Source organism: Populus alba, chromosome 2 (assembly GCF_005239225.2).
Source record: "Populus alba chromosome 2, ASM523922v2, whole genome shotgun sequence".
Classification (NCBI taxonomy): Eukaryota; Viridiplantae; Streptophyta; class Magnoliopsida; order Malpighiales; family Salicaceae; genus Populus; species Populus alba.
The window spans coordinates 1,830,293-1,956,368 of NC_133285.1; the positions used below are offsets into that span (position 1 = coordinate 1,830,293).

The 126,076-nt window shown below is 33.2% G+C and overlaps 10 protein-coding genes, 2 long non-coding RNA genes, 3 other non-coding genes and 1 pseudogene across 16 annotated transcripts in view; 7 read left to right on the forward strand and 9 right to left on the reverse strand.

Moving 5' to 3' along the window:
* The window catches only part of LOC118052731 (zinc finger CCCH domain-containing protein 6), a 4,886-nt gene extending 400 nt beyond the window's left edge, over positions 1–4,486 (reverse strand). The window contains exons 1-4 of the mRNA XM_035063764.2: positions 4,145–4,486; positions 1,032–1,235; positions 821–945; positions 1–744 (exon numbers count right to left, since the gene is read on the reverse strand). The exon at positions 1–744 is cut by the window's left edge and continues 400 nt beyond it. Coding sequence (XP_034919655.1) covers positions 1–744; positions 821–945; positions 1,032–1,235; positions 4,145–4,204 — 1,133 coding nt within the window. The 5' untranslated portion in view covers positions 4,205–4,486. The remainder of the gene's footprint in view (positions 745–820; positions 946–1,031; positions 1,236–4,144) is intronic.
* Positions 4,487–6,954: 2,468 nt separating this feature from the next.
* LOC118052732 (protein IQ-DOMAIN 32) lies at positions 6,955–12,216 on the reverse strand. The gene is made up of 6 exons (XM_035063766.2): positions 11,865–12,216; positions 10,682–11,053; positions 10,367–10,588; positions 9,715–9,795; positions 7,898–9,557; positions 6,955–7,385 (listed from the first exon to the last, which is right to left on the reverse strand). The coding sequence occupies exons 1-6, from the start codon at positions 11,943–11,945 to the stop codon at positions 7,366–7,368; spliced, it is 2,436 nt and encodes an 811-aa protein (XP_034919657.1). The 5' UTR covers positions 11,946–12,216; the 3' UTR covers positions 6,955–7,365.
* A 9,767-nt stretch (positions 12,217–21,983) lies between these two features.
* LOC118052733 (cytochrome P450 83B1-like) lies at positions 21,984–23,936 on the reverse strand. Its single transcript, XM_035063767.2, has 2 exons — positions 23,049–23,936; positions 21,984–22,914 (listed from the first exon to the last, which is right to left on the reverse strand). Exons 1-2 carry the CDS (start codon positions 23,931–23,933, stop codon positions 22,285–22,287), a joined length of 1,515 nt encoding a protein of 504 aa, XP_034919658.1. The 5' UTR covers positions 23,934–23,936; the 3' UTR covers positions 21,984–22,284.
* Positions 23,937–29,860: 5,924 nt separating this feature from the next.
* On the reverse strand, positions 29,861–31,825 carry LOC118052734 (cytochrome P450 83B1-like). The gene is made up of 2 exons (XM_035063768.2): positions 30,914–31,825; positions 29,861–30,779 (listed from the first exon to the last, which is right to left on the reverse strand). Exons 1-2 carry the CDS (start codon positions 31,796–31,798, stop codon positions 30,150–30,152), a joined length of 1,515 nt encoding a protein of 504 aa, XP_034919659.1. The 5' UTR covers positions 31,799–31,825; the 3' UTR covers positions 29,861–30,149.
* A 19,726-nt stretch (positions 31,826–51,551) lies between these two features.
* On the forward strand, positions 51,552–54,051 carry LOC118052737 (cytochrome P450 83B1-like; annotated as a pseudogene).
* Positions 54,052–54,353: 302 nt separating this feature from the next.
* LOC140955240 (uncharacterized) lies at positions 54,354–55,734 on the reverse strand. The gene is made up of 2 exons (XR_012169058.1): positions 55,230–55,734; positions 54,354–54,972 (listed from the first exon to the last, which is right to left on the reverse strand). It is a non-coding gene; the product is annotated as an uncharacterized lncRNA (long non-coding RNA).
* Positions 55,735–62,671: 6,937 nt separating this feature from the next.
* Positions 62,672–65,121, forward strand: LOC118052736 (cytochrome P450 83B1). The gene is made up of 2 exons (XM_035063770.2): positions 62,672–63,592; positions 64,297–65,121. Exons 1-2 carry the CDS (start codon positions 62,699–62,701, stop codon positions 64,942–64,944), a joined length of 1,542 nt encoding a protein of 513 aa, XP_034919661.1. The 5' UTR covers positions 62,672–62,698; the 3' UTR covers positions 64,945–65,121.
* A 5,010-nt stretch (positions 65,122–70,131) lies between these two features.
* On the reverse strand, positions 70,132–71,045 carry LOC140955232 (uncharacterized). The gene is made up of 2 exons (XR_012169035.1): positions 70,732–71,045; positions 70,132–70,557 (listed from the first exon to the last, which is right to left on the reverse strand). It is a non-coding gene; the product is annotated as an uncharacterized lncRNA (long non-coding RNA).
* Positions 71,046–83,639: 12,594 nt separating this feature from the next.
* LOC118052738 (cytochrome P450 83B1) lies at positions 83,640–85,986 on the forward strand. The gene is made up of 2 exons (XM_035063771.2): positions 83,640–84,611; positions 85,162–85,986. Exons 1-2 carry the CDS (start codon positions 83,718–83,720, stop codon positions 85,807–85,809), a joined length of 1,542 nt encoding a protein of 513 aa, XP_034919662.1. The 5' UTR covers positions 83,640–83,717; the 3' UTR covers positions 85,810–85,986.
* A 319-nt stretch (positions 85,987–86,305) lies between these two features.
* On the reverse strand, positions 86,306–93,121 carry LOC118052735 (uncharacterized). Its single transcript, XM_035063769.2, has 16 exons — positions 92,649–93,121; positions 92,490–92,551; positions 92,329–92,396; positions 91,072–91,193; positions 90,646–90,751; positions 90,468–90,519; positions 89,786–89,903; positions 89,647–89,677; positions 89,523–89,546; positions 89,245–89,369; positions 88,657–88,738; positions 88,125–88,247; positions 87,988–88,041; positions 87,805–87,874; positions 87,255–87,288; positions 86,306–86,934 (listed from the first exon to the last, which is right to left on the reverse strand). The coding sequence occupies exons 1-16, from the start codon at positions 92,845–92,847 to the stop codon at positions 86,582–86,584; spliced, it is 1,623 nt and encodes a 540-aa protein (XP_034919660.1). The 5' UTR covers positions 92,848–93,121; the 3' UTR covers positions 86,306–86,581.
* Positions 93,122–96,122: 3,001 nt separating this feature from the next.
* On the forward strand, positions 96,123–96,199 carry LOC118052834 (small nucleolar RNA snoR64a). The gene has a single exon (XR_004688271.1). It is a non-coding gene; the product is annotated as a small nucleolar RNA snoR64a (small nucleolar RNA).
* Positions 96,200–96,270: 71 nt separating this feature from the next.
* LOC118052829 (small nucleolar RNA snoR20a) lies at positions 96,271–96,358 on the forward strand. The gene has a single exon (XR_004688266.1). It is a non-coding gene; the product is annotated as a small nucleolar RNA snoR20a (small nucleolar RNA).
* An 88-nt stretch (positions 96,359–96,446) lies between these two features.
* On the forward strand, positions 96,447–96,531 carry LOC118052827 (small nucleolar RNA R38). Its single transcript, XR_004688265.1, has one exon. It is a non-coding gene; the product is annotated as a small nucleolar RNA R38 (small nucleolar RNA).
* Positions 96,532–98,193: 1,662 nt separating this feature from the next.
* On the reverse strand, positions 98,194–101,350 carry LOC118052739 (protein BASIC PENTACYSTEINE6). Of its 2 annotated transcripts, none has more exons than XM_035063772.2 (4): positions 101,193–101,350; positions 99,859–99,908; positions 99,517–99,691; positions 98,194–99,392 (listed from the first exon to the last, which is right to left on the reverse strand). In XM_035063772.2, the coding sequence occupies exons 3-4, from the start codon at positions 99,583–99,585 to the stop codon at positions 98,451–98,453; spliced, it is 1,011 nt and encodes a 336-aa protein (XP_034919663.1). In that variant the 5' UTR covers positions 99,586–99,691; positions 99,859–99,908; positions 101,193–101,350; the 3' UTR covers positions 98,194–98,450. The 2 variants fall into 2 exon arrangements, with proteins under 2 accessions (XP_034919663.1, XP_034919664.1); XM_035063773.2 differs by having other exon boundaries at positions 99,859–99,903; positions 101,193–101,340.
* Positions 101,351–104,072: 2,722 nt separating this feature from the next.
* Positions 104,073–105,388, forward strand: LOC118052741 (histone H3.3). Its single transcript, XM_035063774.2, has 4 exons — positions 104,073–104,444; positions 104,609–104,685; positions 104,765–104,855; positions 104,949–105,388. The coding sequence occupies exons 1-4, from the start codon at positions 104,373–104,375 to the stop codon at positions 105,117–105,119; spliced, it is 411 nt and encodes a 136-aa protein (XP_034919665.1). The 5' UTR covers positions 104,073–104,372; the 3' UTR covers positions 105,120–105,388.
* Positions 105,389–108,733: 3,345 nt separating this feature from the next.
* Positions 108,734–110,910, reverse strand: LOC118052742 (aldehyde oxidase GLOX). Its single transcript, XM_035063775.2, has one exon. It carries the CDS (start codon positions 110,662–110,664, stop codon positions 108,991–108,993), a length of 1,674 nt encoding a protein of 557 aa, XP_034919666.1. The 5' UTR covers positions 110,665–110,910; the 3' UTR covers positions 108,734–108,990.
* Between the last annotated feature and the right edge of the window lie 15,166 nt (positions 110,911–126,076).

Consider the following 126,076-nt stretch of genomic DNA (forward strand, 5'->3'; position numbering starts at 1 on the left):
GATTCCCTTGACTTGGAATTAACTAAATCTTGGCTTGTTCCTACTTGGTGATTGTAACGGCTACCAAACTGCTGAGGTGTTTCTTGTTTATCGCCTCCATGCTGCTGAATCAAGTTCTTATAATAATTAATGTCCTTTGCTTGTGTCGCTCCGGTAGGTGTGGATGGAACTCCTGGTGGAGGAATCCGTGCACTAGAAGGAACCCCCATTGGCACCCCGTTTGGCTGCGTGTAGAATGATCCACTTGAAGTCGCAGTTAAAGATGCTTGTGCACTGGATTCTGTTCTATTCATTTGAATATGTGCTGGATTGGGCAAAGTTACATGAGAAGTTAGAGGATCTGACAAAGGGGTATTGGGAATATTCTGTGCATTGGCTACAGCTCCATGATCAGTAACCAACTTCTCAATCAATTTTGGGTTGCTGAGAATTTTGAGGAGCAGGTCAGGGTCTATCAAACTTCCCTGCTCACTGCTTTTATTGACAGCAGCCATTGCATCAGGTTCGACACCAGGGAGAACTCCTGCAGTTGGTTTCCCATTTGGAAAGCTAGGAATGCCATTTTGAAAGGATGGAAATCCAGAAGCTAATAGTTGGGCTTGTGAATTCATTGGAACCATTGATGGTCCCATCACATCAGATGGTGCCTCTGTTGCATCTTCATCTTCAATGGGGGTAATAGGAATCAGGGGAATTTGATGATCATCATGCTGAGAGCTTTCCAAGTCCACAGAAAATGTGGAGCTGCATACAGACAACTTCTCAGTTCAAGAGGTAGACTTGAAAAAGAGAGAGAGAGGCAAATAGAGAAGTAGCAAACTTTGGAGGAATGGCAGATGGTCGAGGATAAACAGCTTCAAGCACTCTAATCTCCCTCTGATTTTGAACCTCCATCTCTTCACTTTCTTCCCCAGCAACCAATTGCCAGGTCAATTTCAACACAAGCTGCGATAGCCCAAAACTTCAGAGCAATGATTGATATTAAAAACCAAAGGGATGGGCAATTAAAAAACTATAAAACTTTGACTTACCCTGGGCGGACATCTCCATTTTATCACAGGGACTTCTGACAACTTGATCTGCAACTGGCTTGAAGGATGGCTTCCTTCAAAGCCAGGTGGCAGAAAGTCATCAGTTCCAGCTGAATGAGTTGGCCATGATGACTTTGCTTGGAGGTGATCTTGAGCACCTGACCCGATTTGTGAAGGAGATTCCTCTGACAGGAACAACCTTACCTGGTAAGGGGAGAAGCAGGAGTTCAATTTCTGGGCCCTTACAGCTACTGTTTAAATCCTTTATTAAACATCAGAAACTCCATGGAGCAATTGAAAAAAAAGGGAACTAAAACACAAACATCACAACGGAAGTTTTATTATAGCAGAACTTGTATCTTCTTAAGTGAAAACAATTTCTAAAACCTTGTTTGCTTCTGAAACTCCAAGGAGCAATCGAAACAAAGGGAACTCATACACAGCAATAACAATGCAAGTGTTAGTTTATACAGAAAATTCAGATCTTCTAAGGTGAAAAAAATTTACTGCCTTGAACAACATGCATTCGTGCAATTCCTTTATGCACATCCTGAACTGGCCATCCAATAAACGGTGAACTGATAACGAGATGGATATTTTAAACCATCATTAAAGATGAATGCATGATGCTAGACCACAGTCAACAACCAACAAATGGTCAGTTTGTATGGAGACTATAAAACATGGGTGAATCATATATGCAGCCAATGACTCAGAAGCAAGAGACAAGAATGATAGACACCGCAACAATTACATAGTTGGATTTAAATGAGAGCTGAAACCACAGTGGCTATGTTTAAGAGGTTACATATACTTCAAACTTGCTCTGTAAGTGAAGGTTTATGAAATCAGCTTAAGTCTCTACCTTTGTCAGGTAGAGCTTCGAATAATAAATTCAAATTTAAACACTCAAAAAAATATTGTTTAAGCATTTGCTAAATCCCTTGGCAGTTTTGGAGAACAATCAATGCTCCTGAACCCATTTTGATTCCTTCAGAACATGGTACACAGAGTATCCAAATGCTCCTGAAGCAATGTTCTGCCATCAGTTTTTATTTTGTGTCCAGCCATAAGATACAATGCTCAGAAGATTGATTCTTTTACGAAGTAAGTAAATGATTTGAAAAAAGAAATAGGTGCACGAGGCAGCATCAAAGAAGAGAAGTAAAAGAGGGACCCCAAGGAGCGACATTGAAACACCAAGTAGAACATTTGTGTTTGAACTTTTGTCTCTGCGATGATAGAAAAAGACAACTTCCTGGATCAGCAACCAGGGATCACTCAAATTATGTAAATAGATCTAATATCTATGGATGCGTACTAAAGCCCGTTGACAACTTAAATCAAGTCAGAGATTGGAGGTGCATAACATGCCACAATCTCTGGGAATGAAGTGTTCATGGTTATTGGCTGTCAGCCAAAGACACAATTCCCTGATGCAGTCTGATTCTCTTGAATGTCTCACCAGTGGTTCTGTGCAACTTATGAGTCAATATACCATAGTTGCCTCCCTTCTTAAAGGGAGCTCTAATCTTGGAGTTATTCCCCTTTCCAGATGAAAGAAAAATGAAAACAAATTTAGAAGGAAACCAATTAAGAAAAAACTGCTAAGTTGAACCTCGCTATACTACTATAGCATAGACATGAGTACACTTTTAGCATAAGTTCCAGAGAAATGCAAAACCCTCTATCTCCATCATCCCACAAGCATAGGAACAAATGCATGGACGTATATATTGCCTCAAGATGGAATCTCTTTTATCAGTAATCTCATCACAAAATATGTTAATACCAATGCATAATAACAATATCAATTATAATCACTTTTAAATGATGCAGCCAGGAGCACTTTATGCGTAAGTAGATTTTGCCAAAAAAGCAACTAGGTAAAAAATTCATAAATTCACATATAGAGCAAAGAGTTTGCAGGCAACTATATAGCCAAATTCAAAGCATAAGGAACTAAAAAAGAAACAAAGCTGGAGATAAAACATTTTATAACTAAAAAGAAAAAACTCTTAACTCAGCAGTGAACAATAATTCTTAAATCGAAACATAAAACATTTTCCACCATACCATAGTTAGCATGCACTTTGTGGATTTTGTAAAACTTTGACAGTTTGATCTCACAAGAAAAGCATATTTAAGACCGTGTATGCTTCCACATCATATGCCCCTCTTATACGTTCTCCCTTCTCAACCATTCTTAGCTGGTGCTGCCCAACCTCCGCAAACACATGTAATTCCAATTTTATTCAGGCAATTACCTTCTACTACAGCCTTTTTTTTTTTTATTTCATAGATTATTGTTATCAGTAATCAGAATTCTTTTGATGTGAACATGCAATAAAGGAAAGACCAGTCTTCAAAAATGCCTCAAGGCTTAAATTTCATAAATCTCAATCTCGAACTTGAGCAGCTTGCACAAAGAGTTGCAGTTCATGAATGTGCTTACTCCACTGTAATTAGATTGACAATCCAAATTGGAGAAGAAAAAAAACAACAACAACATTTTTAGCCAGGATAGCTTCAGTTTGTACTTCAATCAATCATACCTCATATCTATCACACAAACACAAGATACTTCAAAGAAAATCACCTTCACTACTGCATTCTTCTAAAGTTAGCAATACCCCTCAAAAGAAAGATACCATTGTTAACCACAAGCACTTAAAAAACACATAGATTACTACTTTCAGCTCAAAAGTAAATAACACGATGAAAAAAAATCACATTAAAAAAACTACTCTGTCACTGCTGCTTTTCCTAACACAACAATCTTCGTTTCAAATTAAATGCAATGCAAACCATGCTGAAGTATTGGCCTCCTGAAGCACAAAAATGCCATACAACAATCAAAAATTCCATTACAGAATCCGATTACACACGCGCTATCAGAGTAAGTGATACAAGCACAAACAAAAGAGAAGCAAAGCAAGTGAGCAATCACAAACACATTTCCTCCCAGTAAAATAGCAAGGATAGATTCTTCTTCAACTGCATGACATTGGAATTCATCAGGATTCTAACTTCCATGAAAAGTCAACGAATTCGACAAAGTACATCTTCTTGTTAAAATTGATAAATTTCTTTGAAAAATTTACAATTTTTACCTGACAAAGATTAACATCTGATGCCCAACAAACTCGTTTTGATTTCTTCAATCCTCGCATATTTACAAATCAACAAAAATTCTTCGATTCTTTCAATTTCCAATTTCTCTCACCATAAAATTAATTTTCGATTAGAGTGTAAAACTCCACTCCCGAGTTCGAAACCCTACAAAAACTAGATTTACAACTGCATCGATATCTCTCCTTATCAGTTACTTACCCCTTCCACGATTTTAAGCGATCGTAGAAGAGAGCACAGAGGGATCCAAGGGAACCCTAGAACCTCTGGATTTTTTCTTTCTTTTGAGTTGCCGTTTCTATATCGTTTTCTATATTTTCTTCACTCTTCTGTTGTATCTATAGTATGTACGTACGTTCTGGTTTCAGCGCGTGAGTTGAGATTTTTCTTTTCCTTTTTTTTTTTTTTTTTTTTTTTTTTTTGTTTTTTAAGAAATGGGTACGTAAACTTCATTTCTGCTCGAGTTAATTATAACTTAATCATCATTAGAGTTTAATAAAATTAATTGATTGATTCTTGTGGCTTCAAACTTTATTTTTAAATATTTATGTTCCTAAATTCATTGATAATTTAGTGTTTTTGATGATTTTATTTTATTTATTTTAATTTTTTTAACAAGTAGAAAAAATAAGGGAAGGGTGAACGAAAAAAGAAAAATCAAGTTTGAATATATTAATAAAAACGAGAGTAATTTTTAAATACTTAATTTTATTGTAATAGAAATATTATATTTTAAAAAAGAGGAAATAAAAAATAATCTATAACAATTTTGAATCAAAATTGTTTAAAATTTTATTTATCATTGTTTCTTAAATAAAATTACATCTCATTACTAGATGCTTTTACAAAGATAAAAATACATTATAAAACTTAATTTAGTTTAAGGTTTAAACATAAAGTAAGTAGATCAATACAATTAATCAAAGTAAATCTAACAATATGGTTTTGAAAATTATTTTTTATAGAAGATTTGAGTTTATATTTTAAAAAATAATTTTTTTTAAAAAAAAATAAATTAAATTTTATCATAATTGTAACCAAATTGATTAAATTATAAATTAATTTATCAATTCAATCATTTTTTTTTTCTAATCAAGTTTTGATACAAAAATAAATCAGAACAAAATTCCGAATCCACAAGTTACCGTGTTGTCTTGCCGGCACGGGCTGGAATAACACTGGATCGAAGTGCGGTTTCGCCCAAGAAAAAATTTACTAGTACAAACCTGGGCAGTGGAGTGAGCAACACGTTAGTGAAACGCGATTGAAGTTTGATATGACCTGTTTGGGAAAGCGTTAAAGATTTTCTGACCACAGTTTCTATTTTTAATTTTTATTTTCTATCTTCTTCTTTTTGAATCGGACGATGAAAGGACAGTTGGCTGACGAAAGGTTAAGCTTTTGGTCTGGCCGGTACACGCATGGTTGATAGCCTGTCAGCTACTTTGCCACGTATGGTTTTGTTGTTTTTTATGGCATTCTCCATGGGCTGGGCTATAGCTTCATGAAGGATGGTTTTGTTGTTTTTATGGCATTCTCCATGGGCTGGGCTATAGCTTCATGAAGGATCAGGCCCTGCTCCTCCTGCAGAGCCTCATATGCCTTCAAGAACTTTTCTAGATTCAGCAGGAAAATAGATCGCCCCAGATTGAGCCCTCAGACAGGTGAAACACACCTGGAAAAACTATCATCATTCTTCTCTTTTATGACAATGCTAGATTCCCTCAGAACTCCTCGAGTGATTACTGGGAGGCAGGATGTAGGGTTTTTTTTTTTTTTTTTTTAATGAAATAAGCATTGAAAAATGAAAAATGAAAAATGCTTGCTATTGTCATTTTACTTTCCTCATGGGAAGTTGTCCTAAAATTTTTTCAAGCAATGTATAGTTAATTGGTCAGTGGAATCAACCACAGACTTTCAATGTTTTAGGTCGCCTCATCTTTCATGTCACTGAGCTTTCGAGGATTTCAACTCGAACTTTTATTACCAAACCAAGAGGAAAGGTTGGAAGTCAAAAACTTATGTTACAATAGAGGTAAATTCACTGAGGCCTGCTGTAGTCATTATTCCTAACTTGAGATCTGACCCGACTCAATTTCAAGTTGTAAATTTGTTAAATTAACCTGTAAATTAATAAATCAACCCAACTATATCCAATACAATATTATTTTAAATAAATTTAGAAAAAAAATGAAATTAACCTTATGAAGTTTAATTGGAGTTTTTCGGGTCATTCAAGTTACTTAAATTTGACCAAGTTGGCACAGAAATCTAGTTCAGGAAGGAACCTAGCCCAGCTGGGCTTGCAGGAACGGTTCACCAAGTTGACTTGTTAAACCAGGCGAGGGGTAGTCACGTTGTCGGCTCAGGCTATAGATCCCCACTGATGCACTATTTATGCACAAGAAACATTACTGCCTTGAGATTCTCTCTCCTGTTTTAGAAACATTGCTGACTGAGTTTTTTTTTGGTAATGTAGTTATGGTTGTTTTTTAAATAATTTTTATATTAAAATACATGTTAATAATATTTTTTTATTTTTTAAAAATTATTTTTGATATCAACACATCAAAATAATTTGAAAATACTAAAAATATATTAATTTAAAATTAATAAAAAAAATTATAAATTTTTAAAAAATACTTTTAAAACATGGCAAAAATGATGAAAAGCGAATCCACGCCTCTCCGTCAGGACCCTGCATCCTTTACGTAGAGGGAGTCTGCAAACCTGGAGGACCCCTTTTGTAACGGAGGAGAGAACTAAACGAGACTTTAACCTGTGCCTCTGCTGAAAGAAATAAAATCTTTATTGAAAAAACCAGTGGTGGCCTTTGGAAAGCTCCCACTTCTTTGTTAATGTCTCAAACTCCAGATACACATATCACGACATGTTTAACAAGCCTCAACAGTATCACACAAAATAATGTTGAACAGACACATAGACCATACCTCCACAGTGGAGAGTTTGAGAGAATAATATAATTTTTTTTGGGTTCCAGTAATATACAAGAAGTCCTTACTCGGCTCTATATATATCTCTTTCTACCAAACTCCCAGTGTGCATATAACTAAAGCGCCATCCAGTTGCAGAAAAATTGTATAAAGCATGATAACAAGCCGTCTTGTGGATCAACAATCAACTCTAGGTTTTCCATGGCAGGTAAAACACTGTGCTGTGCACATCAACACTTTCATTTTCTTCACCTCTGCCACTTTTTCTCTGTAACAAACAAAAATCGAGCAGTTAAGCACAGGAGCAATCAGTTTCGAGACAAGTGTCCTAAGGTAAGGACCACTGCATGCTCAGACTACCAAACTCCCCACCACGACAGCATCACGTCAGCAAATGCTGTGAAGGTTAACTCAGGAGGCGAGTAACTAAATAATGGATTACAAGCATCATTGGCAAGCATCTATTCAACCTGTCTTTGGGTGAAAGAATTTCAAACCAAAATGAACCATCCTACAATAAACTGTTATGTTTCATGATGCATGATGGTCACCAGCCATTGCCTATATTAAATGGATTCTAAGCAATTTATGCTAATAACAGCAAAGATGCTATAATAATCATAGTAGTATTGAACAATATCCTATCAAATCTTAAAAAAATTTCAGTCGGGAACTAAACAACATCCCCAATAAGAGTAAATTTGTTAAATGACAATGAAAACCTTTTCAACCACAATGCAAGACAGAATATAAACGAGTACAGGGAAGTTCAGAGAATACCATGAACAATGTGACTATCATTTCCCTTTGCACCCTGCTGTGCCTGAGACATTGACCGCTGGATGCGTGGAGAACCCTGCCTTCCATTTGCACCAGGTAAGGACTGCCTCTTCTTGATGAAATCTCTGTCCTGCACATCTGGGCTGGATCTTGGTGAGTTATTTGCGTTGAGTTTGGCTCTTGCTGATTCCGTGGCTTGCATGAAATGAGGGAGAGAACTGCTGCTGCTGCTGTCTCTTGGCTCTTGATCAGTGCTGTCAGGTTTTGTGGAACCAAATGAATTCCGCCTCTTCCCATTCTTTTGATCTTTGGACAATTGTTCCACACTAGTTCCTGCACCAGAATCATGATTTGGGTTTGATGGAGATCTCTTACTTGCTGATATAGACTTACGTTTTTGGCTTGAACTGCTTTTGTCAGCCCTGCTCTTTTTAGCTTTCACAGATAACTGACTTGAAGGTGTTCCTTGGGACTCTGGAACAGTTGCATGGCTTCTGGGAGAAGCTTCTGGGGATGATCTATATGCTAGACCACCAGCCTCCGAGTTCAGCTCTCTCTTGACATCAGATACACTTTTCTCTGGATTCATCTCCTCCTGTGCAGAAGCTGCATCAACAATTGTATTCGCTGATTCACCTTTGACGTCCTCAAGTTTCTCAGGCTGATCCAAGCGAGACAAAGTTGAAACTGGATCATTAGATGAATCTTTATCTTCTACATCTAAGTCTTTTTTTCTGTTAGGATTACGAGTTTCTTCCCCTGAAACCTTGGCTTCATGCTCAAGTTCTGCAGCTCCGACTTCAAATACATCAGGTGAATCAAGCGTGGAGGTAACAGAGAGTTCAGTGCCACATTCAGAGCCAACGTATTGAACCCTTGAATTATGGGGGACAGAGTTTTCTGCCATGTCAAGCTCCCTGGTCCTTGATTCCGTATCTATCCCAGATATTTCCGTGTTTGATTCAACTCCACTATCTTGATGAGAAGAACTGAATGATCTACTCAAACTGGCTGTTGAACTAAGCCCCTCGAATTTTGTCTGGGCAGCAATGAATGCTGGATTGCTTGCCTTCCTTGATCCATACACGAATTTCTTTCCTTCAGTTTCCAATTGTTCGGAGGCTCCCCTTTTCATAGAACGTTTGGGTTGATCAGGTTGTTCACCATCTAATTCTAGCTTATGAGGAAGAGAATCGGTCACCCTTTTAGAATTTACTTCAGATTCTATAGTTTGATTTGGAAGAGAATTTATAGTTATTGAGGTTTCTTCTGCATCCGATTTATTACTCGTCTCAGGTTGAGGCTGCTTCAAAATATCTCCTGGTAAAGGAGAGTTTGGATGGCACACCTGAAACTTGAAGTCAAACGCATCGGATTTTATCAGACTCTCTTCACTTTCAAATGGCAGAGAAATTTCCTTGGTATTGGACTTTGAATCTTCCGACTCACAGAATTCTTCAGGTGGGACTCTAGTTTGCACTGAAGAGGTAAAATTCTCCCTCTTCTCTATTTCTAGTTGTTCAGTTATGAACTCTGGTTTGGGTGTTGGTTCCACTGATGAAACAGACATCCACCTCTCCAACCAGTTCCATGCAGAATTACGTTTAGACGAATCACACTTGATGTGGATAGGCTTGGTCTTTGGTGTCGATTCCATTAGCTTTAATTCAAAGCAAAAGGTCAGCATGTTTGATAAGTGACATGTATAGCATAAACACAGTTGCAAAATACACAGAAAAGTCAGCATGTTTGATAAGTGACATGTATAGCATAAACACAGTTGCAAAATACACAGAAAAGTCCCCATGTTTCCGTACCTGACGAGCGAAGCTATTGCCGACCAGTTTCTCAATGGAAGTGTATGTAGCATTTGGTATGATTACTGAGCTTTCCTTCTCCTGAAAGCAAAACGAAAAGAAAGCTTCTATGAGACTGTCTGGTGATTTGGGAAGAGAATTGCTGTCCATGAAGTATATAAACAGAGTTTTTTTGTCAAAAGCAGGAGAAGATGCCAGTTTTCTTTAACAAGAGGAGAGCAGAAAATTCTCCTACATGTAGCTTTTACGATAGCTGTTACTTATAGCGAGCATAATGCAATTAACTAAAATGAAAAGGAAAAGTTCCGAAACATTGCGAGTTAGTTCATTAATCTCCCAACTCCAAACTTTGAAGCATTGGTTTAAGATATCATTTCATACTTGCCTTCCAAGAATTCACGATTTTCTATTACATTCTGAAAATGTCTTTCAAATCAAAGCAACAGTAACCGAGTGAGAACAGTGAACTGACATGGAGAATTTGGGACATCAGACAAAAGTTTTGAAGCACTAGCTATTTCATTTGGACAGTGGGTTGTGCCAGACCAGCATCATCCACATAACCAAGCCATTTGTCAATTTTGAACTCTTAACCCTTGTAAAGGCAGTGCCCTTTGGTTAAAACATTCTTATTTAAGTTGAGTAGCATTACCGAGGTCTTGGATATAGGTTTGCCATGCTTCCCACCAACCTCGTTTTCTACATATGAGCTCTCGGGTGACAAACGAACACGGCGAGCACGAACAAGAGCTTGCATTTTAACAATGGCCTGAACACAACGTAGGGTTCCAATGGCATGCTGCCGGACAAGGTAGCCACGTACAGCAGCTTGCAACTTAACAACATTCTTAAGCTTGAGGAGTTCTTTTTGAGCCTGGAGGACAGTTCGAATGAAGAATGGATAAGAATGATTACCAACAAGCAAGCTCCATAGTCAAACATTTCCTTAAAGCAAAAATAAAATTACCAAAACCCCCCTGACAGCAGCCTGTATGACAATAACAACAGACTCTTCCACACGATCATCAACTTCATTCGCATCGTTGGTGAAAACAATGGTCTCAGCTACTTCCTGGTCTGTTGAAGCACACAACTGTGGGTTCTCCGACAGCTGCAGCTTGTCTAGCAGCTGTGGTTTCTCCTCAGTGCTTTGTATCACAGCATTTTTTTCTGGAGCAGTAGGGATGTCTGGTGACTGGAAGTTTAGATTTGCGGGTTCTGGAATCTCCTTGTTCACAGAAGAAGGGGTGATTTCTGAAATGATAGTGTTGCTGAGAACCCGATGACGGGCAGATTTCTTCCGGAAACTCCATCCGCGCTTGTCACTTGAACCATTGCTCTGAAATGAAATTTACATAACATCATCTAACTGATGCCACATTAAAACAGACTTCCTTTTTTTCCAACTTTCGACTGTAATCTTGATGGTGAACGAAACCTTATAGACATACAAGCAATACGATTCGATGAAATGGACATTTCAAGCAAGACATATACATACATACATACATACATACACACATTCACACATACACATGCGATGTCTGATCGACACTACCAATTGCAAATTGCAACCATGATCCACATAATTTCCTTAAACCATCCATGAATTCTGTCATCCATATCTATAGATCTTACATGTAACTTGATCAGTCAAAAACGAAACGCCAATCCGGCGTATAATGTTTGATAATCCATTAAAGCATACTACATTTACTAGTTTCAACTTTCAAATTAGACTGGCGTTAATAAACCCTGACTAAATCAAAGACGAAAGTTTCTAATCCTCGCGTAGACTTAATAAGTTTGACTAAGGAACCAAAAATGGCTAAAAACGTTCCTGCAACGTCCGACCTTCTTCTTCTATCCAGCTTCAATCAATATAGTAAATCAGATTTTAACACCATTAATTACAAAACTTCACTGAACGAAAATTCAAAGTTTCTCGGATCTTCCACACATCCGCACATTGTTCGTTTACCATTTCCAGCAATTCTTCGGAACCAAGCACATTAGTAATTTAACTAATAAATCACCACTCAAACTCAAAAATCAACAAGTTCCCGATAAAAAAAGAAGAAGTGACTGAAGATAGAAAGTAAGCAGTAAAAAAACTAAGGAAGCGATTGTATTGTTGACCAATCAGGTACCTCAGGGAGTTGAAGATCATCTCTGTCAGCAGAATCGCTACCGCAGGTGATTATTTTCAAACAGGAAGCGGATCTTCCCATTTGTATGTTTTTCTTTTTTTTTTCTCTCTCTAAAAAAACCTCACTCGCTCACTCTCTTTCTTTCTTAACCAACCTATATTCGATGTGGCTTGTTGGAAATTGTAGCTAAGAGAGACACGGACCTCAACATGTTCCTTAAATCGAGCTCACTCATGTTTTGGAATCCGTCATTTATCGACAACTCCGTTGCTCCTCTCTCTCTCTCTCTCTCCCCTTGTGCCCTGTCCGTTTGAGATAAAGAGAGAAGCTTGAAAAGGCTGTCAGATCCTCTACGCTTTCCTTTTCTTTTCTTTTTTTAATATTTTTTTTATATTATTCAGCTCATGTAGCCGTTAGATCACGAGACTCGCAACAAGTTATTTACGAGGGGATTTTCCTGTTAATTGGATCGTGATTAATTTGAAAGTTGCCGTTTTATTTACTCAATTAGCATGTTGTTTGTCGTATTTGGTGTGTAATGGCACGCGTGATTGGTCCGGTATGCGAGAGGTGTGTATATTCGTGAACTATACTAGTGTCTGACTTTTGTCTTTTGTAGATGACCTTTACATTAATTGCTTTCAAATTTGTAGCAACGGAGCCAATAAGAAATTGAAACTCTCTAGTTTATCACCAGTTTTAATAACTATTTTTTTATGAAAGCATATTGTATGACCTCTAAAATCACGATTTAGAGGAGCTAAGATATTCTATTTAATTTAATTAATTAACTTCTTCCCCACAAGAGATACAATAAAAGAAAGTTCAGTAAGGTATAATTATGACTTAGCTTTTTGATATGAAAGATTATAAATGTTGTTTAAAAGTATAATAGCTTTTGATTTTTTTCTTGTGTGTTTTAAAAATATATTCGCCTTAAAAATCAAGTTAATATTTTTTAGTGTTTTTTTTTATGATTTTGATATGTTGATAATAAAAATACAAAAAAATCTTAAAAAAAATTATTTTAATATATTTTTAAAATTAAAAGTGCTTTTAGAAAGTATTTTGTACTACAATATTAAATACACATTTAAATTATTATGTGCTTCCCTAGTTGAATCCATCAATTAGATTTTATAATGTGTGTAAAATTTAATAGGTATTGTATAAATAAATGTATAGTTTTCATAACTTAATTATATCGCATTTTTAAAAAATTTGGATATTAAAATTAAATTACTTTTTAAAATATTTTATTGAAACTAAGTTACTCGTGTATTTAAATAACTATTAAAAACTATGGAAATTTTAACAAATAATTTGAATTCAATATTATAAATTTTACAAATTTAAACTTCGTAGTACAAGTTTTATGATCATGTTACATGGCTAAAATACCAGATTTGACACGATACATGCTCTTTTTTTATTTAATTTTTTGCAATGTCTAGTAGATGCTTAAAATGCAGGAAAAAAAAATCGTGGGAAGAAAGGAGAAGTTGGAATTTTGCTCTCTAAATAACAAATAATTAATGTGAATTGTATTGCAAATATAACCTCCAAATACATCACGTCATAAACACAACCAAATGCCTCTTTCCAACCCAGATGCTATTGCACAAACTTCCGGACACTAGGAGTTTAGGCACTTGCCAAGAGCAAAAATTATCCTTTTGTGGATCGATACTCAATTGCGCAACAAACATGTATGATGCATTTACAGTGACAGAAGAGTGTGTACGAAAAGTGTGGTGCACCCACTACGCAGCCAATAATGCAAGTTATCGCGACGCATGAGACGAATAACGTTGCTGAGAAGTTGACACTTGTCTGAATGAGTATTTGTTTTTTTTATCATGATAAGTGTTTTTTTATTTGAAAAGAGTTAAAATAACTTTTTTAAAGTGTTTTTTAAATATTTTAATATGATGGTGTCCATATATTTATATACATGTGTGTATTATTTTAATTTATTTTCAATTAATTTTTTTTATAAGCATCATACACCACCCCATGATTTTAAATTTTTAAAAGGTGAAAGTCGTTTACTGAGTAAAATATAATTAACAATTTAATTATTAAACTAGAGAGATATTCTTCATGATTGATACGAAATTAAATTAAATTTTATATTTAGCATTGTTTTATTTAAAGTTTCAATGATTCAAGATCCATGGATAGTTTTGCTCTCAAGGTAACTTTTAGTTATTATTATTGTTGTTATTTTAAATAAAGATAGTGTGATAAGAAGAAATTCTTTGTAATTTTTATTGTTATTAACTACATATTGAAAAGGGTGTGTGCAGTAAAATAAATCATAAATTATATGTGACAATAAATGATAGTAAATTTATTAATTACAACTAAATATCAAGTTAGAAAGCTAAGATAAATATATTATTTTTATATTAAAAAAATTGAATATCTATCTTAGTTCAAAATTGAATCTCAAATTTTTTTAATTGATTTAAATCATTAAAATTAAATTTTATCTGAGAATCAACTCAATGTTGAGACTTACTATCTTGGATAATTATTACAATCCATAATAGATTATATTTTTCTTTTGTATTGCATTTTCATAGGTTTTTTTTCCATTATAAACATTGTTTTATGATTTCCTGAGTATGAGTTTTGCAAAATTATGTCATAGACGTTAAAAAAAAGAGGCGTGGATGAAAAAAAAGTTAAGGTTTGTTAAATAAGAAGCAAAATGATCCAATTACAAAAAACTAATAAAAAAATCAATTTTTTTTTAAAAAACTAGAGTTAAGATGATTCACTGTTTCACCTCAAATGTTCTAGTTTCTTTGATGATATATGCAATGAAACGATAATTGAGTTTTGATTTTCGTAGAATTACAGTGGGAGTTGATATTTTTTTAGTGCAATTTGCGTAGCGCTGCCATACGGAAACAAACTTTTTTTTTTACGAGCCAAAATATCTGTCTTGTAATGCCTTCCATATCCAACAAACAAAAACAATTGAAAAAAGTATTTCCATCGAACAAATAATTTAGAGCCACGATGCCATCTAAAGTTACAACAGAGCAACCAAACTAATTTGTCTTCACTCTCCACGTGGAAGAGTAGCTGGATGGCACGTGTAACAACAAAGAACCCATGCGATGTCTTGCAGCTGCAAGTGGGATTCCATGAAACAAACGATCGATGTGGGGACCGCACAAAATACGATGCTATGGATCAGGCTTCTTCAGGGATTAATCAGCAATCATTAATTTCTTAAGCCTCAATCAAATAGTTAGCATACAGTCAGTTCAAGAATTAATTGCTCAATGATGACAAGGTCTTTTCATCTTAAAACTAACTAATCAAGAAATGTCTAGCCTAATCTTATCCATTTTCCTTGTAGCCGTCTTGAGAGCGACATGATTAATGAATGGCTTGTTAATTTAAAAAATAAATTAAAAAAAAACTATAAATTATAATATTTTTTTTAACTGAAATTTCAAGATCTATGCATTAACCAGTCAAATTCTTTTTGAATCTATAATTAAAGTAAAGCACAAATCGCACCGCACTGAATCAAAAATAGAAACTTACTTTAAACGGGCAGAAACTATATATATATATATATAACCGTTGTTATCTCGAGCCACAAAGTAATCAAGACTTGTTATTTTGAGGCAGAGCGCAGTCGTATTAAGTTTTTCATGGTTAATAAAACATTTGATGTACATGAGGTGGTCGAACCCACCAATCGACCAAACCCCAATTTTTAGGCGTCAAGGTTTCGCACAACATTGTACATGGACGCTGTTTTGTAGCTGTGTGGTCTCCCTTCATGCCATGGGTCTCCATCAATGAAGAAATCAATCACACCTACTACGATAATGCACATATTTTAATGGCAAAACACCATTTTCACCCAGAATCCAAGCTTCCTAGTGAGATTTGAATCCCATCTAAAGCAAAGGCATCCCTTCACGCACCTAAATGAAAATTATTTCAGAAATCAAACTGGCAATTTAGGTACAACAGCACATGACCGCCCACCATTCGGACTTTCTTTCCTTGGAGGAGTGTCTTGTGGAGCCCCCTCACATGGTAAGACCCTGCTGGCGATGATGATGATGATGAGATAAAATGTTTCTTTCACCAGTTTGATCAATTAGCATTCGCTTGTTGTAGTATACAACGAAATGATACCATCGCAGACCATTGATGGCATGCGATTTTCTAGACCCATGAATCAATTATTTGGAGCATTTTGATGCCTTGTGGAATGAGTGCACAGAAAATACTTTGAGAAGAGATTGATAAGGATCCTATGGAGTTATCTGGTCAAATATTTACTTTTGAAGAAGAATTAATTGACAAAAAAAGGGCTAAAAAAAGCGTGATATTTATGGCGCATCGCACTGGGCCTCTAGAAGGAGCAACCCAGGTGTGTGGGCCTTTAAGCCCAAAACCACGCGCTCGGGGTTTTTTTCCCTCTTATTTAAAGGTTGGATGTCGAGTTTATTTTTTTCTTTTGAAATATAAAGAGTACGCGTCACTTGCTAAGAAAAATGATGCGTCGTCTTCTAACCTAGATTCCACTTATCATTGTGGTGGTTGAAACATCAAGGTTATAAGTTTTTAAACAGACTATTTTTTTAACCCATTTAAAGCCAAAACCACCCAAAATCATTCTTACAACATGTAAAAACCAATTTAGTAACACAATAAACAAGACAAAAAATAACTCAAATCACAAAATCAAATAGAATAAGTTTTCTCATCCTTGTCTCAAACCATTTCTCCCAGAAAAATATGTAGTTGGATGCAAATTTTGGTTTAAAAAGATTTAATTGTGTAAAAACAAAAATTTAAAGATAAAATCATTTTTAAAAAAATTACCTATTTTAATCTACAGTTATTTGTGAGAACATGATAAAAATTTCTACGTTGAAAACCACCCCATATGTTTTATGTTTTAGTAAATTGTTAATTATTTAATTGGCAGGGCTTTATGGCCTTAATCTGATTGATATTTAATAATCAAAACTACATTAAACATGAGGATTTAATCATTTTTGACCCACAGGCTTATCTGGGCTGGGCCTGAATTGCTACATCTTGATGATTTCCATGACCCCTCTTCAAAGTCCCATAACATGTCTGTATCTGATTTGGACATAAGTTTGCTGTAATTATATGCGATCAATGGGTCCAATCTGGTTGCATTGCATGGGGTCATCAAGCTTTTAATCTATTGCAGCAACAAGCATGTTTCGGGGGTGAGGTCACTTGTGTCGAGACCAACTGATGCTTCCTCGCAGCTTTCCACATGCTCGCCTTTACAAGCAAAAATGAGTCAGCATGCCCTCCCCCCTCTCGCATCATTTTCCATGGAGATGCCTCACAACACTACCAACCAAACCCAACGGTCTAAAAATAAAAAAAAAATCATGTAATACTTGCTGTGTTGCTACGTTTGAAATGTGCGGAGACCCATTCAAACTCCAGATCTTTTTTTTTTATTATTTTTCCTGATAGATTAGACCCGTGACCATTCTTGATAATATGCCCACGCCAATGGGCTTATTATAGTGCAGAAAATTGAACGATTGGAAAGCAAAAATTTGCTGAAAATGTTATCATTTTTTCACTGGCATGCAAGCTCTTTTCTTCCCCCATATTTTGCTTTCAATTTAGAGTTTGGTAGAAGGAACACTACTCCCATGTTTTCTCCCACCAATTCTATTTGTTTAAATTTTAAAAACCAGCTTTAATTTATCCTAGTGGGCAGCCGATTGGAAGTAGGACCCAAATTCATAATCAAAGTGTTTTAGCAATGTGCAAAACACCGAAAAGACACCCAGGCCCACCCGTCACGAATGAGGCTAGAATTTTGTTGTCTTAGAAAGAAAAACTCAAACAAATGCGATGCTCTAGCTGTCTAGTGAATGCTAGGCCCAACTAGACTTCTGATATTTTTTGATTTTTTTTTAAATTAATATTATTTTATGATTTTAGATTTATTTAATATTAAAAATAAATCTTAATAAAAAAAATATTATTTTAATATATTTCTAAATAAAAAATATATTTTAAAAAGTATCTACACCACAATCTCCAAGACTACATTAACTACCTAAATATTTACAAGTCGTGTCTCCTGCCTTGCCAGCATCATCCTACCGTCACCACTTCCAGTTTGCTAGTTTTTTCAAAAACTCACAACAGCCCTTGAAAGTTTTGTCGGTTCGAATTTGCACCTTTTGTATTTAGACATTTGCCCCTAACAGTCTTGAAAATTTTCTAACTTCTGTTAACGGGTGGGGACAACGTGGAGTTTACATCGTTGAGAGTGGGAGGGAGATAAGCTTTTTCTGTCTGCAGTTAAGAATCTTTTAACGGTAAAAAAAGTAAACAACGCCAGCATCTTTTTTGGTATTGAGAAAAAAATACCCTACCCCACAGCTTTTCGCAAAAAAAATCAAACTAGTAATATTATATTTGTTTTGAGGAGTGGAAAAAACAAGAAAGCAAATAATTAAAAATAATTGGTCATTGTTATTTGTTTTTTTATGTTGTGATGTTTTTATTGAAGGAATGAAAGATATGAAATTAAATTTGTTATTAAAAATATTTTTAAGTGGATTTTTATCATTTCAAAATAAAAATTACACATAATTTCAACTTATCACAACTATTTCTATTTTAAAAAATAATAACAATAACTAAAAGTTACCTTGACAACAAAACCACTTCCATGAGAAACAACTACAGAGTGTGACATTGGTGGGTATGAAATACCAGCAAATATACTAGTTTGTGTTGGATAGGAGGTAATTTGTGTTTTTTTTTAATAAAAAATATATTTTATTTATTTTTAAAGTTCTTTAGCGTGTGTTTTAAAAAAAGGTTTGCGCGCTGTGTGAAAAAAAGAATAAACGACGAGGCCAACATGAAGATTGAACTTGAATGATTTTTATGCAAGCTCCATTAAATTTCTAGAATTAAGGTTCTTTGTACTATTAGAGTCCATTACGGATTGAATTAAATTTTTTTATGCAATTTGAAAAGTTTATGGTCTGAATTTTAAGATCTCTATCAAATTCTCAATAGCTGATCTCGTAATTAATATATACATCATGCAAATAAATGCCCTCTCTCTGATTTTTATTTATTTTTAGTTTTTTTTTAAGCAGCAGTTATTTTTTAAAAGCTATTTTGTATTTTTATAATGTTTTCAAAAGATTACTATAATTTATTTTTTAAGTTTTTTATATTTATTTTATAAAAATAAGATTTATTTGCATGATGTGTTATAAAAATGCAAATAATTTGTTCTTGGTAAGAAAAAATAATCCTCAAATAAAAAAAATAAGAGCACATAAATTAAAAAAAATTGGTGTTAGATATTTGTATACTCAACTATCTTTTGTTTTTTAAAAAAATATTATTTTTTTATTTATGTATTTAATTAGAATTAATAATTTTTTTTATAACTTATCAATTTATATATTGTTTTAATTTATTTATTAAACATAAATAGTATGTTTATCTTTATCAACTAAAAAAAATTATAATGCAATAAAACACATTTATGATATTGATTTATGTTTTTTATCATGTTCAAAATAAACTTAGAATTCTCCCACGGCATAGCACAGTGACAACAGTAAGCATCGATAAAAGCACCCATGTGCTATACATGCATTAATTAATTAATTATTTTAATCAGGAAAAGATAATGGAATTTGGACTTATGTTAACCTTGACGCAAATTCAATTATACTAGAGTTTTTGTTATCAGTTTTATAATTATTAAACCTGGTAGGATATCACAAGCTAAGTCTTTTTTTTAAAAAAAATATTTTAAATATATATCCAATCAAATCTAGATTTTACTTGTAATTTAGTTGACCTGAATAAATTTAAATGAGACATGATGCATCAACTTGAGATTTTTTTTCTTCAAAAATAATATTATTTAAATTTTTTTTGATTTAAAATAATGTTTTGGGAATAAAAGATTGGATGATGTATAAATTGATTTAGGACTTATTTGGAAGTGTAGTAAATATTATGTTTTAAAATATTTTTTATTTAAAAATATATCAAAAAAAATTTTTTTATTTTTTAAAATTTATTTTTGATATCAATATATCAAAACACTTTAAAAATTCTTAAAAAATAAATTTAAATAAAAAATTTTAAATTTAAATAAATAATAATAATATTTTAACCACAATATCAAACACTATAATGATTTTATCTATAAACCGGATCAGATTCTAGACTCTGAAACAAATCAGACAACCTTGAAAAAAACAAAAGCATTAAACCTTTTTATAAATTAAATAAAGATTGCATTAGATTCTCTTAAAATAAATAAATAAATCAACAAATTATTTTATTTCAAAGTTTATTAAACATAAAATAATGTTTCGTTTTAGTTAATGCTTCTTATATATTTTGTATGTTTGTATTTAATAGGTATAAAGATTATTATATGTTTTGTAATACGTTCTTTAAATAAAACTAAATCAAGTAGTTTTTATTTTATTTTTAATTTTTATATATAATAAATTAAAAATATATATTATATTTTTTAGCCTTTCTTAACAAATAATCCTAGTTCCGCCCCTGGTTGTCGCGCATATCATTGAACATTTTAATAATATGATGATTAAGACAGAAAGCGAAAAGACATTACAAGTCCATAGCCATATCTATTAGTATTGAATTAAGAGAAAAAGTTCAGTAATTATTGGCGCTTTAGTTAATGCATAAATGCTGCTGTCTTCCACATCTTTTCTTGTTCATAATACCGTATCTCATTGATGTATCAACTTAACTTGTGAATGGCATTTTTATCTGATTTAAAACTTTGAATTGATGTACCAGCTAATGAATAAAAAAAATTATCCATACTTATTCTATCGATATTTCTTTTAAAAAGTTATTATATGTAATTCTATCACTAATTATTTTTTAAAATTTATTTTATTAAACTATAAAATAATTAAATTAATATAAATTAACATTCTATAATACTCAAAAAACTTGGGAAAAAAAAAAGAAAATCATATGAAAAAAATAATCATACAATAATGTTCATTTTAATTATTAAGAACAAAAACAATTAAAAATAAAATAAAAAAAACAAATATAGTTAAAAAAACACAAAAAAGAAGAAAATAAATAAATTTGTAAAGTATATTAATTAAAAAAAAACTAAGAAGAAAAAAGAAAAAAAAAAAGAAGAATACATATCTGAGCATGGAGGAGAAGAGAAGAAATTGAGAAGAGAAGAGAAGAGAAGAGAAAGAAATAGATATTGATGTTTTTTTACATATAGGGAGGAAGAAGAAGAAGAAAGGAGCTAGCCCGGTCTGATCTCGTCTGATGTGAAATTATGGATTCTAGGCTTTGTATTGGGGTGCTTTATCGACTGATAATTAAATATTAATATTTTTAATCACTATGTCAGTAATTCTGTCTATAATATTTAATTTAAATTTTAAATTTAATAAAATGTTTTCAGAAATCGTCAAATATCACCGACGACTTTTCAATCCATCGGTAATATTTAATTTAAAATTTTAATTTAATCAAATTTTTTCAGAAAAACTCTAAACAACACTAACAACTTTTAAATCCATCGGTGATTTATCTGTAAAGAATAGTAATTAACAGTTACTAATAGAAAGATTCCCTTGATATTTTTATTTATATTTATCGATTTTCTGATAGTGAATAGAATGTGGAGGGCACCCAAAACTTCTGACTCCAGTGCATCAAAAGAGTGAAAATTAAGCAATTGCATGAGCTTTAGTAGGAGTTTCAAAAGCTCCCATGGCAAAGTGAAATAAAAAATTAATCATCTGGATCTGTTGTTTGAATAAATGGAAATTTTTTTTCAGACGGACGTCTTTCATACCTGGAACCCTGTCTATATTAGTGTCAAGATTTCTTAGATAGCTCCTCGATGCAGGATCATTGATCCAACTCATATATTGTGCAGGATCATTGATCTAACTCATGTATCATGCACTATTTAATAACTTGTGAAGTATTTTAAATTGATATGCATATCACATGAATAAAGAGACTTGCTCTTTTTATTGACTTTCTAAGCTCAGATATGAGGGCCAGTACTATTGAAAAGAATTTGATAGAGGTCTTAAAATTCAGACCATCAACATTTCAAATTGCATAAAAATAATAATAATTCAAGCCATAATGAACTCTAATGTAAAACAAAAGGGTACAAAGAACCTTAAAAATTTAACGGAGCTTGCGTGAAAATTATTCGAGGTCAATCTTCATATCAAGCTCCGTCGTTTATTCTTATTATTACACACAGCGCGCAAACCTTAAAAAACGAAAAACTACTGATCATGGCCGATTCGTGTTTTATTCATAGAGTCACGATTTCATGATGATGTCCACAGTTCCTTTACGCATCATTGCCCATCACAGCATAGGCCTTAGGCACGAGGCAGAGAGCGTCCCTCGTATGCATAGCAAGACCGGGTTGCGTATGATCGATGTCTATGTCTTCCCTCTTCATCCCACCTGGCATTTCCCAGTCGAATTTGTAGAGAAGATTAGAAAGTGAAAGCTCCACGGTGGCAATTCCCATAAATATACCAGGACAAATTCTTCGACCAGCACCAAATGGTATCAGCTCAAAATCATTTCCTTTAAGATCAATAGAACTGCCCAAGAACCTATCAGGATCGAACACATATGGGTTCTCCCAAGCTTCTGTGTCCCTTCCAATAGCCCACGCATTCACGTAAACTAAGGTCTTGGCTGGTATTTCGTACCCACCTATGTTACACTCCGTAGTTGTTTCTCTTGGGAGTAGTAGTGGTGCTGTTGGTTGCAATCTCATGGTCTCTTTAACCACAGCTTTAAGGTAGGGCAATTGTTTAACATCATCTTCGTACACAAAACCTTTGTCTCCTATCACCTTTCGAACTTCTTCTTGAGCTTTTCTCATTGCTTCAGGGTTTTTCATTAGAAGGCTCATGGCCCAAATCACAGTAGCAGCAGCTGTATCAGTCCCACCAACAAATATGTTCTGCAAGGATCAGGAAAATAAAATAAAATAAAATGTAAGGATGATATTTGAAACCATTTCCAATATTCAAATCCATATCATTTTGCTTGGGAAATGAAAATTAAAAGGCCGAATTTGAGTCGAACTTAGATTACCATTAGAATTGCTTTGATGTGATCAAACGTTAGTTGAACTTTAAAAGTGCGATCCTTGTATATTTGAAGCAAAACGTCAAGTATGTCCTCATGGTCGGGCTTTGGTCGCTCTGGATCAAGATGTTCATCAATGATTTCTTGGTAGAAAACATCAAACTCTCTGAAATTTTTTTCAAGACGATGGGCAAGTCCCGCGAGTCTATCAACCCATCCCATGTATGGAAAATAATCAGAAAGATAAAACATCGTAAACAGGGCTTGGGTTTCATTAAGCAACGCATGGAACCTACTTCCTTCAATTCCTCCATCCTCGTACCTTTTTCCGAAGGCAGTTCTGCATATGGCTGTGCTTGTAAGAGACAGCATTGCTTCAGTCAAGTTGAAGGGTTTAGAAGCAAGAGCTGCTTTGGAAATTTTTTCAATCATATGCGATACCTCATCTTCTCTGTTGGTACGAAAACTTTGCACTCGTGTCGAGTTGAGGAGATGAACGACACATATTTTTTTCATCTCCCTCCAATAAGCACCATATGGTGAAAAGGCCAAGTCTAAACCATTGTAGGAAAATTTTTGCTGGCCAGTCAAGAGAGGCCTGCTACAAAATTCAAGATCATGGGTTTTCAGTACCTCTTCAGCCATTTTGGCTGAAGAGACTACGAGGGTTCGCTTGAAACCTAGCTTTAAGGACATGAGGGGGCCATATTTTTGAGATAGTTTCCATAAATGCGTTTGAAGGTTTGAGCTATCAAGCTGGTGCAAGTTACCTATCAAGGGAAGACCGTTGGGGCCAGGAGGGAAACGAGCTCTTTTAGAGATTTTGTTTTTCTTGAGAAGAAACAAGAAAATGATGGAGAGGAAGAGAAATACGAATATGAGTAATGCCATTATGATCTGGGTATTTTTGAGCTGTGAATTCTGCGATACAAGCTTCAATTATATAGAGTGCATGCAGCGTGTTTTTTAAATATTTTTTATTTAAAAATATATTAAAATAATGTTATTATTATTATTTTATTTTTAATAACTATATCAAAAAAATATATAAAAAAATTAATTTAGAAAAACACAGTCCAGTTACAATAACCCGGTGCAATAGACAAAAAAAAAAAACAAATATTTATAGAAATAGATTTCTATCATATTAACTTTCATTTCGAACATTTTATTTGTGTATATACGCCGATTTAATTGAAAATATTTACTTCATGTTTTGACTTGAAATTTTTCCTCAGCAATTATAATAACAATAGCCCGTGTTCGAAATTGATCCATATATAACATGATTATTGCGTATTTGATGAGCCTTGTGCATTTTCTAGGGCTGTTCAATAAACTCATACGGCCATGTTTGTTTCCCGGAAAGTAGTTTTCGGGAAACCATTTTCCAAACTTTTCTGTCTTTGTTTGTCATTAGAAAAGTTGGTCAACGGAAAACACTTTCTAGTCAACGGAAAATACTTTCTGGTCAACGGAATACACTTTCCAGTCAATTTCAATCAAAGAAAAATTTGACTTGGTTTTCAGGAAAGTGTTTTCCTTTTAGCTGTGTTTGTTTTCCGGAAAGTGGTTTCCGGAAAATCACTTTCTAAACTTTCTTGTGTTTGTTTGCCAGTAGGAAAGTTGATCAATGAAAAACACTTTCCAGTAAAAGGAAAATTTGGCTTGATTTTCAGGAAAGTGTTTTCCTGAAAAATTTGGGGGGAAAACACTTTCCGAAAATTGTGAAAAATTTAGAAATGTCATTATTTGCTGATTATATTAAATTTAATCCTCAAACTTTTGATTGATATATATATTTTGTTTTGAATATTTATTTTTCAATTTCATCTCTTAAAATTTTATTTTTATATTAACTTTGGTCCTTATTTTTATAATTGCTATTTGCTTTTTCCTTATCATATTTTTATTGAAATTTTTTATCTATCAAATTTGGTCCTCATTCTTTTGATTGTTACTTATTTTATTTGAAATAATTTATGAAATGTTGATTATTATTTCTTTAATTTCTTCATCTTTCATTTTTTTTTTTTAATTTTTTAGATTTGATCTCTATTATTTTGATTATTATTTATTTTATTTGAGATAATTTATGAAATTATATTTTTTTTTTCAATTTCATTCTCATTCAACTTTTTAATTTGTAAGATTTGTTTTTTATTATTTTAATAAGCTATGTATGAATATAAGATATAATAAAAAAATTCATCATTATAAATACTTTTTAGATTTTTTTTTTTATTGTAAGTGATTAAATATTATATATATATTAGATAAACTTGAAAAAAAATTAATTCATTAATAAATTATTTTCCAGTTCATTTTCCATAACACAACCAAACACTGGAAAATGTTTTCCAGTTCATTTTTCATAACACTGCCAAACATCGAAAAATACTTTTCCGGAATTCACTTTTCAGGAATTCACTTTTCTTGGAATTTACTTTTCAAAAAAAAACTACTTTCCTGCAAACAAACAAAGAATGTCTGCCATCTAGATTTCATACTACATACTAAGGTTTTCAATTTCAGTCAGTTTTGTTTTAAATACCCGGTATATTATGTTCTAGTTTAAAAAATAAAATAATCTGGAATAGATTTTATTTTGTTTAAAATCTTGTTTTTCCCTTCTTTCTTAGTCTTTGTGATGAAGAACAGAGGACGGTGCTGGCTTCTCCTTTCGAATTTGGGTCTGGGTTTTTGCTCTGTGTGTGGCTTGCGTTTTCGTGGTTTTTCCTCCCCTTTTCAGTCCAATCCCCTCCTCTTGCTTCTGTTTTTTTTGTCCCCCTGAGTTTTTCGTCTGGTTTCCTCCTCTGTTTTAGGAGACGGAGGCGTGATGGATGACCGGCCAAAGCTATCCTTCGGTTCCTTTGTATGCCGCTGTGTTGTCTTCCCCTGTATATTTGCCTTTTTTGCTTTGTTCTAGGCCCTGTTTTTCTAGCTCTGGATCTTCGTCCAGTCCTCCTTTTTTGAGGCCTTTCTCTGGCTTTTATAAACCCAGAGAAGGTCTGGTGTCCCTGCCTCAAGAAATGGTGGGCATCGTGGAGGCGAGAGATCATGGCTGCAGCGTGGGTGTAGTGGCCGTGATCTGTTAGATTTTCCCCTGTTGAACCGGTCTTCGACAAGCAGATGATGAACAGAAGGGTCAATACGGCGTCATTTGGCATGAAAAATAACAGATTATGGATTGGTCCCTGATGTTTTGAAATGTATCAATTGGGTCCCTTAATCAATAAATTTTAATTTTACCCCTTGCATTAATTTCAATTAAATCCTTGAATTTATTTCATTTATTAAATTAAAGTTTAATTAAGTCCGCAAACTTATTAATTCTTCAATTAAGCTCTTGATTTCATTGATTAAATTAATCCAAATTTTAATTAAATTCTCAAACTTATTAATTCTTCAATTTTTGACCAATTGATTCTCAAATTTGATAATTTCATCCACGAACTTCGAATTTGTGTTGTTTTAACCCCATTCTCAAATATATTTATTTTTTAATATTTATTCAAAAATTAGGTTATGACACTTTTAATATAAGGATAAAAAAATATAAAAAGGGTTAATATCTAAAATATTATTATGGATAATAATTTTATTACTCATTTTAATATAAAGATAAAAAAATTTATATGGAGTTAATATCTAAAATATTACTGTGAATAATACAGTTTATTCACTTATGATATAACGATAAAATCCATAAGGAATTTATTTGGAATATTATTTGGAATGACGTAGTAGCAAAAAATTCTAGTTTTACTTCAAAAAAAAGTCTCAACGATAATTGAGAATATTTCACCTTTCTAGACCGAGTTCTTGACTTAGAAAACCAAGGTTTAATCATCATACTAAACTCGTCTTAGTAGGACAATAAAAATAGACATTATTAGACTATAGCAAATAATAAAAAGTAATGCAGCTTATCTTAGGTAAATGATATTAGAGATGTTAATACATTTTCTTTACACAACCAGTTCTTTGCTTAAAATCTCTAAAAAAATTAGTTTGGGTTTTTAGTAGCTGTAATATTAGGTGGCGATTCCCCAACCAACCAAAAGATCTCCAGGACCCATCTTAGAAGGGTCGTAATGACGTTGTGTTTTTGCAATGAGGGTGCAACAACACCAATTAATATAAGTTCACATCTATCCAAGAATAGATATAAGTATTAGATTGATACCTCAAGTCAAGTTAGGATAAATAACATTGATTAGAAAGTTATAGGAATAACATTTTAACTCCTCTTAAATCCCTTTTATCTTAATGAGTGAATTCTTTCACCATCAGAAAATTGATAAATATAAACAGAAATATCAAGGGAATATTTTTGTTGGTAAATTACTGACGGATTTTACTGACGAAAATATTCTCTCGGTATTTACCGAGGGAATTACAATGGGAAAAAAAATTTAAAACAAAGCAAAAAAAAAAAAAACGATGACGTGCTATTTTTACCAATGGAATTACCGACGGATAAAATCTGTGGGTAAACTGTGAACAATGTTCATCATGTCAATTACAAAGGAAATCACCTACAAAAAATTTTGTCGGTATTTTCCAGAGAGCTCTGGAAATGTTCATTTCCCAATTGCACTATTAATTACTGTTTTTTATAAACGAATTCATCGACGGATTGAAAAGTCATCGATGTTATTTGGAGGTTTTCTAAAAAAAATTGATTAAATTAAAATTTTAAATGAAATATTATAGACGAAATCACAAATGGATTGAAAAGTTGTTGGTGATATTTGACGGTTTCTAAAATTTTTTTATTAAATTAAAAATTTATATTAAATATTACAGATAAAATCACTGACAAAATGATTAAAAATATTAATATATTAAATTATCCGTTGATAAAACACCCTAATAAAAAGCTTAGGATCCCTAATTTCACAATAGATGGTGCTCCTTTCTTCTTCTTCTTCTTCTTCTTTCCCATATGTAAAAACCATCAATATCCATTTGTTTCTCTTTTATTCTCTCCTCAACTCCTTCTCTTCTCCTTCATGCTCAAATATGTATTCTTCTCCTTTCTTCTTAGTTTTTTTTAATTAATATACAATATGAATTTTGTTTTTTCTCTTTTTATCTTCATTTGCAACCACATTAAAGTAAGATTTTTCTTTTTTCTTTTTTCTTTTCATGTTTTTTTTCACCATATTTGTTTTTTTTTTATTTTTTTAATTGTTTTTGTTCTTAATAATTGTATGAATATTGTTGTAGGAGTTTTTTTTTTTCATATGATTTTTTTCTTCCTTTTTCCAAGTGTTTTGAGTATTATAGAGTGTTGATTTATATTAATTTAATTATTTTATAGTTTTTTAAAATATTTTTAAATAATTACCGACAGAATTACATATGGTATTTTTCCGAGAAAAATACCGATGGAATGAAGCGGATAATTTTTTTTTTTGCGCGTCTTTTTCATCAATAAATCCATTGGCAATAATATTTTTTTTTATTACCAACAAATTTACTGACGAACAAAAAATTACCGATGAAAGATTCACCGACAGAGAATTTCCTTCAGTAATTTTGTTGGTAAATTAATTACCAATAGAATGATAGTATAAATACTGACGGAAAATTCTATCAATAAATTTAAAGATTGTGCTAGTGTTTCATTTGTGATAAATGTTTCTTGATGACACCATGTCACCGACAATCCATAAACATTATCTGAAGTGATTGCTAAATGCTATCAATATTATTTTGAGAAATAAGGTTCGTTTTCATACGTTCTTGTAGTTTTTGATAAAAGATTGAATGAAACATGTGGTTGAAAAAAAAGATAGATGTAAAATATTGGTTTAATTTATTGAATCGGTAGGAGAAACTACATTAACACAAAATATTTATAATGGTACATGTAGTTTTTGAATGAAACATGTAGTTTTTGATCAATGAATATTTATAATGGTAGGTATTTGGAACGTTCATATATTAACACAAAATATAATCTGTTTTATTTCATATCTAATTTCTGATATCGCACCTTCAATGAAATGAAACAATCTTTGTCTCCTGCAATCTTGTTTTTTTTTCCAATTCTGGTTGCTAATCAATTGCATTTTAAGCAAATAGATCTAATTATTGTGAGAAGAGTACTGTTTCAAATGAACTTGTCCAGATTGATGTATGATGTACCCTTTGGTCCAACAGCCTCTTCAGCCAGCCTTTTCCCTCATTTTCTCACCCTTCCCCCCTTCCATTAGCTCTTTCACAAGCATCCCCACTTCTTCCCTTTTAAGGTTATTAACAATTTCCATAGCAACTCCTTTTTCATTGCCACCATATCTACAGTTCATTGCTTGATCAGCAAAGAAGGGGCACCACAACAATGGCACACCAGTAGATGGAGGGGACCAATGGAATAAACCCTAGAGAATACAGTGCAGAGGGCATCCAAAACTTCTCTGACTCCAATGCATCAAAAGAGTGAAAATTAAGCAATTGCATGAGCTTTAGTAGGAGTTTCAACAGCTCCCATGGCAAAGTGAAATACAAAATTAATCATCTGGATCTGTTGTTTGAATAAATGGATTTTTTTTTCAGACGGACGTCTTTCATACCTGGCCGGAACCCTGTCTATATTAGTGCCAAGATTTCTTAGACAGCTCCTCGATGCAGGATCATTGATCTAACTCATATATTGTGCAGGATCATTGATCTAACTCATGTATCATGCACTATTTAATAAATTGTGAAGTATTTTAAATTGATATGCATATCACATGAATAAAGAGACTTGCTCTTTTTATTGACTTTCTAAGCTCAGATATGAGGGCCAGTACTATTGAAAAGAATTTGATAGAGGTCTTAAAATTCAGACCATCAACATTTCAAATTGCATAAAAATAATAATAATTCAAGCCATAATGAACTCTAATGTAAAACAAAAGGGTACAAAGAACCTTAAAAATTTAACGGAGCTTGCGTGAAAATTATTCGAGGTCAATCTTCATATCAAGCTCCGTCGTTTATTCTTATTATTACACACAGCGCGCAAACCTTAAAAAACGGAAAACTACTGATCATGGCCGATTCGTGTTTTATTCATAGAGTCACGATTTCATGATGATGTCCACAGTTCCTTTACGCATCATTGCCCATCACAGCATAGGCCTTAGGCACGAGGCAGAGAGCGTCCCTCGTGTGCATAGCAAGACCGGGTTGCGTATGATCGATGTCTATGTCTTCCCTCTTCATCCCACCTGGCATTTCCCAGTCGAATTTGTAGAGAAGATTAGAAAGTGAAAGCTCCACGGTGGCAATTCCCATAAATATACCAGGACAAATTCTTCGACCAGCACCAAATGGTATCAGCTCAAAATCATTTCCTTTAAGATCAATAGAACTGCCCAAGAACCTATCAGGATCGAACACATATGGGTTCTCCCAAGCTTCTGTGTCCCTTCCAATAGCCCACGCATTCACGTAAACTAAGGTCTTGGCTGGTATTTCGTACCCACCTATGTTACACTCCGTCGTTGTTTCTCTTGGGACTAGTAGTGGTGCTGTTGGTTGCAATCTCATGGTCTCTTTAACCACGGCTTTAAGGTAGGGCAATTGTTTAACATCATCTTCGTACACAAAACCTTTATCTCCTATCACCTTTCGAACTTCTTCTTGAGCTTTTCTCATTGCTTCAGGGTTTTTCATTACAAGGCTCATGGCCCAAATCACAGTAGCAGCAGCTGTATCAGTCCCACCAACAAATATGTTCTGCAAGGATCAGGAAAATAAAATAAAATAAAATGTAAGGATGATATTTGAAACCATTTACAATATTCAAATCCATATCATTTTGCTTGGGAAATGAAAATTAAAAGGCCGAATTTGAGTCGAACTTAGATTACCATTAGAATTGCTTTGATGTGATCAAACGTTAGTTGAACTTTAAAAGTGCGATCCTTGTATATTTGAAGCAAAACGTCAAGTATGTCCTCATGGTCGGGCTTTGGTCGCTCTGGATCAAGATGTTCATCAATGATTTCTTGGTAGAAAACATCAAACTCTCTGAAATTTTTTTCAAGACGATGGGCAAGTCCCGCGAGTCTATCAACCCATCCCATGTATGGAAAATAATCAGAAAGATAAAACATCGTAAACAGGGCTTGGGTTTCATTAAGCAACGCATGGAACCTACTTCCTTCAATTCCTCCATCCTCGTACCTTTTTCCGAAGGCAGTTCTGCATATGGCTGTGCTTGTAAGAGACAGCATTGCTTCAGTCAAGTTGAAGGGTTTAGAAGCAAGAGCTGCTTTGGAAATTTTTTCAATCATATGCGATACCTCATCTTCTCTGTTGGTACGAAAACTTTGCACTCGTGTGGAGTTGAGGAGATGAACGACACATATTTTTTTCATCTCCCTCCAATAAGCACCATATGGTGAAAAGGCCAAGTCTAAACCATTGTAGGAAAATTTTTGCTGGCCAGTCAAGAGAGGCCTGCTACAAAATTCAAGATCATGGGTTTTCAGTACCTCTTCAGCCATTTTGGCTGAAGAGACTACGAGGGTTCGCTTGAAACCTAGCTTTAAGGACATGAGGGGGCCATATTTTTGAGATAGTTTCCATAAATGAGTTTGAAGGTTTGAGCTATCAAGCTGGTGCAAGTTACCTATCAAGGGAAGACCGTTGGGGCCAGGAGGGAAACGAGCTCTTTTAGAGATTTTGTTTTTCTTGAGAAGAAACAAGAAAATGATGGAGAGGAAGAGAATTACGAATATGAGTAATGCCATTATGATCTGAGTATTTTTGAGCTGTGAGTTCTGCGATACAAGCTTCAATTATATAGAGTGTTTGCGCGCGGGTGCATGCAGCGTATTTTTTAAATATTTTTTATTTAAAAATATATTAAAATAATGTTATTATTATTATTATTATTATTTTATTTTTAATATCTATATCAAAACAATATAAAAATAATTTAAAAAAATTAATTTAGAAAAAACACAGTCCAGCTACTATAACCCGGTGCAATAGACAAAAAAAGAATATTTATAGAAAGAGATTTCTATCATATTAACTTTCATTTCGAACATTTTATTTGTGTATATGCACCGATTTAATTGAAAATATTTACTTCATGTTTTGACTTGAAATTTTTCCGCAGCAATTATAATAACAATAGCCCGTGTTAGAAATTGATCCATATATAACATGATTATTGCGTATTTGATGAGCCTTGTGCATTTTCTAGGGCTGTTCAATAAACTCATAATGAATGTCTGCCATCTAGATTTCATACTACATACTAAGGTTTTCAATTTCAGTCAGTTTTGTTTTAAATACCCGGTATATTATGTTCTAGTTTAAAAAATAAAATAATCTGGAATAGATTTTATTTTGTTTAAAATCTTATTTTATTCCATAAATTTTATTTTTAAATAAAAAATATTTTAAAAAATAACCGCCATCATAATATCAAATAAGCTATATATTTTAAATAAAAATAAAAGAAAGAGGAAAAAAATAAAAACAAAAAAAGGAAAAAAGAAATTTTATAAAGATAAATCCTATAATTGATTTATCGTGCACGCCATTATGTGTACACTCACATACTAGAGCTAACATAGAGAGAACCCTACTAAAAAAATATCAAGCCTTTCTTCCTTGATATTCCACAAACCAGGAGTGTATTCGTGATGCTCAATCGAACCCACTCCACATGGTATAAAACTTTGGAATCTTGCTTAACTTTATTAACTCAATGATGATTTATATACAGCTACGAAGAACGAAACAAGAATACATGATAAACTCTCCTAACAACCTGATGATAGAAGATTAATTCAAATTCAAACAGTAGAGTCCTAATAGTATAAGAATTTCTGAAGACCAGCACTGTTAATGTTGTTGGCTAACACATGCCGCTTGCACTAAAGAAGATTTTGGATTTATTTGATATTCAAAGTTAAAACTATGTTTTTTAAAAATTTAAATTTTTTTGTTTAAATTTAAATTTTTTATATTTTTAAATCTTTTTAATATGTTGATATTAAAAATAATTTTTAAAAATAAAAAAAATATTATTTTAATCTATTTTCAAACAAAAAATAGTTTGAACTGTTATCAAATTCTTAAATAAACCCTTTAACATGGACTATAGTGTCTTCGACAAGTAAAAGAAAAATTGATGGTCGTACTGTACAATTTTCCTACCTTAGGGTCATGATGTTGAAATAATAATAATAATAATAATAATAAAACTATAAGAGTGATTTGTTTACTTCAACAGATTGAGTTACGAAGAGACACGAATGCATTACTATCAATGTAAATGATCGATGAGGAGGAAAAGGAGGAGTGTCCAAATCAAATTGGAAATGGAATATCGCATGAATATATATATTTAATGGATTTACCTAAATTTTGGTGAACAAGGCTTAACAAAAATAATTTTTTTAAAAAATAAAAATATTATTTTAATAAATTTCCAAACAAAATATAATTTGAATCATAATTACCACTAATTTTTTTTTCAAAAAGATGATTGTCACAACTACAAAGATCTCTATTAAATTTGTCAAACTTGAACCATGTTTGTTTCCTGAAAAGTAATTTCCGGGAAAACCACTTTCTAAATTTTTCTGTATTTATTTGTTATTAGAAAAGTTAGTTAACGAAAAACTTTTTCCAGTCAACAAAAAATACTTTTTAGTTAACGAAATACACTTTCCGATCAACACTGAATTCAAAGCTCTCTTAGCTTATTTCCATGCATCCAGAATGAGAGATCTGATCCAATGTAGCTCTAGTAGTTCATCCCAGCACAAACATCATTGCATCAACGACATACACAAGACATACAATGTCCTCACGTCTCTTTCTATTTTTGTTTTGTTATCATGGGAGTGATTTGTTTCCAATTCCATAGTACTCAACCAATGTCTTCACGTCTCTTTCTATTTTTGTTTTGTAATCATGGGAGTGATTTGTTTCCGTGTTGCTGTTCTTGATCTGCTCCATCGGCATCTGTCTTATTACCATTAATAAGTTTACGTGAATGCTTGGGCTGTTGGAAGGGACCCGGAAGCTTGGGAGAACCCATATGAGTTCAATCCTGATAGATTCTTGGGCAGTTCGATTAATCTGAAAGGAAAAAAATATATATATTCAAATGCCATCTGTGGTGAACAGGGAAGATAAACACCATTGATGATGTGCTCGTCAAGAAAAAAAAATTTCAAATGCTTTTAAGAAAATTATGTGGTTGATGATTTAACTTTTGGTGTTCAAACTTCTCACCATCATTTTCGAAACCACCAATCATCCACCATGCGTTGTTCTTTAAAGTAAACATTTTGAACAGAAAAACCACCAATCATCTTGTCCAAAACAAAAATGGACCACTCAGCAACTGCATTCTGCATAGATCCAAAACCTGACATCTAGTTGCCAGTCTTTTAACATCAACTTGGGTCCAAATTCAAAGTACGTTTTTGTTGTAGCTGTCAAGAGGCTAATTGACAATATAGGAATTGAGTACATTGACAAGTATCCAAATTCAACTTTGCTCTTGAATTTTTTATTTGATTACGTGGCAATAAAAAACGATTTTTGTAAAAATATAATAATTTAAATATTATAAAAAATGTGATATGTTAGTATGAATTATCTTTTCCTTGTTAATGTATTTTTGTTTTCAAAAAAATATTGTTTTTGGCTATGTTGTTTATTGCATAAAAAAAATAAAATCAATCAAAATCAATATTAAAAAAAAAATAACTATTAAGAATAAGGAAAAAAAGGTTACCATTTTTTAAAAAACCTTGTACCTTATTAACTCATTTCTTTCCTTTTGTTCTCATTTTTTTTATCACATGTATTGTTTTTAAACAAGAACTTATCTTAATAAGAAATTGAAAAAAAAAATAATAAATTAATAGTTTTAATGTGAATATCTTATAAACATATAAGAATAATAAACTTGAGAAAAAAATTACAATATACCTTTTTTTTAGCAATGTAGCTTATTGCATTAAAACTAAAAGCAATTAAAATAAATATCTAAAAACAATTAACGATTTGAAATTAAAAAAAAAAATGTATCTCTTTGATCAGAACCCTTTTCCTAATGCATTGTTCTTCTTTCGATGTATTTATTTTTTTTTATCAAAAGCATTGTTCTTTAAATAAAAACATCATAATCCTAAAAGCAAGTTTTACTAAAACAATACTAGAAAAAATAATGAATCGATAAATTTGACACTAATGTATTAAAAATATAATAATACTAATTTTAAAAATAAATATATTAAAAATCACAATAACAAAATAAAAATAAAAATAGTTGATTCACATTAATTATTCAAGGTTCATGTATAATTATTTCGAAAATAATTGTTAATATTATCATAAAAGATACTAATATTATTTAAAAATAATAGCATAATTGTGTAAATATTATTTTAATAAATTTATTTATTAAAAAAACAATCTAATTACAAAATGCCAAAAAAAAAATCAAGAAATAAACTTAAAGGGATATGAACATAGGTGCTTAAAATTTGGGCCCACATGCCTAACAACATTTAAAGTCTAGGCTTGTATGCCTAGGTTTTTTATAAAAAAAAAATAAAGAGAAAAATGAGGTTTACTATTTTTTTTAAAATAAATAAATGGGTGATGGGTTGACAATCTAAATAAACAACGCATCGTCCATTTATAACTAGAAAATTAGGGTAAAAGTTTGTAGATTTAAAAATTCAAATTCAATCATTTTTCATCAAAAAATTATAACATGAACCTCTAAAACTCTATTTCTAATAATAAAATATATTTCAAATGGTAGTTTAAATATATGTTTTATAAAAAGTAAAAAAATAAATTATAAAAAGAATTATTTAGGATCCTTCAAGATAGTTTTAAAGTTTTTTTTTAGAACAAATGAAAAACATTTATAAAATTAATTAATTATCATTTCTGTTTAAGATATTTTAAAGGTAATTTAAATATTTTTTTTATAACAAATAAAAAAATATATAGCAAAGAGACTCAGTCTCTTGATTCTGGCATGGCTACAAGATTCAAATCTCTTGGGTAATTATGAAATGTTAAGTAAATTTATTATATAATGCTGCATTGTGAGAAAAAAGGAGGAGGAGGAGACTCACACCTTTTCTTTATTTAAAATCGTAGGGTGGAAAATATTAATGAAGTACTTGGTGGACTAAAATATTTAACTTAATATAGTTATGCTCCTCGTGATGGATGGCGGCTCTGTGCTCAAACAAGGCGAGTTTTAGCTATATGCCAACCTCGCAGCAAAATGAGAGATCTCCAATGTAGCTCTGGTAGTTCATCCCAGCACAAACATCATTGCATCAACGACATACACAAGACATACAATGTCTTCACGTCTCTTTCTATTTTTGTTTTGTAATCATGGGAGTGATTTGTTTCCATGTTGCTGGTCTTGATCTGCTCCATCGGCATCTGTCTTATTATCATATTAAGCTCCGTCGTTAATTCTTATCATTACACACAGCATGCAAACCTTGAAAAACAAAAAACTACTGATCATGGGCGGCTTCGTGTTTTATTCATGGTGATGTCCACAATTCCTTTACGCATCATTGCCAATCACAGCATAGGCCTTAGGCACGAGGCAGAGAGCGTCCCTCGTATGCATAGCAAGACCGGGTTGCGTATGATCGATGTTCTTCTTCTTGAGCTTTTCTCATTGCTTCAGGGTTTTTCATTACAAGGCTCATGGCCCAAATCACAGTAGCAGCAGCTGTATCAGTCCCACCAACAAATATGTCCTGCAAGGATCAGGAAAATAAAATAAGTAGATACAATATATTCTCATTTTAATATATTTTTTTAAAATATCATTTTAATTTTTTTTAAATAAATTATATTTTTACCGGTTATCAAAGTTATCTCTGGACTTATTGAGTCGATCAAGTTATATCGGTTCAGCTCTTATTTTTTTTACTTGTTTTTAAAATTTGAATTATATAATTTAAATTTATACTATATTTAGAATTGAAATTCAAATATATATATATATATATATATATATATATATATATATATATATAGAGTACAACCGAAACATAAACACTCCAAAACTAAAACATATTGTTTAAATTCTAAAAATCAAATGCCACCCAAAATAAAATTAACAACCTGCATAGTCAATCCATTCATTAACATTAAGGCCGGTCTCCCGTTACCTGCTACCTGCTGGTTTTTTCAATAATAATAATAATAATGCATGTTCAGATGCGACTTTTCATCCAAATCAAGGACATATATAAATAAATAAATGGGACCAACAAAGTGAATTTTCTCCCTCAATAAAAACTTGCGTGGGGATTTTCATGGGGCCACTAAACTAGAAATGGTGTATAATAATTCAATACATTTTATTGCATGTAATTTATGAGCTGACGGCATGAATTATTAATTATTATTAGTAAAGAAAATTAAAACATGTGAGAGAATAGCTTTCTTTTATGATTCATTGTGATGGATTTTTTGTTTTTTTATATGTTAATGATATATTATTTTTAAATGATCTTGTCAATATTGAATGTAAGTAAAAATTACATTTAACAATATATTATGTTTTGAGATTGATCCAGGAGATTGGATAATTTATAAACTGATTTAGGACCTATTTAAAAGTGTAGTAAAAATTATGTTCTAAAATATTTTTTATTTAAAAATATATTATAATATTTTTTTAAAAAATTTATTCATAACATCATTATATCAAAACACTTTAAAAATTCTAAAAAAAAAATTTAAAATAAAAAAAATTAAATTTTAAATAAATAATAATATTTTAACTGCAATATCAAACACTATAATGATTTTACCTATAAATGGGATCAGATTCTAAACTCTGAATCAAATTGACAATCATAAAAAAAAAATAACATTAAACTTTTTATAAATTAAATAAAGATTGCATTAGATTTTCTTGAAATAAATAAATAAATCAACAAATGAGGACCGTTGTCGCGCACATCATTGAACATGCAAGCTAACTTTTCCAGGATAAGGTAACATTTTAATAATACGATGATTAAGAGAGAAAGCGAAAAGACATTACAATCCCATAGCCATATCTATTAGTATTGAATTAAGAGAAAAAGTTCAATAATTATTGGCGCTTTAGTTAATGCATAAATGCTGCTGTCTTCCGCATCTTTTCTTGTTCATAATGCCGTATCTCATTGATGTACCAACTTAACTTGTGAATGGCATTTTTATCTGATTTAAAACTTCATTTGAGGGCTTGCTTTTAGTAAAATATTTTATATTTTTTTTTCTTAGTTTTTCCCTTTTTAATAAATTTTCTTTAAAAATAATTAATCATCATCATCATCATCACTTATATTTCTATCATTATTTCTATCATTATAACCATTATTGTTATGTCATTACCGTTACCTTCGTTATTATCTTTGTTGACATTTTCATTGTCGCATATAACATCGCGGCGGCCTTAAAAATAATTCTCTTGAATTAATTATGGAAAAAGAACAGATTACTGGCATCTGGTTCTTTTAGGAGACATTGTCTTGCCTAAGGAGTCGCCACTTAGTATTATGGTCGCTAGGAACCCTAACTGGTCAATATAGATTCTATGGTTTGGGATTAGTTACGTAAAAGGAAAGATATTATCACCCCTTAAATGTTGGTTTTGTCTTAAATTGCTAAATTTTTATCGGTTTATGTTCTGATGATTTATTCGCAATATTCTTGACTCTGACGCCAGTGAATATTCAACTACGAATAATTATAACTCTAACGTTGGTAACTATTACGTAGCTATAAAATAAATTTAGATCAATATTTCTATTCTAACTCTAACGCTAGTGAATGAAGAGATAAAATAAATTTATTGTTACGCATGTACATATTTTTTTTTTTATCTTTCTAGCTAAATAAAATAAAATACAATAAATAAAAATAATATAAATTTAAACCAATATTTTTATTCCCGACTCTGGCGTCAGTGAATAAACCAATAAATTTATATTATTTTTATTTATGCATACAATTTTTTTATTTTTTTTCTATTTTTATTTTTATTTATTTATGTTGCATGGTCTCAAAAAAAAAAAAAAAAAAAGAGGTTGGGTCACTGGTCCAAACCAGTGACCCGGCTGGCCACTGTTACATGCATGCGTGAATCACTCACGCATGCATGCAACAATAACAGGTAATTAATTTACCAAAACAAGGAAAGCTGAAGAGCTTACCTGGCAAGGCTGAGGGAGACGGCTGCTTCAATGGAGGACTGCTGGATGTCACGGTGAGGAAGAGCTGCTGGGGTGGTGCAGCTGAGGGGTGAAGGCGAAGACGATGTCGATGGTGACGGAGGCTTGCCCGACTGCTACTGCTTCCCCCTCTGTTTCTGTTGTTCTGCGTCTTCTCTAGTCCTCCCTTCCTGTGCTGCTGCTTGCGCTATTTATTGGAAGATGAAGAAGATGGTCGATGGTGATGGAGGTCTGAACAAAAGAGATGGGGGTTCTTCTCCTCCCTGTCTCTCTGTTTTTCCTCCTTTTGTTTTGTCTCCTGCGTTTTTCTCTGGTTTGCTTTGCTTTCCTCTTTGTTTCGTTTGCTTCTCTCTCTCTCTCGTCGGTTCACTCTCTCCTCCCAGTTCCCCTGTTCTTCCTTCCCTTCCTCGGTTCTGCTCCTTTTCTCCAGCTCTTTCTTTGGTTTCTTTCTTCTCCGGTTCTGTGGTTTCCCCTGTCTTTCCCCCAGTTTTTCCTCTGTTTTTTATTCGTTTACAGTCACTTTTCCTGTTCTCCTCAGTTTCTCTTCTTTATTTTGCGTCTCTGTCTAGTCTTCTCCGTCCAAGACGAAGAAAATGGTGTTAAAAGCACGAAGATTTGCTGCTGGTTGATGGACCAAAAAAAAACATTTCCCTCTCTGTTTCGCTCCCCTCAGCCCCTTGGTTCTGTCATCCCTCTGTCTCCCCCCCTGTACCGGTTCTCCTTCTCTGGTTTTTATAACCAGAGAATGCCATGCGGTTGCATGGATTTTAATGCAATAAAGGCATGCGTTTTCTTCTTGTTTTCTGGTGAAGAAGATGAACAGTGCTGATGTTAATGGCAATTTGCGTTTTGATCCTTGACATTTTGACTTTGTTGCAGTACAGTCCTTGGGTAAATTGTAATTGAACCCCTGCATCTCAGCGCCATTTACACATTGGTCATTGGATTTTAATTTGTTGCAATCGTGCTCCCAATTAACCCCAAACTTTGCTATTTTTTCAATTAAGTCTCTGATTTCATTAATTTAATTAAATCCAAAGTCCAATTAAGTCTAACACTTACCAATTCTCCAATGAAGCCCCTGATTAAATTAATTCCAAGCTTAATTAAATCTCAAAACTTATCAATTCTCCAATTAAACCCTTGATTGGATGAATTAAATTAATTCCAACCTCAATTAAGTCTCAAAACTTATCAATTCTCCAATTAAACCCTTAATTGGATTAATTAAATTAATTCCAAGCTTAATTAAATTAATTTTGAAGTTTAATTAAACCCCAAAACTTCCAATCATGTTGCCCTTAACCCAAATTTTAATTCATTCTTCATTTATTTCATTTTACTTGTTTTTTCATCATTATTATTTTTTTATCATTATTTTTTTTATCCTTTTCAGTAAATAAAATAATAATAATAATTAAAATAAAATGATAAAAAATTGGGTTATGACAGTTGCCCTCTCTTTATAATATTTACTATGCAAAGATATTGGAAAATTTCATTTTCCTTTAGCTTTGTGTAGTAAATTTATAAGGAAAAGTAGATACAAAAAGAACCTTTGATTTTTTATTTTTTAGTCTTGAAAACTTTGAAAACAGTAAATTGACACATGACCTTTAAAGAGAGATGTAGAAATCAAGAAACAAGTCATTTGAAAGACGACCCACCTTTTTTGTTTTTTTTTTAGAAGTGGTCTCATTGTAATGGGTAACCTACCCAAGTAAATAATAATAAAAAAAAAATAAAAAGAAAAGGATCTCAATGTAATGGGTGACCTATCCAAGTAAAAAAAAAGAAAAAAAAAAGAAAAATGAGGGTTCAAAAGCGCACTCGGAAAAGAAAGCGAGGGCTCAAAGGCGCTTGAAGAGGAAAGCGAGTGCTCAAAGATGCTCGAAGAGAAGCGAGGGCTCAAAAGCGCTCTAAGAGAAGCGAGGGTTCAAAGGCGCTCGAGGAGGAAAGCGAGGGCTCAAAGGCATTCTACGAGAAAACAAGGGCTCAAAGGCGCTCGAAAAAAAAAAGCGAGTGCTCAAAGACACTCGAAGAGTAAAGCGAGGGCTCAAAGGCGCTCAAACTTAGACGGTATAAATTTATTATGAATTTATTTGACAGTCATAGCATAAATTTATATTTGATATCCAGATATCTTAAACAAAAAATTTCCTCTTATTCACTAATTGCTTATACAAATAATTATGTAATGTTATGTAAATTTATTAAATAATGTTGTATTGTGAGAAAAAAGAAGGAGAAGGAGACACCTACCTTTTCTTTATTTAAAATCGCGGGGGGGAGGGGGGGGGTGTTAATGAAGTACTTGGTGGACTAAAATATTTTACTTAATATAGTTATGCTCCTCGTGATGGATGGCGGCTCTGTGTTCAAACAAGGCGAGTTTTAGCCATATGCCAACCTCGCAGCAAAAGCTTCAGACTTTTGATACATTCATTATTGTCAATAATTAAAAAATAACAGCCACAAAAATAAAGAAACTGTCGAAAGCGCCTAGCATGTGGAAACCATCATTGCTGTAGTTTAAACAGTTCAGTAGAATCGATCTTGAGAAATATTTGTATTAATTTTAAAGTTATTTTTCAAAGTATTTTTTAGTTTTTCTAGTTATATTCATGTAACTATTAAAGATTTATTTATTTTTAAAATCTATTAAATTATCCTGAACTAATATGAATATATGTTGCCAGTCTAGTTGTATGCATAGATTCAAAACCTGACATCTAGTTGCCAGTCTTCTAACATCAACTTGGGTCCAAATTCAAAGCACCTTTTTCTTGTATCTGTCAAGAAGCTAATTGACAATATAGGAATTGAGTACATTGACACAGGATCCAAATTCAACTTTGCTCTTGAATTTTTTATTTGATTACGTGGCAATAAAAAGTATTTTTGTAAAAAAATAATAATTTAAATATTATAAAAAATGTGATATGTTAGTATGAATTCTCTTTTCCTTGTTAATGTATTTTTTTTTCAAAAAAAAATATTGTTTTTGACAATATTGTTTATTGCATAAAAAAATAAAATCAATCAAGATCAAAAGTAAAAAAAATAACTATTAAGATTAAGGAAAAAAAGTTAACCATTTCTTAAAAAAACCTTGTACCTTGTTAACTCATTTCTTTCCTTTTGTTCTCATTTTTTTATTATCTTAATAAGAAATTGAAAAAAAAGTAATAAATTAATAGTTTTAATGTTAATATATCATAAACATTTAAGAATAATAAACTTGAAAAAAAATTACAATATAAATTTTTTTAGCCATGTAGCTTATTGCATTAAAACTAAAAACAATTAAAATAAATATCTAAAAACAATTAACGATTTGAAATTAAAAAAAAGATGTATCTCTTTAATCAAAACCCTTTTCCTAATGCTTTCTTCTTCTTTCGATATATTTTTTTTTTTTTATCAAAAGCATTGTTCTTTAAATAAAAACACCATATTCCTAAAAGCAAGTTTTACTAAAACAAAACTAGAAAAAATAATGAATCGATAAATTTGACACTAATGTATTAAAAATATAATAATACTAATTTTGAAAAAGAAATATTTAAAAACTTACAATAACAAAATAAAAATAAAAATAATTGATTCACATTAATTATTCAAGGTTCATATATAATTATTTCGAAAATAATTGTTAATATTATTGTAAAAGATACTAATATTATTTAAAAATAATAGCATAATTGGATAATGATGTAAGTATTATTTTAATAAATTTATTTATTAAAAATAAATCTAATTACAAAATGCCAAAAAAACAAATCAAGAAAAAAACATAAAGGGATATGAGCATAGGTGCTTAAAAATTGGGCCCACATGCCTAACAACATTTAAATTCTAGCTTGTATGCCTAAGTTTTTTTTTTGTATAAAAAAGAAAGAAAAATGACGTGTACAAAGTCTTTTTTAAATAAATAAATGAGTGATGCATCACCAATATGAATAAACAACGCATCGTCCATTTTGGGTTTAAGGAATGTGCTTGGTAAACACTCTTTAAGCCTATTTTTTGTAGTTTTACTATAAAGAAAAAAAATGAGTTTTTGCTAAACAAAGCCTAAATTTTTTCTTTTCAAAAATGAAAATATATTTTCTTTTTTTCTTACATATGGCTAAAAATACTAAAGTTATTTAAGTATTTAAAAAAAATCTCAAAAACTTTGACATATATATATATATATATATATATTATAATATTGCATAGATTTTACAACAAGTTTGTAAATTTCTAGATGATTTGGCCTAAGTTTCAACAATACCAAAAAATTTATTTTTTACTCTTTATATTTAATAAAAAACAATTTTTTTTTTTTGGCATTAGAAAAGTATAGATTTTTAATCTGATAAGATTGTTGTAACCTATTTTTGGGTCCCAACACAAAAATAAAAATATAATAATAACAAAATAATAATAATAATAATAATATATATATATATATATATATATATATATATAGATAATATATATATATATATAAAATAGAAAAATTAATAAAAAATGCAATAAAGTTTTTTGCTTTCAAAAAATTCTGAAAAATCTGTAAAAAAATATTGTTGATTTCAATATTTTTATCAAAATTGCTTAATATTGGTTTGTATTTTTTATACCGTTAAGATACAAATCCAATATTAAAATACCTGATTTTTGTCAAGACATCAAAAAACATAAAATTAAAAAAACAATTTTTTTTTTTGTTTTAAATGCATACGGCCTAGTCTCTCCAATATATATAAATATATCATCATCATCATCATCATCACATCATATTTTCTTACAACAAAAGAAATTTCAAAAAATATATGTATTAGCATACAATGTAGCTTTAACAACAAGTTTGTTGGAGCCTTGAAAACTAGGTCAATATTTCAAAAATTCTAAAAAAATCTTTTTGTCTTCTTTTAGTATTGAGGATTATGAATTTAAATGTAAAACGTATTCCTGATATTAAAAATATAGTTTTTATATAAACGTTAGAACGGTTACGATTTTACCCGATAAGATAAGGACCTCCTTATTGTGGATGACTTTTCTTGAGCCGTAAATAGACCAACAATTGAAATAGGATAACACCTTAGTTTTTTATCAGACAATCAAACAATGCAGCTTACCTTAAGTAAGGCGTATTTGGGGTGCTAATATCTTCCCTTTACGCAACCAGTCCCCCGTACCCGATCTCTGAGACCAGTTAGGATTCCTAGTGATCAAAATATTAGGTAACAACTCCCCATTCCATTTTCTTCCAATAAACGACAAGAATTTCTTGTCTCCCCATATTTTCCAAATAGATATAGATAGATTTACATTTTAGATTTAAAGTGGAACTATATTTTCGTCGCGACGCCACACACGTGCGACAAAGATAAAGACCTCCTTATTAAGAATGATTTTTTCTTAGTTTCTATCAGACAAATAAACAATACTATTTGTCTCAAGTAAAGCTTATTAGGGATGCTAATATCTTTTTTTTACGCAATCAGTCTCCTTTCCTAAACTATGAGATTAATTACGATTCTTAGTGACTAAAATACTAAGCGGCGACTCTTATTCTTTTTTTTTACTAATAAATGATAAAAAATTATCATTCACCCAAGTCATTCATGATTATCCCAATCTAGAAGGATGATCATGCTGACAACACACACATGCAACAAAGATATCTATCAAACTTGAACATTATGAATTCATTTGACAGCCATAGCATAAATTTATATTTGATATCAAGATATCTTAAACAAAAAATTTCCTCTTATTCACTAATTGCCTACACAAATAATTATGAAATGTTAAGTAAATTGATTATATAATGTTGTATTGTGAGAAAAAAGAAGAAGGAGACACACACCTTTTCTTTATTTAAAATCGCAGGGGGGGAATATTAATGAAGTACTTGGTGGACTAAGTTATTTAACTTAATATAGTTATATATGCTCCTCGTGATGGATGGCGGCTCTGTGCTCAAACAAGGCGAGTTTTAGCCATATGCCAACCTCGCAGCAAAAGCTCCAGACTTTGGATACATTAATTATTGCGTATTTGATAAGCCTTGTGCATTTTCTAGGGCTGTTCAATAAACTCATAATGAATGTCTGCCGTCTAGATTTCATACTATATAGAAATCTTGCATTCAAATCTAATGCCTTTTATTATACCAAGAGAACGATACTACTGCATACTAAGGTTTTCAATTTCAGTCAGTTTTGTTTGAAATAGCCGGTATATTATGTTCTAGTTTAAAAAATAAAATAAATTGGAATGGATTTTATCTTTTTAAAAATTTTAGTTTATTTTATAAATTTTATTTTTAAATAAAAAATATTTTAAAAAATAATCGCTACCATAATATAAATAAGCTTATATATTTTAGAGAAAAAAAAAATCAAGCCTTTTTTCCTTCTTCTCGATGCCATCCAAAGATTGTGAGGGCGTTCCCTCTCCGATCACCGGCGCTAGACATGTACCAGACATTCCACAAACCAGTAGTGTATTCGTGATGCACAATCGAACCCACCCAACGTGCCTACTGCACTAAAGAAGATTTTGGATGTATTTGACGTAATTGAAACTAAGTTTTTTAAAAATTTAAAACTCTTTGTTTAAATTTAAATTTTTTATGTTTTTAGATTTTTTTAATATTTTAATATTAAAAATTTAAAACTTTTGTTTAAATTTAAATTTTTTATGTTTTTAGATTTTTTTAATATTAAAAATAATTTTTTAAAAAATAAAAAAAATATTATTTTAATATATTTTTGAATAAAAAATAATTTGAACTGCTACTATTATTAAATTCTTAAATAAACCCTTTAACATGGACTACAGTGTCTTTGTCAAGTAAAAGAAAAATTGCTGGTCGTACTGTACAATTTCCTACCTTAGGGTCATGATGTTGAAGAAATAATAATAATAATAATAAAACTATAAGGGTGATTTATTTACTTCAACAGATTGAGTTCCGAAGAGACACGAATACATTACTGTCAATGTAAATGATCGATGAGGAGGAAAAGGAGGTCGAATGTCCAAATCAAATTGGAAATGGAATATCGCATGAATATATTTAATGGATTTGCCTAAATTTGGTGTACAAGGCTTAATAAAAATAATTTTTAATAAATAAAAAAAATTATTTTAATATATATATTTCCAAACAGAAAATAATTTTAACCGTAAGAAGTACTAATTTTGTTTTTAGAAAGATGATTGTTACAAGGGCAAAGATCTCTATCAAACTTGAACGGTATTATAAATTCATTATAAATTTGTTTGACAGCCATAGCATAAATTTATACAAAAAATTTCCTCTTATTCACTAACTGCCTACACAAATAATTATGAAATGTTAAGTAAATTTATTATATAATGTTGTATTGTGAGAAAGAAGAAGAAGAAGGAGACACGCATTTTCTTTATTTAAAAATCGGGGGGGGGGGGGGGGTATTAATGAAGTACTTGGTGGACTAAAATATTTAACTTAATATAGTTATGCTCCTCGTGATGGATGGCGGCTCTGTGTTCAAACAAGGCGAGTTTTAGCCATATACCAACCTCGCAGCAAAAGCTTCAAACTTTGGATACATTTATTATTGTCAATAATTAAAAAATAACTCAATAATTAAAAAATAACAGCCACAAAAATAAAGAAAATGTCGAAAGCGCCTAGCATGTGGAAACCATCATGCAGCCATACATGCCGTGTCAAAGAACTCTGCACCGAAAGTTGCTGTAGTGTGCTGGGATTAGCTCTGTATAGATGGCTCCCAGTTGTTTAATCAGCTCAGCAGAATCTTGAGAAATATTTGTTGGAATTAATTTTGAAGTTATTTTTCAAAGTATTTTTTAGTTTTTCTAGGTATATTCATGTAACTATTAAAGATCTATTTATTTTTAAAATTTCTTAAATTATCCTGAACTAATATGAATATATGTTTACATATAGCTCTGTATGTTTAGAATGTTTTCATTTTTACTTTTCTCCTTCGAATATTTCTAACAGTATTCAGTAACTCCCAAAGCGTCAACACTGAATTCAAAGCTCTCATAGCTTATTTTCACGCATCCAAAATGAGAGATCTCCAATGTAGCTCTATTAGTTCATCCCAGCACAAACATCATTGCAATATCAACGACATACACAAGACATACAATGTCTTCACGTCTCTTTCTATTTTTGTTTTGTAATCATGCGAGTGATTTGTTTCCATGTTGCTGGTCTTGATCTGCTCCGTCGGCATCTGTCTTATTTCCATTAATAAGTTTACGTGAATGCTTGGGCTGTTGGAAGGGACCCGGAAGCGTGGGAGAACCCATATAAGTGTTGGGGGAAATTCGACCAGTGATGTCCTAATCTTTGCATATAGGAGGGGTAAGCACACTGTCACACAATATTTAACGTGATTCGGCAAATCGCCGACATCCACGGGAGAAAGTCCATATTATTAGAGATAGAGAAAGAATACAACACAAATACATGGAGGAGGAGGATCACTTTACTCTACTCTACTTCCAGCTCTCATTGCTGCCTTTGCAGCTGCTGCAATGACAACAGCTCCTCTTTTTCTCTTCCTCTTTTCACTTCATTCTCACAATCTCTCTCTCTCTCTCTATCATTGTTCTGCTCTCTTACTGTCTATTTCTAGGCAAGAATGGGAGTTGTTCAATAATGGCTGCACATGGGTTGATACATTTGTCAATGGTGAATGTAACTATTACTGACAAATGGTAACCCTACTTCAAAGGTTAGGTTGCCCATTAATGGCAATTCCCAACAATGAGTTCAATCCTGATAGATTATTGGGCAGTTCTATTGATATGAAAGCAAAAAAAAAATAAAAATCAAATGATATATGTGGTGAAGAGGGAAGATATAGGCATTGATGATGCCATCTATGGTGAAGAGGGAAGATATAGACATCTGTGGTGAATAGGGAAGATATAGACATTGATGATGCCATCTGTGGTGAAGAGGGAAGATGACATTGATGATGTGCTCGTCAAGAAAAAAGAAAATTCAAATGCTTTTAAGAAAATTACAGTCTTTTAACATCAACTTGGGTCCAAATTCAAAGTACGTTTTTCTTGTAGCTGTCAAGAAGCCAATTGACAATATAGGAATTGGGTACATTGACAAGTATCCAAATTCAACTTTGCTCTTGAATTTTTTATTTGATTACGTGGCAATAAAAAAGGATTTTTGTAAAAATATAATAATTTAAATATTATTAAAAAAAATGTGATATGTTAGTATTAATTCTCTTTTCCTTATTAATGTAATTTTTTTCAAAAAAAAATATTGTTTTCGGCAATGTTGTTTATTGCATAAAAAACTAAAATCAATCAAAATCAATATCCAAAAAAAAAAATAACTATTAAGAATAAGGAAAAAAAGGTAACCATTTCTTAAAAAACCTCGTACCTTATTAACTCATTCTTTCTTTTTGTTCTCTTTTTTTTTTTTTATCATGTGTATTGTTTTTAAACAAGAACTTATCTTAATAAGAAATTGAAAAAAAAATAATGAATTAATAGTTTTAAGGTGAATATATTATAAACATATAAGAATAATAAACTTGAAAAAAAAATTACAATATACCTTTTTTTAGCAATGTAGCTTATTGCATTAAAACTAAAAGCAATTAAAATAAATATCTAAAAAAATTAACAATTTAAAATATCTAAAAACATATCTCTTTAATCAAAACCCTTTTCCTGATGCATTCTTCTTCATAAAAAAGAAGATTCAATAAAGGTTGCTCGTGCTATTAAAGAAGATTCAATAAAGATTTAGTTAATTTTTTACCAACATAAAAAAGAATGTTCATGCAATATCAACTTTTTAAAATAAGTAAGAAAAATCTAAAAATTTAGAAATTGAAAGAGATTGCTCGTGCTATCAAAACAGTGACTCGAAAAACATACAAAAACAAAACCCTATGAAATGAGCATCTCATATTTATTCTCAAGCAATTAATTTAATTTAATTAAAAAATAAAATTCTTTTTCAAAATGCAAGATTCAATAAAGGTAAAAAAAAATATCGAGTTACTTTCAAAACCACAAAAAAATCTCATAGAAAGTGAATACCAAAATGTTGGTAGATGAATCCGGAAAAAAAAAAAAAAAAGATGAAAACCAATCAAACTCAGATAAACCTCGTAAACCCAGGTAAACCTCGTAAATCTAGGTTAATCTATCAAACTCATAACCAGTTAAATTGTAGACATGAGTAAACTAAAAGGCTCAACATCTATCCAATTAAATGAAAGATGATGAAATCAATAAAATACAAAATTCCTTTTTAAAAAGTTAAATTTAACAAAGATCAGAAAAAATAAACCGGAGGCAATCCTTGTTATTTTAAAAAGAAATATAAATCGCATAGAAAGTTAATAAAAAGAATGTAGGAGGATGAAATTGTTAAAAAAAAAAGGATCAATTTCAAAACCTATCTGAAATAAAACAAATATTAATTAAAAGAATGAAAATTAAATTTGACAGATAAAAAAATCTATTGTAAATGAAATTGAAAAAAATATTTAATTTCATAAATTATTTTAAATTAAAAAAATTATTATAAAGAGTATAGGGACATAATTTTAAGGATAACAAGCTCTAGGGGTTGATTTGATTTTCTTGAAGGGTAGCATGAAAATCGAGTAAGAAAAAAGAAAGAAAATAGGAGGTTACACATGTCAAACTAGTAATTATTTTGGCACATGAGTTGCTTGTATGTAGAGAAGATGCCGAGACTCTCCGATAGGGGTGAGCAAAAAAACCAAAAAACCGATTAAACCGAGAAAACCGGAAAAAAAATAACCGAAAAAACCGAATCTAAAAAAAAACCGATCAAACCGATTAGAAAATTTAAAAAAACAAGCCGGTTCGGTTCGGTTTCGGTTTTAAAAAGATGAAACCGAATAAACCAAACCGAACCGAACCGGTTCAAGTAAAAAAATTAATAATACTATAAATACCTACTTTTCAACTTTCCCCTTCTCCTTTCTAAACCCTAGCCGCCACCCATGTTTCACAATCTTTACCTCTCAACTCAGCCCTCACCCCCATCTTCACTCTCAACCTTTATCGCCCATGTTTCTCAATCTTTATCTCTCAGCACAGCCCCCCCTCTCATCTTCATCTCTCATCCCTCAACCTTTCTCACAACCCCCCATCACAGCCTCCATCTTCATCTCTTATCTATCAACTTTTCTCACAACCCCCCTCAACATCTTCATCTCTCATCTTTCTCAACCTTTCTTTAAGACTCTAAGCACAATCTTTTTGTCTTTTTCTTTAAACATAATCGACTAAGCTCATGGATTTACAATCAAATAGCAGCTCGGGAGCCTCCCTCTCTTCAATCTTTCTCTTAATTTTTATCCCTGTTTATTTTTTTTCTGATTTTTGTAGATCTGTTATGTATTTATTTTCTATATTTATTTACAACAATGTTGATTTGCCATTCATGTTATGATTACTGTAATGGATGTTGTGATAAATATTTTTTCAAATTTTCGTTTGAATCTTATTCTTTTTGGCTTCCTGATTCAGAAACTTGCTTGATATGCTTGGCCAAGATAAAATCGGTTTTTTCCAGTTTTTCCTTTCAATTAACCGAACCGAACCGAACCGAAAATGCTCGGTTTGAACCGATTTCAGTTCGGTTTCGATTTTAATTTAAAAATAAATAAATAAATAAATCGGTTTAGTTAATTTTTTGGGTGAAAACCGGACCGAACCGGAAATACTCACCCCTACTCTCCGACCATTGCCTTAGAAGTAAGGTTTTGGCCGCAGGGTAGTGTTGCATATACAATCTAAACTGGACAGATATTATTCATTCGATTCCAGTTTTTTCTAAATTTGCTCACCCTGCTGCCCCTAATTAATGACACTTAATAACTATTAATAATTAAATGTAAAAGATTAAAAAACCCTAAATCAAAGACAGTGCCTTTGAAACTCCAAGGGAGATGAAATAACTTAAAATGATTGAAAATTAAGTCAAAAACTAAAATGTCCCTTGAATAAAATTTAATGTTTTTTTGTTTTTAAGAGTAATAAAATAATTCTACTGTGTAATGAAAATATAAAAAAAATTATTTAACCTTATTTATTATTGGAATGACTAATAAATTCTATGGAAAAGAATTTCGTGTCCTTAAAACAAAATTAAATGATTTTGCCAATTAAAAACAAAATACTAATTTCATTATAGAAATCCACAACCACGTAAGAGTGTACATAATGAATCTGTGAGGTATATTAGCTTTAGTTATGGTGATTGAAAGAACATAGATCAATCACAATGGCTTTATCCGACTTCCTAATTCTATCTCTCCCCGTTTTCCTCTTGTTTCTTCTGATCAAGAGAAACAAAACCACTAAAAAAGCCTGTTTGCCTCCTGGTCCTGATGGTCTTCCCTTCATCGGTAACTTACACCAGCTTGGCAATTCCAACCTTCATCAGTATCTATGGAAACTCTCTCAAAAACATGGCCCCCTCATGTATTTGAGGCTAGGTCTCAAGCCAGCCCTGATAGTCTCTTCAGCTAAAATGGCCAGAGAGATTTTGAAAACTCATGACCTCGAATTTTGTAGTAGGCCTGCCCTGACTGCCATGGACAAAATTTCCTACAGTGGCTTAGACTTGGCTTTCGCACCATATGGAGCTTATTGGAGGGAGGTGAAAAAAATATGTGCCGTTCATGTCTTTAGCTCAATTCGAGCACAAAGTTTCCGTCCCATTAGAGAAGATGAGGTTTCTCGTATGATTGAAAACATATCCAGATCAGCTCTTGCTTCTAAACCATTCAACTTGACTGAAGAAATGGTGTCTCTCACAAGCACAACAATATGCAGAGTTGCCTTTGGAAAAAGGTATGAAATTTGAGGAAGCGATAAAAATAGGTTCCTAGAGCTGCTTCACGAAATCCAGGCTATGGCTTCAAGCTTTTTCCTTTCGGATTATTTTCCTTGCCTGGGCTGGCTCGCCGATAAACTAACCGGACTGTCCTATCGTCTGGAAAAGAGTTTCAAGGAATTTGATGCTTTCTACAAAGGAATTATTGATGACAATCTTGATCCAAATAGGCCTAAGCCCGAGAGGGAGGAAACAATACTTGATTTTTTGCTTCAGATATACAAGGATGGCTCATTTAAAGTTCAGCTAACCATGGATCACATCAAAGCAATTCTAACGGTAATTTAATAATTTCTAAACTCAAGAATTATTCAATGTTCATTGCTTTTTTTCTATTCTCAATTCCAAGTTCATGACTGTTATACAGTACAATGTTCGAATTTCTAAGTCCTCGATTTAGATACCATTTAGATTCAAATGAGGAAAAGAATATTTTTGTGAGGTAAAAAGAAAATTCCATTAATGTGCACTCCAAAACTAAGTAGGCTATCGATTGAAAAAGAAACTCTGGCTTGTACTAACTTGATCATGTCTGCTAGGTTGATCTAAGATTTGGTTAGTTTGGATTTTAAAAAACCCATGTAAAAGTTGACCTATATTAAACTTCAAGTAATTCAAAATTACATTATTTTAATTTAATTGATCAAGCCATGGGGTGCATCAGGTTTAGAGTTTGTTTGGAAACACAATTAAAACACACTCTCAAATTTAATTATTTTTTTTACTAAAAATAATTTTTTTTATATATTTTCATATCATTTTAATATGTTGATCTTAAAATTAATATTTTAAAAATAAAAAAAAATATTATTTTATTACATTACAAAATAAAATACATTTTAAAACACAATCATTATCACAATTCCGAACATCGTCTTTTGATAATCTTGTGTACAACTAGTTCTCAGTAAATAATACATAAAGATATAATATATATATTTTTGCAGTATTATTCTCCATTTAATTTTCTTTTGCGTCCTTGCAGGACATATTTGTTGCGGGGACAGACACAGGTGCAGTTACTGTGATTTGGGCCATGACCTTTCTAATGAAGAATCCTAAAGCAATGCGAAAAGCTCAAGAAGAAGTTAGAAATTTATTTGGAAATAAAGGTTTTGTGCATGAAGATGATGTTCAACAATTGCCTTACCTGAAAGCTGTGGTTAAAGAGACCATGAGATTGCAACCAACAGCACCACTACTGATCCCAAGAGAAACAACCAAGGAGTGTTCCGTAGGAGGGTACGAAATACCAGCCAAGACCTTAGTTTACGTGAGTGCTTGGGCTGTTGGAAGGGACCCGGAAGCTTGGGAGAACCCATATGAGTTCGATCCTGATAGATTCTTGGGCAGCTCCATTGATGTGAGAGGAAATGATTTTGAGCTCATACCATTTGGTGCTGGTCGGAGAATTTGTCCTGGGATATTTCTTGCACTCGCCACTGTGGAGCTTTCACTTGCGAATCTTCTTCATAAATTTGACTGGGAAATGCCATCTGGGGTGGAAGATATAGACATGGATGATGTGCTTCCCGGTCTTGTTCCTCATATGAGGGATGCTCTCTGCCTTGTGCCTAAGCTTGTGTGTGATGGGAAAATGGGGCATAAAGGCACCGGAGCTCATGATTATTAGCTATTTCCATTAATTTGTTCAATATGGGCTTGCTACAATAAAGAATGGAGCATAATCCAGACATGTATTAATGAAGGATCCATTATTAGATTAAGCATGGCACTTGATATTTGTATTGATCGTGCACTATCGTTTTTTATGATACAATAAAAAGCATCACGGCTTGTATTTAATTAAGATCTATGTCTTGCTTGGCATGTGTTCATTATGCACAATGGCAATATGAAAAGATCACACTTTCTGCTGTTTGATTTCCCGAGCATAAATTCACATTAAAAACTCTCGTTTCCTTTTGATTTAAAATTTAATTAATATATTCGTTGTGTTCTCTATCTTGTATGTCATTGGCAATTTTGCATGATTTGAATGCAAGCTCCGCCACTGGATTGAGAAGATGTAATAACTTTCGTTGCTGTATCGTCCTGCCTTGCCAGCTAATGCATATGAGATCAATTGAAGAAATCGACTGACAAATTAGCTGAAGGCACCTTGACGATTTGATGATGGAATTTCATTCTATATAAAGATTTTGATACAAGCTGCCACTCAGATCATACAGTTCTCCTAGTCCTCCAATCCTGATCAAGTGCCAACCCGGAAAAATTGTTTTCGTGAAGAAAACAGAAAACCCGCGGAGGCAATTGAAGACTGAAAATATAAAGCAATTAAAAAACCAAAGAAGGCAGATTACAGCAGTTAATGTATGAGATCGTACAGTTCTTGGAAACTGGACATTTGTGAGTAGTCACGACTTGCGTGGTCTTCCTCTCTTACCAGCGTTTTCTTGAGACGAAACTGTGCTTTTATTTCCTGGTAGAGGTCGGCCCCGCCCACGCCCTGTACTTTTTCCATCGGATGTTGATTTTTTTCCACCTTTACTTTCACCCCTGCCGGAAACTTTTCCACCCCGGTTGCTCTTCTTTTCTGTCTGGCCATTGACTTGATCTTCACTGGCATCACTTTCGTCATCACCACTCTCTTCATCTTCTGATTCCGATGAATCTTTTGACTTCCTCTTTCTGGAGTTGTCGGAAGCTTTGGCAGCACCCTTTTTCGCACTTCGCTTCACAAGGTTTTTACGCTCAGGCTCCCCACTGCCTGCAGAATAATAATAAATAATCAGGTCAAATTCCAACAGCTCATCATCACTGGTGAGTCACACAAGTGAGGAGCTATAGAAACTGCTCATAACTAAGCCCATACAAGGCAGAATTCTGGTTTCCAAAACTACTCATTGACATCTGCTCCTAACACATGCAGAGGCTTTTTTTTTCGTTTTTCTTTTTTGAGAAAGAGGTAGAGGATTTAGCAATGAGAAAATGAATCAATAAAAGTACATTTAACATTTAGCATACCTTCACCAGAAGCTTTGCCATCATAGACATCAAGTCAAACAGCACAAAGACACACACTTGTACCCTCTCACCCACACAGACATGTACCCGCACACCAACTCCTATAGTGCCATATCTAAAGAAACACGAAATATCCAACAAAATACAGAAACTTCAGAGGGAGCCAATACAGATACTCTATGTTTTGGACCTAAAAACAGTCCTGCAGTGACATTGTGACAATCACGGGAACCAATTTATCTTTTTAAGACAATTGCCTAAAAACACGAGCAGTTTGTAATTCCAAACATGCATCTTGTTTCCACTTTCCACCAAATAGACTCTTTTTTTGGTTTTTGTTTTAGAAAACACGGTTATATTTTCACTGCCGAAGACCTGAAATGCAGGAATAAATATAAAGTGAAATGTAAAGATGAGATAAAGGACCGAAGAAATGCTGAGGCTGAGCGTTTAAAAATTAAATACGTACTTTTGACCACCAGGGCCATATCCCGGTTCTCTCAAGAAAAAGCCATCGTATGATTTACTCCCCTCAAGATCAAGAAAAAGGGTTAAAAAAAGAAGGGAAAGAAAAAAGAAAAAGATAAGAAAGAGGAGAGAAAAAATATAAGGGTAGAAGTTTAAAAGTTAAAGCAAAAGTTTTCTTAAGTTTTGTAAGTTTGTGAGAAGCAAATGTTTTTTTAAAAAAAAGCTATAAGAGAGTAATTGTTTTTGGTATACATTGCAAACTTATTTTGTTGTTTTTTTTATTTGTTTTGATTTGCATAGAAAAAAGGTTTGCAATGTTTAATAAATGATGTTGTATTTACCTTTTTGTTGCTGTGATTCTTATTTAACAATGTTTATTTTGAAGTTTGTTTTATGCTTTTTATATATTAAAGTTGTTGTTTAAGTTTGTTGTTGATATATAATATTGTTTTAATTTTTGTTTAATTTAAACTATGCATGTTAAAGTAAGGGTGTTTTACCCTGGTTTTGCTAGGTCTGTTCATGCACATAAAATGGGTTCGAATAATTAATTTTGAATCAATGTTGTGTGAGCATATAGTTTGTTTTAATTATATTTTTTTTTATTTGGTACCTCTTGCTTTTTTTATGTTTTGATGTTTTTTTGTTAGATTTGTTTTATTCAAACATGCTTGTGTATCATATTATGACCTGTTTGGGATAAAAAATACATGTTTTAGAAGCCAAAAATACTCATTTCTGGGCTTGGCAGTGGCTGTCATTTATGGGCATGGCTGGGTTTTTTTTCTGGGTTTAGGTAATGTTCTTTGTATTCTTGGAAAGAACATTTCATTAGCCCCTAGATCTGGATCAATTTTGATCCATTTCTTTGCACATGCACCTTTCTTATACATGATTAACTAATAATATAGTATTTATTCATATCAATAACATGTTTAAATGATTTTTTAATTCTAGGGTTTTGGTTTTAAACCGAACCCTATTTTAGCCAAATCATGATGATTCATTGCAATAGAAGTGAATGAATATTAGATTATTGATCCTTTATATTCATTTTACAACAAGTTTGTAAATTTCTAAAGAATTTTGGCCTAAATTTCAAAAATACCAAAATTTTTTATTTTTACTCTTTATATTTAATAAAAAGACAGGTTTTTTTGTTAGCATTAGAACGGTATAGATTTTTAATCTAATAAGATAAAAACCTTTTTACTCAGAAGGATTTTTTTCTTAGTTTATATCAGACAAATAAACAATACAACTTGTCTCAAATAAGGCTTATTAGGGGTGACAATATCTTTCTTTTACGCAATCAGTCTCCTTTCCTAGACTATGAGATTAGTTACGATTCTTAGTAATCAAAATACTAAGTGGCGACTCTTATTTTTTTTTTTTTAGTGATAAATAACAAAAAATTATCATTTTCACCCAAATCATTCCTGACTATCTCAATCTAGAAGAATGATCGTGGTGACAACACACACGAGCAACAAAGATCTTTATCAAACTTGAACGTTATGAATTCATTATGAATTTATTTGACACCCAAAGCATAAATTTATATTTGATATCCAGTTATCTTAAACAAAAAAATTCATCTTATTCACTAATTGCCTATACAAATAATTATGAAATGTTAAGTAAATTGATTATATAATGTTGTGTTGTGAAAAAAAAAAAATAGAGAGACACACACCTTTTCTTTATTTAAAATCGTAGGGGGAGAATATTTATGAAGTTCTTAGGGGACTAAATTATTTAACTTAATATAGTTATGCTCCTCGTGATGGATGGCGGCTGTGTGTTCAAACAAGGCAAGTTTTAGCCATATGCCAACCTCGCAGCAAAAGCTCCAGACTTTGGATACATTAATTATTGTCAATAATTAAAAAATAACAGCCACAAAAATAAAGAAAATGTCGAAAGCGCCTAGCATGTGGAAACCATCATGCAGCCATACATGCCGTGTCAAAGAACTCTGCACCGAAAGTTGCTGTAGTGTGCTGGGATTAGCTCTGGATGGCTCCCAGTTGTTTAATCAGCTCAGCAGAATCTTGAGAAATATTTGTTGGAATTAATTTTGAAGTTATTTTTCAAAGTATTTTTTAGTTTTTCTAGGTATATTCATGTAACTATTAAAGATCTATTTATTTTTAAAATCTCTTAAATTATCCTGAACTAATATGAATATATGTTTACATATAGCTCTGTATGTTTAGAATGTTTTCATTTTTACTTTTCTCCTTCGAATATTTCTAACAGTATTCAGTAACTCCCAAAGCGTCAACACTGAATTCAAAGCTCTCATAGCTTATTTCCATGCATCCAGACTGAGAGATCTCCAATGTAGCTCTAGTAGTTCATCCCAGCACAAACATCATTGCATCAACGACATACACAAGACATACAATGTCTTCACGTCTCTTTCTATTTTTGTTTTGTAATCATGGGAGTGATTTGTTTCCATGTTGCTGGTCTTGATCTGCTCCATCGGCATCTGTCTTATTACCATTAATAAGTTTAAGTGAATGCTTGGGCTGTTGGAAGGGACCCGGAAGCTTGGGAGAACCCATATTAGTTCAATCCTGATAAATTCTTGGGCAGGTCTATTGATCTGAAAATTCAAATGCCATCTGTGGTGAACAGGGAAGATAAACAACATTGATGATGTGCTCGTCAAGAAAAAAAAAATTTCAAATGCTTTTAAGAAAATTATGTGGTTGATGATTTAACTTTTGGTGTTCAAACTTCTCACCATCATTTTCGAAACCACCAATCATCCACCATGCGTTGTTCTTTAAAGTCAACATTTTAAACAGAAAAACCACCAATCATCTTGTCCAAAACAAAAATGGACCACTCAGCAACTGCATTCTGCATAGATCCAAAACCTGACATCTAGTTGCCAGTCTTTTAACATCAACTTGGGTCCAAATTCAAAGTACGTTTTTCTTGTTGCTGTCAAGAGGCTAATTTTTTTTTTTAGTTTAACGTGGGTGTCCGGGCCAGCTTGCAAGCACCTCGACTAATCCCACGGGTCCTGAAGTTAATGATCATGTAAACCTCCAGTAGCCATCATATGAGCAACCTAGGGCTTGAACCTAAGACCACAGAGAGAACAAATCTCTTGGTCCCAGCTAATTGACAATATAGGAATTGATTACATTGACAAGTATCCAAATTCAACTTTGCTCTTGAATTTTTTATTTGATTACGTGGCAATAAAAAAGGATTTTTGTAAAAAAATAATAATTTAAATATTATAATTCAAATTCTAATTTAAAAATAGTTGATTCACATTAATTATTCAAGGTTCATGTATAATTATTTCAAAAATAATTGTTAATATTATCATAAAAGATACTAATATTATTTAAAAATAATAGCATAATTGGATAATTATGTAAATATTATTTTAATAAATTTATTTATTAAAAAAAATCTAATTACAAAATGCAAAAAAAAAAATCAAGAAATAAACTTAAAGGGATATGAACATAGGTGCTTAAAATTTGGGCCCACATGCCTAACAACATTTAAAGTCTAGGCTTGTATGCCTAGGTTTTTAAAAAGAAAAAAAAAAGAAAAAAATGAAGTTTATTATTTTTTTTAAATAAATAAATAGGTGATGGGTTGAGAATCTGAATAAACAACGCATCGTACATTTATAACTAGAAAATTAGGGTAAAAGCTTGTAGATCTAAAAATTCAAATTCAATCATTTTTCATCAAAAAATTATAACATGAACTTCTAAAACTCCATTTCTAATAATAAAATATATTTCAATGGTAGTTTAAATATACGTTTTATAAAAAGTAAAAAACAAATATTAAATATTATAAATGGAGGTGGCCCTGGACACTTGGTTACATAGTTGGGTACGAAATACCAGCCAAGATCGACCTTAGAGAAAATTACAGAGGATAAGTATGTTAGAAAAGATTTCTCTGTTTCTTAGGAAAACAAGACGTGAATAGACAGCAATACTTTCTGCAAAGGCGGCTAATTATTGTATAGCAATGCAGGTTGCTTAATTTGGATACATTAAATAGCCTAATTCTCAGCTGATTCGTTTCCATGTTGCTGGTCCATCGGCATCTGTCTTATTACCACTAATAAGTTTAAGTGAATGCTTGGGCTGTTGGAAGGGACCCGGAAGCTTGGGAGAACCCTTATGAGTTCAATCCTGATAGATTCTTGGGCAGTTCTATTGGTCTGAAAGGAAAAAAAAAGAAGAAAATTCAAATGATATCTGTGGTGAAGAGGGAAGATATAGACATCTGTGGTGAAGAGGGAAGATGACATTGATGATGTGCTCGTCAAGGAAAAAGAAAATTCAAGAGAATTACGTGGTTTTGAACAGCTCTCAAGAAGATATTTTATAGACATTGATGATGCCAGTCTTTTAACATCAACTTTGGTCCAAATTCAAAGTACGTTTTTCTTGTAGCTGTCAAGAAGCTAATTGACAATATAGGAATTGAGTACATTGACAAGTATCCAAATTCAGCTTTGCTCTTGAATTTTTTATTTGATTACGTGGCAATAAAAAAGGATTTTTGTAAAAAAATAATAATTTAAATATTATATAAAAAAAATGTGATATGTTAGTATGAATTCTCTTTTCCTTATTAATGTATTTTTTTTCAAAAAAAAAATTGATTTTGGCAATGTTGTTTATTGCATAAAAAACTAAAATCAATCAAAATCAATATCCAAAAAAAAAAATTAACTATTAAGAATAAGGAAAAAAAGGTAACCATTTCTTAAAAAACCTTTTACCTTATTAACTCATTCTTTCTTTTTGCTCTCATTTTTTTTTATCATGTGTATTGTTTTTAAACAAGAACTCATCTTAATAAGAAATTGAAAAAAAAATGAATTAATAGTTTTAAGGTGAATATATTATAAACATATAAGAATAATAAACTTGAAAAAAAAAATTTACAATATACCTTTTTTTAGCAATGTAGCTTATTGCATTAAAACTAAAAGCAATTAAAATAAATATCTAAAAAAAATAACGATTTGAAATAAAAGAAAAACGTATCTCTTTAATCAAAACCCTTTTCCTGATGCGTTCTTCTTCTTTTGATAGCATTGTTCTTTAAATAAAAACATCATAATTCTAAAAGCAAGTTTTACCAAACAAAACTAGAAAAAAATAATGAATCGATAAATTTGACACTAATGTATTAAAAATATAATAATACTAATTTTGAAAAAGAAATATATAAAAACTTACAATAACAAAATAAAAATAAAAATATTTATAAAGTTCAAATACCATTAAACTCAGTGTTGAAGGATGAAATTAAAAAAAAAACTAAGTTTAAAATTAAAAAAAGAAATACTCAGAAATTTTGATGACCAAGGTGAAAAAGGCTTTGGCATTTAATTGTTCAGTGCTACAATTGAAATGCCTAGACCTTTTAGTGTGTGTGCACGCGCGCGCGCGTGTCTTGCACTACTCTACGAGCTGGGTTAATTTTTTACCAACATAAAAAAGAATGTTCATGCAATATCAACTTTTTAAAATGAGTAAGAAAATCCTAAGAATTTAGAAACTGAAAGAGATTGCTCGTGCTATCAAAGCAATGACTCGAAAAACATACAAAAACAAAACCTTATGAAATGAGCATCTCATACTTATTCTAAAGCAATTAATTTAATTTAATTAAAAAATAAAATTATTTTTCAAAATGCTAGATTCAATAAAGGTAAAAAAAATAATCAAGTTACTTTCAAAACCACAGAAAAAATCTCAAAGAAAGTGAATACCAAAATGTTGGTAGATGAAACCGGAAAAAAAAAAAAAAAAAAAACCAAGCAAACTCAAATAAACCTTGTAAACCCAGGTAAACCTCATAAATCTAGGTTAATCTATCAAACTCATAACCAGTTAAATTGTAGACATGAGCTAAACTAAAAAGCTCAACATTTGGCCAATTAAATGACAGAGGATGAAATCAATAAAATACAAATTTTTTTTAAAAAAAGCTAAATTTAACAAATATCAGAAAAAATAAACCGGAGCCAACCCTTGTTATTTTAAAAAGAAATATAAATCTCATAGAAAGTGAATAAAAAGAATGTTGGAGGATGAAATTGTTAAAAAAAAAAAGGATCAATTTCAAAACCTATCTCAAATAAAACAAATAGTAATTCAAAGAATGAAAATTAAATTTGATAGATAAAAAAATCTATTGTGAATGAAATTGAAAAAAAAAATTTAATTTCATAAATTATTTTAAATAAAAAAAATTATTATAAAGAGTATAGGGGCATAATTTTAAGGATAACAAGCCTTAGGGGTTGATTTGATTTTCTTGAAGGCTAGCATGAAAATCGAGTAGGACAAAAGAAAAGAAAAAAGAAAATAGGAGGTTACACATGTCAAACCAGTAATTATTTTGGCACACGAGTTGCTTGTATGTAGAGAGGGATGCTGAGACTCTCCAACTATTGCCTTAGAAGCAAGGTTTTGACCAAAGGATAACGTCGCATATACAATCTGAACTTGACAGATATTGTTCTTACTATTCCAATTTTTTGTTTTAATTTGCTCACCCTGCTGCCCCTAATTAATTATACTTAATAACTATTAAATAATCAAATGTAAAGGACTAAAAAACCCCTAAATCAAAGACAGAGCCTTTGAAACTCCAAGGGAGATGAAATAACTTAAATGATTGAAAATTAAGTCAAAAACTAAAATGTCCCTTGAATAAAATTTAATGTTTTTTTAAGAGTAATAAAATAATTATACTGTGTAATGAAAATATAAAAAAATTATTTAACCTTATTTATTATTGTAATGACTAATAAATTTTATGGAAAAGATTTTCGTGTCCTTAAAACAAAATTAATGATTTTGCCATTTAAAAACAAAATACTAATTTCATTATAGAAATCCACAACCACGTAAGAGTGTACATAATGAATCTGTGAGGTACCTTAACTTTTGTTATAAAGTTTGAAAGAAAATAGATCAATCACAATGGCTTTATCCGACTTCCTAATTCTATCTCTCCTCGTTTTCCTCTTGTTTCTTCTGATCAAGAGAAACAAAACCACTAAAAAGGCCGGTTTGCCTCCTGGTCCTGATGGTCTTCCCTTCATCGGTAACTTACACCAGCTTGGCAATTCCAACCTTCATCAGTATCTATGGAAACTCTCTCAAAAACATGGCCCCCTCATGTACTTGAGGCTAGGTTTCAAGCCAGCCCTGATAGTCTCTTCAGCTAAAATGGCCAGAGAGATTTTGAAAACTCATGACCTCGAATTTTGTAGTAGGCCTGCCTTGACTGCCACGGAAAAAATTTCCTACAGTGGCTTAGACTTGACTTTCGCACCATATGGAGCTTATTGGAGGGAGGTGAAAAAAATATGTGCCGTTCATGTCTTTAGCTCAATTCGAGCACAAAGTTTCCGTCCCATTAGAGAAGATGAGGTTTCTCGTATGATTGAAAACATATCCAGATCAGCTCTTGCTTCTAAACCATTCAACTTGACTGAAGAAATGGTGTCTCTCACAAGCACAACAATATGCAGAGTTGCCTTTGGAAAAAGGTATGAAATTGGAGGAAGCGATAAAAATAGGTTCCTAGAGCTGCTTCACGAAATCCAGGCTATGGCTTCAAGCTTTTTCCTTTCGGATTATTTTCCTTGCGTGGGCTGGCTCGCCGATAAACTAACCGGACTGTCCTATCGTCTGGAAAAGAGTTTCAAGGAATTTGATGCTTTCTACAAAAGAATCATTGATGACAATCTTGATCCAAATAGACCTAAGCCCGAGAGGGAGGATACTATACTTGATTTTTTGCTTCAGATATACAAGGATGGCTCATTTAAAGTTCAGCTAACCATGGATCACATCAAAGCAATTCTAACGGTAATCTAATAAGTCCTAAACTCAAGTAATTTCATCTTGTATTCAATAGTCATTCCTTTTTATTATTATTTTCAATTCCTAGTAATGACTGTTATACAGTATAATGTTCGAATTTCTAAGTCCTCGATTTAGATACCATTTAGATTCAAATGAGGAAAAGAATACTTTTGTGAGGTAAAAAGAAAATTCCATTAATGTGCACTCCAAAACTAAGTAGACTACCGATTGAAAAAGAAACTCAATCGTTATTAAACTTCATCATGTCTACTAGGTTGATCTAAGATTTGGTTAGATTGGATTTAAAAAAAAACCAAGTTGATCTATATTAAACTTCAAATAATTCAACATTACATTATTTTAATTGATCAAGCCCCATGTGCATGAGGTTTAGAGTTTTTTTGGAAACGTAATTAAAGCACGCTCTTAAATTTAATTATTTGTTTTGTTAAAAATTATTTTTTCTATATTTTCAGATCATTTTAATGTGTTGATCTCAAAATTAATATTTTAAAAATAAAAAAAATATCATTTTATTACATTACTAAACAAAAAGCATTTTAATTAAATTATAATCATTCTCACAATTCCAAACATACACTTTAAAAATCTTGTGTACAACTAGTTCTCAGTAAGTAATGCATAAAGATATAATATATATTTTTGCAGTATTATTCTCCATTTAATTTTCTTTTGCGTCCTTGCAGGACATATTTGTTGCGGGGACAGACACAAGTGCAGTTACTGTGATTTGGGCCATGACCTTTCTAATGAAGAATCCTAAAGCAATGCGAAAAGCTCAAGAAGAAGTTAGAAATTTATTTGGAAATAAAGGTTTTGTGCATGAAGATGATGTTCAACAATTGCCTTACCTCAAAGCTGTGGTTAAAGAGACCATGAGATTGCAACCAACAGCACCACTACTAGTCCCAAGAGAAACAACCAAGGAGTGTTCCGTAGGAGGGTACGAAATACCAGCCAAGACCTTAGTTTACGTGAGTGCTTGGGCTGTTGGAAGGGACCCGGAAGCTTGGGAGAACCCATATGAGTTCGATCCTGATAGATTCTTGGGCAGCTCCATTGATGTGAGAGGAAATGATTTTGAGCTCATACCATTTGGTGCTGGTCGGAGAATTTGTCCTGGGATATTTCTTGCACTCGCCACTGTGGAGCTTTCACTTGCGAATCTTCTTCATAAATTTGACTGGGAAATGCCATCTGGGGTGGAAGATATAGACATGGATGATGTGCTTCCCGGTCTTGTTCCTCATATGAGGGATGCTCTCTGCCTTGTGCCTAAGCTTGTGTGTGATGGGAAAATGGGGCATAAAGGCACCGGAGCTCATGATTATTAGCTATTTCCATTAATTTGTTCAATATGGGCTTGCTACAATAAAGAATGGAGCATAATCCAGACATGTATTAATGAAGGATCCATTATTAGATTAAGCATGGCACTTGATATTTGTATTGATCGTGCACTATCGTTTTTTATGATACAATAAAAAGCATCACGGCTTGTATTTAATTAAGATCTATGTGAAGAAATATGGAAATATATGCAACGACATATACAGCGATCCCATGCAATTCAAGTGCAGAAATCCTGCACAGATATTCTGCACATATTACTCCATTGAGAGATTCACTGCTATAATCCTTCATTTCATTTATGTCAGGATTTCCATAATCTCTGCACCAAATCATTGTATATATAGAAAGTAGTAATGACTGTAATGTAATGTAATGCCTATTTAAAGGCACGAATAATATACAGGAATACAAGTTCAGTTTTCCTACATGGTATCAGAGCCTTCTATCACAATGACTTCTTCTTCTTCAGTTCACACAACATTTTCTGCTTCTTCTCTTGAGACTACACTCCCAAAATCACATTTGCCTGATATCTCCATCAAACTGGCTTCAAACAATTATCTCCTGTGGAAAGCACAGGTTCTTCCTGTTTTACGTGGCTATGGACTCCTTGGATATGTGAAGGATGAAGTCCCTTGTCCAGAATCAACTATCATCGGTGAGAATGGTGAGTTGCAAACAAATCCTGCTGCAGCAGTTTGGTTGCGCACGGATCAATTGATCCTTGGATGGATCAACAGTTCACTATCTGATGGACCTCTTTCCCAAGTCATCAGTAGTGAATCTTCGCATGATGCATGGCAAGTGTTAGAGACACTTTATGGCACTCACACCCGAGATCGCATCCAACAAATCAAAGGCGAATAACAGTCTCTGACAAAAGGTAATTCTTCACTGGAAGATTATTTACAAAAAGCGAAAGCTTTGGCTCTATCTCTCTGTGGTGCAGGTAAACCAATGGATGATGATGAATTCATCATTTGCATCCTTCGGGGACTAGGATCTGAATTCGATCCCATAGTAGCAGCATTAAATGCTAGAGATACTTTTCCATCTCTTGAAGGAATTATTGGCAAACTTCGTGACTTTGAAATTCAAATTCAAGGAGCAAGAACAATTGCTCCCTCTATGGCATTTTATACAAATCGTGGCCGCACAAACTCAAAGCCATGGATCAACAACAGCACTCGTGGTCGCAATAATCGCAGCTTTACTACAAGAAATCTTCCTAACAACACTCCACTACGAGCTAAAGAGACACGTTTTCCTCGTCAAAATGGAAGCTTCAATGGAACCCGTCAGAAACAAGTTCCACAAAACAACAATCGTGGGCGTGGTAGCATCACTTGTTTTCGATGTGGGGGACCAAATCACAAAGCAGATGGATGTTTCGCATCTGATGAAGAAGCTGATCAGTACAAGGCTTTTGCTGCAATCAAAATTGGGGAAACTACAGAAGATCCATGGTAATCTGACACTGGAGCAAATCAACATATGACGTCCGACACCAATGAAGTCCAAGGTATTACTTCTTATCCTGGAAATGACTCTGTTATGGTTGGAAATGGTCAAGACTTGCATATTACTGGTACTGGAAATGTCACTATTCCCACTACCAGTCTCAAGCTAAAAGATGTCCTTGTGGTTCCTGAAATTAAGAAGAAATTATTATCTGTATCTCAGTTTACAAGAGATAATAACTGCTATTTTCTGTTTTATCCATGGGGTTTTATTCTCAAGGACATGAAGACGAAGCAGGTAATCCTTAAAGGTCTCATGAAGGATGGGTTATATCCAATCAATCTGCAGCAATTCTCTACAAATCCAGTCAGTTTTTTAGCAAATAAAGTGTCCAGCAGCTTATGGCATGCACGATTGGGACACCCCCAAGCCAGAATTCTTACAAAACTATGTTTACCATCTATGGACAAACAAAATGCATTCTGTGAGAGCTGTGTTTTGGGAAAATCAACAAAATTACCATTTGAATCTCGAAAATCATATGCTACTACTTTTTTACATACACTGTATTCAGATGTCCGGGGCCCTGCTTCTGTGTCTTCTTTTGATGGAAACCGATTCTATTTAATTCTTGTTGATGAATACTCTCGGTATATATGGTTGTTTCCTATGCATCGAAAATCTGATGTAGCAATAATATTTCCTTCCTTTCTCAAGCAAATGGAAACACAATTTGATGCACATGTTAAAATATTTCAAAGCGATGGGGGCGGAGAGTTTGTTAATCAGAATCTGCAGAATATTTTCAAAACTAATGGCATTGTTCATAGAATTTCATGTCCAGGAACACCAGAACAGAATGGATTAGCCGAACGACGCCATCGACATATTGTAGACACAGGATTAACTCTGTTATCTCATGCTTCTGTTCCCGTAAAATTCTGGACTGCAGCTTTTCGCACTGCAGTATTCCTAATTAATCGCTTACCAACTTCAGTCTTGGGTTACAAGTCACCGCATGAATTGGTTTTTGGCTCTGCTCCTACTTATGATTCTTTTCGAGTGTTTGGATGTTCTTGTTATCCCTTGCTGGAACCATTTGGTCGTTCAAAGTTGGATTTCAAATCCACACGATGTGTATTTCTTGGTTACTCTACCAATCACAAAGGCTATATCTGCCTTGAGCCGCAGACACATCGCCTCTATATTTCACGACATGTGAAATTTAATGAACTCCAGTTTCCTTACAAGTGCATGCAGCCACCTGATATACATGCCTCTCAGCTGTTTCGAATTAAGGCACTTCCCCGACTACTCAAAACTGTGGCAGACAAAACAATTGTCACAGCTACACAAGTCAGTCCTCCTGGTCCACCAACAATTGTTCCACATACTGATCCTGTTCACGAAGCTTCAGCATCTCAACCTGCAGCTTCTGCTTCAGTCCCTTCATCTACAGCAGCAGAAAATCTTGTTCCACCTGTGATTTCTCCTCCACAACGACAACATCATATGATTACACGCACTCAGACAGGGAAGCTAAAACCCAAGGTATTTATTTCTTCACGACATCCTGTCCCTGCCTGTTTTATTGCTGATCTTGTCGCCCAACCACAAGAACCAGCCTCAGTTCAACAGGCTCTCCAACATCCACATTGGATTCAAGCAATGCAAGCTGAAATGGAGGCCCTTCACAGCAACAACACCTGGACCTTGGTACCTAGACAAGCCAACATGAATATTATCAGCAGCAAATGGGTATTTAAAATCAAAACACGATCGGATGGTTCCATTGAAAGGTATAAAGCTCGGCTGGTGGCTCGTGGCTTTTCACAGCAACCAGGACTGGATTATGATGAAACATTCAGTCCTGTTATCAAACCAAGCACCATTCGGCTAATCCTCACCATTGGCTTGTCTCACGGATGGTCTGTCAAACAACTAGATGTCAGTAATGCCTTCCTTCATGGGGATCTCCAGGAGCAAGTGTATCTGGCTCAACCTCCAGGTTTTGAAGATTCTTCTCATCCATATTTTGTTTGTCATCTTCATAAGGCTTTATACGGATTGAAGCAGGCTCCTCGTGCATGGTACCTCAAATTCAGTAACTACATTCAGCAAATGGGATTTACACGATGTCCTTATGATCAATCCTTATTTTATCTCCACCAAGGCTCAGACATCCTTCTTCTGCTCATTTATGTTGATGATATTCTCTTAACAGGCAGCTCCTCTTCACAGATCACCAAGCTGATTGCTCATCTCTCTGTTGTCTTCCACATGAAGGACCTTGGTGACATTCATTATTTCTTAGGACTTCAAATTGCCCGTGATGAGTCTACAATCACAATCACTCAAACAAGGTATCTGTTATCTCTTCTTCAGAAGTTTGGTCTTGATGGTGCCAAACCAGTAAGCACTCCACTGGCAGCAGGTTCTTCAATGTCTGCCACTGATGGTGTTCCCTTAGCTGATCCTTCTCACTATCGCTGCTTGGTTGGTTCTCTGCAATACCTCACTCTGACCAGACCAGACATTTCGTTTGCTGTACACCATGTCTGTAGATTCATGCAGACACCCCATGATACTCATCTTATTGCTGTGAAAAGAATTTTTCGATATCTGAAGGGGACACTCAATATTGGTCTGCATTACATTCGCAATTCTATTCATGAACTTCGTGGCTTTTGTGACGCTGATTGGGTTGGCTGTAGGGATGACCGATGTTCCACTACAGGGTTTGCTATCTTTCTAGGCACAAATTTGATCTCCTGGGGTGCTAAGAAACAGGCCACGGTGTCTAGGTCCACAGTTGAGGTAGAGTATCGCGCCTTAGCTTCCACTACAGCTGAGCTCATGTGGTTCGTCCATTTACTCAACACTATTGGCCACTGTGTTCCTTCTCCTCAGCTATTCTGTGATAATATCAGTGCCATTCATATGGCTAAAAATCCAGTTTTTCACCATCGTACCAAACACATTGAAATAGATGTTCACTTTGTCCGCGAACGAGTTGCAAGTGGTGCTCTTTCCTTGGCTCATATCCCAGGATCAGATCAAATTGCGGATATTTTTACCAAATCACTTTGTGCTGCAATGTTTGCATTGAATCGTGCCAAGCTCTGCCTCGGTCCAGCCCCGCCTTGAGCTTGAGGGGGGATGAAGAAATATGGAAATATATGCAACGACATATACAGCGATCCCATGCAATTCAAGTGCAGATATTCTGCACATATTACTCCATTGAGAGATTCACTGCTATAATCCTTCATTTCATTTATGTCAGGATTTCCATAATCTCTGCACCAAATCATTGTATATATAGAAAGTAGTAATGACTGTAATGTAATGTAATGCCTATTTAAAGGCACGAATAATATACAGGAATACAAGTTCAGTTTTCCTACACTATGTCTTGCTTGGCATGTGTTCATTATGCACAATGGCAATATGAAAAGATCACACTTTCTGCTGTTTGATTTCCCGAGCATAAATTCACATTAAAAACTCTCGTTTCCTTTTGATTTAAAATTTAATTAATATATTCGTTGTGTTCTCTATCTTGTATGTCATTGGCAATTTTGCATGATTTGAATGCAAGCTCCGTCACTGGATTGAGAAGATGTAATAACTTTCGTTGCTGTATCGTCCTGCCTTGCCAGCTAATGCATATGAGATCAATTGAAGAAATCGACTGACAAATTAGCTGAAGGCACCTTGACGATTTGATGATGGAATTTCATTCTATATAAAGATTTTGATACAAGCTGCCACTCAGATCATACAGTTCTCCTAGTCCTCCAATCCTGATCAAGTGCCAACCCGGAAAAATTGTTTTCGTGAAGAAAACAGAAAACCCGCGGAGGCAATTGAAGACTGAAAATATAAAGCAATTAAAAAACCAAAGAAGGCAGATTACAGCAGTTAATGTATGAGATCGTACAGTTCTTGGAAACTGGACATTTGTGAGTAGTCACGACTTGCGTGGTCTTCCTCTCTTACCAGCTTTTTCTTGAGACGAAACTGTGCTTTTATTTCCTGGTAGAGGTCGGCCCCGCCCACGCCCTGTACTTTGGCAGCACCCTTTTTCGCACTTTGCTTCACAAGGTTTTTACGCTCAGGCTCCCCACTGCCTGCAGAATAATAATAAATAACAGGTCAAATTCTGGTTTCCAAAACTACTCATTGACATCTGCTCCTAACAGATGCAGAGGCTTTTTTTTTTTTGTTTTTCTTTTTTGAGAAAGAGGAGAGGATTTAGCAATGAGAAAATGAATCAATAAAAGTACATTTAACATTTAGCATACCTTCACCAGAAGCTTTGCCATCATAGACATCAAGTCAAACAGCACAAAGACACACCAAATATAACTCATACCCGCACAGACATGTACCCGCACACCAACTCCTATAATGCCATATCTAAAGAACCACGAAATATCCAACAAAATACAGAAACTTCAGAGGGAGCCAATACAGATACTCTATGTTTTGGACCTAAAAACAGTCCTGCAGTGACATTGTGACAATCACGGGAACCAATTTATCTTTTTAAGACAATTGCCTAAAAACTTGAGCAGTTTGCAACTCCAAACATGCATCTTGTTTCCACTTTCCACCAAATAGACTCTTTTTTTTTTTTTTTTGTTTTAGAAAACACAGTTATATTTAATTTTGTTGCAACCATACGATGGTTTTATTTTATTGATGACATAAGAGAATGAGCAAACAACACTATCAAACCATAAATTTGATCAAGTCGATAATTCTAAACTTGTTACCTGATCAAGTCGATTACCAACATTCATTCTGTCAACTATGACCATGGAATGGCCCATGCCACATGCAACATTAGAAGGCAAAAAATCTCGTTGTCAAGTCCAGAGGAACAATATTTGAAGCATATATCGTTTATCTATTCACATATATAGTAACGATAATAATTACAATAATAATAATTAGCTCACCCAATAACATGCATGCCCTCAAGAATATCCACCTTCCTGGGCACTGCCTAAGACCTGAAATGCAGGAATAAATATAAAGTGAAATGTAAAGATAAGATAAAGGACCGAAGAAATGCTGAGTGTTTAAAAATACGTCCTTTTGACCACCAGGGCCATATCCCGGTTCTCTCAAGAAAAAGCCATCGTATGATTTACTCCCCTCAAGATCAAGAAAAAGGGTTAAAAAAAGAAGGAAAAAAAAAAAGAAAAAGATAAGAAAAGATAAGAAAGAGGAGAGAAGTATCAATAAAAAATATAAGGGTAGAAGTTCAAAAGTCAAAACAAAAATTTTCTTAAGTTTTATCAGCTTGTGAGAGGCAAAAAATATTTAAAAAAAAAGCCAATAGAGAATAATTGTTTTAAGTATTCATTGCAAACTTATTTTGTTGTTTTTTTATTTGTTTTGGTTTGCATAGAAAAGAGGTTTGCAATGTTTAACAAATGATATTGCATTTACCTTTTTGTTGTTGTGATTCTTATTTAACAATGTTTAATTTGAAATTCGTTTTATGCTTTTTATATATTAAAGTTGTTTAAGTTTGTTTTTTTTATATATAATATTGTTTTTGTTTTTGTTTAATTTAAACTATGCGTGTTAAAGTAAGGGTGTTTTACCTTGCTTTTGCCAGGTCTGTTCATGCACATAAAATGGGTTCGAAAAATTAATTTTGAATCAATGTTGTGTGAACATATAGTTTGTTTTAATTTTATGTTTTTTTTTATTTGATACCTCTTGCTTTTTTTATGTTTTGATGTTTTTTTATTAGATTTGTTTTATTCAAACATGTTTTTGTATGATATTATGACCTGTTATGTCGCACCCGACATCGCGGCGGCCCTAAAAATTTTAATTATTTGGAAAGAACGGATTTCTGGCATCATGTTCTTTCATGTGGATAAGGAGTCGCCACCTAGTATTATGGTCACTAGGAACCCTAACTGGTCAACAGAGATTCTATGGTTCGGGACTGGTTACGTAAAAGGAAAGATATTATCACCCCTTAAACGTCCTGCCTGAGGCAGGCTGCATTGCCGGTTTTGTCTTAAATTGCTAAATGTTTATTAATTTATGTTATGAAAATTTGTTTATAATATTCCTGACTCTGGCGCCAGTGAATATTTAACTGCGAATATTTCCAACTCTGGCGTTGGTAAATATTATGCAGTTATAAAAAAACAAAACAAATTTATTTTTTTTATTCCTGACTCTGTCGTTAGTGAATAAACAAATAAAATAAATTTATTTTTTATGCATGCACGTTTTTTTTTATTAAATAAAAATAAATACAATGAATAATATAAATTAAACCGGTATTTTTATTCCCGACTCTGGCGTCAGTGAATAAACCAATAAATTTATATTATTTTTTTTCCATGCATACATATTCTTTATTTTTATTTTTTCTGTCCTTTATTTTATTATTTTATTTTTTTGAACTGGGCTGGGCCCAGCATAATTTTTTTTGTGGGGGTTGGGCTGGGCTAGACCCAGCCCAACATATGTACATTGGTGGCTGGGCTCAGCTCAGCCCCACAGGGGCTGGGCCAGGCCCAGCCGGATCGGTCCGGGTCACTGGCCCAAGCCAGTGACCCGGCAAAAAAAACTGAAAGGCACGCGTGACTTGTTCACGCGTGCATGAACGCTGGTGAAGGTAATTAAATTACCTTCACAGTGTTCTTATAACACTTAAATTATTTCCTTGAAACGAAGATGCAAAAGAAAAGGGACGAAATCATACCTGCTTCTGGCAACCGGAGATACTTGCAACGTTGGTGATGATTCTCTCCTATTGTTCCCTCTGGTTCAACGCTGAAAAGATGAGGCCGGCTTGCTGTGTTTTGTTTTGAGTGTTTTAGCTTTTGTGCAGGGGCGTCTGCGGAGTGACTAGCAATTGCGGGATCAATTATCTGGGTATACTGATGTTTCTTTTCTTGCAGGGAAGAAGACCATCGGCCGATCTAGTGACTCTCCTCTCACCTTTTCCCTTGCTCTGTATCATTTTTTTTTTGGGTTTTTTATCTCTGTTTCTGTACTGTGATTTGCTCTGTTTCTGGGTTCTGTGTGTTTTTTTTTTGTTCTGTTTTTGATTGCTCTGTTTGCTTTTTGGGGATTCTGGGTTTCTCCTTCGTATTTTTTTCTGGGTTTTTTTGCTCTCCCCCCTTTTTTCTCTAGGTTGATCTCCTTTTATAGAGACCCAGCCGCTAACCAGTCCTGCCTTTGCAGGACTGTTATCTTCCACGAACGAGATCGTGGGTGAGAGCCGTGATCCACGATTGGATCAAATCCGTTGCAGACTTTCAGCCTGTTGAATCGGGATGGAGAAGACGAACACGGCTATTCCACCAGCAACGACGACGTTTTGGCAACACTGTATTCCTAGTATCAACGGCATCGTTTCGGCAACAGTGGCATTTTCATTTTGACCCCTGAATTTTGGAATTGTAACCGTTGGATCTCAATTGAATAAAAATTCCTTTTAATTTTGCCCCTTTTAATTCCTTTTAATTAAATCCCTCAATTGGTGCACTGTTTACAAAACAGTCCTTAATTCCTGGATTATTCAATTTGATCCTTAATTAATTCTTTCAATTTTTGCCCTTTTTTTGGATAAATTTCAATTAAGCCCCTGAATTTATTTAATTAATTAAATCAAAGTTTAATTAAGTCCACAAACTTATTAATTTTTTTAATTTCATTAATTAAACTAATCCAAATTTTAAGTAAATTTCCAAACTTATTAATTCTTTAATTTCTGACCAATTTATTCTCAAATCTGATAATTTTATCCCTAAACATCAAGATTTGTTGTCTTAACTCAATTGTCAACTATATTTAATTTTTGTTATTTTGATCAAAAATTGGGTTATGACAGTTGCCCCCTCTTTATCATATTTACTATGCAATGCTAAAAGAAAATTTATTTTCTTTCAGCTTTGTGTAGTAAATTTATAAAGAAAATTAGATACAGAAAGAACTTTTGCCCTTTTTTAGAGTCCTAAAAACTTCGAAAACCAGAGATTGACACAGGACTTTTATAGAGAAAACAAGTCATTTGGAAGACAGCCTATCCTCTTTTTTTTTTTTTTAAAGATGAGGGCTTGAAGGCGCACTCGAATGTAAATAAGACGAGGGCTCGAAGGCGCGCTCGAATGTAAGACGAGGGCTCGAAGGCGCGCTCGAATGTAAGACGAGGGCTCGAAGGCGCGCTCGAATGGAGGTAGGATAGAAAATGCACTACCTTTGATGGTCGAGGGCTCGAAGGCGCGCTCGAAAGTAAATAAGACGAGGGCTCGAAGGCGCGCTCGAATGTAAGACGAGGGCTCGAAGGCGCGCTCGAATGTAAATAAGACGAGGGCTCGAAGGCGCGCTCGAATGTAAGACGAGGGCTCGAAGGCGCGCTCGAATGTAAATAAGACGAGGGCTCGAAGGCGCGCTCGAATGGAGGTAGGATAGAAAATGCACTACCTTTGATGGTCGAGGGCTCGAAGGCGCGCTCGAAAGTAAATAAGACGAGGGCTCGAAGGCGCGCTCGAAAATAAGACGAGGGCTCGAAGGCGCGCTCGAATGTAAGACGAGGGCTCAAAGGCGCGCTCGAATGGAGGTAGGATAGAAAATGCACTACCTTTGATGGTCGAGGGCTCGAAGGCGCGCTCGAATGTAAATAAGACGAGGGCTCGAAGGCGCGCTCGAATGGAGGTAGGATAGAAAATGCACTACCTTTGATGGTTGAGGGCTCGAAGGCGCGCTCGAAAATAAGACGAGGGCTCGAAGGCGCGCTCGAATGTAAGACGAGGGCTCGAAGGCGCGCTCGAATGGATAAGACGAGGGCTCAAAGGCGCGCTCGAATGTAAGACGAGGGCTCGAAGGCGCGCTCGAATGGATAAGACGAGGGCTCGAAGGCGCGCTCGAATGGAGGTAGGATAGAAAATGCACTACCTTTGATGGTCGAGGGCTCGAAGGCGCGCTCGAATGGATAAGACGAGGGCTCGAAGGCGCGCTCGAAAATAAATAAGACGAGGGCTCGAAGGTGCGCTCGAATGGAGGTAGGATAGAAAATGCACTACCTTTGATGGTCGAAACTGAAAGGTGGTGGAAAAATACAGGGATTTTTCAGGTGATCTAATTCTCATGGGTGGCCTGCCCAAGTTGAAAAAATTCTCAAAAGTGAAAATTTTTCAAAAGCAATTTCAATGTTCGTCATTTCAAGTTGGCCTTCTGCTCGATGGATTCCATTAGAATTTTCTCTAATAAAATTTGCAAAACTCATTGTCCAATGTCTCAAAGTTTAAATGATATGCATGCATCGTTACCTGATTTGAAATATAGGCCCCCATTTCTTCTTAATCTTCTCGTTGCTTGGTTGGTGAGATCTTGCTATCTGATTTGAGTCATTCTTTGTCGTTTAGCTTTCTAGCCCACTCGAGTTGGCCCATGTAAGTCTATTTCCAAATTTGTTTGCACAACTCAGCATTTATGGTGCCCATCGTGACCCACTTGCTTGCTAGAGATCTTCTGATTCGTCAAATAATTTGAGAGGATTATTCATTACCCCTCGTCTCACTGCCATAAACATTCGGTATCACTTGCTGAAAGGATCGAGCTGTCTTTTGTAAACCAAAATGCCCCCTTGTCTGGTTGAAGGAAATTACCATCTCCTTTTCTAGAATCTTTCATTCTAAACACAATGTTGCCCTCTTGTATTGGTTATTGCCCCTAAGTGTGCTTCTGTCAGCGACTTAGATAAATAAAGGTTTTAAGAGGTCATTCTCTGATTTCTCTCATTTTTAGTTTGGTAGAGGAATATAGGTCTAGAATGAATCTTGAAATCTTGATCTTGCATTTTGAAAACAAAAATTATTTCGATGTGAGTCAAATAACAATTTGCTTTTGAAATCTTGCAACTCCTTGGTTTTTTTTTCTAGGAAAAGAGATTATTTGCTCTTGTGTTTGGTAATGAGGTCTTTGGTTAAAATATATCATGAGATGACCTTTTGTTTCGAAGTGAAGGGTTCGAGAAAAAGCTCGAGGTTTTGTAAGAGAAAAACTTGTCTCTTTTTGAACATTTATTTTTATCAGCATGAATAATAATGAGTAGTTTGTTCTTGATGTCATGAATCTTATGAAAAAGCATTCTTTGCATTTTGAGAGCATTGTTTATTTGTTCTAGATTGATTGCTTGCTTGATTAGAAAGGACTTCTACAGGCACGTAACGTAGGCTGTGGTTTTCGGCTATGAAAGAAAAGAATTCATAAGGCTCAAAGAGTATTTCAGGGTTTCAAAGACTAAAGATCACGATCAATAGTTTGACTTTTGACATCATTCATATTTTCCTTTGCCGCTCTTCTTTGATTTGCCCCTTTTTTTTTCTTTTTCATTGCTTCGCTAGAGCATACTCACTTTATCTTGGTTATCACTTTTTCTTGTGATTTGGGCATGCCCCCTAGTATTTGAGTTTCTTGGGCTCTTTTACATTTTGGCTTTCTCACGGCTTTATCCTCTTTCTTGATCATTGAAATTTCACTTGCCCCCTTTTTTGTGATGTGGGCATGATCCCTAGCATTTGAGTTTCTTAGGCTCTTTTGCCTTTTGGCTTTCTTATGGCTTTATCATCCTTCTTGATCATTGAAATTTCACTTGCCCCCAGTGTAGGGTGTGATCTTAGTCGGGATTTTTTTATGAAAGAAAAATTATTCAGGCTCAAAAAGGGTTTGCAAGGGATGTACTTATTTTAGAACGTGAAATGAATAACAAAGATGGCTTTTCCTCATTTCAAGCGCAAGCATCTATGATCAATAAACTTTGACCTCGTATAGTGTGATGGTTTATTCTTTGCAAAGATGCATTTCATGAGTTATGAGCAACAAGTTCACTACATACCATTATTCATACATTTAAAAACACATGATTCAAGAGTAATGGGGTAAGGGTGTTTATTCTCTTTTTTTTTTCACAATTTTTTTATAATTTAGTCACCTCAATGATGGAGTTGCTTGATTTACTTGTCATTCTACAAGTAGAATGTCAAAAATATTGTTTTTGAATAAACATCAAATTATTTTTTGAAATCAAAATGCCAGATCAATTTTTTCAAAACTCTAATAGAGAAACTGATTTTTGGTAAAAGAGATGAATTGCGTCTATGAGATCGCACAAGGCTTCAAAGATGTGTTTGTGAATCTTTATAAGAAAACTCTCTCAGAAAAAAAATGAATAATGCTAATCGTAAACACGATTGAATGACAAACTCATTATTTTCATTGAAACTTTAGAAAATAAGTTCAACAAGGAAGAACTTATGACAACATCTTGGGCTATGAATACTGGCATGATAACATATAAAGGGGCTAAACATTTAGCGATCATTGATTAGAATTTCTGGAATCTTTCAATCATTCGTTCTCCTCGACAAGGGCATCTTTTCAACAGTTAGTTGAAGTCATTTGTAAGAACAGTAAGTGCCTTGGCAACCCCTTTCAGTGTCCTTTCCCTTTTCAGTGAAACTGTTCTTTTTCAGTTGGATCATCAATTTTACCTAACCCAATGGCTTGTTCAATCCTCTCAGCTATAAAAACCAGGTCAGTAAAATGTTGTGCAGAGCTTCTAACCAAGTATTCAAAGTATGGAGCTTTAAAGGTGTTGGAAAATAAACTGATCATTTCTTTTTCCAACACGGGAGGGTTAACTTGTGCAGCTACCTCACTCCATCTTCGGGCGTATTCTCTTATGGACTCTTTGTTATCCTTCTCCATAGCTTGCAAGCTTAACCGATCAGGGCCCACATCTATATTGAACTTATATTGCCCCATGAAAGCATCAACTAAATCCTTCCATTTTTTAACCTTGGTATTGTCCAACCGCATATACCAAGTGAGGGCACCATTACTCAGACTGTCTTGAAAGAAATGAATCAGCAGTTTCTCATCATCAACCACCTCAGCCATTTTGTTGCAGTATGCTTTGAGATGAGTTATAGGGCATTGAGTTCCCGTATATTTGATAAATTCTGGCACTCTAAACTTTCTGGGAATGACTACATTTGGCACCAAACACATCTCAGCAGCCTTTATAGTATCATATAAGTGAATTCCCTCAAATGCCCTCATCCTTTGTTCTAAGGCAATGAATTTGTTCAGTTCATCTTCTTTTACCATCTTGCCCTTTTGATATTCATTCTCAATGGTAAACGACATTCTCATGGGGTATGTTGGCTGGAAATTCATAGCTTGTTGAAATTCGGATGACACCCTATTTGCCCCAAGATTCTGTGGATCGAAATGAGATACATGCATATCTTCAGGCTGAGCTATAAGTGTTGCTTTTCCAGATTTATCTCTTAAGGCCTGCTCGAGTAGAATAGTAAGCCTTGCGACTTCTTCTTTAAGATTGTCCACCTCTTTTTGATGTTGGGCTTCCAACTGGACTCTTTCTTCATCTTCCATTTGTCTTTTTCTCGAATAGGTTTCAATGGGGAACCTATATTTCAACCTGCTTTTGTAAATCATACAATTATGCAAAAATGTTGATTCAATTAAAAAGGCGTATGAAATGCAGACACGTCCTCCACGGGATGACAACCTAATAGGAAGATCCTAATTGTTGAGTGCATCAAAGGGTTGATCATTATCTAGTTTTAAAGGGTCTCTCGCATGCTCAGTGATCGTCCATGGAAGGTCGATATGAGGCTTACAAGTAGTGTGAAAATAGAGGCCCTGAGTAATATCAGTTTGGCATATCAACCACTTCCAAGTAAACAATCAAGCGAGAGTTGGATGGTTTCACGAGTCTTACCCAGGCCAAAGCCATTGGGGTACCGTTACTTTTCCACTTATCCTAGATTTTCATGTGTGTGCTCTCAACGTGATGCATGACAATATAAACAATGATGCATGCTAAAGCAGTAAATGCAAGAAAAATAAACAAATAAACATAACATAACAAACATTATAGCAATTGATAAACAAAAGGCAAAGCTTAGTCCAGTATCCCCAGTGGAGTCGCCATTCTGTCGCACCCGACATCGCGGCGGCCCTAAAAATTTTAATTATTTGGAAAGAACGGATTTCTGGCATCATGTTCTTTCATGTGGATAAGGAGTCGCCACCTAGTATTATGGTCACTAGGAACCCTAACTGGTCAACAGAGATTCTATGGTTCGGGACTGGTTACGTAAAAGGAAAGATATTATCACCCCTTAAACGTCCTGCCTGAGGCAGGCTGCATTGCCGGTTTTGTCTTAAATTGCTAAATGTTTATTAATTTATGTTATGAAAATTTGTTTATAATATTCCTGACTCTGGCGCCAGTGAATATTTAACTGCGAATATTTCCAACTCTGGCGTTGGTAAATATTATGCAGTTATAAAAAAACAAAACAAATTTATTTTTTTTATTCCTGACTCTGTCGTTAGTGAATAAACAAATAAAATAAATTTATTTTTTATGCATGCACGTTTTTTTATTAAATAAAAATAAAATACAATGAATAATATAAATTAAACCGGTATTTTTATTCCCGACTCTGGCGTCAGTGAATAAACCAATAAATTTATATTATTTTTTTTCCATGCATACATATTCTTTATTTTATTTTTTTCTGTCCTTTATTTTATTATTTTATTTTTTTGAACTGGGCTGGGCCCAGCATAATTTTTTTTGTGGGGGTTGGGCTGGGCTAGACCCAGCCCAACATATGTACATTGGTGGCTGGGCTCAGCTCAGCCCCACAGGGGCTGGGCCAGGCCCAGCCGGATCGGTCCGGGTCACTGGCCCAAGCCAGTGACCCGGCAAAAAAAACTGAAAGGCACGCGTGACTTGTTCACGCGTGCATGAACGCTGGTGAAGGTAATTAAATTACCTTCACAGTGTTCTTATAACACTTAAATTATTTCCTTGAAACGAAGATGCAAAAGAAAAGGGACGAAATCATACCTGCTTCTGGCAACCGGAGATACTTGCAACGTTGGTGATGATTCTCTCCTATTGTTCCCTCTGGTTCAACGCTGAAAAGATGAGGCCGGCTTGCTGTGTTTTGTTTTGAGTGTTTTAGCTTTTGTGCAGGGGCGTCTGCGGAGTGACTAGCAATTGCGGGATCAATTATCTGGGTATAATGATGTTTCTTTTCTTGCAGGGAAGAAGACCATCGGCCGATCTAGTGACTCTCCTCTCACCTTTTCCCTTGCTCTGTATCATTTTTTTTTTGGGTTTTTTATCTCTGTTTCTGTACTGTGATTTGCTCTGTTTCTGGGTTCTGTGTGTTTTTTTTTTGTTCTGTTTTTGATTGCTCTGTTTGCTTTTTGGGGATTCTGGGTTTCTCCTTCGTATTTTTTCTGGGTTTTTTGCTCTCCCCCCTTTTTTCTCTAGGTTGATCTCCCTTTTATAGAGACCCAGCCGCTAACCAGTCCTGCCTTTGCAGGACTGTTATCTTCCACGAACGAGATCGTGGGTGAGAGCCGTGATCCACGATTGGATCAAATCCGTTGCAGACTTTCAGCCTGTTGAATCGGGATGGAGAAGACGAACACGGCTATTCCACCAGCAACGACGACGTTTTGGCAACACTGTATTCCTAGTATCAACGGCATCGTTTCGGCAACAGTGGCATTTTCATTTTGACCCCTGAATTTTGGAATTGTAACCGTTGGATCTCAATTGAATAAAAATTCCTTTTAATTTTGCCCCTTTTAATTCCTTTTAATTAAATCCCTCAATTGGTGCACTGTTTACAAAACAGTCCTTAATTCCTGGATTATTCAATTTGATCCTTAATTAATTCTTTCAATTTTGCCCTTTTTTTGGATAAATTTCAATTAAGCCCCTGAATTTATTTAATTAATTAAATCAAAGTTTAATTAAGTCCACAAACTTATTAATTTTTTTAATTTCATTAATTAAACTAATCCAAATTTTAAGTAAATTTCCAAACTTATTAATTCTTTAATTTCTGACCAATTTATTCTCAAATCTGATAATTTTATCCCTAAACATCAAGATTTGTTGTCTTAACTCAATTGTCAACTATATTTAATTTTTGTTATTTTGATCAAAAATTGGGTTATGACATGTTAGAATAAAAAATACATGTTTTTGAAGCCAAAAATACTCATTTCTAGGCTTGGCAATGGTTGTCATTTCTAGGCATGGCTGGGTTTTTTTTCTTGGTTTAGATAATGTTCTTTGTGTTCTTGGAAAGAACATTTCCTTAGCCCCTAGATCTGGATCAATTTTGATCCATTTCTTTGCACATACACCTTTTTTATACATGATTAACTAATAATCTAGTATTTATTCATATCAATAACATGTTTAAATGATTTTTTAATTCTAGGGTTTTGGTTTTAAACCGAACCCCATTTTGGTCAAATCATGATGATTCATTGTAATAGAAGTGAATGAATGTTAGATTATTGATCCTTGCATGATTTCCAACATGTATGTGCTTTTTTTGTGTCCATATTCGATCTAGCTTAAGAGCCACGCTATTGGGTTCATGTTAAATGTTCTTCATTTGTCATTTGTATTCTTCCCAAAAACATTATCTTAACTACATGATTTTGACTTCTTTTGTTTCATTTATTTGCCAAGAACCCTTTCTTATGCATGATTAACCAATAATCTAATGTTTATTTGCATTAATAGCATGATTTCAATGGATTTTAATCGTAAGGTTTTGGTTTAGAACCGAAACCTATTTGACAAAATCATAATGTTTTAGTGATAATTGAAGTAGTTGGATGCTAGATTATAGATCCTTGCATGATTTCCAACATGTTTGTGCCTTCGTTGTGATCAAATCTGGTCTGATTTGGAACCCATGTTGCTGGGTTCATTTTAAGTGTTCTCTGGGTTCTTTATTTTTTATATTTGATCAGTTTTGTTCAAGAATTTTTTAATATTTATGTTTTTTGTTTTGTTTAATCTTTTTCTTTTTTTCTTGCTTTAGTTTTGTTTTGGGGTTGTTTTTCATATCAAACTAGAATTTTGGTTCGGTTTATGGTCGAATCAAAACTTTCGAGTCGACTCGGTCAGGTCAGGTAAAAAAAAAATGGATCAAAGAGTTTAATACCTTGTTTGGCTTGCCATAATTTTTGTTAAAGGGTTATTGGGTTTAAGGGTGTGTTTGGTAAACACTCTTTAAGTCTATTTTTTGTAGTTTTATTGCAAAGAAAAAATGAGTTTTTGCCAAACAAAGCCTAAAAAGTTTCTAAAAAAATGGAAATATATTTTCTTTTTTTCTTGCATATGGCTAAAAATACTAAAGTTATTTAAGTCTTTTTTAAAAAAAAATCTCAAAAACTTTGACATGTTTTTTTTAAAAATATTGCATAGATTTCACAACAAATTTGTAAATTTCTAAAGAATTTTGGCCTAAATTTCAAAAAGACCAAAAAATTTTATTTTTACTCTTTATATTTAATAAAAAGACAGGTTTTTTTGTTAGCATTAGAACGGTATAGATTTTTAATCTGATAAGATAAAGACCTTTTTACTGAGAAGGATTTTTTTCTTAATTTATATCAGACAAATAAACAATACAACTTGTCTCAAATAAGGCTTATTAGGGGTGACAATACCTTTCTTTTACGCAATCAGTCTCCTTTCCTAGACTATGAGATTAGTTACGATTCTTAGTGATCAAAATACAAAGTGGCGACTCTTATTTTTTTTTTACTGATAAATAACAAAAAATTATCATTTTCACCCAAATCATTCCTGACTATCTCAATCTAGCATGAAAATCAAGTAGAAGAGAAGGAAAAAGAAAAAAAATAAAAGGCAACACGCATCAAACCGGTAACTATTTTGAATCACTTGTACGTAGAGGAGATGCCAAGACACTCTAGCCACTACCTCTAAAGCAAGGTTTTGGCTACTGTATAGCACCGCGCAGCCATATAAACCTGGCAGATATTTTTCACACGACTCCAGTTTTATTTTTAATTTGATCATCTTGATGCCCCTAATCAATGACACCCAATAACTATTAAATAACTAAATGTAAAAGACAAAAGAACCCCTAAATCAAATGCTAAGCTTTTTAAACTCCAAGAGCAATGAAGTAGCTGTTTAAAAACTAACTGAAAGGCTAAAAAGTTCCTTGACTAAAATTTAATGTTTTTTTTGCTTTAAAGAGTAATAAAATAATAACAAAGCTAAATGATTTTTCCAACTAAAGACAAAATAATAATTTAAACGTGGAAATACACAGTGAAATATGAATGTGCATAATGAATCTGTGAGGTATCTTAGCTTTTGTTATGGTGATTGAAAGAAAACAGATCAATCACAATGGCTTTATCCGACTTCCTAATTCTATCTCTCCCCGTTTTCCTCTTGTTTCTTCTGATCAAGAGAAACAAAACCACTAAAAAGGCCTGTTTGCCTCCTGGTCCTGATGGTCTTCCCTTCATCGGTAACTTACACCAGCTTGGCAATTCCAACCTTCATCAGTATCTATGGAAACTCTCTCAAAAACATGGCCCCCTCATGTACTTGAGGCTAGGTTTCAAGCCAGCCCTGATAGTCTCTTCAGCCAAAATGGCTAGAGAGATATTGAAAACTCATGACCTCGAATTTTGTAGTAGGCCTGCCTTGACTGTCATGAAAAAAATTTCCTACAATGGCTTGGACTTGGCTGTGGCCCCATATGGAGCTTATTGGAGGGAGTTGAAAAAAATATGTGTCGTTCGTGTCTTTAGCTCAATTCGAGCACAAAGTTTCCGTCCCATTAGAGAAGATGAGGTTTCTCGTATGATCGAAAACATATCCAAATCAGCTCTGGCTTCTAAACCATTCAACTTGACTGAAGAATTGGTGTCTCTCACAAGCACAACAATATGCAGAGTTGCCTTTGGAAAAAGGTATGAAATTGGAGGAAGCGATAAAAATAGGTTCCTAGAGCTGCTTCACGAAATCCAGGCTATGGTTTCAAGCTTTTTCCTTTCGGATTATTTTCCTTGCTTGGGCTGGCTCGTCGATAAACTAACCGGACTGTCCTATCGTCTGGAAAAGAGTTTCAAGGAATTTGATGCTTTCTACAAAGGAATCATTGATGACAATCTTGATCCAAATAGGCCTAAGCCCGAGAGAGAGGATACTATACTTGATTTTTTGCTTCAGATATACAAGGATGGCTCATTTAAAGTTCAGCTAACCATGGATCACATCAAAGCAATTCTAACGGTAATCTAATAATTTCTAAACTCAAGTAATTTCATCTTGTATTCAATGTTCATTGCTTTTTTTCTATTCTCAATTCCAAGTTCATGACTGTTATACAGTACAATGTTCGAATTTCTAAGTCCTAGATTTAGATTCAATTTAAATTTAAATGAGGGAGAGAATATTTTGATGAGGTAAAAAAATAATAATCCTTTAATGCATATCCTAAAACCAAATAGACCGCTGATTAAAAAAGAAATTCGAGCTTGTACTAACTTGGTCAGGCTGCTAAGTTGATCTAAGATCTTGTTAAGTTGAATTTTAAAAAAAAATTGAGTGATAATTGACTTAGTTAAATTAAACTACTTGACAATTCAATTTAGAATTTGATCAGCTTTACTAAGGTATATTAAACTTAAAATAATTAAAAATAATATTATTTTAATTGATTAAGCCCAGCAAGGTTTAATAATCTTTGTGTATATCTAGTTCTCAGTAAATAATACAGAAAGAAATGGTATATATTTTTGCAGTATTATTCTCAATTTAACTTTCTTTTGCGTCCTTGCAGGACATATTTCTTGCGGGGACAGACACAAGTGCAGTTACTATGAATTGGGCCATGACCTTTCTAATGAAGAATCCTAAAGCAATGCGAAAAGCTCAAGAAGAAGTTAGAAATTTATTTGGAAATAAAGGTTTTGTGCATGAAGATGATGTTCAACAATTGCCTTACCTGAAAGCTGTGGTTAAAGAGACCATGAGATTGCAACCAACAGCACCACTACTGATCCCAAGAGAAACAACCAAGGAGTGTTCCGTAGGAGGGTACGAAATACCAGCCAAGACCTTAGTTTACGTGAGTGCTTGGGCTGTTGGAAGGGACCCGGAAGCTTGGGAGAACCCATATGAGTTCGATCCTGATAGATTCTTGGGCAGTTCCATTGATGTGAGAGGAAATGATTTTGAGCTCATACCATTTGGTGCTGGTCGGAGAATTTGTCCTGGGATATTTCTTGCACTCGCCACTGTGGAGCTTTCACTTGCGAATCTTCTTCATAAATTTGACTGGGAAATGCCATCTGGGGTGGAAGATATAGACATGGATGATGTGCTTCCCGGTCTTGTTCCTCATATGAGGGATGCTCTCTGCCTTGTGCCTAAGCTTGTGTGTGATGGGAAAATGGGGCATAAGGGCACCGGAGCTCATGATTATTAGCTATTTCCATTAATTTGTTCAATATGGGCTTGCTACAATAAAGAATGGAGCATAATCCAGACATGTATTAATGAAGGATCCATTATTAGATTAAGCATGGCACTTGATATTTGTATTGATCGTGCACTATCGTTTTTTATGATACAATAAAAAGCATCACGGCTTGTATTTAATTAAGATCTATGTCTTGCTTGGCATGTGTTCATTATGCACAATGGCAATATGAAAAGATCACACTTTCTGCTGTTTGATTTCCCGAGCATAAATTCACATTAAAAACTCTCGTTTCCTTTTGATTTAAAATTTAATTAATATATTCGTTGTGTTCTCTACCTTGTATGTCATTGGCAATTTTGCATGATTTGAATGCAAGCTCCGCCACTGGATTGAGAAGATGTAATAACTTCCGTTGCTGTATCGTCCTGCCTTGCCAGCTAATGCATATGAGATCAATTGAAGAAATCGACTGACAAATTAGCTGAAGGCACCTTGACGATTTGATGATGGAATTTCATTCTATATAAAGATTTTGGTACATGCTGCCACTCAAATCATACAGTTCTCCTAGTCCTCCAAGCCTGATCAAGTGCCACCCCGGAAAAATTGTTTTCGTGAAGAAAACAGAAAACCCGCGGAGGCAATTGAAGACTGAAAATATAAAGCAATTAAAAAACCAAAGAAGGCAGATTACAGCAGTTAATGTATGAGATCGTACAGTTCTCTACATTGAGAGACCAAAATTTCGTAAGGGAAACTGGACATTTGTGAGTAGTCACGACTTGCGTGGTCTTCCTCTCTTACCAGCTTTTTCTTGAGACGAAACTGTGCTTTTATTTCCTGATAGAGGGCGGCCCCGCCCACGCCCTGTACTTTTTCCATCGGATGTTGATTTTTTTCCACCTTTACTTTGACCCCTGCCGGAAACTTTTCCACCTCGTTTGCTCTTCTTTTCTGTCTGCCCATTGACTTGATCTTCACTGGCATCACTTTCGTCATCACCATTCTCTTCATCTTCTGATTCCGATGAATCTTTTGACTTCCTCTTTCTGGAGTTATCGGAAACTTTGGCAGCACCCTTTTTCGCACTTTGCTTCACAAGGTTTTTACGCTCAGGCTCCGCACTGCCTGCAGAATAATAATAAATAACCAGGTCAAATTCCAACAGCTCATCATCACTGGTGAGTCACCTTCGTTGATGTCTTTTGGTAAGCCTTTTGCTTATCAGAAAAAAGAGACCAAAGATGTTTCAATCACTGAGGAGCTATAGAAACTGCTCGTAAGTAAGCCCATACAGGGCAGAATTCTGGTTTCCAAAACTACTTATTGACATCTGCTCCTAACAGATGCAGAGGCTTTTTTTTTTCATTTTTATTTTTTGAGAAAGAGGAAGAGGATTTACCAATGAGAAAATCAATCAATAAAAGTACATTTAACATTTAGCATACCTTCACCAGAAGCTTTGCCATCATAGACATCAAGCTGTTAAGACCACAGGTGTTAGACATGAGTATTCCTGTACAAATCAAACAGCACACAGACACACACTTATACCCTCTCACCCACACAGACATATTCCCGCACACCAACTCCTATAATGCCATATCTAAACACACAAACTTCAGTGGGAGCCAATACAGATACTCTATGTTTTGGACATAAAAACAGTCCTGCAGTGACATTGTGACAATCACGGGAACCAATTTATCTTTTTAAGACAATTGCCTAAAAACATGAGCAGTTTGTAACTCCAAACATGCATCTTGTTTCCACTTTCCAACAAATAGACTTTTTTACTTTGTTTTTTTTTATAGAAAACACAGTTATATTTTTGTTGCAGCCATGCAATGGGTTTATTTTATTGATGACATAAGAGAATGAGCAAACAACACTATCAAACCATAAATTTGAAACCAGAGACTAAATCACTGAACCTAATGGCCCAGAAAGAGCACTCAGCTTGCAATCCCAGGCAGACTATAATTCTAAACTTATTACCTGATCAAGTCGATCACCAACATTCATTCTGTCAACTATGACCATGGAATGGCCCATGCCACACGCAACACTAGAAGGCAAAAAATTTCATTGTCAAGTCCAGAGGAACAATTGAAGCATATATCATTTATCTATGCACATATATAATAATGATAATAATTACAATAATAATAATTAGCTCACCCAATAACATGCATGCCCTCCAGAATATCCACCTTCTTGGGCACTGCTGAAGACCTGAAATGCAGGAATAAATATAAAGTGAAATGTAAAGATAAGATAAAGGACCAAAGAAATGCTGAGTGTTTAAAAATACGTACTTCTGACCACTAGGGCCATATCCCAGTTCTCCATTTTGAGCATGACCCCAACTAATGCAGGAGTTATCAGCACCAACAAAATGATGCATGTTTCCTGAATCCATGCAACGTAAATTCCAACCACTGTATGCAAAAGACAATAAAAATTGGATGTATACTTGTTATTTATCGATCAAAACCAGTTTATTGGAGAAATGAAAGATCCAAAACTTTGTATAAGCCATTATATCAAATATTCAAATACACATGGGATTCACAAGTTAACCAACATTAGTATTTGTAAGTATATTATTGTGCAGGCATTGCTAAATCAAATATGACAAGAACACAGAACAGCAATCATGAAGAATATTTGTTTTATAATCAGATAACCAGAATGAATGATGTCAAACACGTGGCACTGTCTTTACAAAACAGCAGAATGGGATTCGCAAAAGAAAGTGGAGTTCAATGACAAAACAAAAGAATTAAATCATAATAAATCAAAAGTTAAAAATAGTAACAGTAATATAACAATGACATGGAGAACAACCTTAAATCCATGAGAGGTTTAGGATACATCCAGTCATCGCCAGTATTTTTTATTTTTCCCCACATATACAACTGTCCACCTCCTGGAAATTTGAACAGAATCAAATATCTGGAATGAAAATTTACAAACACAAGCAGGCTGTGAATAGTTTGAAAAACTTAGTACGTTGTAAATTTATATAGTAAATCAAATTGTTATGGTCCTGTGGAGGTCTCTGGTAATATATAAACCTAGATATTTACCTGCAAGCCATTCTAAAACTTTCATCGAATTGATGAATCATTGAATAATGCACTAAGACATCATAAAAGCATCTCCATTCAAAAGTGATGATATAATCCTGATTGCCGTTTTCTAGATCATGTATCCATCTTCTAACTATGTATCGAGCAACTTCGTGATCACCATTTTTTGGGATGGCATTTAGTCTTAATAACGGTCATAACAGTAAGTGATGCAATCAACAAAAGAAGAAATTTAGGGGCTTTTTTGACAATTTATTGGGTCCTTTAGTTGGTCCAGTCTATGGTTTGTAGCATCCCTTGAAAAAGAATTCAGTAAAACATGCCAGTCACTAACATATGATACCTGCAGTACATGCAGAATTCACAGAACCAGCTGAAATAACTGCTTCAGGAGGCAGAACATTGTGCTTTGAGAAGACATCCACACGCCGAGGGACCCATTCATCCTTCTGCTCTCTATGTCCAAGCCTAAAAAGCAAAATCATGGAATTACAAATGTGAAATAGCAAAGAAGATACTGTGTGGTGTATAAGATTTCAAAATCTTCAATATAGATGTCCAAAATGCTTCAGTCGTCCACAGCAGCATGACTCAGAGACCAATGTCAAAGACAGCACAAACCTTCCATAACCGCCAAAGCCCCACCTAAACATACCAACAGAAACAATTTGCAAGTGTAAGTGAATTTCAGATACATGGGAACAAAATGAAGCATTTATAGTGGATCAAGCTGGAACATGCTTACGTGTAAACATAACCATTTGAATCCACAGCCACTGGATACCCATAATGAATTGGTCAATGCAACAAACAACAGCAGGAAGGATGTCAGTGACGGCATGACAAAAATTGAGAAATAGGAGGAGAATACATTGCATAATAACCTGTATGATTTGTTCCGCATGCAACTTTCACAATGGTTTCTCTGGCAAGAGCAGTTAATGCTCTTGGGCGAGGTTGGGCTTCATATGCTAGCCGGACTGAGCTGTCTTTTGTGTTGTACTGCAAAAAGTCACATTAAAATCTGTGACTAGAAGCATGTCATGATATGACAAGGTGTATCTGCCTGACAAGTACAAGTAAGTTGATTTACAAAGACATGAACTAGAGTCCATGTATTTTGTAAGCTCCCAAAACATTTAAACGCATCTCTAACCAACTACATCAATCAGACATGCCACTTAATGTAAAAGGACTAAATAAATTTCATGGACTGCTCTGCCATCTCAGAATATGACAAACCGGACACAGGCAAACACATACTAATTTGAAAACGTTTAGGAGATTCAATTCAATGGCAGAAATTCATTGGCAACGCAAACAGGTCTGAAGATTTGATCTCTAGAATCACTATCAGATGGTGCCATGCACCTCTATTATTTCCTCAAGTACCCAAGAATGAAATCAACACAACTAACACACACAAAAGAACCGTACAAAACTGTTATATACCTTATTGTGGCTAATGAGATCAGTTACAGACCACAGAACGTAGTGACTGTCCAGGATTATTCAACATTAATGAAATCCTAAGAAAATACAAGGAAAGATCTGCTTCCAACATACCTCGTTGTCAGTTCCATGTCCAAGTTGACCATACTGTGGAAGGCCTGCAGATCTAGAAACCAAAAGAACAGTTACACAAATCAGCAATTAACCTGAGTAAAATGAGAACGATTAGCCATGAAGTTGTTCAGCAGTACAACCAAGAAAAACAGAACTCAAACATATGCACAAACCATACAATATAGAAGCTCCTTCAACAGAGGATAACCACACCGTGAAGTCACCGCCACAAGCAGTAGTTTTGACATCAGAAACGAGACAGCGAACAGGAGATGACTCAATTTCTACAAATAAGTAGAGAAAACGCGTAATCTAGGAGGTTGATATCTAAAATTGAACATATTAGGTGACACACAGCAAACACTCTATATCCAATTAACAAATTTAAATAAAATAAGCAACTCATATTAACAAAATTCCCTTTTTCCTCTCACTTCAAAAAAAAAATACAAAGCCAGTCAAGAAAAGAAACAAATATTTCACACCTTTCAATGAGAATATCGAAAATGATTTGAACGTGTATGGATTTTAATGCAAACTTCCTCATCAAAGTATCTAATCTATGAAATTTCATTCAACACGATCTAGAAGAGGATGGATTTACCATTTCTTGCTGAGCCAGAGCCCAGCTGCCCATGTTTATTCCAGCCAAATGCAAGCGATAAACCATCTTCAGTAACCACTACCGTATGGCTCCTACCAGCTCCAGCCTTGATGAGTTTATACCTTCAGAGAAAAACCAACAAGGGTTAGTTGAAATATTTATCAACATTTCTTTGGATAGCAAAACAGTGATTTCTTCAAATCTCTCAGGATAAAACTCTTCTCACAATAATCACTTAGTCCAAATTATCAGACCTGGTCCATTTTTTATAAAAGACAAAGAACAAAGAACAAAATAAAATATTAGAAAGATGGAAATCCAGGAGCCCAAATGAATTTTCAAAGAAACAGGGTGGTCAAATATCACTTTACTGAGTGGTGACTTAAAATTCTATAAACACTTCAATTCAAAATTAGCAACTAGGCTCAAAACTGCCAACCAGGTTACTGGATCAGGGTAACAAATTCAGCCAAGTTTTGAATTAGTGCAAGGTAAACAACAAGCTTCTTTAAAGAACAATACCTTCTTACATTAATCACCCTATTCTCAAATCACTCAGCCTAATTCAGAAGTCACAAATTTAAATTTAGAAAATGAGTGGATCAGACCTAATTGCCTGGTAACATCTTCTTCCACCGGTCAATATCTTGATAACTTGCAATGGATTCAAAAAACTCTTTCAAAATAGCACTAACCATTCCCTCATGCTATAACTAACAGGTTCACACATATCTTCGAGCCATTCTTCAAAACTGTGAGTTTTACATAAGCATGGCTAAAATTATTCTGCATCGACAAAATTTCTTAAGAGATTTCTTAAGAAATGACAAACAAGCATGACCAGTCAATACTCTCATAACAATTTGCATACGGAACAAGGTCTAGGAGCACTTGTTGCTTGATGATGTCATGTTTTTGGACTCCACGATCACACCCAGCACCAAAGACACGAGGACTCTGGCTAAACTTCATCAGAACTCAGAAATCTATCCAGTGTTGCTCCGTACAAAACCCATCTCTACTTCTATAATGCCTAGTAACTCAGCAAAAGACCCTAAAACTCCTCGATATACTTCCACTCATGCTAAATGAACGCCTAATACACTGAGACCTAAAAGATTTACACAACCTTTACATTCAATGCACAGAAAAGCATGCCAGTTAGAAGTCCACCGAAAGATACAAAACAACTATCCTTTCTACATGTATATTAGAGTAAACCAATCAAATATAATAGCATTGACTCCGGTAACTTACTTGGAAAGTTCAGAAACGACGGTTGGCCTATCGCGCTGAATCGTGTCTCCATGACCCAGTTGCCCCCTCTGTAAACACAGGCTAAGATTCATTAGTTTGTTGACATTAACACATACTTGCTAGATTTAATAAACAGCTTCAGAAATGAGTTAGGCTCGTGCCTCATTGCGTCCCCATGTGTAGCAACGCCCTTCAACATCCAATGCTACACAGTGACACGACGCTACACCAAAAAGTAACAGAGTAATATAACCAAATCAACGGTGCTAATCTATATGTACTATGCGTGTTAAATAAAAAATTCGGGAAATGGTATTCACCGGAACCGGAGGCAACGAAGCGGATATTGACACCAACAAGAGGACGGAGCCGAGTAGGTGAGACTAAGTTGCCTTCCTGTGCGCCTTTCTTGCGACCAATAATATCCCAACACGTGGCGCCACAGAACAATAGCTCCCCTCCTTTCTCCTCTGCCTTCTTCTCCTCTTCTGCCTTCTTCTCCGCTTCGACAGTCGACATTTCCGGTGAGCTTGAAAAGGAGTTGGTACTAAAAGGAGCAGATCTAACGGTTAGTATTTGAAATGGAGAATGGCCAACGGATGTGAAATTGGCGGGAAAGAGGGGTAACGGCTACTTGGAGAGATCGGGGCGATTAGGGTATGGAGGCTTGCGAGTGAAAGAGAAGCAGAGTAGGGGAACCCTAATTTTCAAAATGGACGCATGAGAGATGAAGGATTTAAGGGATAAAAAGGGATTATTTGGTTCTCCCAAGAAGAGCTACTTTTTATTAATATAAGAAGTTTAGTTAATGTGGAGATAGAGTGTTGTTTTAGGTTGTGATTGGGAGCGTTGTCCAATTGTGTTTGTGAAAAAAATTAAAAAGAATATATTATAAATTAATATTTTTTTAATTATTTTAATACTTCAAAATAAATTTATATATATATATATATATATTCAAACGTAAAATAATTAGTACTGTAATTTCAAATATATCTTTAATGAGTAATTTTATCCCTTTTTTTTCTTTTTCTTTAGTTTTTTTTTTTTCTATTCCGCTGTTTTAAAATTTTATTTTATCTCGACCTTAAAAAACACTTATTCTCTTCGTGTTGAGAACAGGACTGTCGCATCGGTTATCTGCTATGTTCTGTCTATCTGGGGTTGGCATCAAATTATTTATTAATGAATTGTTAGATTATATTATTAGTAAAATTACTTGAACTATAATTACTATTACGAACATAACCTGAATCAAACAATTTAATATATATATATATATATATATATATATTATTTAAAAAATATATACTACTATATGTAGTTAAATATTAGTTGATTATTATATATAAAATAAAATGATTGAAATTAGATAATTTAAAAATATTTAAGAATTTTTTAGTTAAATGGAATAAGCAATCTTCCATTTCAGAGTTTGATTGCCCCCTGGCCAGAAGAAAGTATTTAGTTGTGATTTTAAAATCCATCCGCTTGACTTTTAAAATGGAAGATGATTTTTATAAATACAATTTGAATATATGTTAGCCTTCGCTTCAAGAAGTATTGAAAATAATATTTTTGAGATAAAGTGCAGTTTATTTTATTTAAAAACTAAAAAAAATCTAAATATTTTAAAACTAGCCAGCTTTAATTATTTTTGTTTTGTACCTAGTAATAAACTAATATTTAACTATATAGTTAATAATCTCGAATGTTTTTTAAATTTACCAGTCCTGGTTATTTTATTCTAGGTGTATTATACCTTAACCTTTTATGAATATTGATTAACCAATACTACAACGATTAAGATATTAATATATCCTTATAAGAATAGAAATACAAATTTATTCCCTAGAAAACATATTTATTAGAAGGGGAAGTCAAAAACTCAAAGCTGGACTAGTCTTCGTCCTTTAAAAGAATGTGAGAATACCCAGGTAAAAACAAAAATATATGAATATTGATTTAATTATTCGAGATGGTTCTATTTACTTTAAAAAAATACTTAATATTTGTATTGTTCTTTTTTTTTTTAACTTGTTTATTTTTTATAATTTTTTTTTTAAATCACGATTCCTAGTTAATTTAGATTTTCAAAATGAAAACATAAACATCGTTAAAATTATCAATTAAAATAACTTGTCGTCGTGACTAGATTAGAGATCACTATACACGATTGATGCATTAACTAGTTACTACAATAGGGCTTTGGACCCTGTTATGCTGATGTTAAATCTAGCACCAAGCCACCATTTAGTGTTGTGGTTGTGGGTGAGGTTCACCCGTAACCACAGTTATTATTGTTTGGTAATGCTTTTATCACAATTTTATACTGGTGGGTCCGATCATTGATTGTGGCACAACCACAAGTTACAAGAAGCTGCTTCTTGGGATGAAAAAACCCATGAACAGCGGAGCATGGCTCCAATGTTTCAGTCGAGCCGGTCCTGTTCAATGCTAAAAATACATTGAACCAGATCCAACCCAGCAAAATAAAAAAAAAAATATTTTTTATTTTTAATCATGTTTTATTCGAAAAACTAGTATTAAACATTATTTAATGGTTATATAAATTAGGCGGAGATCGTTTGATGATGCCGCATTTACAAAAATTGATCGTAATTTCAATTTTATTACTGATTATATTTTACCTGATGTTATTGCGCTCTTAAAAAATTTGTGAAAACTGCAGTCCGTGTTGGATGTATTTCATACGTGATAAAATTGTAAATAGTATAATTGAACAATAAAAATTATTTATTTTATGATGTAATATCAATAGTTAAATCTACAATATTTAAATTAAAAATCATCAATATTAATATTTTTTTAAAAAAATTATTTTATAACCTCAATTTCAAAAGTATTTTTAACCAAACACGTTAAATTATTTTTTGTCAAACCTCAATTTCAACCACAATTTTAATCAAACATTTATTTTTTCCAAACCAAAATCAACTAAGAGTATTTTTTATAAAATAATTTTTTTAAAACCACAACTACATCAGCTATCGCAATACCAAACACATGAAGTTTTTTCCAGGCTTTTCTCTTTTGTTCTCTAGAAGTTGTCTTGATTCAAAAGTTGTATGTATTAATGCTAACAAGTGTTAAGTTTGTTGTGTAAAAGTTATAATTTAAAATATTTTTTATTTAAAATGATTTAATAATTTTTTTTATTTTTTAAAATTTTATTTTTAACATTAACAAATTAAAAAAAAAACACAAAAAAAAAATCATCTGAATAAGATAAAAGTTGAATTTTTTTTATTCTAATTTTTTTTTAATTCAAAGGCTATATAATTGCATATAAATACGTGCTTAGTATATAATATATATATATATATATATATATATATATATAAAAAATATTAATTTAATATTAAAAAAAAACATTTTAAAAAAGGGTTATAATAAGCCAAGGTACCATTTTTCCTTTTTCCTTTGCATTCCATTTATAAAGGTTACCTGATGGGCCTAGATACAGGACCCGATTTACGAACCCATGAGCCCGTGAAATTAAACGCACAGGCTTCCAGTCACCAGACAAAACCTTGGACCCATCACACAGCAATAACATAATATTCACGGCTCCGTTTAATTTCACTGTCGAGAAAAAACCCTAGTGAAGAACCTCTATAAAAGGGACACTAATGGCTTTCTGAAAATCCCAGCCCTAAACCGCCGTTCACCTTCACCAGAAACCCCCTCCATCTTCCCCTCTTCTATTTTTTGCACTGCTTTAAACAATTCCTTGAATTTATTTTTTTTCAATCTGGAGAGGCAAATGACGAATGTTTTGAATTGTTGAATGCTCAGACTCTTATCTGGGTTCTTATGATTTAGATTCTTGAATAGGAAGATCTGATGCTCTCTATCTTTCTGCTTTTATGTCTTCAAGTCTCAGCTTTCATGGCTTTTTTTTTAATTACTGCGCTGTCAGCCAATGATGACAATACTGATTTTCACTGAAAGCAGGTCTATGGATCTGCCTAACTGTTGAAATTCATGAACTAGGACGGTCTGAGGCTTGAATGGTTTTAGTTTTTTTATGTTTTTCGAGATTTTGTTTTCTATCTTCTTGTTCGAAGACTAAAAACTGGCTCTGGGCTCTACTGTCTTGTGTATGATGATAAACATAAAAAATAACAGTTATCCCTGGCTGATTCATCCATGCTGATTATTGTTGAATCTGACACTAAAACTGTAGAGTTCTTTACAAGCTTTTTTTTTATAGTTTGTTTTAATCCCATCAGTGGTCTGATTAACCGGGGAAAAAAGTAATTTTATATGTGCTTTGCTTGATTCTCTTACGTTTGCCAGCAAATTAGTTTTTGTCATCCTCTCTTTCGATTTTTGCCAGGCACAAGCATTCCTGGAAAATTTTAACACTGGTGTCGTTGAATTCTAGATGTGAGAATACCAAGAAAGAACTAAACTAATCGCGTATTATTGAAGTATTTTTCATGGACACTCAACAATAGCGAGAACTAGATAAATGGTGTACTGCGGTAAAAAAAATATTTATGTGATGTCAACGTTTTAAAATCTAAGATTTCTGTAATGTCTGTAATACTTTTATGTGATTAATTTAATGAAAAAAAGGCTAAAATTCTACCAAGGTCACGGAAAAAAAATCCCATGTAAAAGTATAATTAAAATAACAAGAAATTATATTTAATTAAAAAATAAAATTTGTTTTTTAAAAAAAATAAATTTAATAAATACCTTAAAAATATTTTAAGCAGCCCTTATTATTTTAAGAAGGATAAATTTTATAGAAAACAATAAAATAAATATTGAATAATAAAATAAAAAATCTAAAAAAAAAAAACCAAGCCAGAATGAACTATATAAAACTAGGTCAAACCTTTAAATCACTTCCTTAACATTTAAAAAGTTGAATGTTGGGAGGGAGATGAAATTAATTTAATTTAATTTTAAAGCAAAATTCAGTTAGAAAAACTAACTAAAAAATCCCATATGTAAAGTGAAAAAAAAAAAGGCAATAATAACTAATAAAAATGCGAAAAAGTCTAGACTGCTTAATTCTTTTGTTGTCAAGGGTAACAATATACCGTGGAATAAAAATGCAAAAAAAAAAAAAAAAAACTTGTATTTTGTAATGACTAATGGTACCTGGCCCCAAAACAAAACTAATTTTTCCAATCAAAAACAAAATCATAGTTTCAGTGTGTAAATTCCTTGCCCCTAAAACATTTTTCCAATCAAGAGGATAGTAGTTTTACTACAATTTGCACAGTGAAACATAACTATTTTAGTTTTTGTTATAATGGATTGGGCTCAATTTTGTTTTTTGTTTCGAAACTGTGGAGGAATTCTGTTTGAATCCAAGAAGGCCTAAGCCCGACTACAAAATCCTTGTCATCAGTCTGGCCCGTGGCCACTTAGAAATTTCCTTTGAAAAGCTTGCAATAATGATGTCTGCGAGATCGAGGCATTTTGAGTTCAAAGTCTGGACCTTTTTGGTGGATGATTGTGATCTAACCTCTCCATGATAATTGGATTCATGTAAAGCGACAAACTCATTGCGCAGCTATAAGATGCGTAGGATAATTTGTGGATATTATAGACTGATATAAATTCATACAACTCCCAGCAAGTTAGAAGGATGGCCAGGCTCATGCAGATAATTTATCTTGCAATTTTTTTCACTTTCCTGGCAATTTATTCACTTTCCTGGCAAAGATTGAATGCCATGTCTCCTCTCCTAGAACTTCTGGTCTATCGAACTTTAACATTTCAGAAGATCAATCAACCATACCAGATAAAAAGATTTCGAATAACTAGATAACCGATCCTGTCATAACATGGAACTTCTATTCATAAGAGCTTAACACCAGCTTAAAGGAAGGACCCTTTATATTTAACTAGAGGTAGAGGATAAGTACTACAAATACACCCCCACTTTACGTCAGCAATGACATTAAGACAATGTGAAGGAGAAAGAAATGTGGTCGGTGACACTTACATGATAGCCTGCATTATGGCTGTTATCTAATCATTATTTTCCCACAGCAGATAAGAAAAATTGCGGATACATACAGCTAACTGAAGACTACTTGCCTCCCATGTTTTATCCATCGATTTGCAGATTTCATCTATTTAATTGTTATGTAGCGATTAGTTCCATGCTTGGCCCAATGGTCCTTGAGATCAACTGGATTTGACAGATCTTGGCCTTCAGCTGCAAGTCGGCTAAGCAGTTTGCTAAAAGCGCTCCCACTCATTTTCCGCCCGCCAACACGAGCATGGCGCTTGTTGGGCACGGCAGGTAGAGGATACATTGACAAGGTGGTTGTGCAGCACGAAGACTGCCATCCACCATTTCCCCATTTGTAGCACTGCCTGAAGACTCCAGTGCATGAGCACACGGGTGCTGGCATGGTTGTTTCATCGAATGCAACCTGGTTCAACCCCAGGTCTTGACCCTTCCAGTCAGACTTAGATGCTGCCAGCTGTTTGTTTGGATCATCACCTCCACCGTCCATATCCTGCCCATTTTTCCACTCATGTGACTTCCCAAACATGTTCGTGTCCTCACTCTCCCTCTTAACTTTCCTTGGAGATTTTGAAGTCTTTTTATTAGATGGTGTTGCCTTGGCATCCTTTGGTCGTTTACCCCGCTGTGGCTTTGCAACCTCAGATGCAACTGGTGATACTGGCACAGCATCACTTGTCTGCATTTCCCTAGTACCATATGGACCTTCATTCATGTGGGGCAGATGATGTGTATGCTGCTGCTGCTGGTGGTGCATGTGCTTCACCCCACGCGAGTTATGGAATCCAGGTGGACAGGTGGTTATGTTACCACTTGGCAAGGAGTTCTCCCGGTATTGCAGAGTAGCGATTGCATTGTCTCGCTCCAGCAAGGCATTATTTCGTTCAGCGATTGCCGAATCTCGCTGCAGGAATGCCATGTCTCTTTCAGCAATAGCTGCCTTCTTTTCTGAAAGGGCCATATTTCTCTCATGAATGGCAGCATCTCTTTCAGCCATGATGGCCATGATCTGTTTCATGGATGGCTGTGGTTGCATCAGCCACTGCAACAACAATGGAAAAAATAAGAAAAATAAGAACTGCAAATGGTAAGAAAAATCAGATGCTACATACTCTACAAATGTAGTCATGCTATCATATGGTCAGTGGAAAGCTGCTTTCGGATACCTGGCCCTGAGCTGTTTTATATTGATCCGCTTTATGCCTGCCATTTTCATGATGCCCCCCATCATCCATATCAGCTTCACAGGTGGCAGTAATTGCAGATAACAATTAAAAACCCCAAGTGTACATGCAATGCTCAGTCAATTGAGCATTGAATCGCTTATCCAGGCTACAAATCCTGTATCTCAAAGCAGGAAAAATAATTCAGAGATTGTTTCCAGGGCATATTGCATATATATATATATATATATATATATATATAGTAAAGAAGACCTTGTGCAAAAACAACCGGGAAAGAGAATTCTGATCTAATGGTGAGAACGAGGAGAGCAGTGACATAATTACCATGTGCAATTTGAATCACAAGTAAAAACCCATTCCCTTGCAAACCTTTCCTGCATGTTAAACGTATTATACATCCAGATCAACAGAACCATAAACTCAACCTTTCAACAATATACAATTCTTACTACAGTACAAGGAACAACATTCTTCAATCTTAATTTCATACCAGAGATACAATATGCAAGAACAGAAAAAATTATTTAACCTTTTTAAATCAGGTTAAATAATTTTTAACGTTATTTAACCTTGCAGAATAGGAACGTCACACTCTCATGGTCACAGCCTTACACATGGATGTTTTTTATTTAACCTTGTTGGATCAAATGATGTTGTCAGATTGTAAGGGAAAGAGAGAGGGAAGGGCACTTTCAGGAACAACTTGCGCACACTAATAAAGCAGAATTGCACCTTTTCACAACGAAACTGAACATTAAAACAGAAATATGCAAATATCAAACTAGTCCTTTTGCAGAGTAAGAGAGTGCGTATATTGTCAAAGACCATTCAAGGAATATTGATTGCCATCATGTTCAACATTTAGTGCGTAAATTTGTTTCTTCCTAGTTCTGCATTTCAAGGACTAAGCAGGTGGTGCTATCTTGAATTCAAACCATGAACTCCACCCACACTTATTCCCATAACCATTGGCCCTCAATGCTTCAAGCATCATCTAGAGGACTAGCTTTCCACAAGCCACAAATCTTTATTCTAGTAAACAGACTAGACCAAGTGACAAGCATCCAGAAGAATTGCCCAATACCCACCAAATGATTCTAGATCATCACAAGCACCTCCTAACAGTGAGCATTGTATCATCTTTATAGCCAAGCTTGGTAACTAAAGTTCGTTGAAAAAAACACAAGAATTGTACTAGAGACTGAGTTTTGAAACACAGATTAGCAAGTGGGATCCTGATTATCTCCAGAAATTAAACAAAGATTCAATATTGCCTCTGGTCAAACACCAATTCTAATTATATAATGCTAATATGAGCCTAACACGTCAAAACATTGAATTAATCCTTAGAAAAAAAAATCTAACAAAATCCACCCGTCCACTGACCACACAAAAAACCCCCCAAATTAAAACCCACCAAGTCCCTTGAAGCACACATATTTTCACACTTAAACACAATCAAAACCCAAAATCAAACAAAATGAACACAAAAACAAGCTGCAACAGCTGCCAAAATGCACCAAGATTCCACTTCAAGCACCAGGTACCGGAAATGCCATCACAAAAAGGTACGTAAAAAGAGACAAAGACTAATAAGATAGTAAAGAAAGTAAACAGCAGAGAGATGAAATTGAATATGTAAGAGAATCCAAGCTTACTTTAAGAAGCAAGACCGAAAGAGAGATTGAAAACCCTAAGTGGTGAAGAGGATGCCAAATCTGTGGAAGGAACAGTAGAAGAAGAGGCAACGAAATTTTTGCTTGCTTTGTTGCTTAATGAGTGGGTAGTTTTACCTGTCTGTCTTGTCTTGATATTCTGATTTTATTTTATTTTTCTGTTTCTTTTTTTCTACCTATCTTGTCTCCATTGTATTCTACGGTATTTTCTGGCAAAACAAATTCAACTAGTTACTGAGGCGGGATTACCGACGGTTCATGTTCGATGAGGCCCAATGCACTGCGTTTTGGGCCATTTAGTATTTGGGCCGCAATACAACACGGGAAATAAATTATCTATTGAGAATTGAGTTGATTATAGCAGCAGGATCTTGATGTTACTTGGGGGGTAGATTTCTCTGTAGTAATTAAGAATTCAGATCTCTTATATGTAAAAAATTCCTTCCAAGCATGGTCAAATGAGCTGGAAGTTGACAATCCTTCCATTGATTTACTGTTTCTGTCTAAAATTCATATACTACTAACTTTTGTTCCCTGTTAGCGTCTATACAGGGTACATGTAATTATCATCATAAGAACCGCGCTGAACATTTTTTTATTACACACGACAATGATGTTTCTTGCTCTCGTATTCTCAATAATAACAGATAAAATCAATGCCCCTAACTTATTCCACCTTTGCTGCGACAAGTTACGACTACTGTTATTATGAGATTTGAGAATCAATTTTAGGTTTTCGGTTAAAATAATTTAAAATAAAATAAAAATAAAAATATTTTAAATCCCAGAAATGACAGTTTATAAGTACATTTTTTTTTTTATTAAAAAATTTCCTATTTTTCAAAAAACATACTTTATAAACTCAAACGAGCGCGTAAAACCCGACTCAGTTTATAACTACATGTTAATGCTTGATAAGTTGAAAAGTTGAAGGGGGTATATTTTACCGTGGAATCTTGTTAGCCTGTGCAGTACGTGATCTGGTGGGCAAGATTTGGATTTACACACAACAGGGAGTGGCGTTGTCCTTTAAATTCGCTGGGATTACTCTGATAATTGTCACGCAAGAAAACAGAATAGTTCTACAAAACCATCTGAACGTGGAACGAAGAATTTAGCCAGAGAGTGTCGAAAGAGCAAAGACTTGCATAACCCACAATCAAGCTTCTGATCAATGCTTTCCTTGCTTTCTATGCTTGACTTGCTGGATGTCAACACACCAGTGATTAGAATGAGCAAGGCACCTGCAAACCACTGCGTCTGCGTGCAAGTTTCATCAACAGTGCATCGCCGATCATCCTAATCATGTTTTTGTTTTAAAAATATTTTTTAAAAAAATTTTATTTTTTTTTATTTTTTATTGACTTTAAATTAATATATTTTTTAATATTTTAAAATTATTTTGATGTGCTGATGTTAAAAATAATTTTTTAAAAATAAAAATATCATTAAACATATATTTCAATATAAAAATTTATTTAAAAAAATAATTATAATTATACATCGAACAAGCTCAAAGAAGATAGAAGGGAACATCCAGAGAAACAGCATGCGCTCACGATCGTGGACAACTCAAGCCTAAATCATCTGTCTTCGATGTGTTAGCTGTGTCAGTTGAAGGTTCATCAATTACAAGTAGCGATGTCCAACGTAATTCATGATTAGAATGTGCAAAAAATGCATTCCGTTTTAATTATACGAATGTTTACGTTGTTTGTATACAAATTTCTAAAACAATCGATGCTTCTCTTAATAAGTAGGATATGCATTTGATAATATAATTGAAAATATTTTTCATATAAAAAGTATTATAATAATATATTTTTAGGAAGATGTTCCATGATTATAAAATTTCAATCGTAAAAAAATCACTAACTAGTAATCATGTCAAATAACACTGCAAGATGGTATTTAATGACATGTTAAGATATAAGAAAATAAAATTCAAAAAATTAACTTTGTTACAATGTTGGTTCAACCTAATTTTTTTTTTATTATTATTATTAATGTGTGTGTTCAGACTAGTTTACACGTATTTTGATTAATCTCAAAAATCTTTGAAGCTAATGATCATATAATTCTTTAGTGATCATCATATTAACAACCACATGACTCAAACCTGATAATATAAAACAAACTCCTTAATCCCAAACTCTTACCATCAAACTACCTACTAAATGATTAGTTCAATCTAGTTTTTAAAGTGCTTTCTAAGCTCTTTTTTTTTCTAAAATAAATATTTTTTACGGTGTAAATGTATTAATATAATTATTTTTTATATTGCTACAATAATTATTTTTTTAAAGTATTTTTTAATTTAAAATTATATCAAAATATTTTTTTTTTTCATTTTTAAACTTGCATAGCATCCTGCCTTGAGAAGGGAAAACAAGGGGGCAACAAAGCAGCAGTCAGCTGCCATGCAGAGAAATCAGCTCCATATACCCCGTTTAACATGACTTTTAAAATTTATTTGGTTTTTTTTTTTTTTTTTTTCATCCTAATAAAAAAATGAATTTTAAAAAACCACAATTTAATGAATTTATATTATTTTTTTCAAACTCACCGGTATTTGTCACACAGGATAACAAATTCGTTCTCCAAGACCATCATGGGGAGCGGAAATTTTAGCCAAAAATTGTCAAAAGAGCCAAGACATGCAGAACCCACAACCTTGCTTTCTATGCTTGACTTGCTGAGTATCACCACACAAATTAGATTGAACAAAGCACACGCAAACCACTGTGTGCCAGGTTTCATCATCTGCCGCGATCAATTTGATGTTACAAAGAGTTCAAGGGAAACATCAGGACAAAAAAAAAAAAAAACCTGCAGATCACTATTGAATTTGTTATTTCGATGAAAATCGCGGCAGAGCACTGGCTAACAATCTAATTCTTCGACATGTTTAAAGCTGAATCACCGGGTTTTATCTCACAAAAGAAACACAACTTGTCCACGCTGGCAATCGTCTCTTGTAAACCACAACCAATCAAAATAACTATCTCGCTTTTGGTGATCCTCGTCGATTAATAAGATAAACAAATCACAGCCGTTCTTCTAGTTTTAATTCTCCATTTTGCCACTATATAATTCCAATCCTGTACTTTCGTCGCCAAGCCAAACAGCAAGTTTTTTCATCCCTCGCGATTTCGAAAGAAAATGGCTCGTACAAAGCAAACTGCTCGCAAATCAACTGGCGGTAAGGCTCCGAGGAAGCAGCTCGCCACCAAGGTCCGTACCACTAGGGTTTACCTTGTTTTTTAATTATCATTAAAATCATGCCCTTGACTAGTCCCTGCAGTATCTTTCTTTCCAAACCTAGGGTTTCAGGATTAAATTTTAATTGCTATGTCCCTAATTTGCTCGATTAATGGTAATTAATTGATGTCGTACAGGCGGCTAGGAAATCTGCTCCTACTACTGGTGGAGTCAAGAAGCCTCACCGTTACCGCCCTGGAACTGTTGCTCTTCGGTAACGAAGTCCCTAATTTTTTTATTGTTTCGTATCTCATCTCCGTGAAACCCTAACTGCAACTTAATTTCCTTAACAGTGAAATCCGAAAGTACCAAAAGAGCACTGAGCTTTTGATCCGCAAGTTGCCATTCCAGCGCCTTGTTCGTGAAATCGCTCAAGACTTCAAGGTATTGTTTACTGGTTTAAGTGGTTTAATTGATTTTATCTCAGTAATTTCTGTATACGGTGATTGATTATTACGTGTTTGTTTGATCTGGCAGACGGATTTGAGGTTCCAGAGCCACGCTGTGCTTGCACTTCAGGAGGCTGCCGAGGCTTATCTTGTAGGTCTGTTTGAGGACACCAACTTGTGTGCTATTCATGCTAAGAGAGTTACCATCATGCCGAAGGATATCCAGCTCGCAAGGCGAATCCGTGGTGAACGGGCTTAAGTGTTTCCTGGATTGGATGCGTTCATTGGATTTGACACACGTTAGTGTAGGTTCTATAGCTTCAATTCAATGAAGGGTTTTGATATTATTAAGCTATTGTGGAAAGGTTAATTGAAGTATAGTCGCTGCATTTATATGTGAATTCGACCTATAATTTGGATTCTTTTATATTGTTGAGTTCATGATAGTTGCTTCTGCTGCTGTCTGGAGTGGTAGATCCTTCGAAATTCTTTGTGTAATTGCCATTTCGTAAGTGTTTGTTTGTTGAACTTGCTTGTGTTCAGCTGAGGATCTGTTAATACATTGCCAGCATAAAATATGATTTGAACCCAAACATTTGGATCGGACAGATGATTTGGAGTGAAATTATAGGCAACAACCAGTGCTCTGCTCTATTAGCAATGTAAGCTGCTAGGAATTGGCAAGGGTTTTCCTCGGCCCTCCTGTACCCGTCAGGACACAATGGTCTGCGCCGTCTTGGAGAGGAACTGATTTTACCAGGGTCAAGGACGTAAAATTTCTCTTCTTGAAATAATGATTAGAAGTCTTTTTATCTAAAAATATATTAAAATATTTTTTTTAAAAAAAATTATCTGCTTTTGTAAATGGAATCTAAATTTCCAATAGCAGTTCAAATATATATATATATTTTATAAATGTATGAAAATATTTTTTTTATTTTTAAAAAATTATAATGATTTGTTTTTATTTTTTTAAAATTATTTTTAAATTTGGTATATTAAAATAATTAAAAAATAAAATATTAAAATGTTTTGAAAATAAAATATTAAAATATTTTTTTATAATTAATAGAAATATTTGAGGAAGCGTCTGTGCCCAACTCGACTACTAATTCCGTAACTTTTTAACTTTTAAATAATATATTATGGTTGATTTCAAAACGTTTCAAACAGACTCTAAACCTCTAATCCCATAGCCTTCAAATAATGTGATTTCAATCACGTTTCGAACAGTCTCTAAACCCCAATATTTAAGTAGAAGAAGAGTTTGTTGGGTAGTTAAGCTGATTGTTTTTTAAATAATTTTTTATGATAAAATATATATTAATAATTTTTTTATTTTTTAAAAATTATTTTTAATATTAACATATCAAAATTTAAAAATATTAAAAACATATTAATTTAAAATTAATAAAAAAAATTTAAATTTTTTTTTAAAAAACTTTTCAAATAAAGAAATAAATACGTCGAAAAGGAAGTCCATTCCTATACCTAAACGGGATGTGAATGGACTTCTTGTAGAGAAATTTTATGTTTGAAAGTCGTCAACAATTTACGGAAGCATTTGATTTTAGAGAGCCTAAGAACACAGTTCGTGGTCTCGCCTTCCATCCTTTGCCATACCCAACTTCTGCGCCCCCAGTTCTCCATTGCCGCGTCTCTGATCATGTTACCGATTTAGAATTCGTCGGTTGCGAACCAGGTCGATTAAAGCTAAGGTCTGGTGAGTCCATTTTGTAAGGAGGCTCGATGTTAGGCCCATGTAATTTAGATGGACTTCCAATGAGGTTGGCCCATGGCCAGTGTGAGCTCACAGCTTTTTTTCATTTAGGTGCTTGGATTTTATCTTTCTATCCGCGCAGTAGCCTTCCAAATTTTGGTGGATGAAGGCGGGCGGTGTTTGTTTTTACTTCTCACAAACTCATTCCATTTTGCCGAGCAGCAATATAATATTGAAGATGGACTGCAATCTTTTCATCGGCAGACCTGCCCGTGAACTTTTGGAATCAGGTCCTGAAATCCCGTGACACGCTACTCCACTAACGTCCACTCTCCAGCATGCTTATCTTCAACAGCAATGAACTCTCTCTTTTGGACGCATAGCAACCCGGTCCTGTCATTTACTTGTCTTCTTTCTATCAAAAATCCTTCGATTCACGTGAATGGCATATTTAGCCATCCACCAGACCTATCCCAGCATGATTTCGCATTGCATGGCTCGTGCGACGATTCACTTTAATTCCACCAACTGTCGCTGTTCTTTCGTATTTGATTCTTTTGCACATTTCTGTACTGTTGTGCATGCCGCATTGAATTTCTCACTGGTGGCGGGACTATAATCAGCGAGATGATAACTGTTCTCTTCTGTAGCAGGACCACTCGATTCCAGAAGTTCTTATGACAAAAACTTCTTGATGGTTGCTCTTTGGAATTATGGGGGCAAGTGCACATTTACATTTGATCGCAAGCGGGCTTGAAGTTTACTTTGAACAGACTTCTTGTCCGAGCACTTGAACCTTGTTCTTTAGCTGACAAGTCTAGCTTTCACAATGAAATTTTAACTTCATATAGTATGTACGAAATAACCAAATGAATAACTCTGACGCATTTCCTTTTATAGAAAATCTTGATTTGCAATACGTCGTGAAAGAGAAGAAATGAGTTGGATTCAACCAAGAAAAGCCAAACTGATAGAAAAATCCAACATATATGGATCGGTAAAACATCATATTTTCTCGCACCGTGTTAAGCATTTTTCTCTTTTCAATTGTTCTCATGCAAAGCGACTTTTAAGGCTAGCTGATTAGATAATGGCTGATTGTCTCTTCCTTCGCGCGATTCCTTAACAACAAATCTAAGACCTGTATGAACAGAGCCTGTTATCTTGTCCTATAGGTGCAGATATCGCCAGCAAAATGAAAGTTACAACTGGAGAAGACATCGATGTAATAAAGACAACTCAGCTACCTTAATATCATTGGAATCAGAATGTCAAGATTTAAATAATAAAAACAGATCAAAACAACATGCATGTGAGTGAGAGAGAGAGGTTAGAAAATACAATAAGAAACAAGAAGGGATTGGACATTTTCAAGTGAGAAAAGAAAAGAGAGAAAGGACACCGCAGAAATTTGCCCTTCCCTTGCCCCCTCAACCATATTAGCCCCCCCCCCCTTTAATGATTATTACTGTTCTGGATGCTACTGATGCGGTCCTAATAATGCAATATTGTTTTGTTTAGTATAAAAGAACTCCTCAGTTATGAGTTAATTACCTCTTCCCCTACAAGATATGCATGGATTCTATTAAAGGAAGTAATTTAGTAAGTTGATGACTAATTGGCTTAAATAATGAAAACCAAACAATTTTTAAAGTTGCAGTATGCATAAAACATCTCTAACGATGGTTTGCCATTTAGCTTGTACCCATTGAACTTTCAAATTAGCCCAAAACATGGTTTTGTTCTGACTCCGAACGACTCTTATATTTTCTACCAATAAATCTCTTTAAGATCTCATATTTGAATTTCTCCTTAATTTGCGAAGGAAAAAGAAAAAAGAAACTCTCCTGTATTCAATACTCTTATGCTCAACAGTGCTTGTCTTCCCCCCCCTTTGTTTTTCTCTTGCAATTCGAAGGAACGAATACGGTTGTACAAGTATCTCATGTCGTGTATGAAGCAATGGATACGGTTGTACAAGTATCTCATGTTATTCGTATTCATACATTCTCGGTACCAATATTGTACATACCTTGCACGCTGATGCATTGCTTCACCCTCCTCATGAATCGAAGGCGCCTTTATACCTTCCCACGTCAGGAATTCATATTATACGTAACTGCTGCTATGAGGAGTGCTTTTTGCTTACCACCTTGCCATTTCAGTACTAACAAGAATATATTTTTCTTTCACGCTTCTATCTTCCACGAAGGATTATTCGATGTATAATCCATTGATTAAAACAAAATTAATCATGAGATAAAGAAAGGGAGGGGCCAAAATAGTAAAATGCTGTAAATTAATTATGTGTGTGTAGATTCAATTAATCCAATCTTATCTCAAAATGTGTACAGATTAAAGAAAAATGCCAAACCAGCTTATGAATCTAGCTATAACTCTAAATGAACAGTCACAGAATTTTGACCCAGAGGCCTTCACTAGGAATCTGTTGATGAACCACGTATAACATGTAATGACCTGGGGGTGCAAGATCACCGGAACGCGGTGTCATAACTTGAATGTCATAAGTTGAAGCGCCCACAACGGTTACTTTCTCATTCCCTAGCACCAGCAATCTATGATTCATAGAAAATGAATGTGTATTGAATGCTGGTGCCACCATTGTCACCGAGACCATATCTGTTACTATTTTGCTCGTGACTTTGAACCTTACCAGCAATTTTTGTCCGTAGCCAATGTTCTTACCTTTAGAAGCAGATGATGAGACAATTGTTGGTCTCAAATCATCAAAATTTGGATCCAAATATGGTGGAGAAAATGCTTCTAAGCTTAATTCAGTTGGAAATAATACCCCGGTGAATTCATATCCAATATGGGGATTGCTACCACCAACAAGAACCCTGCCATCACGAAGCAAAATTGCTGTGGAATGGTACATTCTTGGTATTGTACTCGGGTTTTGCAACTCAAACCTTGACCCTGACGCGTCGTCTGGCCGGTAGAGGACAGGGTTCAAGACCGGATCTCGCCCCTTTTCCCACCCGGCAGTACCAGCTCCGGCTCCATTTATGATCAAAACATTACCGTTTGGAAGCAATGTCATATCGCCCATGACTCTAGCTGTAGGCATAGTTTCCATTACCCATCGTGGATTAGGGTCGTTTATCTTGATCCGGGCACAAGTATCCAAAGCTAGCACGAAATTACCATTTTCCACCTTAGCATAAGACCCTTTTGGTGCACCCCCACACACCAAAACTTCAGCTTCAATAGTTGAAGCCTGTAAATTCTTCAATGGAAGCAACACTGCCGAACCTGTGCTTGGGTAGCTTCGTGGATCACCTCCAGGTATTGCGGGATAAGTCTTCAACACCTTATTAGTCTTGTGATCAAACAATATAGCTCGGTTATTGGCGAAAATGAATAAATTCCCATCGCCATTGAGAAAAACAGATGGATATAAGTTGTTCTCTATGCTACGATCATTAGTTTCCATCAGAAATGGCAAACTGTAAACATTCGGGGCAGAACTTTTTGGATAAAATTCATAATTGAACTGCCTTCTGCCACCAATAATAATTTGCCTCCCATCTGGCAGTATATGACTGGTGGCATACCATCTTTTTACCTTAAGACCATCACCAACTTCTTCCCAATCACAACCAGACCCATTGCATGGAGAAAAAATCCTGACCTTACGTTCACCATCATTGAAACCGCCGGCTTGAATCAGCCTCCCATCAGGGACCACAGCCCCTGAAGAACACCAAACATCACTTTGGACCATAAGTGGCCTGAATCTATTAGCCAAAACATCATACTCAACAGAATGAGCAGTACAGTCATATTTGATAACTAATTCACTTGAATCATTCCGACATTTTCCATCTGGTAATGAAAGATTCGACCTGCCAAAGTCAGTTCGATCATAGATTACTACACGGTCATTGCTGAGTAGTTGCATATGCATCGCTGTTATGCCAATGCTATTTTGCAAGAGTTGCCACAGGCCACCGCCAGCAGCGTAGGTCACAGTCCGGTGGCATGGTTGAGCAGCAAAGAACAGTTGCAAGAAGAGGAAGAAAAGTATCGAAGTATAACGAGGCATTGATGGCTGGGACATGTTTTTTTGTCTGTGGTGATGAGTTGTGATGTTTGGTCGGATGTGGGGTGTTTTTATAAGTAATAAGGTTGTCTGGACTCCAGACTGAACTGAGAGGTTACCAGTTACCACACGCTTTGATATCGCGTAGGATATGATTCTGGTGTTAATCTGGTCAGTGAAAACGATGAGTTTGTTTGAAAGCCAAGATATCCAACTTGCGATCGAGTTGGAGATGAACAGAAGGGTGTATTTGGGATCGGACCTGAATTGAAGAGCAAGCGGTGAAAGATAAGAGATTGTCATGAATTTACACATATATTATAAGAATGTAATTAATTAATTAATATATGGTATCATAATTTTTATTCGTATATATGTTTCTATTTTTTTTTTTCTAGTGGTAGTGGAATGGGCTTAATTTAATCAGGTGTATTTTAGAGAAAAAATAAAATTTAAGATCCACAAAAATAAAAAGTTACAAATCTCTTAGGATGAGATATTGTCATTTTTCTTTATTTACGAAGGTTATTAATTGATATGTCATGTCACCAATTTTTATTTATTTTTTCTAAAACATATTACCTTTAATCATTAGTACTTTAGAAAAATACTTAATATTCTGACCAACAATGCTTCCAACATCACAAAAAAAAAAATGATATTTTTAGATACTGGTAGGTGTTACATACACAGCTTGAATGGCTTAAACGTCTTCCATGCATCCTTGGGTTTTGTATATACACGTATATCATTTGTTTGATTTTTGTTTAGCTAAATATAAAATTATCTCTAAATTAACTTTATAATCACAAAAAAAAAATCGTGAAAAATCAAAATGCCTCTTGTTCTCATAATTAAAGTTTTTATTATTATAGGAGCATTTTTTGTAGTTTCATTGTGTATTTTAATTGTTTTTTTATATATAATTATGTAAATAATAAAATATCATTTAACTTAAATCATAATAGCCAAAAAACCATGATGAAAATATAAAAATACATATTTGACACTAAGTTTATTTATATATTTTTTGCTTCCAATAATATTTTGATAATTTTATGATTAAAATGAGAAAATATTTATTTTCCTGCTTTATCTAGTAATGACAAATGAGACATATGAAAAGACTTTAGTACATTTGTAAACATGTTTTAAGATTTTTAGGTGGAGGGACAAACGTCATTATACTATTCTATTGAACAATAATAATGAGTATAAAACTACAATATTTTTTCAAGAGGCTTTAGTTCTTTTTAATTAACTGTAATTTAATAAAATAATTAATGTTTTAACCATTTAATTATTTTTTAGTAAAGAAAAAACAGAGGAAGTATAACATATAACCCGACAACGAGCTATTCTTTTAATTTTCAAAATAATAGGGTTTTTTGTAAGGAAAAAAAAGAATTATTTTATAAATTTTAGTTTTCATTTGGAATTGATAGAGATGTATTTACTTTTGCATATTTTTTATAATTTGAATTCAATTAAAAATTCAAATCAATATCCTTAAAAAAATCTCAAACATAAAAATTGATTTAACCATGTGAGTTGAATTTAATTTGCAAGGTTTCGATCCTATAAAATGACATTAGCACATGTTATTTTCAACTGTGAGTATAAATAGAAGGGGGATTGGTCATGAGTATATTTTGCTAGACCACCATGCTGTGAGTATAAATAGAAGGAGGATTAGTTTTGGCGTCCGTTGAGCTTATATAATGGATCTTTTTTCTCTTAGTTCCTTCTAGTAATGGACTTTATAGGAAAAAAAATTTCTTATATGAAATACAATTTAGAACTTGATTAGAATTAGATTTTAATTTAAACTATATAAAATATATATTGACTCAATCAAATTCAGTTCAATCATGTTAATCTTGCCAAATTCAATCAAAATCTATGCATGAATAAAGTTTTTTTTTTTTTTAAATCATGATATTATTATGATAAAAAAAATCACATGTATTAATACAAGCATTTTTCCAAGTTAGACCCAAGCCGGGTCGACCAATATGCTCGTAGTGAACCTTTTTCGACTCCAACCATGGCCTATCCTCGTCCTAAAAGTTTAACATCAATAAACTTCATTTCGTTTTCAGTGGGAAAACAATAACAACTATCTGTCTGGCCTTTTTAAAATTTCTAAATGGCATTGATGTCATGAGATGATGAAAGTTGCTTAGTTGTTTGGATTGAGATTCGAGTGTGATTTGTGACAAAATAAGCTTTAAATATGAGTTGTAGAAATCCCTCATATAATAAATGATTCTTCCGACCCATCTTTCTCAAGTGATCCGGGCCGGGTCCACGCGCTCGAAGACTGCCTCGAGAAGTTTTTTTAAAGCTTTGGTAACACTCGTGCAGGAAAGGTGCTTTGAGCAGAAACAGCAACTATCGAATGGTATCTCTCTTGCCTTTTCACCATTCTTTTTTCCAGCAGATCTCGAACCTTTCTTCGCAGCAAATTCTTTTTTCCAAGTGTATAGAATTAGCTTCATGAACATGCCTCTTCTTTGTGTTCATTTTATCTCGATAACAGGCCAGGGGAAGGCTGCTACGGTGTCGATGTGTAATGATTAAGGAGGCATTCTCTTTTTGTTTGTACGTAGCTGTGGAATTGCTTGAGCATTCTTTACTCTTTGTTTGACGTCCTTGATGATATGGAAGTATTATATTCTTTTCGTATGTTCCTAAACTGTGTGTTTAATATTCGAATTTCCAACAGCCTGATGGCTTCTCTTTTGCCCCTTTTCATTTGAATAATAAATAAGAACATTTCTTGTTGAATATTTTATTTCAAAGTCTCGTCCTTTAACATAAAGAATAAAGCTTGATGGTGTATATAGTACAAGTTTCAGATTGATAATTAATTGCCGATATTTATTCTATAGTTACAAGTTTCATTTTCATATGTGAGAGACCGATACGGCACGAAGTTGAGAGAAAACTATAATAGAATATTTACACCAAGTCTCAAAATATCATGAGGATATTGTCCTGGCCTTGATTTTAGACCAAAACTATTGTTTAGAATATTTTTAGCTTTAAACTGTTTTTATTTATCGATAAGAACTTCCATTATAAATACTCAATGAACATTGTTTTTCGCTAAAGATATAAATTTTTGATAGAAATGGGAAAAAGCCCATAATTAATTTATTTTTAAAAAAAGTTTACAGATAAAATTGATACAAAAAGTTATTTGGAGATAAAATTAAAATTAATGGTATAGGAGTTTTAGTTTGATGAAAGGATATATAATTGCCAATATTTATTCTATGGTTTTAAGGAAAATCATAATGGAATATTTACATCTAGTCGATCTCTTGAATAGATTTTTAAGCAAACCTCAAATATATATATCCTCAAACTATTGCCATAGTCTTAATTTTACACCAAAACTATTGTTTTAATGATTTTATTCTCAAAATATTATTTTCCCCATAAAATAGGCTAAAAAAAAGTAATTTTTGAACGAAAAGTCTTGAAAATGGATAAAAGTCTTTAATTGATTTTTTTTTAAAAAAAAGTTTTGGAATAAAACTAATATAATAAATTATTTGATGATAAAATTGATACGGTATGTATAGTTAGATAATAATTATTAAGATTTGCCTTAAAGTTTTTAATCTCTTTTCTTTCTCCTCTCCTTTTTAATATCCATCTATTTTTAGTACTTACATCTAAATTAATACAAAATTACCAACAAAATTATACTTTAAGATAATATTTTAACAACCTCAAAGGCGTTCTAGGAAAAAAAACTCGAAGGCTGGCCCTTTTCATAACCGTATTATTTGTTGGCCTTTCCATTTCAAAGTCGTAATTATTATTTTTTTATCAAGATCCGAAGAATAAGAAAAGAGTCGTGTAGTTCTTGATTACATCGAACAATAGCAGGGGTGCTTTCCATGTCCGAATTGTTTTTCCTCTAGAAGGTAAAGGAAAACAAAGGATAAGGTAAATCAGTCAAACGCTTGATGATTCTGGTAATATTCGCTGGTAATCTTCTCTCATTAGCTGATTTAGATGATAAAAAAAGGAATTTATTTATTATAATGTTTCAAGTTTGATTATTGTCATCCAGTTTTTATAATGATGGTAAATTTTAGGTTTAAAAGATATCTTAAATTTCAGCCTTAGCTTGTTCTTCCAGATTTTGAACGATTTTAAAAAGTCACAATGTTTTCTTAAAATTAGTTTTTTTAATATAATGATGTAAAAAATAAATTTTTTTAAAAAATATTATTTTTATATATTTTTAAAAAAAAATACTATAAAAAAACTTACTACCACATTTTCAAACATCACTTTTAATTTGTCACATCACGTCTCGTTTATTCTTAAAAACTTTTTTATCAATATTTATTCCATTTTTTAATTTTTATCCTACAACTATTTCTTCGAGAGGATGTGTGTTTAATTTGTTGGGTAAACCAATATAGGGAGGATCAGGGTTTAAGATCAAATAATATAGAAAACAAAAGATTTGTTGAGTAATTCTTGATGAATAATTCGGACTTGTGAGAAAGGAAAAAAAAAAGCCAGTTTGTCAAGGCCTTGACCAGAATTGAGAAACAGTTTTTAGTATATTTTATAAGGTTCGAAAAAGAAGAAACTTTATTGAGCAAAAAATATCATATACAGTTCCCATAAATTTTTTGCTTCATGAATTTAGTCCTGTTTGGGTCTGGTTGTTTTGGTTAGGCTGTTAACTCCTGAATCATTATTAGGATTTGCTTATATTTATGTAATTCATTCCATTTTCACTATGTTATTTAATTCAGAAATGCATGTCTCAAAGTTTAGATTAAATTATTTATTTATTTAAAAGAATTATTTATCAAGATTGTGAGTCGATTCGATTACTCGTTAACTTGGATTTTTTCCGGATTAAATCCCGTACTGAAGTTGACAAGTGTAAATTTGCTTGCTTGTCAGATTCGATCCCACGTGCGGTCCTATTCTGGCGAAATAGAATTGGTTCACAAAATCTTTTGGTCCTTCGACTAAGTAAACGGAGACCAAAACTTGTCGACCAAGGAATGAAGGAATGATTTGGGTGGAAAGTTTCCCTTTGTCAAGTGTGTTCATCAAAGGCTTGTCGAATCTCTTTCGGTGCATTGCTAGCCTGTAATGACAATCTGTAAAGAACACGAGCTCCACCATCCTTGACGAGCTCTGGTCTCTTAGCCAACTAAGGTATCTCTCCGTTTTTTTCTTTCTGATCTATGAAGCTTGCAGCTGCAGACAACCTTGTTTTCCTGAAACAATTTGCAGACAGAATTAATAAAGTAAAAGGGACTGCAAATTTTAACACTACTGCTCCAGGATTCTTTGCCTCTCTCTCTCTCTCCACAAGATAGCCTTAATTCATGAGTTTACACCGGTTTGACCTTTATAACAATAATAATAAAAAAAAAAAGGTTAAGAAAAAATGTGGCATATATATGAAGTGGCGGGTCCAGAATATTGAGTAGGTTTGAAGATCAAATTGAGAGAAATTTTTTTTAAAAAAAATAAAATTTATAATTATTCAACAGGATATGGAAAAACATGCAATCAGTACCCCTGAATGTATGATTTGGATTTAGTAGATTGTTATACTTCTTTACATTTATTTATTTTTTATATTAAAGAATTTTATAATGTTTGAGAAATAAATATGAGTAATTGTTTTCCAAGTCTTTTTTTTTTTTGGGGGGGGGGATAGATAGATAATAAAAGAAAAAATCAAATTCGAGAGATTCATCAAAATCCAGATATTATTTGTAAATGCTATTTTCTCAATAATTTTGCTAACTTTGTGATAAATGATAGTTAAAGGGATATTATTTTTTATTTTACTTTTAAGGGATTTCTTTTTATTAATAATAAATAAACCCCTTTATATGCCAAAAATCTTCCTAGCTTATTCGTTTCTAATCTAACTAAAATACATAAGCTGTTCTTTTCACGACAGCCTCAATTGTCAAGGAAGCCATTAATTGTTCTTCCCGCGTCTATCTCGTAAGCATGTGAATCAAATTCAATGCTGCACGTACGTGGCTTGATTGGATTATATCTCTCCCAAATCTGCTTGGCCCCCTTGATCACCTGTTTCTTTGAACGCGTGGACATTTTGATCCCCTCAAGGCAGCCAAAGCATACACTGACAAATTCCTCGTGGGATATTTTTTTAATATAAGATTAATTAAACAAAGTGAACATAAACATGAGGCTATAATTTGCTTTCCCTTTCAAAATCGGTGTCTAATCAGGATTAGATAGCTTCTTGATTTGAAGGCTATGATTTGCAGCTCCTTGCTGGCCAATGGCTACGTTGTTGGCAACATTTCATTTGGTTTGCAATCCTCGACGTGTTATCTACCAAGGATTGGCAGAAAAGAAGTGGCAGATCGATCGATGTTGTCGATCTGTTTGTCTTTGCTGCCGGCAATATATTGAATCTCGGACTTATTTGTTTTTATGTTTGATAAACATTTTTAAAAATAATTAAAATATTTTCAAATTTTTAAAATTAAATAAAAAGCTATATCATAATTGAAGGATACACTGAAGGACAGCATTAGACAGCCAAGCACATTCTAGCTAGATATCATAGTCATGGCAATTGGTTTACAGGTACCTGGTACCATTAACATCAATGCAGCCGTGGTCCTAGAACAATGTGCTAGTTGACATGTTAGGACTTTGGCAGCTTAATTAATGTAATTATTATTAATACATTTTGTTGCTGGGGATTAATTAATTTTCTCCCGTCTCTAGGCACTGCTTGAACTAAGGTTGAAATGTGTTTTGTTTGAAATTGAATTTAAAATAATAATTTTATTATTATTATTAAAATTTATTTTTAATATTAACACATCAAAACAATTTAAAAATATATAAAAAATTAATTTTAAACATAAAAATTCAATTTTTTTAAAGAAACAATATTTTTGGCCGTATTGTGAAACACCCATAATGCTGAATACGGCTACTAATTCATTCTTCATAGAATTAAAACAAAAGTCAATCAAATTAGAAAGGATTATGAGTGATGCATTCTTGCTCACCACCAGAACTTCCTCATGATAAAGCTTTAATTTTATCTCAAATCGCAAAGTCAAAGTTACACCAGTGACCATAGCATTTGAGAAGTTAAAACCTTACCTGTCTGCCATAATTTTAGTACTGGTTTGGCATGGATTTTATTGTGTTACAAGGTGCTTGGGAGTGCATTTGTAATTGTGTTTTTTTGTTTTTTAAAAGTATTTTTAACTTGATAAAATATTAAATTAATATTTTTTTAAATATTTTCTGATAATTTTAATAAATTAATTAGTGTGTGTGTTATATATTATATAAAAAAATATTTTAAAAAATACTTCAAATTAACCACTGTCCAAAAACAAAAGCATAGAGTGGAAAAACAGATCATTGATATTCGGCCCCCCTTACATTCTACGCGTATTGCATAGGCTGTTAGAAGTCGCCTCAATCAATTTTTCTTTCTTTTTCTATTTGAGCTACAACGTTTCAATCAAGTGTAAATATCCTATCCGTAGCCTGGCAAAGTTTTGTTGTGACTCTTTCCTTTTTCCGAGCAATCATCTAGTCTGGCATTCGTTGTATAAATAATAAAAATATTGAGTTAGTCTTTTCCCAGATGCATTATAAAATAAAATAAAATTAAATTATTATTATTATCATCATTATTTTTTTGTTTGGCGAAATTAAATTAAATTATTATAAGGGAACTTACTCATTCTACCGGACAATAGAAATTCCTTTACAGTTTACACCCTTGAGATTCTGGCTATCTGCTCCAGAGGAAGTGGAAACCTTTCGAACTAATAGAACAAAAGATCGAGAAGGGAAGGCCTAAAGTATGACCTAGCTTGCCATGGCTGGTCATTGCGACGGGCCTAAGTGAGCACCGAACCAGGACCTGCCAGTTGTTACATTTTAGTTTTTGTTCCAGATTTGATGATGGCTACAAGATAGAATTAAAGACTTGAACTATCATGATGACATCCAGTGACAACCGACTTACCATATTCTCGAACTTCATATTATTTCTGGGAATTCTTTTAAGGGGTTGTTTTTTCATGTCAGCAACATTTTATAATTAAGGCACGGTGATGGCTTAGCTTTCAAGTTGCTTTTCACCAGATTTATCGTTCTGGGTAGAGTGTATCCAGCTGAAATGCTAAATAAGTTTGTGTTGTGGAGGAAGGATATTAAGCTCGATGCCATGATCCAAGATCCAAGTTCTAAACGATAAAGTGCCTTCCTTGCTACATGGAAATATCCTTTGCGTTTTGAGACATTTTGTTAGGTTTTTAATTGCAGAGAACTACTCATTTGTGCCTCGGAGCACAGCAAAAGCTATACCAATTAAACGTTCTACCAGAAATTTCTCATGGTAACCTTCCCTGCTCGAACAATACCGTCAGCTGTCACAACGGTGACGATAAGGTTAAGAAAAAACCATACTTGTCTGCCGCCATTTTAGTATTGGTTTGACGTATTTCTTGTCTTAAGAGTGGAAAAATAGATCATCTGAGATCTCCTGGCATTCTACGCGTATTTGCTGTCTTGCGGACTTCAAAAATAGGAGAATAAAAGAGAAGTCACGTCGGAAAGCTTACTGTTTTCTCTTTTTTCTTTTTTTTTTAGCTGCGATATTTCAACCCCGAATCTTTTAGCCTGCCGAAAAGAAAACAGAATATTGTCTGTGTGAACATTTCCAAGATATCATCTATTCTTTGCACGCGTTATGAATTACATAAATAATTTGCAAATTGCTTCTTCTCCTTGGTGCTCAGATGAATAGCTTTTTTTTCTTTTTTTCTTTTTTCTTTTTAATTTCATGGACACAGTCATGAACACCACACACAGTTGAGCAGTTACTTTCAAAAAATAAATCATAAAGAAAAGTCTGACAACTCGAGGTACGCCGGTGATCACACTTGCGCGTGGTTGGAGTGTACAGTAGCTCAAGCTTATTTAATTCACAAGTGATTAAATAAATAGCTTTTGGTTCTACTAGAAAGGGCATTTTGCCCTCACTGTTTAAAAATAATGTTTTTTTTATTAATTGTACATTATCCATTTCTTTTATCTTATTAATCACCTCGTGATTATTACATGTGAGATATGAGGCTCGTATATAGAAATTCCTTTGCACCCCTGAGATTTGGCTACGGGGTCTTATATGTGTGTACATACATGTTAAGTTGCATCTGGGGTCTGACCGGTAAAGAATTTGGGTTGTCAAACTCTTTTTTAATTATTATTTTTAATAAACAGATACAACAATGTTATTTTTATTTATTTTTTTATTGAGTATGAATCAAATTAGGTCGGGTCGTTTGAGTTTTAATGGTGGTATGATGAAATCAGTTTAGTGTAATTTTAAAGTATATATCAGCTATCAAATTATCAGATTTCTATGTCAATTTGTCGGGACAGGGCCGGATTTGATAACGGTGATCGGACATGACCTACGTCACGGAATTCTCCTTCGGCGTGGGTTTTTTCCGTGAGCAGAGAACATTTGTGAACAATGGAACAAAAGATCAAAAAGGGCTTTCAATTTTCGGCCTGCATCATAGACTAGCTTGTCCATGGCAGATCATTTCTAAATGGGCCTGAGGGAACACTGGACTAATACCTGGCCCATGCAGAAACAGCAGAGTGGTTGTATTTTCCTTCATGTTCAAAAACTTATACTTGTGTGTTTTCCTATTTTTTTCATACCTCCATTCAACTGTAACACTTGCCAATGCTCCATGATCCAGTTTTGATAGTTCGTTTTTTAAAAATGAATATCCCTTCAAATTGTATTTCTCTTCCTGCATTTATAAAAGAATGATATCTATTTCAATGCTTGTGAAATTAAGATTCTTGATTTGAATCTTACTAGCAAGATTTTAAAAGGAGTGGGGAATTCATCATTCAAAATACATTGTGGATCCCTTATAAAACTCATAAAACATTGTAATCTTATTATTTACAATGTTTTTTACTTATTTATTTCGCTCTTCTAGTGCCAGGTCTAAGGTCAGATTAAGTTAAATTGTTAAGCAAGAATAATAGATGGCGATTTCAAAGTTTGTGCAGCAAAGTTCGCATTTGTCCATTTACTTTTTTAATGGTACCTTTTCAATCCCTGTGAATTTATAAAATTTAATTATGATACAAAACTTTATTTTTTTTACTTGTCACCTCATGTTAGAAATATGAGAGATAAAGATTGTCGGATTTTAACGATAAAAAAAGTTATTATTGGCATTGATTCTGATAATAAAAAAGATCGATCTTGGTGTTCATAAATTTTATTTAATGAGAGTATTTTAGCTTGCGTGTTATTTTGCCGTGTGATGGCATGAATGAGTAGATCCAATATGGAGAAAAATTTGACTTTTTGGTTAATTTTTATTTTTTTTTCAATGATTTTTTGTTTTTTGTTGTTTTGATGCATTAAAGGGTTTATATGGATCTCTAGGTTGTTCTGTAAATGTTTTGAACAAAAAATAATTGAAATAATTTTTTAGGGTTGGAAAACCCAAACCTAATTTTTATTTATGGGAATGCCATTGAAAATTGAAAATGTATATAACATATCATTTGGATTGCTTATTAAAAAAAAAATTGGTTAGGCTGACAACGCGACATTCACCTAGCGAAGAAAAAATAAATAATTTAAATCGGCAGGTTTCTAAGCCTATCCTTGCTCAGAGCCCAAAAGGTGATTTATCAAGTAAGCATTGTATGTTTTGGATCGTTTTGATGTGCTGATCTTAAAAATATTTTTTAAAAAATAAAAAAACATCATTTTGATGCATTTCGGCATGAAAAAATACTTTGAAAAGCAACTGTAACCACACTCCCAGACAACCAAAACTCATGAGCTCCTTTTTAAAGGGTTTTCATTTAAATTTTTGTAGCTTCATTTAAACAAAATTAAAGTCTAAAGAAATTATTTTAAAAAAATCACACATCAATAAAAAAAAAAATTGGAACATAGTGGGATGACTATTTTTTTTATTAATATTTTTTAAAAAAATACATGGTTTTTCTATGAAATTTTTCAGACCTCGTGACTCTGGTTGCGGATTTAGTAAGTTCAACTTGATTTACTTGAGTTGTTTTCTTTGTTTCTTAAAAAAATTTATACATTGAGAGTGAGTTTTTTATGAACTAACTTTTTTTTTCTACAGGGAGTTCTATTTTCATGTCTCAAGTCATAAACTTGGCTTTTTTTTATATATTTACTCGAGTTGTTTTTTTTTTTTTTAAATTAAATATTTTTTTTATTTTTATCCTTCAGTATCTGATTGATTGAAACTCAGCTTCTTAATCTGTTGAAATTTGTGTTATAAAGGGCTATCACGATTCTCATGACTCAAATTAAGAGTTGATCTGGGTTGATCCAACATATCACGATCTCATCCTCCATTAGTATTAATAACTTGTTTTTTTTTTTTTTAACTATTATCTATTTCATTATATGATAACAAAAATAAACAATCACAAAATCAATTGCTAAACCAATACTGGAACTTTTTTTAAGACTATTATAACCTTATATAAAATAAAACAAAATAAGTTATAAAACTCAATTCTCAATCAGTTTAATATCGAATAATAAAAAAAAAAAAAAAAGTTAAACTCCCAGAATCCATCAACATGTCTATGGACTTTCTAAAATTTAATAACATGTTTTTTTCTTTTGTAAAAAAACTCACCTTGTTAGAATCTATATGATAACAATAAAAATAGATGATCAAATAATCATGTTCAATTAGAAAAAAAAAAAAAAACAATATACCTCATTAAACTCGCAAATTGGAGTAACCATGGTTAACTTGTCAGACTTACAAACTAAGTCATTGACCCCACAAAGTTTAATAACTTTTTTTTCAAAAAAAAATTAAAACTAAAGTTTTTTTAAAATAGACCATACTGTGATACTAAGATATTTTTCTGATACCAACCCGATGTTGAGATATTTTTTTAATATCATGACAACCATATAAAAAATAAATTATCAATTATAAATTTCAATAAACACATCATACAGTGACTAAATTAAAAAAAAAACAATAATTAAAAGGAAAAAAAGATCAAGATAATTCTTTTTAAAAAATAATATTATAGATTACTATTGTAGTTCATGGTGCTAACGAGCACAAGGAAATAATATTTTCCCCACATCTTTTAGCTTGTAGCTTGTATATTTAATAATACTTAATATTTGAGCTCATTTGTTTTGTATTTCAATAGTATTTTTTAAAGAAATATTTTTATAATTTTTTTGTTTTTTTTTTATTTTTTTATTTTTATATCGTTTTGATGGGTTAGTATAAAAAATTAAAAAATATATTATTTTAATATATTTTAAAGTGGAAGGAGTTTTAAAAAACAACCTATTAAACGGGTCTTGATAATTAATACTTAATGTTTTTATTTAAATATATTCATGGTTTTACGATCATCCGAATTTTAGAGTATCTATTGCCATCTACCAGACATAAATAACGTGTCGCTTTATGAAGCAGAAGGCATGTCGGCTGGACACAGAGGGATCAACACGCACTGAGACGTTCTGGACCAATTGAATTTCATTATGCACATCTTGTTTGTTTTTACGTGTTTTAGACCGTGTTAAAGGTAACACTAGTTAATTTACGCGTGTTCTGCAACGGGTTCAGTCATGTTTTAAAAAACATAAAAAATATTAAGAGTGTATGAATTATTTTGCAATGCTATAAATCCACGTAACAAAGTAGATGTTTAAATTTTTTATATTAGATATTTATCTAGCAAAAGTTTATAATTAAATGCATGAGAGAAACCTCGATTACCATTTTTTATTTTTAAAAATTAATGTTAAATTATAAAATTAAATAATAATAATAAAATAATAAATAAAAGAAACATCAGTCTACTTCAACTTTTCATACTAGTAATTTGAGATATTAAATCGGAATATCATGAAAAAATAATAAAACTCAATTTTCAACAAATCTAATATCGAATAATAAAATATTACTGTTAGTATTATAATTGTTAATATTTTTGTCGTTATTATTATCGTTACTATTATTGTCATTACAGTTATTGCTAATCATTACTGTTATCAATTAATAATATCTTTATCATTATTGTTAGTATTGTTACCATGATCGTTATCATTGTTAGATATTATTGTTGTAATCATTGTTACCACCACTATATCTAATATTGTCATGATTATTATTGTTATAACTACCTTTATTGTTATTACAATTATGATTATAAATATCATTATTGATGTTATTATTATTATCACTATCACAAACATTATTATTATTATTACCACTATTACTGCCACAATTACTACATTACCACTATTAATAACATTACCACCATCATTAAGTAGTATTATTGATAATATTATTAGCATCGTTAACATTATCATCATTACTATTAATATTATTGTTATCACAACCACTGCAGTTAGTATTATTAAAGTTATTATCATCACTATTATTATTATTATCATTATCATTTGAAATAATAAAAATTATAAACTTGTTTTGATGATAAAAACCATGAAAACTCTTATAAAAGGCAAAGGAAACAATAAAAAATAAAAATGACAAAACTAAAATAAATATTGTCACTATTGAAAAAAAATCACAAAATTAATTTATAGGGTAAAATAAAAAACTATAACTATTATTATTTGTCGTTGTCGAAATAACAAAAATAATAAACTTGATTTAAATGATAAAATTATAAATTATAAAAACTCTAATAAAAAAATAAATAAAAAATTAAAAGAAAAATAACCAAACTAAAATAAAGTTTTTAAAAGCACGTTTTGTTTGAAAAAATATTAAATTGATACTAATAATTTTAATATATTGATGTCAAAAATAAAAAATTATTTTAATATATTTTTTAAATAAAAAATACTTTTAACCAATAAAGTAACAACATAAATAAATAAAAAATCAAAAGAAAAATAACCAAACTAAAATCAAGTGTTTTTAAAAACGTGTTTCACCTGAAAAAATTATTAAATTGATACTAATAATTTTAATATATTAATATAAAAAATATAAAAAAATTATCTTAATATATTTCATAAATAAAAAATACTTTTAAAATCATCATATATTACAACATCAATTGGAGTAAGCTGGCATGTCCTTTAGTACCGGGCATGTGGCCATGGATTTAATTTTCTCCAGTAAGATTGTGACATCTTAATTATTACACGGAACAATAAATACGATGACAGTCAGGCTATAATAATATTTTTTTACTGTAGGAAAATTGTACTTTATTCTACAATATAAACGTCTGAACTCGAAATAAACAATGGATAAAAAAACTAAAACTGATAAATGATAGATAATTAATAATATCCTAAAGCTTGGAGCATATTATAAACTTCTCACATCGAATAAATTGCTTTATAAATTACATAATTATTTAGATTATGGTCTTTATATACTTGAATGCTGAGCATCAGTGTGCGTCAAAGCATTGATTAACATTTATATCAGATTTTTTTACTGTGTTTAGAGTGAGCATTTTGAGGTTGTATTTAAATCCATGTAAATTCATGCTCAAGCAAGGGACTGCGTTAGAAGTAATCAGTAATTTTCATTTTTTTTTTAAGATTAAAGCAACTAAGAGAGTGTGTTTAACTTGAAGGTGTTGTGTTTTTTTTTTTTTTTTTTTAAAGGTACAATATTCTTTAAATATAAATCACATTTTTAAAAGATAAAAAAGCAAACTTTTTATTTTAAAAAATACAATCTATTTCCCATCAAACACACACGAAATACATAAAACTTAAGCACACACTTATCTTAAAAAAATTGCTATTTACAAGCATATCTACGTGGTAATTAAATGCTGTTTCAAATTGTATCATGACATGGTGTTTTAAAGGTATATTTAATATTACTAAACTGATTTTTTTTAGAGATTTTTTTGATAATTTTAATATGTTAATTTAAAAAATTATAAAAAATACTTATAAAAAAATCATTCATCACTTCCCTGGTAACAGCCACCCAAATTCATCCACGCTGCTAAAAATTTCTTCCAAGCTGCTAACAATTTCTTCTTCAAGACCTCAAGACAAGCGGCACGTTTAAAAATAAATGCAAAATATTAAAAAACTAAAAAACTTGAATAATAGTAAATATTTTTTTTTTAAGATTAATATGAGTGTACAAGTTAGTTTTTATGTACCTCGACTAATCTTACAGGTCCTGGAATTAACGACCATATAAATTTTCAATGACCCCAAGATTTGTAGAACTCGAATTAATGATTTATGGATAGCAAACTCAGAACTTAATTAGTTAAATTACACATTTTATGGTTAAATAATAATGAAATTTGATTGAATATATCAATATGTTGACCGATT

Coding starts and splice junctions, on each gene's coding strand:
- LOC118052742 (XM_035063775.2), bottom strand. CDS start 110,664: ATGTCCCAGCCATCAATGCCTCGTTATACTTCGATACTTTTCTTCCTC.
- LOC118052734 (XM_035063768.2), bottom strand. CDS start 31,798: ATGGCATTACTCATATTCGTAATTCTCTTCCTCTCCATCATTTTCTTG. Junction 30,780..30,913: donor ACATCAAAGCAATTCTAATG/GTAATCTAAGTT, acceptor TGATCCTTGCAG/AACATATTTGTTGGTGGGAC.
- LOC118052741 (XM_035063774.2), top strand. CDS start 104,373: ATGGCTCGTACAAAGCAAACTGCTCGCAAATCAACTGGCGGTAAGGCT. Junction 104,686..104,764: donor CCTGGAACTGTTGCTCTTCG/GTAACGAAGTCC, acceptor TTTCCTTAACAG/TGAAATCCGAAAGTACCAAA. Junction 104,856..104,948: donor AAATCGCTCAAGACTTCAAG/GTATTGTTTACT, acceptor TTGATCTGGCAG/ACGGATTTGAGGTTCCAGAG.
- LOC118052732 (XM_035063766.2), bottom strand. CDS start 11,945: ATGGGAAGATCCGCTTCCTGTTTGAAAATAATCACCTGCGGTAGCGAT. Junction 10,589..10,681: donor CTGCTGTCAGGGGGGTTTTG/GTAATTTTATTT, acceptor ACTGTCCTCCAG/GCTCAAAAAGAACTCCTCAA. Junction 9,796..10,366: donor AACCTATATCCAAGACCTCG/GTAATGCTACTC, acceptor TTTTGCTTTCAG/GAGAAGGAAAGCTCAGTAAT.
- LOC118052733 (XM_035063767.2), bottom strand. CDS start 23,933: ATGGCATTACTCATATTCGTATTTCTCTTCCTCTCCATCATTTTCTTG. Junction 22,915..23,048: donor ACATCAAAGCAATTCTAATG/GTAATCTAAGTT, acceptor TGATCCTTGCAG/AACATATTTGTTGGTGGGAC.
- LOC118052739 (XM_035063772.2), bottom strand. CDS start 99,585: ATGGATGATGGGGGGCATCATGAAAATGGCAGGCATAAAGCGGATCAA. Junction 99,393..99,516: donor ATAAAACAGCTCAGGGCCAG/GTATCCGAAAGC, acceptor TTGTTGTTGCAG/TGGCTGATGCAACCACAGCC.
- LOC118052736 (XM_035063770.2), top strand. CDS start 62,699: ATGGCTTTATCCGACTTCCTAATTCTATCTCTCCTCGTTTTCCTCTTG. Junction 63,593..64,296: donor ACATCAAAGCAATTCTAACG/GTAATCTAATAA, acceptor GCGTCCTTGCAG/GACATATTTGTTGCGGGGAC.
- LOC118052738 (XM_035063771.2), top strand. CDS start 83,718: ATGGCTTTATCCGACTTCCTAATTCTATCTCTCCCCGTTTTCCTCTTG. Junction 84,612..85,161: donor ACATCAAAGCAATTCTAACG/GTAATCTAATAA, acceptor GCGTCCTTGCAG/GACATATTTCTTGCGGGGAC.
- LOC118052735 (XM_035063769.2), bottom strand. CDS start 92,847: ATGTCGACTGTCGAAGCGGAGAAGAAGGCAGAAGAGGAGAAGAAGGCA. Junction 92,552..92,648: donor CTTCGTTGCCTCCGGTTCCG/GTGAATACCATT, acceptor TTTTTGGTGTAG/CGTCGTGTCACTGTGTAGCA. Junction 86,935..87,254: donor TGGCAAAGCTTCTGGTGAAG/GTATGCTAAATG, acceptor ATTATTCTGCAG/GCAGTGCGGAGCCTGAGCGT.